The 144,179-nt window shown below is 46.3% G+C and overlaps 2 protein-coding genes and 1 long non-coding RNA gene across 3 annotated transcripts; 2 read left to right on the top strand and 1 right to left on the bottom strand.

Moving 5' to 3' along the window:
• Positions 1-43,296: 43,296 nt before the first annotated feature.
• On the bottom strand, positions 43,297-59,689 carry LOC133404637 (uncharacterized). Its single transcript, XR_009768852.1, has 5 exons — positions 59,566-59,689; positions 51,043-51,251; positions 48,047-48,255; positions 45,051-45,259; positions 43,297-43,463 (listed from the first exon to the last, which is right to left on the bottom strand). It is a non-coding gene; the product is annotated as an uncharacterized LOC133404637 (long non-coding RNA).
• Positions 59,690-79,150: 19,461 nt separating this feature from the next.
• Positions 79,151-106,841, top strand: naf1 (nuclear assembly factor 1 homolog (S. cerevisiae)). The gene is made up of 9 exons (XM_061680033.1): positions 79,151-79,650; positions 80,944-81,170; positions 81,262-81,379; positions 88,031-88,124; positions 88,235-88,317; positions 89,883-90,043; positions 90,137-90,188; positions 105,914-105,995; positions 106,109-106,841. Exons 2-9 carry the CDS (start codon positions 80,944-80,946, stop codon positions 106,435-106,437), a joined length of 1,146 nt encoding a protein of 381 aa, XP_061536017.1. The 5' UTR covers positions 79,151-79,650; the 3' UTR covers positions 106,438-106,841.
• A 442-nt stretch (positions 106,842-107,283) lies between these two features.
• On the top strand, positions 107,284-141,926 carry LOC133403686 (CD209 antigen-like protein E). Its single transcript, XM_061678816.1, has 5 exons — positions 107,284-107,392; positions 107,537-107,626; positions 124,891-125,042; positions 128,036-128,139; positions 141,622-141,926. Exons 1-5 carry the CDS (start codon positions 107,284-107,286, stop codon positions 141,761-141,763), a joined length of 597 nt encoding a protein of 198 aa, XP_061534800.1. The 3' UTR covers positions 141,764-141,926.
• The last annotated feature ends 2,253 nt before the right edge of the window (positions 141,927-144,179 follow it).

The raw sequence follows: 144,179 nt of genomic DNA, 5'->3' as shown, positions 1-144,179 counted from the left end.
GAGAACGACAATAGTAAAAATGATAGTGTTACCATCAGAGCGTGGTAGGCCAGTAACGAAGTCCAAAGCGATGTGGGACCAAGGGCAGCTCGGGATAGGCAAGGGGTGCAGCAGACCAGCTGGGGGCATGTGTGAAGACTTCCCTCGGGCACATACGAAGCAGGTTTGGACAAACTCCTGGGTATCTTTGGCCAGGCTAGGCCACCAGAAGTGTTATATGAAATGGATGGTGCGGGTGATGTCGGGATGAGGTGAGCTTGGAATTGTGGGCCCACTGAAGGACGTCAGAGCGTGTGGAATCAGGTACGAACAGGCGGTTCGGAGGTCCGGTCCTGGGATCCGGGTGAGTCTTTTGAGCCTCTTAACACCTGTTCGATTTTTTTCAGGTGGCCGCTCCAATGAAGCACAAGGAACTTGTTCTGCTGGGCTGGAGGGGGGGGTTCTGCTGGGCTGGAGGGGGGGTGAATATATGCGAGAATACTTGGCAAATAAAGATGATTCTGAACGGGGTGATCAAAAACCTTGAGTTCGGCGGAAAAGGAATCAAATGACTGGAGACTGGCCAGAGTATTCTGTCATGATCTGATGTTAACGGGACCCAGTATCAGGGCTGCTGTTTCAGCACCCTGAGTCCAGCTCGTGTGTGTGTGTGTCATGAGTGCTTTGCAGGGTTGTTGTGTTGGAGTCTAGCAGCTGCACCTTGTCATCCTAATTACGCCTGACTGCTCTGAAGACGCTGTGGGACTCCAACTCGTCGCCAGACTATCAACGCTATTCGTCGAGCTCGTAGCCTTGCCACCTTGCCTATCTTTTTGCTTCCCGAAGACCTAGTGAGTTGCCTCTACCTCAATCTTGTTCTTTGTCCCCAGTCTGCCATCTGCCCTTGCTCCCTGCAAACCAGTGCTCACCTCTTGCGCCCCACCGACAACACGGACTCCTACCCTGCCAGACCGGTCCTCGTTGGAACACTGCCAATCCCGGATTTAGTTCTCAGAGTTCCTTTGTTCGCTTCCAAGCTGCAATAAACTTTTGTTCACAAACTCACCTCCCTGTCCTCTCTGCATCTGGGTCCAACTTGCAACCTGAATCCAGACAGCATAGTCTGGCCGTGTCATGGACCCAGCGGATATGGATCCCCTTCGCCAAACAGTTACCGGACAGAGCAGGCTTTTGGAGCAACACAGCCAAACCCTCACCCTGCTGATTCAAAAGGTACGTGAGTTCTCACAAGCTCTCACATCCCTCCAAAATCAATTCGCCTCACTCCAACCTTGCGCACAGCCGCCTGCTACAGCATCCACCGCTCCCACTGCCCCCCTCACACACGAAATGCGTGGACCATACGTACCCGCACCAACCCCTTACGACGGAAATCTAGGGTCTTGTCGCGCCTTTTTGGTCCAGTGTGCACTTGTGTTTGAACAGAAACCGCAGTCGTACTCCACCGACAACGCTAAAATTGCCTACCTCATCGGCTGTACAGCGCTTTCATGGGACACGGCGGAATGGGAAAAACGGTCAACCATCTGCGTGTCATACTATTCTTTTTCCACGGAGATGAAGAAGGTTTTTGACCACCTGGTGCGCAGGAGGGAGGCCGCTTAACGGCTGATGTCACTCTGACAGGGCTCCCGCAGTGTAGCTGAATTTGCGATTACATTTCGGACTCTCGCTGCTGAGAGTAACTTTGATGATGAGGCCCTACAGGAAGTTTTTCGGTGGGCCCTAAACCAGTCTCTTAAAGACGAGTTGGCCTCCAGGGTTGAGCCAAGCTCCCTAGATCAGCTGATTGATCTTTCTATCAGACTGGATTGTCGTCTCCGTGAGCCATCAAACTGGCAGACTCGCCAATAAAGGAGGAGTTGGTGAGTCAGAAGGCAAATTCCTCCTCTTCCGTCCGTTTTCAGATCTCTGCTACCATCTGCTGGAATGATCTGTCTCTTCCCATTTTAGCCCTAGTAGACTCTGGAGCTGACGAGAATCTCATTTACCACCACCTCGTTAAACAGATGGAAATTCATCTAAAGGCTCTGACCACTCCCAAAAATGGCTGAGCACCCGTATCCAGCAAGAGACCGCTCCCGTTTTCCTCAAGCAGATCATTAGGTAACCAATTGTGCTTGGCTTGCCTTGGCTGAGGCTCCATAACCCCAGCATCGACTGGATCGTGACCAAGATCACCTCATGGAGCAATTACTGTCTTGAGAACTGCTTGCGATCTGCTGCGGTGCCCCCAATTGGCCAAAGTTAGAATAAATCCCCTGACCTATAATGTGTCCACTCGATTTACCATGACCTAGCTCCAGTATTCACCAAACACCATGCCACCTCTCTACCCCCACACAGGCCTTACGATTGCGCTATTGAACTTCAGCCCGGTGCCCCGCTACCTAGCAGCTTTATTTTTAAGATCTCTCGTCCAGAGCGGAAGGCCATCGAGACCTACATCAGCGTGTCATTGGCCGCAGGTATGGCTTCTTTTTTGTGGACAAAAAAAGACAAGACCTTCCGTCCATGTGTGTACTATCGTGGCGTTAATAACATCACCATTAAGAATAAGTACCCTTTTCCCCTGATTGACTCTGCCTTTCCCCCCTTCACAGGGCAACAGTTTTCACCAAGTTGGATCTGCGCCAAGCCTAACACCTTGTCCGCATTCGGGAGGGAGACAAATGGAAGACAGCATTTAACACTCATAGAGGGCACCACGAGTACCTCGTCATGCCTTTCGGCTTGACCAATGCCCCTGCTGTCTTCCAGGCACTAGTCAATGACGTCCTGTGTGACATGATCAGAAAATGCGGTTTTGTGTACCTGGATGACATCCTGGTTTTCTCCCGTTCCATCGCAGATCATGAACGACATGGTCGACAAGTACTTCAGAGACTCCTTAAGAACAAGCTCTTTGTTAAAGCAGAAAAATGTAAGTTCCATGTTCCAAAGATTGTTGTGTCTGATTTGTCGCCTCTGGATTGGGCGAGGCCCCTTGGTGGGTCACAGTCTCGGCCTCCGTCCTCCTTCAGCACCCTGGGCCGCTCTCCTCAGCAGATTGTGGTCAGATGATCAACTGGAATTCAAAATTAAACTAAGACTTGATGGTCAAATGAAAACCAAAAGACAAGAGCTGGAGCGGATCACTGAGTGTTTATTCAAAGCTTTGAACAAACTAAGCAATTTTCCAAGATGACATGAGTAAAATGGAAAGATCTCCTTAAATACACTCTTCTGGGACTCGCCCTCCTTGTTCTGAGTCCAACTCTTGGTCCCAATTGGCCAGAATCAAGATTTCAAGATTTCCCAAGATGGCATGGTTTCTAATTATGTCATGGCAAGGCTAGGTATCGTGTGTTACCCAAACTCTTGGTTTATAATTGTGTCTCAGCATCCTTTATTATATCTTAATATAACTAAGCAATGCAATATAACTATATGTATTTTCATTTTTAATCGTGTCTGAAGTTTTCTAATATAACTAGGTACTATGTGTTCAAATTTTAATGGTGTCTGAAGTCATAAGATAGTTATGGCATTCATCCTCCTCTTGGGGGCGCCATTGGTTCATTCTGACTCAGGCCCTGCTGGTGGATGTTAGTGGACACCTTCCAGTTGCAGTCAGAAAGCAGCCAGGTGACATGGTTGTGCCAAATTAAGCCTTCGCTACCTGTGTAAACAACTTGACTGAGACTAGCTGGCACTTGGTCGGCTACTTTCAGCTTTGTCGCTGCTTCTTGACCTTCTAGAATGTCACACTTGTCAGCTAAGGTGGCAGTACTGTCACAAATAAGCATGCTCAAAGATGTTTTTGACTTCCCAATAATAGCCTGTGAGAGGCCAGCATGACTCAGTCTCTCTGTTAGAAGATGATTACTCAAAGAATAAAGCATCCATCCATCCATCCATCCATCCATTTTCTATACCGCTTATCCTCACGAGGGCATGCTGTAGCCTATCTTCGGGTTAAAGGCGGGGTGCACCCTGAACTGGTCGCCAGCCAATCGCAGGGAACAAATAAGCAAACAACCATTCACACTCACATTCACACCTACGGACAATTTAAAGTTTTCACTTAACCTACGATGCATGCTTTTGGGATGCAGGAGGAAACTGGAGTACCGGGAGAAAACCCACGCAGGCACAGGGAGAACATGCAAACTCCACACAGGCGAGGCTGGATTTGTACCCGGGTCCTCAGAACTGTGAGGCAGATGTGCTAACCAGTTGGCAAACGTGCTAGCAGAATAAAGCATAATATTAATAATTTACAATGCTAATATTCCACAGATTCCCTGCTGTCCTTACACTCACACACGCTAAACACACACAGCGAGATTTCCCAGATGAAATTTGGCAGCGACACTGCAAAATCAGATTAGCAACCCCGATCCTTAATTTCCTCTGCATCCACTTTTTTTCCTCTTTTTGCAGGGCAGACTATCATTGATTACTTTTTTCCAATCCCTGTAGACGCCACGACACCATCGTGGAGCCACTCAAAGATTTAATCGACAGAACGTCCGATTGCTTCGTCATGCAATTTAACAGATCCCATCATGACGACCGCAGCAATCCGCTGAAAAGACGTAACGCTAACTTGTCCACTAGCACTACTAGTGCTAGATCTACTACCCAGACACCCGACACCCATATTCAAGTCCTCTCCTCCACTGACAAGAAGCTCCCGTTGCACAGCAAAACTGTTCGAGCACAAAGGGCAGACAGATCCACCATTCTGCAAGGCCATGCAGCTAAATAGGACAGGTTTAAAAAAAAAAAAAAAAAAAAAAAAAAAAAAGACAATAAACTATGACTTTTTGATCTATTACACCAGGAGATTAAGGAGCTCCAAACCAGCTTGGCGTTCACACACCAGCAAGTCAAAGAACTAAAGGAAGACAATGCCGAACTTCATTCCGCCATGAAAGTGATGACAACTGAGGTAGAAGTTCTCAAGAAATAAAAAAAAAATAAAATCAAAGAGTACACCTGATAATCCAGAGGCTCAAGTAAAAAACTTAATTTGTCAACAGCGCTGAAAATCCCGAAGGAGACACTCACCAACATTACCTTCCACCGAGTGCACAGACTATGAGAACTGCGAGCAGGGAATCATCCCCGTCCAATCATCGCAAAATTCGAACATTTAGAGCAGAAAGTCTTCGTAAAGTCGAAAAAATGGGAGCTGCAGGCTGAATGATCAGTTTGCATGCAAAATCAACCCGCAACGGAAAGTCCCATACCCTCGAATGAAGAATTACCGGCAACAAGGAAAACGCTCCTCACTGGTTGTGGACAAACTACACGTAGACAGTCAACTGTTTAATGTTTCCAAAGTCACCCCTTGGCTCTTCTAATAGATGAGTATTCCTACTAAGTTTGCTCTAATATTTGGTATATAGTGTATAAAACCGTGTAATCATTTGTTTAAGGCAAAAAAGGGAATCACGCACATCCTATTGCACCCTCCACCCACTGAAATGGTTGATTGCCCTTGTTTTCTTTTTACCGTATTTTCATGACCATAAGGCGCACTTAAAAGTCTTAAATTTTCTCCAAAATGGATGGGGCGCGTTATAATGCCTTATGTGTGCACTGAGTTCCAACATCTATAAATGTTGTGTGATGAGCGCTCCGCTTGACTTTTAAAAAAACAATTTATACATTTTTATTTAACATTTCCTGCCGACAATGCTGCTTATGAAGGGGAAAAGCGGAACGTGGCTGAGGACAGGGGAAGGTTGGGCGAAGTTGGATACTAAACCCATGCCCCCAGTAGGTATATAGCGCTGAGGTGTTTTTTTTTTTTTTTTTTACCGCTTGACTGACAAGGACAAAACAACATCGGTTTGGCTAAGGACCCCGAAAGTGTCACCTACGAAGAGACACGCTTACGAAGCAAAGTTTAAACAGCAAGCTATCAGTTACGCGGAGGAACATGGGAATCAAGCAGCCGCGAGAGAATTCAAGATAAACGAATCCCTGGTTTTCAAGTGGAGGAACCAGGAAAACGAGCTTCACCAAGTCAAGAAGACGAAGCTGAGTTTCCGCGGAAAAAAAAGAAAAAGAAAACGTGGAAAGAAGGCAAGGTGGCCCGAGTTGGAAGGCCAACTCGAGCAATGGATTAATGACCAAGGAACAGCCTGAAAAAGGTTCTCAAGTTACCATTCGATTGAGTGCAATAACTCGGGGCTTGCCATCATTCCGGGAGGCTTGATGAACCGCTGGACATCCGTGTAATAGGGCGTTCAAAGTGAAGCGAGCGGCGTGGGAGCCATGGATGACAGATGGCGAACACAGCTTTACTAAGACTAGGAGGCAGCGCCCGGCGAGTTACGCCACAATTTGTGAATGGATTGTGGGTGCTGGGGCTAACGTGTCTGCTTGCACTGTTGTTTGAGTTTTCGCACAGCAACGAGACTGACTCGAACCTGGCGTGTTTCATTGAGAAGTTGCCCAGCTGTTCATTTCAGATACAGAAGATGGGGACTTTGATGGATTTGTGGATGAGGATTGATCAAAAAATAACATGAGTACATTGTTAAATACTTCAATAAAGTACAACCGAACTCAGTTTTGCTCCCGCTGCCTTTTTAAAAACATTGTTTTAGCGTGCATGCATGCTACCGTATGTTTTAAGATAGCGTATGTTTTACCATGCCAGCACCCAATAATACGCCTTAGTGCGCCTTATGTATGTGTTAAATACAGAAATAGACCACGTAACAGACTTCGCTTTTTAATACAGTGCGCCCTATGGTCGTGAAAATACGGTACTTTTTCTGTGGTACTTCCTTTTCCCTGTATGGCACCCTCCTTACCCCCACTTATCAAATGCTCACTCCCCCCTACCTGCCCCCACCGTACAGATATGTATTTGTATGCTACTTGTGTTTGTATGTATAACTCACCTGATATATTCCCTTGTCTTCCGTTTACATGTTGACTATGCTGCTGATACAATACGTTCAATCCCCGAATATATAATACCTCTAAACACAACTTCATATTACTAGCTACAGAATTAGGAAGTTCCCATTAGATAAATTATATAATATTTCTGACAGTTATCTATCTTTCCCACACACGTATTGACGACACAATCACAGTTGTCCCGCGTTCACTTATAACAATTGTACACTTATCGTTAATATCCATCCATCCATTCTCTGAGCCGCTTCTCCCCACGAGGGTCGTGGGGGTGCTGGAGCCTATCCCATCATCGGGTAGGAGGCGGGGTACACCCTGAACTGATTGCCAGCCAATCGCAGGGAACATACAAACAAACAACATTCGCACTCACATTCACACTGACGGGCAATTTAGAGTCCCCAATTAATGCATGTTTTTTTTGGGATGTGGGAGGAAACCGGAGTGCCCGGAGAAAACCCACGCAGGCACGGGGAGAACATGCAAACTCCACACAGGCGGGACCGGGGATTGAACCCCGCTCCTCGGAACTGTGAGGCTGACGCTCTAACCAGTCGGCCACCGTGCCGCCTATCGTTAATATGTCAAGCATAACTTTTGTTTCATGGAATGGAAATGGCATTCGTTCACAGGCAAAATGAATCAAGATTATGGATGAAATTAAAACGCGTATCTCTTTTGCATACAAAAAACTCATTTGTCTAAATCAGAAGAAAATTACCTTTCCGATTAAAATTTCAGTTCGACATTTTTAGCTAGCGATAACAGCAGACAAAGAGAATTCATAAGACTACTTATAACACTAAATAGCATCGTAATTGACCCAGAAGGCAGATACATAATTGTTCATTCCACTATTTAAACAAATCATCCACATTAGTTAATGTATATGCCCCTAATATTGACGATCCAGCTTTTATTCACACACTTTTTTCACATCTGACCAATTTGTCAGATAATTCAACAATTATAATAGGTGGCGACTTTTGTATAGCACTTTATCCAACCATAGGCCGCTCAAATTTAAAAAATACCAAACAATCACAGTCTTCCCATACATTAAATGAATAAATGCACGATTTTGGACTCTGCAACATATGGAGACTAAAAAAATCATACAAAAAGGGAATACACTTTATTTTCTTCAGCACACCGCTCCTTCTCTTGAAATGAATACTTTCTTACAAATAACTCAGCTGCTCAAAACAGTACTTCCGAAATACAACAAGCAATAATCAGCGATCATGCTCCAATTTCTCTCTGCCTCAAACTTGAATCAAACAGGATACCTTCTTCAACCTGGCGCTTCCATACTTCTCTATGAAAAGATCCAGAGTTCTATATATTTGTAAGGAAGGAATATAAATTTATTTTAGATATGAATGATTCCACAACTATTTCTACATCCTTACTTTGGGATAAAGGGAAAGTTGTAATTATAGGCAAAATCATTTCATACTCTTCCTACAAGAAAAAACAAGAACAAAAATTTGAAAGTGAATTGGAGATGAAAATCAAACAACTTACAGAAGAATATGCAGTAAATCCAACAGACCTACAACTTTATAATGCAAAACAACAACTTGATTGCATATTATCAAAAAGAACAGAGTTCCTACTACAACAGCTGAGATACACTAATTCTGAGCACAGGAATAAATAAATGAATCAGGAAAAATTTTCGCAAACCAACATCAACGTAACAAAGAAAAAAAAAAAAATTACAACTTTTCAAGATTCAAATGGCAAACATACTCAATTACTGCAGGATATCAATGATATATTTTGCAACTACTATATATAGTAGTGATATATATCTTATATTTATCCCATAATAAGCTGAATAAAAACGACATTTAAACTTTTTTCCATAACCTAAACATCCCTCAATTAACTTCAGAAAGCAAAGAGTTTTTAGATGTCCCATTAAGCCTCGCGGAATTGCATAAGGCCTAAAATGATCTGCCAACAGGTAGAGCTTCAGGCAATGATGGGTTTTCCATGGAGTTCTATAAACATTTCTGGCGTATACTAGAACCACTATTTTTCAGAATGGTGATAGAGATAAAAGATAAAGGCCTGAATACAGCCGCAATACAACTACTACTGAAACCAGGGGAAGACTCATCCAGCTAATTACCGACCGCTGTCACTAATTAATACGGACATCAAAAGGATATCTGAGGCTTGAGCCAACAGACAAGAAAAAAATCTCCCGTCGTTAATACATTCTAACCAAACAGGTTCCATTAAAGGACAGAGCTCCACCAACAATGTCAGGCGACTGATAAAACCTAATAAGTATGTCTCAGCGTAATAATCTAAAAACTATTGTCGTCACTAGATGTAGAAAAAGCTTTTGACAAAGTTAACTGGTCTTTTCTTTTTGATGTACTTCAGAAATGTGGCTTTGGTGACTCCTATATTCACTGGATCACAGCGTTATACAACTCACCCAAAGCAACTGTCACCACAAATGGGGTCACTAGACACGGATGCCCTCTCTCGCTCCTGCTATTCGCACTATTTATCGAACCACTGGCAATAGCAATACGGCAGAACACTAATACTTAAGGTATCTGTACTCCTATGTCAGAACACAAAATCAATCTTTACGCAGTAGATGTCCTTTATTTACAAGAAACCAAGGCATGACTTCAAACAGTTTTTAACCTCATTAAGAGATTTGCGCAATTAACAGAATATGCTATCAATTGGTCAAAATCATTAATACTCCTTATAACGACTAACTCATGGGATCCTGTGGACCAAAATCCAAACTTTCCTATTCCGACTGGGAATATCAAATATCTCGGCATTAATATCTCAGCAAAATTTACAGAGTTAAATAATTTGAATCATGTACCTCTACTGGAATTTTGTTTTGATGATTTACAACGTTGGAACAGCCTACCTATCTCGCTTTTAGGGTGTAGAGCTATAGTAAAAATTAAAACATTACCACTAATTAACTATTTATTTTCAATGATCCCATTCAAACCCACATTAAAATGGTTCCAAATGCTAGACTCTGCCCTTTTAAATATTTACCCTAAAAATAAGAAAAATAGCCTAAATTAGCATATCTACCCTTCAGAAAGGCAAAACAGAAGGGGGACTTGACGCACCCAACTTCAAACTATTACTTAGCTAGCCAAATACAGTACATCATTAGGTGGGTGCTCCTCATGACCATATTTGGAGTGTTAAACTGGCCACCAGGAGGCACTCTATGTCCGTGAAATAACCCTACCCGCCTGCTGGCATCTCTCAGTCTCGTCCATCATCCACCCGGGGCCCTTCTCTGCTATAATGCAAAACAGTCCTCTTTGAAGACCGGGACGCCTGTTGTAAACCCAAGACAGCTTACTGTCTGGGAGGAGCAGGAAAACCCTACAAAACATACAACTGGTTAAAGGACGTCCTTTGATGTAGAATTAAAAAGAAAAGATGGTTGGTGAGCAACGTTCTGTCAGAGGTGGGAGTTGAAACTCCTACTGACAGGTGATTCTGCCAGACGTTCCTAGCAGACCCTCACAATACGTTTGGGCCTGCCACGTCGGACCGGCATCTTCCCCCACCAGTTGACAGCTCCGCCCCTCCCTTCACCCGAGTGTCCAAGACATGCGGCCGCAAGTCCGATGACACGACCACAAAGTCGATCATCGAACTGCGACCTAGGGTGTCCAGGTGCCAAGTGCACGTGTGGACACCCTTATGCTTGAACATGGTATTCGTTATGGACAATCAGTGATGAGCACACAAGTCCAATAACAGAACACCGCTCAGGTTCTGATCGGGGGGGGGGGGGGCATTCCTCCCAATCACGCCCTTCCAGGTCTCACTGTCATTGCCCACATGAGCATTGAAGTACCCCAGCAGAACGATGGAGTCCCCAGCGGGAATGCTCTCCAGCACCAAGGACTCTGGGTGGGTACTCTGAATTGCTGTTTAGTGCATAGACACAAACAACAGTCAGGACCCATCCCCCCACCTGAAGGAGGAGGGAGGCTACCCTCTCATCCACCGGGGTGAACCCCAACGTACAGGCGCCGAGCCGGGGGGCAATAGGTACACCCACACCTGCTCGGCGCCTCTCACCTTGGGCAACTCCAGAGTGGAAAAGCGTGCAAGACCTCTCGAGAGGACTGGTACCAGAGCCCAAGCTGTGTGTGGAGGCAAGTCCGACTATATCTAGTCGGAACTTCTCAACCTCACACACCAGCTCGGGCTCCTTCCCTGCCAGAGAGGTGACATTCCACGTCTCTCGAGCCAGCTTCTGGACCTGGGAATCGGATCGCCAAGGTCCCTTCCTTCAGCCACCACCCAGCTCGCACTGCACCTGACCCCTATGGCCCCTCCCACAGGTGGTGAGCCCATGGGAAGGGGGACCCACGTTACCCTTTCGGCCAACAGGCGCTCGCCTTCGAGCCCCACCTCCAGGCCTGGCTTCAGAGGGGGGCCCCGGTGACCCGCATCTGGGCAAGGGAAAACCAAGTCCATTGTTTGTCGTCATCATAAGGGGTCCTTGTGCCCTGCTTTGTCTGGCCCCTCACCTAGGACCTGTTTGTCATGCCGACTCTAATCAGTCGGCCACCTGCTTGTCATTATACATAGTTCAAAGGTATGAACCACACACAAAAATTCATGAATAGTAAACAAATAACGAGAAAAAAATGTAAAAATGAAAAGAAAAATAATAGTAACTGAAATAAATAATAATTACAAATAAAAATAAATACATTAAAAACAAATAAATAAAAATGAGGCGGCACGGTGGATGACTAGTTAGCGCATCTGCCTCACAGTTCTGAGGACCGGGATTCAAATCCCGGCCCCGCTTGTGTTGAGTTTGTATGTTCTCCCCGTGTCCATTTCCTTTTTTTTTCTGCAGCTCGTCTTCTCCTCCTTCTCCTTAAAATGAGCAACGCCATGGCTTTGTTTTGCAAAAAGACACATCTTACCGAAGTTGCCGAGGTGCGGTCTACTTCTCCAGTGGGAAAACATTCCTTTTTTCCACCCCTTTTAACCTGCCTTGTTCAGCTCCTTGACCATGAAGAATGATGGATCAGTATGCCTTTTGTGCTGGAACAGTTTTGCTGTGCAACAGGGGAGTTTGAAATACACCCTCTGCTTGTTTTTTATTAAGTTTTTTATTATTGTGATGTTTATAGAAAAGGAAGCTGGACAGAAAAGTGTTTTAGAGGACAGACATAGGGACAGACGGTTTCCTCCCACATCCCAAAAACATGCATGGTAGGTTAATTGAAGACTCGAAATTGCACGTAGGTGTGAATGTGACTGTAAATGGTTGTCTGTTTCTATGTTCCCTGCGATTGACTGGTGACCAGTTCAGGGTGAACCCCACCTCTCACCAGAAGATAGCTGGGATAGACTCCAGGACACCCATGATCCTAGTGAGGATAAGCGGTACGGAAAATGAATGAATGAATGAATAAACAATAATATACAGTCATTGCTAAAAACACTGGCACATCACAGGACCAAGGCTGTATTGTCTATTTCTATATTTACCATAAATCAACCTCATATCCTCATTATTTTGGCATTTAGCAAATAGAAATAATTCTGTTCATCCCAATTGACATAAAATAGGAACAGGTGAGCCTAATTTCATGTCAAAACAGTCAGGATTCAGGGAAAATATGTCTTGTTACGGAGTCAAAATGATGTTGAAAAAAGTACATGATGACCGTACACCATGAATATATTCAATAGAATACATTAAACAATTACATAAAATGTGTTGCGAGTGGTTGTATTATGCACACACACACACACACACACATACACAGACACACACACACACACACACACACACACAGTGGAACCTCGATAGAATGGATTAATAGGGGCGGGGAGTCGTCCGATATAGCCAATTTACATTGAAGCACTTTTTTAAAAAAAAATTTGGGGCGATTTGCACCCATATTACAGTACAGTACACAATTATTGCATTGTAGGTTTTTTTTTTCATGGCCTATAATACAGAATAATGTTAGAATGTTAGAATAATACAGGACATGTATGAGGGCAGCAGAACAGCGGTGAGGTGTGCTGTAGGTGTGACAGAAGAATTTAAGGTGGACGTGGGACTGCATCAGGGATCAGCCCTGAGTCCCTTCCTTTTTGCAGTGGTGATGGATAGACTGACAGATAAAGTTAGACTGGAAAATGGATGGATTGATGGATAGAAAGGAGAATGATGAAACAGGGCCAGTGTCGAGGAGAAGACTTAAAAAAAAGTGAAGAGGGAGACAGAGAACGAAAAGAGAATGAAGACAAAATAAGAAAGGAAATGCAATGTGAAAAGAAAGACAGAGAATGTGTAGAGAAGGAAAAAGAACAATTAATGTTCCACAGAAAGGAGGATGATGAAACAGGACCAGTGTCGAGGAGAAGAGAGAGAGTTGTTGAAGTAAGTGAAAACGGGGGAGGTGCAACTGCCCCCCTTTATCCTAAATTACCACCGCCTCCACATTAGAAGGACTGACACCACATAAAGCAGACATAAACCAGTTTGTTGAGGAACTGGAAAATGTAAGGCGATCATATAACTTAAATGCTGCAGAAGTCCAACAAGTGTGGATGGCAGCCATGGGTCCAGATTGGCATAATATTAGAAGACCATGGAATCCAAGAGATGCAAATGGTATTTTGGCCCATGATAGTTGCGAATTGGGACACCGGGTGCAAGGATTAATTAACAGAGCAACCCAGCGTTTCAGACAGAGAGCAAATTACACTGTAAAACAAAAGGATGATGAGCCTTTTGAGGAATACAGAGTAAGAATGATAACTGTATTCAAGACTCACAGCGGCCTGCAGGAGGATGGAGATGTAAATGGACCATTTCAACAGCAGTTGAAGAAAGCTCTCCATGCAGGTTTTAAAGACGCAATTCGCAGCTGGGTTAACAAACATTACATTGGCCTGCCTACAGGCACTTTGGAGGAGTATGTAAATCACACCCTCCATGCTGGAAAAAAAACAAAAAACAATAATAAATGATAAAAAGAAACAGAAGTCTCCAGACACCTTTTACCAAGATGAAGGACACGAAGTTTTCTACCAAGGTGGAAGAGGCAGAGGTGTTTTTTGAGGATGAGAATGAGGATTTAAAGGCTAATCAGGAAACAGATGAATTTTTGGAAGAAGAGGTCCTCCTAAATTTACAGGATTTATTGGCATTAGACTGGATAAAACCTGAAATTATTGGTAAATGGGAAACCAATTACTTTCTTATGTGACACAGGTGCATGTAGGACCACTTGTAATGAATCAATGCCAAATGCTAGACCAAGCGAGCATTGTGTTATAGTCAGATCTGCAAGTGGAAGATTGTCTAAAGTAATCAGAACCTGTGTGGCTGAGGGACCCTGAAGGACAATTGTGCCAATTCTCCATCTTAATGTTTCCTGATTGTTCAGTAAATCTTTTAGGTCGAGAGGGTTTGGTTTTGCTAGGATTAGCATTAGAACCGACAGCCGAAGGACACATTGCAGTAAAACGAAAAGCTGACTTGCAAAAAGGAGAGATTTATGTTAATGACTGAAGGGAGAAAGGTGATCCCCAAATTACAAGACAAAATGTCAAAGAATGATTTGAATATTACACTCTGGTACAAAGGTACACCTGGTCCAGATGTGGAATATGAGAGAAAATTGCCAGAGTCACTGTGACTTATTTGTACACTGATACAGAAAGCACAGCAGTTGCAGAAGTGACATTAAATGAAGAGACTGAAGCACTGTTTTGAATGTGGACTCCACCCCACATATTTTTGTACAAAAATAGACATCAAAAATGGAAATACTTAGGGAGAATAGTTGAAAAAGGTGAGCGAGCAACTGATTGGGTTACCTTTTCAACCAAGACAGAAATAAGTGCCTCAACAGGAATAGAAAGAAAGGCACTATTTTGGTTGATTCAGGCACAGTAAGGGATACACCTGCACTCTCAGCAAAAATGAGACTTAATGATCACTGAGGATGAGGAAGATTTGTTGATGGAAGTGTCAGAGAAGTTATGGTCTAAAGGACCTACATATGTTGGGTAAATAAAAGGAACCTTACCAGTACAAATCAGGCCGAAAACTGAATACAGACCATCTGTGAGACAATATCCATTGAAACAGGATGCATACGAAGGCATCAAACCAGGAATTGAAGATTTTATTGCTGCTGGAGTAATAGTAAAATGTGATGACTCGCCATGCAACACTCCAATATTCCCACTATAGAAAGCGCCACAATCTGTAGGATGCCGCATGGTGCAAGACTTCTTCTTCTTTTCCTTTCGGCTTGTCCCGTTAGGGGTCGCCACAGTGCGTCATCCTTTTCCATGTAAGCCTATCTCCTGCATCCTCCTCTCAAACACCAACTGCCCTCATATCTTCCCTCACGACATCCAGCAACCTTCTCTTTGGTCTTCCTCTAACTCTCTTGCCTGGCAGCTCCATCTTCATCATCTTCTACCAATATACTCACTATTTCTCCTCTGGATGTGTCCAAACCATCGAAGTCTGCTATCTCTAACTGTGTCTCCAAACATCGAACCTTGGCTGTCCCTCTGATGAGCTCATTTCTAATTTTATCCAACCTAATCATTCCAAGAACGAACCTCAACATCTTTATTTCCACCACCTCCAACTGTTGACCCCAAGTATTTAAAGTCCTCCACCCTTGCTATCGCTTTTCCCTGTAGCCTCACTCTTCCCCCACCACCCCTCTCATTCATATATTCTGTCTTACTTCGGCTAATCATCATTCCTCTTCTTTCCAGTGCATGCCTCCATCTTTCTAACTGTTCCTCCACCTGCTCCCTGCTTTCACTGCAGACCACAATGTCATCTGCAAACATCATGGTCCACGGGGATTCCAGTCTAACCTCATCTGTCAGCCTATCCATCACCACTGCAAAAAGGAAGGGGCTCAGGGCTGATCCCTGATGCAGTCCCACCTCCACCTTAAATTCTTCTGTCACACCGACAGCACACCTCACCGCTGTTCTGCTGCCCTTGTACATGTCCTGTATTATTAACATACTTCTCTGTCACTCCAGACTTCCGCATGCAGTACCACAGTTCCTCTCTGGGTACTCTGTCATAGGCTTTCTCTAGATCTACAAAGACACAATGTAACTCCTTCTGACCTTCTCTGTACTTTTCCATCAACATCCTCAAGGCAAATAATGCATCTGTGGTACTCTTTCTAGCATGAAACCATACTGTTACTCGCAAATACTCACTTCTGTCCTGAGTCTAGCCTCCACTACTCTTTCCCATAACTTCATTGTGTGGCTCATCAACTTTATTCCTCTATAGTTCCCACAGCTCTGCACATCACCTTTGTTCTTAAAAATGGGCACCAGTACACCTTTCCTCCCTTCCTCAGGCATCTTCTCACGCACTAGAATTCTATTGAACAAACTCCACAGCTACCTCTCCGAGATGCTTCCATAACTCCACAGGAATGTCATCAGGACCAACTGCCTTTCCATTTTACATCCTCTTTAATGCCTTTCTAACTTCCCCCTTACTAATCATTGCCACTTCCTGGTCCACCACACTTCTCACCACTTCTATTCTCCCTTCTCTCTCATTTTCCTCATTCATCAACTCCTCGAAGTATTCTTTCCATCTAGCTGGCACACTGCTGGCCCCAGTCCACATATTTCCATCTCTAGCCTTAATCACCCTAACCTGCTGCACATCCTTCCCATTTCTATCTCTCTGTCTGTCCAGCCTGTATAGATCCTTTTCTCCTTCATTAGTGTCCAACCTGGCATACATGTCATCATATGCCTCTTGTTTGGCCTTTGCCACCTCTACCTTTGCCCTGTGTCGCATCTCAATGTATTCCTTTCGCCTCTCCTCGGTCCTCTCAGTGTCCCACATCTTCTTAGCTAACCTTATTCCTTGTATAATTTCCTGTACTGTGAGGTTCCACCACCAAGTCTCCTTCTCTCCTTTCCTGCCAGAAGATACACCAAGTACTCTCCTGCCTGCCTCTCTGATAACCTTGGCTGCAGTGGTCCAGTCTTCTGGAAGCTCCTCCTGTCCACCGAGAGCCTGTCTCACCTCTTCTCGAAAAGCTGCACAACACTCGTCCTGTCTCAGCTTCCACCACATGGTTCTCTTCTCTGCTTTTGTCTTCCTTATCTTCCTCCCCATCACCAGAGTCATCTTACACACCACCATCCTATGCTGTCTAGCCACACTCCCTACCACTACATTACAGTTGGTAACCTCCTTCAGTTGACATCGTCTGCACAAGATTTAATCCACCTGCGTGCTTCTTCCTCCGCTCTTGTAGGTCATCCTATGTTCGTGCCTCTTCTGGAAAAAAGTGTTCATTCCAGCCATTTGCATTCTTGTTGCAAAGTCTACCACCATCTGTCCCTCCAAGTTCCTTTCCTGGATGCCGTACTTACTCATCACTTCTTCATCACCCCTATTACCTTCACTAACATGTTCATTACAATCTGCATCAGTTCTCTCTGTCTGGGATGCTCAGAACTGCTTCGTCTAGCTCCTTCCAGAATTTCTCTTTCACCTCTAGGTCACATCTTACCTGTGGGGCATAGCCACTAATCACATTACACATAAAACCCTCAATTTCAAGTTTCAGCCTCATCACTCGATCTGATACTCTTTTCACCTCCAACACATTTTTCGCTAACTCTTCTTTTAAAATAACCCCGACTCCATTTCTCTTCCCATCTACACCATGGTAAAATAATTTCAACCCTGCCCCTAAACTTCTAGCCTTACTGCCTTTCCACCTGGTCTCCTGGACACACAATATATCAACCTTTCTCCTAATAATCATGTCAACCAACTCCCGAGATTTTCCTGTCATAGTCCCAACATTCAAAGTCCCCACATTCAGTTGTAGGCTCTGTGCTTTCCTCTTCTCTTTCTGCCGAAGAACCTGCTTTCCACCTCTTCTTCTTCTTTGACTTCAACCCACAGTAGCTGAATTTCCAACGGCGCCCTGCAGGTTGACGGCGCCGGTGGCGGACGTTGTTAACCTGGGCCACGACCGATCCAGTATGGAATTCTTTGGATGAACGCTCATATTTGTTTGGCAAAGTTTTAAGCCAGATGCCCTTCCTGATGCAACTCTCTGCATTTATCCGGGCTTGGGACCGACCTACAGTTTGCACTGACTTGTGCCCCCCATAGGTGCAAGACTTACAAGTGGTAAATAATGCAGTTATTCAAAGAGCTCCATGTGTGCCTGACCCTTACACTTTGTTGAATACACTCAGTCCAGATACTACAGTCTTTAATTTAGTAGATATCAGCAATGCATTCTTTTCTATACCCATAGATAAGGATAGTCAGTTTTGGTTTGCATTTACATTTGGAGGACAAAGATACACTTTTACTTGATTGCCACAAGGCTACTGTGAAAGTCCAACTATTTATTCCCAAGTCATGAGCGCTAGTATGGCTAAATTTCAACCACGAGGAGGAAGTCAAATCTTACTTCATGTAGATGATGTATTGCTGGCATCACCAGACATGGAAACATGTCTTTGTATAGACTCCTCTGTCAGGTATAAATTCGTTGACTTTTAACATGTCGTTATTATTGTAGCTCTTTCACGAAAACGAACACGCATAGGACCTCGAGAGTAATTGGTGATTTTAAAATTCAGGTTCCTACAGTATCAATAGTGGTAGAAATTGACTTCAATCCGTAGCCGAGAGGGGTCATCTGGTGGTGGTGTGGAGATGCTAGACTATTTGATAAATTGCCAAAGAATGTAACAGGTGTTTGTGCCCGAGTGACCTTGTTGTTACTGGTATCGGCACATCCTATGTCTGTACAAGAATTAACAGCTAGTTTATCCACTGTCATGCCAGAACATTGGCGAAGTCAGAAAAGAGCAGCAGACTGGCAGGGCCAAAATGATCCAACATACATTGACGCCGTTGGTGTTCCCCGTGGTCTTTCAAGTGAGTACAAATTAGTAGATCAAATATGTACAGGATTTGAGTCGTCGATCTGTTGGTGGTGTACAACCAACAAAAACGTCGACAGAATCAATTACATCCATTACAACGTGCAAAACCTGGGCAAATTGGACAAAGAGTGGTTTTGTAGCTGTACATGAACAGCTATCAGCCACATCACTTATGGCATTCCAAAACAGGATAGCTGTTGACATGTTGTTGGCTGAGAGGAGGAGTCTGTGCTATGTTCGGAGAACAATGCTGCAGATTCATTCCCAACAACACAGCTACGGATGGCAGTCTCGCAGAGGCCATAGAGGGACTCCGAACCCTTAATGGTAAAATGAGGGAACACTCTGGTGTTGACACCTCTATGTGGGACTCTTGGATGAATGCTTTTGGAAAATACAAAACCCTGGTGTCCTCAATTTTGGTATAAATCGCTGTTTTTGAAGCAATTTTGACCTTGTGTGGATGTTGTAGTATTCCTTGTCTGAGATCTCTCATTAATAGATTCATAATAACAGCAAACTCACCCATGGAGAACCGAATGGCTCAAATTTATCCTTTACTTGGTCTTGACCCTGAAGATAATGACACTGATGATGATAATGACGTCCATTATGACCTGCCTGATTTGTTTCCAGATCCAGGTGGCTATGAATAAAGATTAACATTGCCTGTGAGTGTAAATGTATGTGTTTTCATAAAAATGATCCTACAGTCGAAAATCTAACTGAAGTGACTGAAATATGGTGATATGAGAATTTGAGCAAATATGTGATAAACAGGAGGGAAATGTTAGAATAAATGTACATTAGTTATCCCATATTTACTCTTATCGTATAGGAAAGCATTTATTCAGCAATATAACCTTGTTTGTATCATGTAAGCTGAAGTTGTCTGTGAAGATGGTTTACACGTTGATGCTATGTGCTCCCCCAACTTTATAGCAGCAACAGCTCTGTAACTGGGAACCGCCCTAAGGAAATAAAAAGAGAGGGATCGGCAGAGTGTGCTCAGAGCAGTAGGAGATTGTAACTGCGAACAACTCTGTCCATTCTCCTCACGAGTAAAAGTACCATCTCTTGTCTTCCTTCTTTGTTTATTGTTTATTAAATGTTCTAGTTTGTTTGAACCTGACAGTCCTCATTTTACAATTTAGGCAATAAAGGCCTACTACTGGAGCGAAACTGAGTGCTTTGACGCTTGCCGCTCGGCCCCACAACCGTCCAGTGACTCGGGGGAGGCCATTCACTTTTCTACCAATTCTCCCCATATTTATATGATGTAAGGAAATTTTTCGGCACGGTCACCGACTGGTTAGACCGTCTGCCTTACAGTTCTGAGGACCAGGGTTCAATCCCTGGTCCCGCTTGCGTGGAGTTTGCATGTTCTCCACGTGCCTGCGTAGGTTTTCTCCGGGCATTCCGGTTTCCTCCCACATCCCAAAAACATGCTTGGTATGTTAATTGACAACTCTAAATTGCCCCTAGTTGTGAATGTGAGTGCGAATGGGTGTTTGTTTGTATGTGCCCTGTTCAGGGTGTACCCCGCCTCCTGCCCGATGATAGCTGGGATAGGCTCCAGCAAGCCCATGACCCTAGTGAGGAGAAGCGGCTCAAAACATGGATGGATGGATGGAAGGACATTTTGACAAACATTGTCAATTGGTAGAAAAACCCGACTTGGTATTGGGAGATTCAGATCACGAAGGGGGAAAAGGTGGCAATTCACAAAGTTACTGTTACACTATACGGGACTAAGGTATATAGGGGAAAAGAAACAGAAAAAGGAAAGAGAGAAAGTAAGTAAGTGATTGGATAAAAAAGAGGAAGAAGGACAAATCAGAAAGACTGAGCCTTTGCTTCCTGAGTTACACAGTCTAAAAGACAGACTAGTTGTAGAAATAAAACTTCTCAAAAACAAAAAACCGTCCATCTTTAAGAAATCCGCAGTGAACTTTAAAATCGCTCCTACTCCTGAAGTTCTGCTCACACAAGGCGACATCGTGTCCAGATGGATGAATTATTGATTAGGAATATACAGTGTCTTTTCTTTTAGCATGTTATGGGACTTGTATTTTTCCCTCCTCAAAACAATATATGGGGAGGTTTTTGGCCTGTCCCAAGATTAGTACTGCCTTATGAAGAATGCTTAGCTCATGACTACATTGTTTATATATCCGCTGATAGCCTTCCACATAGAGTAGTACTGCTTAGGGTCTGTTACATAGTTCCACTATGTAAACAGGGGAATTGTTGGATTGTTCTATTTTGTACTCATGAAGCTATGTTCCTTTATTTAACAATTAAGTTCCGTTTCCAAAACACTAGGGTAATACATGTTTAAGTTTTGTTATCCATGAGAATATGTAGAAGGTAGATTACTGAAGAATGATGGTTTTAGGGTGACTCCCCTTTTCTGATAAGACCCAAGGAAGATTACTGAAGAATCACGGTTTTAGGGTGACTCCCCCTTTTCTGATAACACCCAAGGCCAGAGGTACCTTCTGCTAAACAGATATCAAAACCTTCGGATGAACAGTCATAACGAAACCTTCTATGTGAATAAAAGGAGTTAGCTCAAATAAACGAGGTGTGTCATTCAGTGAACCTGCACGCTGGTGTACAGTTGATTGAATGTACCCTAAGACTCAGCATGTTGGTGTCTTCTTTTTTCCTCTCTTTTTGGACAAAGAAAATGAACATGCAAGGACGATTGAAGGTTCCATGATCTATTAAACATTGACATTATATTCCATCCTTAACGATTCCCAATAATTGTGTGTGCCATGGTTCAGCCCACGAGTTTGAGATGAGGCACCCAATTCAACGCATACTACTGGAGCGAAACTGAGTGTTTTGACGCTCGCCGCTTGGGGCTTGGGAGAGGCCTCCCCTGAAAGGTGGATTCACAATGATCGGGTGTGTCGACCTTCAGCCCACTAGCTCAAAATTAAGAGCCCTAAAAGCCGTGCCAAAGTAAGGTCGTCATGTTACAATATAGGCAAGAAAGGCCTAGTACTGGAGCGAAACTGAGTGCTTTGACGCTGGCTGTTCAGCCCAATGACCTCCAATAGGCTGAGAAGAGGCCTCACCCGGAAACTGGATTCCCAAGCATTGTCTGTGTCAATTCTTTACCCACTAGCTTGGAAATAAGCGACCTAAAGCTGTGCCAAAGTCATAGAGGTCGTCATGTTACAAGAAAGGCATGGAAGGCCAACTGTTGGAGTAAAACTGAACGGTTTGGCGCTCGCCGCAACAACCGTCCAGAGACTCGGGGGTGGCCGACCCTGAAAACTGGATTCCCAACAATCGGGTGTGTGAACCTTCAGCCCACAAGGTCAAGATTAAGCAGCCAAATGTCCTGCCAAAATCATACAGGTCGTCATGTTACAATTTAGGCAATAAAGGCCAACGACTGGAGCGAAACGTATTGCTTTGACGCTTGCCGCTAGGCCCCACAACCTCCGAGATGTTGAAGAGAGGCTTCCCCTGAAAGCTGGATTCCCAATAACCATGTGTGCCACGTTTCAGCCCACTAGCTCAACATTAAGCACCTAAATGTCCTACGAAAATCACAAAGGTCGTCATGTTACCAAATAGGCAATAAAGGCCTACTACTGGAGCGAAACTGAATGCTTTGACGCTCGCCGTTCAGCCCCACGACCTCCGAGAGACATGAAGAGGCCTCACCTGAAAGCTGGATTCTCAATTAAGAGACCTAAAGTCGTGCCAAAAGTCGTACCAAAGTCACAGAGGTCGTCATGTTCCAAGAAAGGGATGGCCTCCTCTGAAAGATGGATTACAAACAATCGGGTGTGTCAACATTTCGATCACTATCTCAAAATTTAGTGCCCTAAAAGTTGTGCCAAAGTCACAGAGGTCGTCGTGACAATTTAGGCAATAAAGGCCGACTACTCGAGCGAAACCGAATGCTTTGCGGCTCGCCGCTTGCACCCACGACCTCCAAGAAGCTTGGGATAGGCCTCACCTGAAAGCTGGATTTCCAATAATCGTGTGCCACGTTTAAGCCTACTATCTTGAGATTAGGCACCCAAAAGTCCTGCAAAATAACATAGGTCGTCATGTTACAATTTAATCACTCATAACTTCACACAGGCTGATTTCCAAGTAAATTCTCATGCATTCGAGCATAGATCTCTCCCCTTTATAATAGTTACAGGCAGTGGTTTGAATCCCAAAGCTTCGGTTGGATTTTTACACACATTTGCAGTTTTTATCGCTTGAAAATGTTTCCCAGCGCCTGCTGTACACTTTTTTTCTTTTCACTCATAACTTCCCTCTGGCTGCTTTGCAAGTAAATTCTGATGCATTCTAGGGTAGAACTCTACCCTTTATACTAGTTACAGGCAATGGTTTGAATCCCAAAGCTTTGGTTGGACTTTTAAACACATTTGCAGTTTTTATGGCTTAAAAATGCTTCCCAGCGCCTGCTGTACACTTATTTTCTTTTGACTCATAACTACACACAGGCTGCTTTCCAAGTAAATTCTCAGGGTTTGTAGGTTAGAACTCTCCCCTTTACACGAGTTACAGGCAGTGGTTTGAAGCCTAGGTTGGACTTTTATACACATTTGCAGTTTTTCATCCATTTTCTGAGCCGCTTCTCACAAGGTTCGCAGGAGTGCTGGGGCCAATCCCAGCTATCATCGGGCAGGAGGTGGGGTACACCCTGAACTGGTTGCCAGCCAATTGCAGGGCACACATAAACATGTGTGCCCTGCGATTGGAAACAAATATGTTTATGTGTGCATGTTTTCACAGAGGCTGCTTTCCAAGTAAATTCTCATGCATTCAAGCGTAGAACTTGCCCCTTTATACTAGTTACAGGAAGTGGTTTCAATCCCAAAGCTTTGGTTGGACTTTTACACATATTTGAAGTTTTTATGGCTTTCAAATGCTTAACAGCGCCTGCTGAACACTTTTTTTCTTTTCACTTATAACTTCACAAAGGATGCTTTCCAAGTAAATTCTATTGCATTCTAGGTTAGAACTCTCCACTTTATACTAGTTACAGGCAGTGGTTTTAATCCCTAAGCTTTGGTTGGAGTTTTACACACATTTGTAGTTTTTATTGCTTAAAAATGCTTCCCAGCGCTTGCTGTACACTTTTTTATTTTGACTCATAACTTCACACAGGATGCTTTCCAAGTAAATTCTATTGCATTCTAGGTTAGAACTCTCCACTTTATACTAGTTACAGGCAGTGGTTTTAATCCCTAAGCTTTGGTTGGAGTTTTACACACATTTGTAGTTTTTATTGCTTAAAAATGCTTCCCAGCGCTTGCTGTACACTTTTTTATTTTGACTCATAACTTTACACAGGATGCTTTCCAAGTAAATTCTCTTGCTTTTTAGAGTAGACCTCTCCCCTTTATACTAGTTACAGGCAGTGGTTTGAATCCCAAAGCTTTGGTTGGACTTTCATACACATTTGCAGTTTTTATCGCTTAAAATTTCTTCCCAGCGCCTGCGTACACTTTTTTTATGTTCACTCATAACTTCACACAGGAATATTTCCAAGTAAATTCTCTTCCATTTAACATTACAAATATCCCCTTTATACTAGTTACAGGAAGTGGTTTGAAACCCAAAGCTCTGGTTGGACCTTTACACACATTTGCAGTTTTTATGGTTTAAAAATGCTTCCCAGCGCCTGCTGTACACTTTTTTTAATTTTCACTCATAACTTCACACAGGATGCTTTCCAAGTAAATTCTCTTGCATTCTAGTTTAGAACTGTCCCCTTTATACTAGATACAGGCAGTGGTTTGAATCCCACAGCCTTGGTTCAACTTTTCTACACATTTGCAGTTTTTATCGCTTAAAAATTCTTCCCAGCGGCTGCTGTACACTATTTATTTTCACTCATAACTTCACACAGGCTGCTTTCCAAGTAAATTCTCAGGCTTTCTAGGTTAGAACTCTCCCCTTTACACGAGTTAGAGGCAGTGGTCTGAAGCCTTGGTTGGACTTTGAAACACATTTGCAGTTTTTCATCCATTTTCTGAACTGCTTCTCCTCATAAGGGTCGCAGGAGTGCTGGGATGCCAATCCCAGGTATCATCGGGCAGGAGGCGGGGTACACCCTGAACTGGTTGCAGGCCAATCGCAGGGCACACATAAACAAACAACCATTCACACTCACATTCACACCGACGGACAATTTAAAGTCTTCAATTAACCTACCATGCATGTTTTGGGGATGTGAGAGGAAACCGGAGTGCTTGGAGAAAACCAGGGAGGCACAGGGTGAACATGCAAACTCCACACAGGCGGGGCCGGGGATTGAAACCCGGACCTCAGAACTGTGAGGCAGACCCTTGAACCAGTCGACCACCGTGCCGCCCATTTGCAGTTACAGGCAGTGGTTTCAATCCCAAAGCTTTGGTTGGACACATTTGCAGTTTTTATCGCTGAAAAATGCTTCCCAGCGCCTGCTGTACACTTTTTTTTATTTTCACTCATAACTTCACAAAGGATGCTTTCCCAGTAAATTCTCTTGCATTTTCGAGTAGAACTCTCCCCTTTATACTAGTTACAGGCAGTGGTTTGAATCCCAAAGCTTTAGTTGGAGTTTTACACACATTTGCAGTTTTGACGCTCGCCTTTCGGCCGCACGACCTCCGATAGGCTTGGAAGAGTCTTCCTCTGAAAGCTGGATTCCCAAGGATTGCCTGTGTGAATTCCAACCTAAAGTCATGCCAAAGATATAGAGGTCGTCATGGTACAAGAACGGCATGAAGGCCAACAACTGGAGCGTAACTGAGTGTTGTGATGCGTGCTGCTCGGCCCCAAGACCTCCAAGAGGCTTGTGAGAGGACTCCCCTGAAAGGTGGATTCACAACGATCGAGTGTGTCGCACGTCAGCCCACTAGCTCAAACTTAAGGGTTCAAAAGTTCTGCCGAAATCACACAGGTCGTCATGTTACAATTTAGTCAATAAAGGCCGACTACTGGTTGGAAACGGAATGCTTTGATGCTCGCCTTTCGGCCGCACGAACTCCGAGAGACTTGGAAGAGACCTCATCTGAAAGCTGGATTCCCAAGGATTATCTGTGTGAATTCCTAACCCGCTAGCCTGAAAATAAGCAACCTAAAGTTGTGCCAAAGTCATAGAGGTCGTCATGGTACAAGAACGGCATGAAGGCCGACGACTGGAGCGAAACTGAGTGCTTTAAAACGTGCCGCTCAGCCCCACAACCGTCCAGAGACTCGGGGGTGGGCTCCCCTGGAAGGTGGATTCCCACCGATCGGTTTGTTTCAAATCTTAGCCCTCTAGTTTGAAATTAAGCAACCTAAAAATCGCGCCAAATTCACAGAGGTCCACAATTTACAATTTAGGCAATAAAGGCCTACTACTGGAGCGAAACTGAATGCTTTGACGGTCGCCGCTCGGCCCCACAGCAGTCCAGAGACTTGCGGGAGGCCTCCCCTTAAAGCTGGATTCCCAATAATCGTGTGTGCCACGTTTCAGCCCACTATCTTGAGATTAGGCACCCAAAAGACCCGCCAAAATCACATAGGTCATCATGTTACAATTGAAACATTCAACGCATACTACTGGAACAAAACTGAGGGCTTTGACGGTCGCTGCTCGGCCCCACAACCGTCCAGAGACTTGGGGGCGACCTCCGGTCGTCATGTTACAATTTAGTCAAGAAAGGCCTACTACTGGAGCGAAACGAAATGCTTTGATGCTTGCCTTTCGGCTGCACGACCTTCGAGAGGCTTGGAAGAGACCTCTTCTTAAAGCTGGATTCCCAAGGACTGTCTGTGTGAATTCATATCCCGCTCGCATGAAATTAATCAACCTAAAGTCGTGCCAAAGTCATAGAGGTCGTCATGGTACCAGAACGGCATGAAGGCCTACGACTGGAGAGAAACTGAGCGCTTTGATGCTCGCCAATCGGCCCCACGACCTCCGAGAGGCTTGGGAGAGGCCTCCCCTGAAAGGTGGATTCATAACAATCGAGTGTCTCGAACATCAGCCCACTGGCTCAGAATTAAGCGATTAAAAGTTCTGTCGAAATCACATAGGTAGTCATGTTACAATTTAGTCAATAAAGGGCTACAACTGGAGCGAAACGGACAGCTTTGACGCTCGCCTTTCGGCCGCACGACCTCCGAGAGGCTTGGAAAAGAGCTCATCTGAAAGGTGTATTCACAACGATCGAGTGTGTCGAACGTCAGCCCACAAGCTCAAACTTAAGGGATCAAAAGTTCTGTTGCAATCACATAGGTCGTCACATTACAATTTAGTCAATAAAGGCCTACTACTGGAGCAAAAGTGAATGCTTTGACGCTCGCCTTTTGGCCCCACAACCGTCCAGAGACTTAAGGGAGACCTCCCCTGAAATGTGGATTCAGAACGATTGAGTGTTTCGAACGTCAGCTCAAACTTAGCTCAAACTTAAGGGTTCAAAAGTTCTGCCGCAATCACATACGTAGACATGTTACAATTTAGTCAATAAAGGCCTACGACTGGAGCGAAACTGAATACTTTGACGGTCGCCGCTCGGCCCCACGACCTCCAAGAGGCTTGGGAGAAGCCTCCCCTGAAAGGTGGATTTACAACGATTGCGTGTTTCGAAGGTCACCCCACTAGCTCAAACGTAAGGGTTCAAAAGTTCTGCCGAAATCACATAGGTCATCATGTTACAATTTAGTCAATAAAGGCCTACGACTGGAGCGTAACTGAATACTTTGACGCTCGCCAATCGGCCACACAAACGTCCAGAGACTTGGAGACCTCCCCTGAAATGTGGATTCACAACGATTGAGTGTTTCGAACGTCAGCTCACGAGCTCAAACTTAAGGGATCAAAAGTTCTGCTGAAATCACATAGGTCGTCATGTTACAATTTAGTCAATAAAGGCCTACTACTGGAGCGATATTGAATGCTTTGACGGTCGCCGCTCGGCCCCAAGACCTCCAAGAGGCTTGTGAGAGGCCTCCCCTGAAAGGTGGATTCACAACGATCGAGTGTGTCGAACGTCAGCCCACTAGCTCAAACTTAAGGGTTCAAAAGTTCTGCCGAAATCACATAGGTCGTCATGTTACAATTTAGTCAATAAAGGCCTACTACTGGAGCGAAACGGAATGCTTTGACGCTTGCTTTCGGCCCCACGACCTCAGAGAGGTTTGGAAGAGACCTCATCTGAAAGGTGGATTCACAACGATCGAGTGTGTCGAACGTCAGCCCACTAGCTCAAACTTAAGGTTTCAAAAGTTCTGCCGAAATCACATAGGTCGTCATGTTACAATTTAGTCAATAAAGGACGACCACTGGAGCGAAACTGAATGCTTTGACGGTCGCCGCTCGGCCCCACAACCGTCCAGAGACTTGGTGGAGACCTCCCCTTATTGGTGGATTCACAACGACCGAGTGTGTCGAACGTCAGTCCACTAGCTAAAACTTAAGGGTTCAAAACCTCTGCCGAAATCACATAGGTCGTCATGTTACAATTTATTTAATAAAGGCCTACTACTGGAGCGAAACTGAGGGCTTTAACGCTCGCCGCTCGGCCCCACGACCTCCAAGAGGTTTGGGGGAGACTTACCCAGATAGGTGGATTCACAACGATCGAGTGTGTTGAATGTCAGCCCACTAGCTAAAACTTAAGGGTTCAAAAGTTCTGCCGAAATCACAAAGGTCGTCATGTTACAATTTAGTCAATAAAGGCCTACTACTGGAGCGAAACAGAGGGCTTTAACGCTCGCCGCTCAGCCCCACGACCTCCAAGAGATTTGGGTTAGACCACTCCTGATAGGTGGATTCACAACGATCGAGTGTGTCGAACGTCAGTCCACTTGCTCAAACGTAAGGGTTCAAAAATTCTGCCGAAATCACATAGGTCGTCATGTTACAAATTAGTCAATAAAAGCCAACTACTGGAGCGAAACTGAATGCTTTGACGGTCGCCGCTCGGCCCCACAACCGTCCAGAGACTTGCGGGATACCTCCCCTTATAGGTGGATTCACAACGATTGAGTGTGTCGAACGTCAGTCCACTAGCTCAAATTTAAGGGTTCAAAAGTTCTGCCAAAATCACATTGGTCGTCATGTTACAATTTTGTCAATAAAGGCCAATACTTGAGCGAAACTGTGGGCTTTGACGCTCACCGCTCGGCCGCACGACCTCCGAGAGGCTTGAAAGAGATCTCATCTGAAAGGTGGATTCACAACGATCGAGTGTGTCGAATGTCAGTCCACAAGCTCAAACTTAAGGGTTCAAAAGTTCTGCCGAAATCACATAGGTCGTCATGTTACAATTTAGTAAATAAATGCCTACGACTGGGGAGAAACTGTGGGCTTTGCCGCTCGCCGCTCGGCCGCACGACCTCCGAGAGGCTTGAAAGAGACTTCATCTGAAAGGTGGATTCACAACGACCGAGTGTGTAGAACGTCAGTCTACTATCTCAAACTTAAGGGTTCAAAACCTCTGCCGAAATCACATCGGTCGTCATGTTACAATGTAGTCAATGAAGGCCTACTACTGGAGCGAAACTGAGGGCTTTAACGCTCGCCGCTCGGCCGCACGACCTCCAAGAGGTTTGGGGGAGACCTCCCCGAATAGGTGGATTCACAACGATCGAGTGTGTCGAACGTCAGTCCACTAGCTCAGACTTAAGGGTGCAAAACCTCTGCCGAAATCACATAGGTCGTCATGTTACAATTTAGTCAATAAAGGCCTACTACTGGAGCGAAACTGAGGGCTTTAATGCTCGCCGCTCGGCCCCACAACCGTCCAGAGACTTGGGGAAGACCTCCCCTTACAGGTGGATTCACCACGACAGAGTGTGTCGAACGTCTGTCCACTAGCTCAAACGTAAGGGGTCAAGACCTCTGCCGAAATCACATAGGTCGTCATGTTACAATTTAGTCAATTAAGGCCTGCAACTGGAGCGAAACAGAGGGCTTTAACGCTTGCCGCTCGGCCCCACGACCTCCAAGAGGTTTGGGGGAGACCTCCCCTAATAGGTGGATTCACAACGATCGAGTGTGTCGAACTTCAGTCCACTAGCTAAAACTTAAGGGTTCAAAAGTTCTGCCGAAATCACATAGGTCGTCATGTTACAAATTAGTCAATAAAGGCCTACTACTGGAGTGAAACTGAGGGCTTTAACGATCGCCGCTCAGCCGCACGACCTCCAAGAGGTTTCGGGGGAGACCTCCCCGAATAGGTGGATTCACACCGATCGAGTGTGTCGAACGTCAGTCCACGAGCTCAAACTTAAGGGTGCAAAACCTCTGCCGAAATCACATAATTCGTCATGTTACAATGTAGTCAATAAAAGCCTACTACTGGAGCGAAACTGTGGGCTTTGACGCTCACCGCTCGGCCGCACGACCTCCGAGAGGCTTGAAAGAGACCTCATCTGAAAGGTGGATTCACAACAATCGAGTGTGTCGAACGTCAGACCATCAGCTCAAACTTAAGGGTTCAAAAGTTCTGCCGAAATCACATAGGTCGTCATGTTACAATTTAGTCAATAAAGGCCTACTACTGGAGCGAAACTGAGGGCTTTAACGCTCGCCGCTCGGCCCCACGACCTCCAAGAGGCTTGGGGGAGACTTCTCCTGATAGGTGGCTTCACAACGATCGAGTGTGTTGAACGTCATCCCACTAGCTATAACTTAAGGGTTCAAAGGTTATGACGAAATCACATAGGTCGTCATGTTACAATTTAGTAAATAAATGCCTTCGACTGGGGAGAAACTGTGGGCTGTGCCGCTCGCCGCTCGGCCGCACGACCTCCAAGAGGCTTGAAAGAGACCTCATCTGAAAGGTGGATTAACAACGATCGAGTGTGTCGAATGTCAGTCCACAAGCTCAAACTTAAGGGTTCAAAAGTTCTGCCGAAATCACATAGGTCGTCATGTTACAATTTATTTAATAAAGGCCGACTACTGGAGCGAAACTGAGGGTTTTAACGCTTGTCGCTCGGCCCCATACCTCAAAGAGGTTTGGGGGAGACCTCCCCGAAAAGGTGGATTCACAATGATCGAGTGTGTCGAACGTCAGTCCACTAACTCAAACTTAAGGGTTCAAAAGTTCTGCCGAAATCACATCGGTCGTCATGTTACAATTTAGTCAATAAAGGCCTACTACTGGAGCGAAACTGAGGGCTTTAATGCTCGCCGCTCGGCCCCACAACCGTCCAGAGACTTGGGGAAGACCTCCCCTTACAGGTGGATTCACCACGACAGAGTGTGTCGAACGTCAGTCCACTAGCTCAAACTTAAGGGGTCAAGACCTCTGCCGAAATCACATAGGTCGTCATGTTACAATGTAGTCAATAAAGGCCTACTACTGGAGCGAAACTGTGGGCTTTGACGCTCGCCGTTCGGCCGCACGACCTCCGAGAGGCTTGAAAGAGACCTCATCTGAAAGGTGGATTCACAACAATCGAGTGTGTCGATCGTCAGACCATCAGCTCAAACTTAAGGGTTCAAAAGTTCTGCCGAAATCACATAGGTCGTCATTTTACTATTTAGTCAATAAAGGCCAACTACTGGAGCGAAACTGAAGGCTTTAACGCTCGCCGCTCGGCCCCACGACCTCCAAGAGGTTTGGGGGAGACTTCCCCTCATAGGTGGATTCACAACGATCGAGTGTGTCAAACGTCAGCCCACTAGCTAAAACTTAAGGGTTCAAAAGTTCTGCCGAAATCACATAGGTCGTCATGTTACAATTTAGTCAATAAAGGCCAACTACTGGAGCGAAACTGAATGCTTTGACGGTCGCCGCTCGGCCCCACAACCGTCCAGAGACTTGCGGGATACCTCCCCTTAGAGGTGGATTAACAACGATCGAGTGTGTCGAATGTCAGTCCACAAGCTCAAACTTAAGGGTTCAAAAGTTCTGCCGAAATCACATAGGTCGTCATGTTACAATGTATTTAATAAAGGCCGACTACTGGAGCGAAACTGAGGGTTTTAACGCTTGTCGCTCGGCCCCATACCTCAAAGAGGTTTGGGGGAGACCTCCCCGAAAAGGTGGATTCACAACGATCGAGTGTGTCGAACGTCAGTCCACTAACTCAAACTTAAGGGTTCAAAAGTTCTGCCGAAATCACATCGGTCGTCATGTTACAATTTAGTCAATAAAGGCCTACTACTGGAGCGAAACTGAGGGCTTTAATGCTCGCCGCTCGGCCCCACAACCGTCCAGAGACTTGGGGAAGACCTCCCCTTACAGGTGGATTCACCACGACAGAGTGTGTCGAACGTCAGTCCACTAGCTCAAACTTAAGGGGTCAAGACCTCTGCCGAAATCACATAGGTCGTCATGTTACAATGTAGTCAATAAAGGCCTACTACTGGAGCGAAACTGTGGGCTTTGACGCTCGCCGCTCGTCCGCACGACCTCCGAGAGGCTTGAAAGAGACCTCATCTGAAAGGTGGATTCACAACAATCGAGTGTGTCGATCGTCAGACCATCAGCTCAAACTTAAGGGTTCAAAAGTTCTGCCGAAATCACATAGGTCGTCATTTTACTATTTAGTCAATAAAGGCCAACTACTGGAGCGAAACTGAAGGCTTTAACGCTCGCCGCTCGGCCCCACGACCTCCAAGAGGTTTGGGGGAGACTTCCCCTCATAGGTGGATTCACAACGATCGAGTGTGTCAAACGTCAGCCCACTAGCTAAAACTTAAGGGTTCAAAAGTTCTGCCGAAATCACATAGGTCGTCATGTTACAATTTAGTCAATAAAGGCCAACTACTGGAGCGAAACTGAATGCTTTGACGGTCGCCGCTCGGCCCCACAACCGTCCAGAGACTTGCGGGATACCTCCCCTTAGAGGTGGATTCACAACGATTGAGTGTGTCGAACGTCAATCCACTAGCTCAAATTTAAGGGTTCAAAACATCTGCCGAAATCACATAGGTCGTCATGTTACAATTTAGTCAATAAAGGCCTACTACTGGAGCGAAACTGAGGGCTTTAACGCTCGCCACTCGGCCTCACGACCTCCACGAGGCTTGGGGGAGACTTCTCCTTATAGGTAGCTTCACAACGATCAAGTGTGTTGAACGTCATCCCACTAGCTATAACTTAAGGGTTCAAAAGTTATGACGAAATCACATAGGTTGTCATGTTACAATTTAGTCAAATGCCTACTACTGGAGCGAAACTGAGGGCTTTAAGGCTCGCCGCTCAGCCCCATGACCTCCAAGAGGTTTGGGGGAGACCTCCCCTCAGAGGTGGATTCACAACGATCGAGTGTGTCGAACGTCGTCCACTAGCTCAAACTTAAGGGTTCAAAACCTCTGCCGAAATCACATAGGTTGTCATGTTACAATTTAGTCAAATGCCTACTACTGGAGCGAAACTTTGGGCTTTGACGCTCGCCGCTCGGCCGCACGACTTCCAAGAGGCTTGAAAGAGACCTCATCTGAAAGGTGGATTAACAACGATCGAGTGTGTCGAATGTCAGTCCACAAGCTCAAACTTAAGGGTTCAAAAGTTTTGCCGAAATCACATAGGTCGTCATGTTGCAATTTAGTCAATAACGGCCTACTCCTCGAGCGAAACTGAATGCTTTGACGGTCGCCGCTCGGCCCCAAAACCGTCCAGAAACTTGGGGGTGACCTCCCCTGATAGGTGGCTTCACAACGATCGAGTGTGTTGAACGTCATCCCACTAGCTATAACTTAAGGGTTAAAAAGTTCTGCCGAAATCACATAGGCCGTCATGTTACAATTTCGTCAATAAAGGCCTACTACTGGAGCGAAACTGAATGCTTTGACGGTCGCCGCTCGGCCCCAAAACCGTCCAGAGACTTGGTGGAGACCTCCCCTTATTGGTGGATTCACAACGATCGAGTGTGTCGAACGTCATTCCACGAGCTCAAACTTAAGGGTTCAAAAGTTCTGCCGAAATCACATAGGTCGTCATGTTACAATTTAGTCAATAAAGGCCTACGACTGGGGAGAAACTGGGCTTTGCCGCTCGCCGCTCGGCCGCACGACCTCCGAGAGGCTTGAAAGAGACCTCATCTGAAAGGTGGATTCACAACAATCGAGTGTGTCGAACGTCAGTCCACTAGCTAAAACTTAAGGGTTCAAAAGTTCTGCCGAAATCACATAGGTCGTCATGTTACAATTTATTTAATAAAGGCCGACTACTGGAGCGAAACTGAGGGTTTTAACGCTTGTCGCTCGGCCCCATACCTCAAAGAGGTTTGGGGGAGACCTCCCCGAAAAGGTGGATTCACACCGATCGAGTGTGTCGAACGTCAGTCCACGAGCTCAAACTTAAGGGTGCAAAACCTCTGCCGAAATCACATAATTCGTCATGTTACAATGTAGTCAATAAAAGCCTACTACTGGAGCGAAACTGTGGGCTTTGACGCTCACCGCTCGGCCGCACGACCTCCGAGAGGCTTGAAAGAGACCTCATCTGAAAGGTGGATTCACAACAATCGAGTGTGTCGAACGTCAGACCATCAGCTCAAACTTAAGGGTTCAAAAGTTCTGCCGAAATCACATAGGTCGTCATGTTACAATTTAGTCAATAAAGGCCTACTACTGGAGCGAAACTGAGGGCTTTAACGCTCGCCGCTCGGCCCCACGACCTCCAAGAGGCTTGGGGGAGACTTCTCCTGATAGGTGGCTTCACAACGATCGAGTGTGTTGAACGTCATCCCACTAGCTATAACTTAAGGGTTCAAAGGTTATGACGAAATCACATAGGTCGTCATGTTACAATTTAGTAAATAAATGCCTTCGACTGGGGAGAAACTGTGGGCTGTGCCGCTCGCCGCTCGGCCGCACGACCTCCGAGAGGCTTGAAAGAGACCTCATCTGAAAGGTGGATTAACAACGATCGAGTGTGTCGAACGTCATTCCACGAGCTCAAACTTAAGGGTTCAAAAGTTCTGCCGAAATCACATAGGTCGTCATGTTACAATTTAGTCAATAAAGGCCTACGACTGGGGAGAAACTGGGCTTTGCCGCTCGCCGCTCGGCCGCACGACCTCCGAGAGGCTTGAAAGAGACCTCATCTGAAAGGTGGATTCACAACAATCGAGTGTGTCGAACGTCAGTCCACTAGCTAAAACTTAAGGGTTCAAAAGTTCTGCCGAAATCACATAGGTCGTCATGTTACAATTTATTTAATAAAGGCCGACTACTGGAGCGAAACTGAGGGTTTTAACGCTTGTCGCTCGGCCCCATACCTCAAAGAGGTTTGGGGGAGACCTCCCCGAAAAGGTGGATTCACACCGATCGAGTGTGTCGAACGTCAGTCCACGAGCTCAAACTTAAGGGTGCAAAACCTCTGCCGAAATCACATAATTCGTCATGTTACAATGTAGTCAATAAAAGCCTACTACTGGAGCGAAACTGTGGGCTTTGACGCTCACCGCTCGGCCGCACGACCTCCGAGAGGCTTGAAAGAGACCTCATCTGAAAGGTGGATTCACAACAATCGAGTGTGTCGAACGTCAGACCATCAGCTCAAACTTAAGGGTTCAAAAGTTCTGCCGAAATCACATAGGTCGTCATGTTACAATTTAGTCAATAAAGGCCTACTACTGGAGCGAAACTGAGGGCTTTAACGCTCGCCGCTCGGCCCCACGACCTCCAAGAGGCTTGGGGGAGACTTCTCCTGATAGGTGGCTTCACAACGATCGAGTGTGTTGAACGTCATCCCACTAGCTATAACTTAAGGGTTCAAAGGTTATGACGAAATCACATAGGTCGTCATGTTACAATTTAGTAAATAAATGCCTTCGACTGGGGAGAAACTGTGGGCTGTGCCGCTCGCCGCTCGGCCGCACGACCTCCGAGAGGCTTGAAAGAGACCTCATCTGAAAGGTGGATTAACAACGATCGAGTGTGTCGAATGTCAGTCCACAAGCTCAAACTTAAGGGTTCAAAAGTTCTGCCGAAATCACATAGGTCGTCATGTTACAATTTATTTAATAAAGGCCGACTACTGGAGCGAAACTGAGGGTTTTAACGCTTGTCGCTCGGCCCCATACCTCAAAGAGGTTTGGGGGAGACCTCCCCGAAAAGGTGGATTCACACCGATCGAGTGTGTCGAACGTCAGTCCACGAGCTCAAACTTAAGGGTGCAAAACCTCTGCCGAAATCACATAATTCGTCATGTTACAATGTAGTCAATAAAAGCCTACTACTGGAGCGAAACTGTGGGCTTTGACGCTCACCGCTCGGCCGCACGACCTCCGAGAGGCTTGAAAGAGACCTCATCTGAAAGGTGGATTCACAACAATCGAGTGTGTCGAACGTCAGACCATCAGCTCAAACTTAAGGGTTCAAAAGTTCTGCCGAAATCACATAGGTCGTCATGTTACAATTTAGTCAATAAAGGCCTACTACTGGAGCGAAACTGAGGGCTTTAACGCTCGCCGCTCGGCCCCACGACCTCCAAGAGGCTTGGGGGAGACTTCTCCTGATAGGTGGCTTCACAACGATCGAGTGTGTTGAACGTCATCCCACTAGCTATAACTTAAGGGTTCAAAGGTTATGACGAAATCACATAGGTCGTCATGTTACAATTTAGTAAATAAATGCCTTCGACTGGGGAGAAACTGTGGGCTGTGCCGCTCGCCGCTCGGCCGCACGACCTCCGAGAGGCTTGAAAGAGACCTCATCTGAAAGGTGGATTAACAACGATCGAGTGTGTCGAATGTCAGTCCACAAGCTCAAACTTAAGGGTTCAAAAGTTCTGCCGAAATCACATAGGTCGTCATGTTACAATTTATTTAATAAAGGCCGACTACTGGAGCGAAACTGAGGGTTTTAACGCTTGTCGCTCGGCCCCATACCTCAAAGAGGTTTGGGGGAGACCTCCCCGAAAAGGTGGATTCACACCGATCGAGTGTGTCGAACGTCAGTCCACGAGCTCAAACTTAAGGGTGCAAAACCTCTGCCGAAATCACATAATTCGTCATGTTACAATGTAGTCAATAAAAGCCTACTACTGGAGCGAAACTGTGGGCTTTGACGCTCACCGCTCGGCCGCACGACCTCCGAGAGGCTTGAAAGAGACCTCATCTGAAAGGTGGATTCACAACAATCGAGTGTGTCGAACGTCAGACCATCAGCTCAAACTTAAGGGTTCAAAAGTTCTGCCGAAATCACATAGGTCGTCATGTTACAATTTAGTCAATAAAGGCCTACTACTGGAGCGAAACTGAGGGCTTTAACGCTCGCCGCTCGGCCCCACGACCTCCAAGAGGCTTGGGGGAGACTTCTCCTGATAGGTGGCTTCACAACGATCGAGTGTGTTGAACGTCATCCCACTAGCTATAACTTAAGGGTTCAAAGGTTATGACGAAATCACATAGGTCGTCATGTTACAATTTAGTAAATAAATGCCTTCGACTGGGGAGAAACTGTGGGCTGTGCCGCTCGCCGCTCGGCCGCACGACCTCCGAGAGGCTTGAAAGAGACCTCATCTGAAAGGTGGATTAACAACGATCGAGTGTGTCGAATGTCAGTCCACAAGCTCAAACTTAAGGGTTCAAAAGTTCTGCCGAAATCACATAGGTCGTCATGTTACAATTTATTTAATAAAGGCCGACTACTGGAGCGAAACTGAGGGTTTTAACGCTTGTCGCTCGGCCCCATACCTCAAAGAGGTTTGGGGGAGACCTCCCCGAAAAGGTGGATTCACAACGATCGAGTGTGTCGAACGTCAGTCCACTAACTCAAACTTAAGGGTTCAAAAGTTCTGCCGAAATCACATCGGTCGTCATGTTACAATTTAGTCAATAAAGGCCTACTACTGGAGCGAAACTGAGGGCTTTAATGCTCGCCGCTCGGCCCCACAACCGTCCAGAGACTTGGGGAAGACCTCCCCTTACAGGTGGATTCACCACGACAGAGTGTGTCGAACGTCAGTCCACTAGCTCAAACTTAAGGGGTCAAGACCTCTGCCGAAATCACATAGGTCGTCATGTTACAATGTAGTCAATAAAGGCCTACTACTGGAGCGAAACTGTGGGCTTTGACGCTCGCCGCTCGGCCGCACGACCTCCGAGAGGCTTGAAAGAGACCTCATCTGAAAGGTGGATTCACAACAATCGAGTGTGTCGATCGTCAGACCATCAGCTCAAACTTAAGGGTTCAAAAGTTCTGCCGAAATCACATAGGTCGTCATGTTACAATTTAGTCAATAAAGGCCAACTACTGGAGCGAAACTGAATGCTTTGACGGTCGCCGCTCGGCCCCACAACCGTCCAGAGACTTGCGGGATACCTCCCCTTATAGGTGGATTCACAACGATTGAGTGTGTCGAACGTCAATCCACTCGCTCAAATTTAAGGGTTCAAAACATCTGCCGAAATCACATAGGTCGTCATGTTACAATTTAGTCAATAAAGGCCTACTACTGGAGTGAAACTGAGGGCTTTAACGCTCGCCGCTCGGCCCCACGACCTCCAAGAGGCTTGGAGGAGACTTCTCCTTATAGGTGGCTTCACAACGATCAAGTGTGTTGAACGTCATCCCACTAGCTCAAACTTAAGGGTGAAAAACCTCTGCCGAAATCACATAGGTCGTCATGTTACAATGTAGTCAATAAAGGCCTACGACTGGAGCGAAACTGAGGGCTTTAACGATCGCCGCTCGGCTGCACGACCTCCAAGAGGTTTGGGGGAGACCTCCCCGAATAGGTGGATTCACACCGATCGGGTGTGTCGAACGTCAGTCCACTTGCTCAAACTTAAGGGTGCAAATCCTCTGCCGAAATCACATAGGTCGTCATGTTACAATGTAGTCAATAAAGGCCTACTACTGGAGCGAAACTGTGGGCTTTGACGCTCGCCGCTCGGCCGCACGACCTCCGAGAGGCTTGAAAGAGACCTCATCTGAAAGGTGGATTCACAACAATCGAGTGTGTCGAACATCAGACCATCAGCTCAAACTTAAGGGTTCAAACGTTCTGCCGAAATCACATAGGTCGTCATGTTACAATTTAGTCAATAAAGGCCTACTACTGGAGCGAAACTGAGAGCTTTAACGCTCACCGCTCGGCCCCACGACCTCCAAAAGGTTTGGGGGAGACCTCCCCTAATAGGTGGATTCACAACGATCGAGAGTGTCGAACGTCGTCCACTAGCTCAAACTTAAGGGTTCAAAACCTCTGCCGAAATCACATAGGTTGTCATGTTACAATTTCGTCAAATGCCTACTACTGGAGCGAAACTGAGGGCTTTCAGGCTCGCCGCTCAGCCCCATGACCTCCAAGAGATTTGGGTTAGACCACTCCTGATAGGTGGATTCACAACGATCGAGTGTCTTGAACGTCAGCCCACTAGCTAAAACTTAAGGGTTCAAAAGTTCTGCCGAAATCACATAGGTCGTCATGTTACAATTTAGTCAATAAAGGCCTACGACGGGGGAGAAACTGTGGGCTTTGCCGCTCGCCGCTCGGCCGCACGACCTCCGAGAGGCTTGAAAGAGACCTCATCTGTAAGGTGGATTCACACCGACCGAGTGTGTAGACCGTCAGTCCACTATCTCAAACTTAAGGGTTCAAAACCTCTGCCGAAATCACATAGGTCGTCATGTTACAATTTAGTCAATAAAGGCCTACTACTGGAGCGAAACTGAGGGCTTTAAGGCTCGCTGCTCGGCAGCACGACCTCCAAGAGGTTTGGGGGAGACCTCCCCGAATAGGTGGATTCATAACGATCGAGTGTGTCGAACGTCAGTCCACTAGCTCAAACTTAAGGGTGCAAAACCTCTGCCGAAATCACATAGGTCGTCATGTTACAATGTAGTCAATAAAGGCCTACTACTGGAGCGAAACCGAGAGCTTTAACGCTCACCGCTCGGCCCCACGACCTCCAAAAGGTTTGGGGGAGACCTCCCCTAATAGGTGGATTCACACCGATCGAGTGTGTCGAACGTCAGTCCACTAGCTCAAACCTAAGGGTGCAAAACCTCTGCCGAAACCACATAGGTCGTCATGTTACAATGTAGTCAATAAAGGCCTACTACTGGAGCGAAACTTTGGGCTTTGACGGTCGCCGCTCGGCCGCACGACCTCCGAGAGGCTTGAAATAGACCTCATCTGAAAGGTGGATTAACAACGATCGAGTGTGTCGAATGTCAGTCCACAAGATCTAACTTAAGGGTTCAAAAGTTCTGCCGAAATCACATAGGTCGTCATGTTACAATTTATTTAATTAAGGCCGACTACTGGAGCGAAACTGAGGGCTTTAACGCTCGCCGCTCGGCCCCACGACCTCCAAGAGGTTTGCGGGAGACTTCCCCTGACAGGTGTATTCACAACAATCGTGTGTGGTGAACGTCAGCCCACTAGCTAAAACTTAAGGGTTCAAAAGTTCTGCCGAAATCACATTGGTCGTCATTTTACAATTTAGTCAATAAAGGCCAACTACTGGAGCGAAACTGAGGAATTTAACGCTCGCCGCTCGGCCCCACGACCTCCAAGAGGTTTGCGGGAGACTTCCCCTGATAGGTGGATTCACAACAATCGAGTGTGTTGAACGTCAGCCCACTAGCTAAAACTTAAGGGTTCAAAAGTTCTGCCGAAATCACATTGGTCGTCATTTTACAATTTAGTCAATAAAGGCCAACTACTGGAGCGAAACTGAGGAATTTAACGCTCGCCGCTCGGCCCCACGACCTCCAAGAGGTTTGCGGGAGACTTCCCCTGATAGGTGGATTCACAACAATCGAGTGTGTTGAACGTCAGCCCACTAGCTAAAACTTAAGGGTTCAAAAGTTCTGCCGAAATCACATTGGTCGTCATTTTACAATTTAGTCAATAAAGGCCAACTACTGGAGCGAAACTGAGGGCTTTAACGCTCGCCGCTCGGCCCCACGACCTCCAAAAGGTTTGGGGGAGACCTTCCCTAATAGGTGGATTCACACCGATCGAGTGTGTCGAACGTCAGTCCACTAGCTCAAACCTAAGGGTGCAAAACCTCTGCCGAAACCACATAGGTCGTCATGTTACAATGTAGTCAATAAAGGCCTACTACTGGAGCGAAACTTTGGGCTTTGACGGTCGCCGCTCCGCCGCACGACCTCCGAGAGGCTTGAAATAGACCTCATCTGAAAGGTGGATTAACAACGATCGAGTGTGTCGAATGTCAGTCCACAAGATCTAACTTAAGGGTTCAAAAGTTCTGCCGAAATCACATAGGTCGTCATGTTACAATTTATTTAATTAAGGCCGACTACTGGAGCGAAACTGAGGGCTTTAACGCTCGCCGCTCGGCCCCACGACCTCCAAGAGGTTTGCGGGAGACTTCCCCTGATAGGTGTATTCACAACAATCGTGTGTGGTGAACGTCAGCCCACTAGCTAAAACTTAAGGGTTCAAAAGTTCTGCCGAAATCACATTGGTCGTCATTTTACAATTTAGTCAATAAAGGCCAACTACTGGAGCGAAACTGAGGAATTTAACGCTCGCCGCTCGGCCCCACGACCTCCAAGAGGTTTGCGGGAGACTTCCCCTGATAGGTGGATTCACAACAATCGAGTGTGTTGAACGTCAGCCCACTAGCTAAAACTTAAGGGTTCAAAAGTTCTGCCGAAATCACATTGGTCGTCATTTTACAATTTAGTCGATAAAGGCCAACTACTGGAGCGAAACTGAGGAATTTAACGCTCGCCGCTCGGCCCCACAACCTCCAAGAGGTTTGCGGGAGACTTCCCCTGATAGGTGGATTCACAACAATCGAGTGTGTTGAACGTCAGCCCACTAGCTAAAACTTAAGGGTTCAAAAGTTCTGCCGAAATCACATTGGTCGTCATTTTACAATTTAGTCAATAAAGGCCAACTACTGGAGCGAAACTGAGGGCTTTAACGCTCGCCGCTCGGCCCCACGACCTCCAAAAGGTTTGGGGGAGACCTCCCCTAATAGGTGGATTCACACCGATCGAGTGTGTCGAACGTCAGTCCACTAGCTCAAACCTAAGGGTGCAAAACCTCTGCCGAAACCACATAGGTCGTCATGTTACAATGTAGTCAATAAAGGCCTACTACTGGAGCGAAACTTTGGGCTTTGACGGTCGCCGCTCGGCCGCACGACCTCCGAGAGGCTTGAAATAGACCTCATCTGAAAGGTGGATTAACAACGATCGAGTGTGTCGAATGTCAGTCCACAAGATCTAACTTAAGGGTTCAAAAGTTCTGCCGAAATCACATAGGTCGTCATGTTACAATTTATTTAATTAAGGCCGACTACTGGAGCGAAACTGAGGGCTTTAACGCTCGCCGCTCGGCCCCACGACCTCCAAGAGGTTTGCGGGAGACTTCCCCTGATAGGTGTATTCACAACAATCGTGTGTGGTGAACGTCAGCCCACTAGCTAAAACTTAAGGGTTCAAAAGTTCTGCCGAAATCACATAGGTCGTCATGTTACAATTTATTTAATAAAGGCCGACTACTGGAGCGAAACTGTGGGCTTTGACGCTCACCGCTCGGCCGCACGACCTCCGAGAGGCTTGAAAGAGACCTCATCTGAAAGGTGCATTCACACCGATCGAGTGTGTCGAACGTCAGCCCACTAGCTCAAACTTAAGGGTGAAAAAGGTCTGCCGAAATCACATAGGTCGTCATGTTACAATTTAGTCAATAAAGGCCAACTACTGGAGCGAAACTGTGGGCTTTGACGCTCGCCGCACGACCTCCGAGAGCCTTGGAAGAGACCACATCTGAAAGGTGGATTCACAACGATCGAGTGTGTCGAACGTCAGCCCACTAGCTCAAACTTAAGGGTGCAAAAGTTCTGCCGAAATCACATAGGTCGTCATGTTACAATTTAGTCAATAAAGGCTTACGACTGGAGCGAAACTGAATGCTTTGACGGTCGCCGCTCGGCCCCACAACCGTCCAGAGACTTCGGGGAGACCTCGGCTGATAGGTGGATTCACAACAATCGAGTGTGTCGAACCTCAGCCCACTAGCTCAAACTTAAGTGTGCAAAAATTCTGCCGAAATCACATAGGACGTCAAGTTACAATTTAGTCAAAGGCCTATTACTGGAGCGAAACTGAATGCTTTGACTGTCGCCGCTCGGCCCCCAAACCGTCCAGAGACTTGGGGGAGACCTCGCCTGATAGGTGCATTCACAACGATCGAGTGTGTCGAACGTCAGCCCACTAGCTCAAACTTAAGGGCGCAAAAGTTCTGCCGAAATCACATAGGTCGTCATGTTACAATTTAGTCAATAAAGGCCTACTCCTGGAGCGAAACTGAGGGCTTTGAAGGTCGCCGCTCGGCTTGGCATGGTGAATAACTAGTACAAATGGGCGGACCCGATGAAAAGGACATAAAAGACTGAATGAATAGGGCTTACTGGAGGAGCGTAGGTATGGATGGCAGGCTGAGGACGGTGGGAGGCAGTTTGGTGGTGTCCAGGGTGACGCCATGTTCTTCCCGCTGGGTCCTCTTCTGGTCAGTTCATTCTGTCACGTACGTGGTTCGGGCGAAGGCGAGGAACGCAAAGCAAGAACATGGTGGACCCCATTGCAGGGAAGCAGGGAGGCAAGGCAGGAGTGCAGGAGCCTGAAAATAATAATATTTAATCTTCAAAAAAGGAAAACAAGGATATTGGATAAAGCAAAACTGAACGAAGTCCCCCCCATAACAACCAAACCAAAGTAACAAAGAAACACTTGAATATCTAAAACTGGAAACAAACTAATGACCGGTGAGGAAGACGTGGAATAGACACCTGACAATGACATTCCACAATGATAAAGACAACTGGCGACTATGACAAGGCAAAGACAACGACAATGAACTGACCAGAACTGAAAGAAACCAGGGAACTAAATACAAACAAATTGACGAGACAACGAGGAACACCTGGACAAGACACGAGTGGCTGGAGAGAGCTGATTGGTTGACACAAAGTAGACGAGAACAGGTGGACACGACAACCTAATGAGCACACGACAAACATGGAACACAGGAAAACATGGAACAAAAGTAAACAACCCAAGCCAAAACACAGACCATGACATACTGGAGCGAAACTGAAAGCTTTGACGGTCGCCGCTCGGCCTCACAACCCTCCAGAGACTTGAGGGAGACCTCCCCTGATAGGTGGATTCACAACGATCGAGTGTGTCGAACGTAAGACCACTAGCTCCAACTTAAGGGTTCAAAAGTTCTGCCGAAATCACATAGGTCGTCATGTTACAATTTAATCAATAAAGGTCGACAACTGGAGCGAAACTGAGGGCTTTAACGGTCACCGCTCGGCCCCACGACCTCCAAGAGGCTTGGGGGAGACTTCCCCTGATAGGTGGATTCACAACGATCGAGTGGGTCGAACGTCAGCCCACTAGCTCAAACTTAAGGGTTCAAAAGTTCTGCCGAAATCACATAGGTCGTCATGTTACAATTTAGTCAATAAAGGCCTACTACTGGAGCGAAACTGAACGCTTTGATGGTCGCCGCTCGACCCCAAAACCGTCCAGAGACTTGGGGGAGACCTCCCCTGATATGTGCATTCACACCGATCGAGTGTGTCGAACGTCAGCCCACTCCCTCAAACGTAAGGGTTCAAAAGTTCTGCCGAAATCACATCGGTCGTCAGGTTACAATTTAGTCAAGAAAGGCCTACTACTGGAGCGAAACTGAGGGCTTTGACGCTTGCCGCTCGGCCCCACAACCGTCCAGAGACTTGGGGGAGACCACCCCTGATAGGGAGATTCACACCGATCGAGGGTGTCGAGCGTCAGCCCACTAGCTCAAACTTAAGGGTTCAAATGTTCTGCCGAAATCACATAGGTCGTCATGTTACAATTTAGTCAATAAAGGCCTACTACTGGAGCGAAACTGAACGCTTTGATGGTCGCCGCTCGACCCCAAAACCGTCCAGAGACTTGGGGGAGACCTCGCCTGATAGGTGCATTCACAACGATCGAGTGTGTCGAACGTCAGCCCACTAGCTCAAACTTAAGGGCGTCAAAAGTTCTGCCGAAATCACATAGGTCGTCATGTTACAATTTAGTCAATAAAGGCCTACTCCTGGAGCGAAACTGAGGGCTTTGAAGGTCGCCGCTCGGCTTGGCATGGTGAATAACTAGTACAAATGGGCGGACCCGATGAAAAGGACATAAAAGACTGAATGATAGGGCTTACTGGAGGAGCGTAGGTATGGATGGCAGGCTGAGGACGGTGGGAGGCAGTTTGGTGGTGTCCAGGGTGACGCCATGTTCTTCCCGCTGGGTCCTCTTCTGGTCAGTTCATTCTGTCACGTACGTGGTTCGGGCGAAGGCGAGGAACGCAAAGCAAGAACATGGTGGACCCCATTGCAGGGAAGCAGGGAGGCAAGGCAGGAGTGCAGGAGCCTGAAAATAATAATATTTAATCTTCAAAAAAGGAAAACAAGGATATTGGATAAAGCAAAACTGAACGAAGTCCCCCCCATAACAACCAAACCAAAGTAACAAAGAAACACTTGAATATCTAAAACTGGAAACAAACAATGACCGGTGAGGAAGACGTGGAATAGACACCTGACAATGACATTCCACAATGATAAAGACAACTGGCGACTATGACAAGGCAAAGACAACGACAATGAACTGACCAGAACTGAAAGAAACCAGGGAACTAAATACAAACAAATTGACGAGACAACGAGGAACACCTGGACAAGACACGAGTGGCTGGAGAGAGCTGATTGGTTGACACAAAGTAGACGAGAACAGGTGGACACGACAACCTAATGAGCACACGACAAACATGGAACACAGGAAAACATGGAACAAAAGTAAACAACCCAAGCCAAAACACAGACCATGACATACTGGAGCGAAACTGAAAGCTTTGACGGTCGCCGCTCGGCCTCACAACCCTCCAGAGACTTGAGGGAGACCTCCCCTGATAGGTGGATTCACAACGATCGAGTGTGTCGAACGTAAGACCACTAGCTCCAACTTAAGGGTTCAAAAGTTCTGCCGAAATCACATAGGTCGTCATGTTACAATTTAATCAATAAAGGTCGACAACTGGAGCGAAACTGAGGGCTTTAACGGTCACCGCTCGGCCCCACGACCTCCAAGAGGCTTGGGGGAGACTTCCCCTGATAGGTGGATTCACAACGATCGAGTGGGTCGAACGTCAGCCCACTAGCTCAAACTTAAGGGTTCAAAAGTTCTGCCGAAATCACATAGGTCGTCATGTTACAATTTAGTCAATAAAGGCCTACTACTGGAGCGAAACTGAACGCTTTGATGGTCGCCGCTCGACCCCAAAACCGTCCAGAGACTTGGGGGAGACCTCCCCTGATATGTGCATTCACACCGATCGAGTGTGTCGAACGTCAGCCCACTCCCTCAAACGTAAGGGTTCAAAAGTTCTGCCGAAATCACATCGGTCGTCAGGTTACAATTTAGTCAAGAAAGGCCTACTACTGGACCGAAACTGAGGGCTTTGACGCTTGCCGCTCGGCCCCACAACCGTCCAGAGATTTGGCGGAGACCTCCCCTGATAGGTGGATTCACAACGATCGAGTGTGTTGAACGTCAGCCCACTAGCTCAAACTTAAGGGTGCAAAAGTTCTGCTGAAATCACATAGGTCGTCATGTTACAATTTAATCAATAAAGGCCGACAACTGGAGCGAAACTAAATGCTTTGACTGTCGCTGCTCAGCCCCAAAACCGTCCAGAGACTTGGGGGAGACCTGCCCTGATAGCTGGATTCACACCGATTGAGTGTGTCGAACCTCAGTCTACTAGCTCAAACTAAAGGGTTCAAAGGTTCTGCCGAAATCACATAGGTCGTCATGTTACAATTTAGTCAATTAAAGGCCTCGTACTAGAGCGATACTGAGGGCTTCGCCGCTCGCCGCTCGGTCCCACGACCTCCAAGAGGCTTGGAGGAGACTTCCCCTGATAGCTTGATTCACATCGATCGATTGTTTCGAACGTCAGCCAACTAGCTCAAACTTAAAGGTTCAAAAGTTCTGCCGAAATCAAATAGGTCGTGATGTTTCAATTTAGGAAATAAAGGTCGACTACTGGAGCCAAACTGAGGGCTTTGCCGCTCGCCGCTCGGCCGCACGACCCCAGAGAGGCTTGGAAGAGACCTCATCTGAAAGGTGGATACACAACGATCGAGTATGTCGAACGACAGCCCACTAGCTCAAACTTAAGGGTTCAAAAGTTCTGCCGAAATCACATAGGTCGTCATGTTACAATTTAATCAATAAAGGCCGACAACTGGAGCAAAACTGAGGGCTTTGACGCTCACCGCTCGGCCGCACGACCTCAGAGAGGCTTGGAAGAGACCTCATCTGAAAGGTGCATTCACACCGATCGAGTGTGTCGAACGTCAGCCCACTAGCTCAAACTTAAGGGTGAAAAAGGTCTGCCGAAATCACATAGGTCGTCATGTTACAATTTAGTCAATAAAGGCCAACTACTGGAGCGAAACTGTGGGCTTTGACGCTCGCCGCACGACCTCCGAGAGCCTTGGAAGAGACCACATCTGAAAGGTGGATTCACAACGATCGAGTGTGTCGAACGTCAGCCCACTAGCTCAAACTTAAGGGTGCAAAAGTTCTGCCGAAATCACATAGGTCGTCATGTTACAATTTAGTCAATAAAGGCTTACGACTGGAGCGAAACTGAATGCTTTGACGGTCGCCGCTCGGCCCCACAACCGTCCAGAGACTTCGGGGAGACCTCGGCTGATAGGTGGATTCACAACAATCGAGTGTGTCGAACCTCAGCCCACTAGCTCAAACTTAAGTGTGCAAAAATTCTGCCGAAATCACATAGGACGTCAAGTTACAATTTAGTCAAAGGCCTATTACTGGAGCGAAACTGAATGCTTTGACTGTCGCCGCTCGGCCCCCAAACCGTCCAGAGACTTGGGGGAGACCTCGCCTGATAGGTGCATTCACAACGATCGAGTGTGTCGAACGTCAGCCCACTAGCTCAAACTTAAGGGCGCAAAAGTTCTGCCGAAATCACATAGGTCGTCATGTTACAATTTAGTCAATAAAGGCCTACTCCTGGAGCGAAACTGAGGGCTTTGAAGGTCGCCGCTCGGCTTGGCATGGTGAATAACTAGTACAAATGGGCGGACCCGATGAAAAGGACATAAAAGACTGAATGATAGGGCTTACTGGAGGAGCGTAGGTATGGATGGCAGGCTGAGGACGGTGGGAGGCAGTTTGGTGGTGTCCAGGGTGACGCCATGTTCTTCCCGCTGGGTCCTCTTCTGGTCAGTTCATTCTGTCACGTACGTGGTTCGGGCGAAGGCGAGGAACGCAAAGCAAGAACATGGTGGACCCCATTGCAGGGAAGCAGGGAGGCAAGGCAGGAGTGCAGGAGCCTGAAAATAATAATATTTAATCTTCAAAAAAGGAAAACAAGGATATTGGATAAAGCAAAACTGAACGAAGTCCCCCCCATAACAACCAAACCAAAGTAACAAAGAAACACTTGAATATCTAAAACTGGAAACAAACAATGACCGGTGAGGAAGACGTGGAATAGACACCTGACAATGACATTCCACAATGATAAAGACAACTGGCGACTATGACAAGGCAAAGACAACGACAATGAACTGACCAGAACTGAAAGAAACCAGGGAACTAAATACAAACAAATTGACGAGACAACGAGGAACACCTGGACAAGACACGAGTGGCTGGAGAGAGCTGATTGGTTGACACAAAGTAGACGAGAACAGGTGGACACGACAACCTAATGAGCACACGACAAACATGGAACACAGGAAAACATGGAACAAAAGTAAACAACCCAAGCCAAAACACAGACCATGACATACTGGAGCGAAACTGAAAGCTTTGACGGTCGCCGCTCGGCCTCACAACCCTCCAGAGACTTGAGGGAGACCTCCCCTGATAGGTGGATTCACAACGATCGAGTGTGTCGAACGTAAGACCACTAGCTCCAACTTAAGGGTTCAAAAGTTCTGCCGAAATCACATAGGTCGTCATGTTACAATTTAATCAATAAAGGTCGACAACTGGAGCGAAACTGAGGGCTTTAACGGTCACCGCTCGGCCCCACGACCTCCAAGAGGCTTGGGGGAGACTTCCCCTGATAGGTGGATTCACAACGATCGAGTGGGTCGAACGTCAGCCCACTAGCTCAAACTTAAGGGTTCAGAAGTTCTGCCGAAATCACATAGGTCATCATGTTACAATTTAGTCAATAAAGGCCTACTACTGGAGCGAAACTGAACGCTTTGATGGTCGCCGCTCGACCCCAAAACCGTCCAGAGACTTGGGGGAGACCTCCCCTGATATGTGCATTCACACCGATCGAGTGTGTCGAACGTCAGCCCACTCCCTCAAACGTAAGGGTTCAAAAGTTCTGCCGAAATCACATCGGTCGTCAGGTTACAATTTAGTCAAGAAAGGCCTACTACTGGACCGAAACTGAGGGCTTTGACGCTTGCCGCTCGGCCCCACAACCGTCCAGAGATTTGGCGGAGACCTCCCCTGATAGGTGGATTCACAACGATCGAGTGTGTTGAACGTCAGCCCACTAGCTCAAACTTAAGGGTGCAAAAGTTCTGCTGAAATCACATAGGTCGTCATGTTACAATTTAATCAATAAAGGCCGACAACTGGAGCGAAACTAAATGCTTTGACTGTCGCTGCTCAGCCCCAAAACCGTCCAGAGACTTGGGGGAGACCTGCCCTGATAGCTGGATTCACACCGATTGAGTGTGTCGAACCTCAGTCTACTAGCTCAAACTAAAGGGTTCAAAGGTTCTGCCGAAATCACATAGGTCGTCATGTTACAATTTAGTCAATTAAAGGCCTCGTACTAGAGCGATACTGAGGGCTTCGCCGCTCGCCGCTCGGTCCCACGACCTCCAAGAGGCTTAGGGGAGACTTCCCCTGATAGCTTGATTCACATCGATCGATTGTTTCGAACGTCAGCCAACTAGCTCAAACTTAAAGGTTCAAAAGTTCTGCCGAAATCAAATAGGTCGTGATGTTTCAATTTAGGAAATAAAGGTCGACTACTGGAGCCAAACTGAGGGCTTTGCCGCTCGCCGCTCGGCCGCACGACCCCAGAGAGGCTTGGAAGAGACCTCATCTGAAAGGTGGATACACAACGATCGAGTATGTCGAACGACAGCCCACTAGCTCAAACTTAAGGGTTCAAAAGTTCTGCCGAAATCACATAGGTCGTCATGTTACAATTTAATCAATAAAGGCCGACAACTGGAGCAAAACTGAGGGCTTTGACGCTCACCGCTCGGCCGCACGACCTCAGAGAGGCTTGGAAGAGACCTCATCTGAAAGGTGCATTCACACCGATCGAGTGTGTCGAACGTCAGCCCACTAGCTCAAACTTAAGGGTGAAAAAGGTCTGCCGAAATCACATAGGTCGTCATGTTACAATTTAGTCAATAAAGGCCAACTACTGGAGCGAAACTGTGGGCTTTGACGCTCGCCGCACGACATCCGAGAGCCTTGGAAGAGACCACATCTGAAAGGTGGATTCACAACGATCGAGTGTGTCGAACGTCAGCCCACTAGCTCAAACTTAAGGGTGCAAACGTTCTGCCGAAATCACATAGGTCGTCATGTTACAATTTAGTCAATAAAGGCTTACGACTGGAGCGAAACTGAATGCTTTGACGGTCGCCGCTCGGCCCCACAACCGTCCAGAGACTTCGGGGAGACCTCGGCTGATAGGTGGATTCACAACAATCGAGTGTGTCGAACCTCAGCCCACTAGCTCAAACTTAAGTGTGCAAAAATTCTGCCGAAATCACATAGGACGTCAAGTTACAATTTAGTCAAAGGCCTATTACTGGAGCGAAACTGAATGCTTTGACTGTCGCCGCTCGGCCCCCAAACCGTCCAGAGACTTGGGGGAGACCTCGCCTGATAGGTGCATTCACAACGATCGAGTGTGTCGAACGTCAGCCCACTAGCTCAAACTTAAGGGCGCAAAAGTTCTGCCGAAATCACATAGGTCGTCATGTTACAATTTAGTCAATAAAGGCCTACTCCTGGAGCGAAACTGAGGGCTTTGAAGGTCGCCGCTCGGCTTGGCATGGTGAATAACTAGTACAAATGGGCGGACCCGATGAAAAGGACATAAAAGACTGAATGATAGGGCTTACTGGAGGAGCGTAGGTATGGATGGCAGGCTGAGGACGGTGGGAGGCAGTTTGGTGGTGTCCAGGGTGACGCCATGTTCTTCCCGCTGGGTCCTCTTCTGGTCAGTTCATTCTGTCACGTACGTGGTTCGGGCGAAGGCGAGGAACGCAAAGCAAGAACATGGTGGACCCCATTGCAGGGAAGCAGGGAGGCAAGGCAGGAGTGCAGGAGCCTGAAAATAATAATATTTAATCTTCAAAAAAGGAAAACAAGGATATTGGATAAAGCAAAACTGAACGAAGTCCCCCCCATAACAACCAAACCAAAGTAACAAAGAAACACTTGAATATCTAAAACTGGAAACAAACAATGACCGGTGAGGAAGACGTGGAATAGACACCTGACAATGACATTCCACAATGATAAAGACAACTGGCGACTATGACAAGGCAAAGACAACGACAATGAACTGACCAGAACTGAAAGAAACCAGGGAACTAAATACAAACAAATTGACGAGACAACGAGGAACACCTGGACAAGACACGAGTGGCTGGAGAGAGCTGATTGGTTGACACAAAGTAGACGAGAACAGGTGGACACGACAACCTAATGAGCACACGACAAACATGGAACACAGGAAAACATGGAACAAAAGTAAACAACCCAAGCCAAAACACAGACCATGACATACTGGAGCGAAACTGAAAGCTTTGACGGTCGCCGCTCGGCCTCACAACCCTCCAGAGACTTGAGGGAGACCTCCCCTGATAGGTGGATTCACAACGATCGAGTGTGTCGAACGTAAGACCACTAGCTCCAACTTAAGGGTTCAAAAGTTCTGCCGAAATCACATAGGTCGTCATGTTACAATTTAATCAATAAAGGTCGACAACTGGAGCGAAACTGAGGGCTTTAACGGTCACCGCTCGGCCCCACGACCTCCAAGAGGCTTGGGGGAGACTTCCCCTGATAGGTGGATTCACAACGATCGAGTGGGTCGAACGTCAGCCCACTAGCTCAAACTTAAGGGTTCAGAAGTTCTGCCGAAATCACATAGGTCGTCATGTTACAATTTAGTCAATAAAGGCCTACTACTGGAGCGAAACTGAACGCTTTGATGGTCGCCGCTCGACCCCAAAACCGTCCAGAGACTTGGGGGAGACCTCCCCTGATATGTGCATTCACACCGATCGAGTGTGTCGAACGTCAGCCCACTCCCTCAAACGTAAGGGTTCAAAAGTTCTGCCGAAATCACATCGGTCGTCAGGTTACAATTTAGTCAAGAAAGGCCTACTACTGGACCGAAACTAAGGGCTTTGACGCTTGCCGCTCGGCCCCACAACCGTCCAGAGATTTGGCGGAGACCTCCCCTGATAGGTGGATTCACAACGATCGAGTGTGTTGAACGTCAGCCCACTAGCTCAAACTTAAGGGTGCAAAAGTTCTGCTGAAATCACATAGGTCGTCATGTTACAATTTAGTCAATAAAGGCCTAATACTGGAGCGAAACTGAGGGCTTTGACGGGCGCCGCTCGGGCCGAAAACCGTCCAGAGACTTGGGGGACACCTCGCCTGATAGGTGGATTCACAACGATCGAGTGTGTCGAACGTCAGCCCACTAGCTCAAACTTAAGGGTGCAAAGGTTCTGCCGAAATCACATAGGTCGTCATGTTAAAATTTAGTCAATAAAGGCCTACGACTGGAGCGAAACTGAGGGCTTTGATGCTCGCCGCACGACCTCTGAGAGCCTTGGAAGAGACCTCATCCTAAAGGTGGATTCACAACGATCGAGTGTGTCGAACGTCAGCCCACTAGCTAAAACTTAAGGGTTCAAAGGTTCTGCCGAAATCACATAGGTCGTCATGTTTCAATTTAGTCGATAAAGACCTACTACTGGAGCGAAACTGAATGCTTTAACGCTCGCCGCTCGGCCCCACGAAATCCGAGAGGCTTGGGGGAGACTTCCCCTTATCAGTGGATTCACAACGATCGAGTGTGTCGAACGTCAGCCCACTAGCTAAAACTTGAGGGTTCAAATGTTCTGCCGAAATCACATAGGTCGTCATGTTAAAATTTAGTCAATAAAGGCCTACTACTGGATCGAAACTAAGGGCTTTAACGCTCCCCGTTCGGCCCCACGACCTCAAGAGACTTGGGGGAGACTTCCCCTGATAGGTGGATTCACAACGATAAAGTGTGTCGAACGTCAGCCCACTAGATCAAACTTAAGGGTTCAAAGGTTCTGCCGAAATCACATAGATCGTCATGTTATAATTTAGTCAATAAAGGCCTACAACTGGAGCGAGACGGAATGCTATGACGCTCGCGTTTCGGCCGCACGACCTCCGAGAGGCTTGGAAGAGACATCATTTGAAAGGTGTATTTTCAACGATCGAGTGTGTCGAAGGTCATCACACTAGCTCAAACGTATGGGTTCAAAAGTTCTGCCAAAATCACATAGGTCGTCATGTTACAATTTAGTCAATAAAGGCTCACGACTGTCGTGAAACTGAGGGCTTTGACGGTCGCCGCTCGGCCCCACAACCGTCCAGAGACTTGGGGGAGACCTCCCCTGATAAGTGGATTCACATCGATCGAGTGGGTCGAACGTCAGCCCACTAGCTCAAACATAAGGGTTCAAAAGTTCTGTCGAAATCACATAGGTCGTCATGTTACAATTTAGTCAATAAAGGCCTACGACTGGAGCGAAAATGAGGGCTTTGATGCTCGCCGCACGACCTCCGAGAGCCTTGGAAGAGATCTCATCTGAAAAGCGGTTTCACAACGATCGAGTGTTTCGAACGTCAGCCCACGAGCACAAACTTAAGGGTTCAAAAGTTCTGCCGAAATCACATAGGTCGTCATGTTATAATTTAGTCAATAAAGGCCTACTACTGGAGCGAGACGGAATGCTTTGACGCTCGCGTTTCGGCCGCACGACCTTCGAGAGGCTTGGAAGAGACCTCATCTGAAAGGTGAATTCACACCGATCGAGTGTGTCGGATGTCTGCCCACTCGCTCAAACATAAGGGTTCAAAAGCTCTGCCGAAATCACATAGGTCGTCATGTTACAATTTAGTCAATAAAGGCTCACGACTGTCGCGAAACTGAGGGCTTTGACGGTCGCCGCTCAGCCCCACAACCGTCCAGAGACTTGGGGGAGACCTCCCCTGATAGGTGAATTCACATCGATCGAGTGTGTCGAACGTCAGCCCACGAGCACAAACTTAAGGGTTCAAAGGTTCTGCCGAAATCACATAGGTCGTCATGTTACAATTTAGTCAATAAAGGCCTTCTACTGGAGCGAAACGGAATGCTTTGACGCTCGCCTTTCCGCCGCACGACCTACGAGAGGCTTGGAAGAGACCTCATCTGAAAGGTGGATTCACAACGATCGAGTGTTTCTAACGTCAGCCCACGAGCTCAAACATAAGGGTTCAAAAGTTCTGCCAAAATCACATAGGTCGTCATGTTACAGTTTAGTCAATAAAGGCCTACGACTGGTTCGAAACGGAATGCTTTGACACTCGCCTTTCAGCCGCACAATCGTCCAGAGACTTGGAAGACACCTCATCTGATAGGTGGATTCACAACGATCAAGTGTGTCGAACCTGAGCCCACTAGCTCAAACTTAAGGGTTCAAAGGTTCTACTGAAATCACATAGGTCATCATCTTACAATTTAGTCAATAAAGGCCTACTCCTGGAGCGAAACTGAATGCTTTGACGGTCACCACTCGGCCCCACAACCGTCCAGAGACTTGGAAGAGACCTCATCTGAAAGTTGGATTTACAACAATCGAGTGTGTCGAACGTCAGCCCACTAGATCAAACTTAAAGGTTCAAAGGTTCTGCCCAAATCACATAGGTCGTCATGTTACAATTTAATCAATAACGGCCGACTACTGGAGCGAAACGGGATGCTTTGACTGTTGCCACTCGGCCCCACAACCTTCCAGAGACTTGTGGAAGACCTTCCCTGAAAGGTGGATTCACAACGATCGAGTGTCTTAAACGTCAGCCCACTAGCTCAAACTTAAGGGTTCAAAAGCTCTGCCGAAATCACATCGGTCGTCATGTTACAATTTAGTCAATAAAGGCCTATGACTGGAGCGAAACTGAGGGCTTTGACTCTAGCCGCTCGGCAGCACGACCTCCGAAAGGCTTGGAAGAGATCTCATCTGAAAGGTGGAATCACAATGATCGAGTGTGTCAAATGTCAGACCACGAGCTCTCCACTCGGCCCCACAACCGTCCAGAGACTTGGGGGAGACCTCCCCTTAAAGGTGGATTCACAACGATCTAGTGGGTCGAACGTCAGCCCACTACCTCAAACTTAGGGGTTCAAAAGTTCTGCCGAAATCACATAGGTCGTCATGTTACAATTTCGTCAATAAAGGCCTAGTACTGGAGCGAAACGGAATACTTTGACGCTCGCCTTTCGGCCGCACGACCTCCGAGAGGCGTGGAAGAGACCTCATCTGAAAGGTGAATTCACACCGATCGAGTGTGTCAAATGTCTGCCCGCTCGCTCAAACATAAGGGTTCAAAAGTTCTGCCGAAATCACAGAGGTCGTAATGTTACAATTTAGTCAAAAAAGGCCGACTACGAGAGCGAAACGGAATGCTTTGATGCTCGCCTTTCCGCCGCACGACCTACGAGAGGCTTGGAAGAGACCTCCTCTGAAATGTGGATTCACAACGATCAAGTGTGTCGAACCTGAGCCCACTAGCTCAAACTTAAGGGTGCAAAGGTTCTGCCGAAATCACACAGGTCGTCATGTTACAATTTAGTCAATAAAGGCAAACGGAATGCTTTGACGTTCGCCTTTCGGTCCCACGACCTCCGAGAGGCTTGGAAGAGATCTCATCTGAAAGCTGGATTGCCAAGGATTGACTGTGTGAATTCCTGGCCCGCTTGCCTGAAATTAAGCGACCTAAAGTCGTGCCAATGTCATAGAGGTCGTCATGGAAAAAGAACGGCATGAAGGCCTACTACTGGAGCGAAACTGAGGGCTTTGACGCTCGCCGCTTAGCCGCACGACCTCCGAAAAGCTTGGAAGAGACCTCACCTGAAAGGTGAATTCGCAATGATCGAGTGTGTTGAACGTCAGACCACTAGCTCAAACTTAAGGGTTCAAACGTTCTGCCGAAATCACATAGGTCGTCACGTTACAATTTAGTCAATAAAGGCCTGATACTGGAGGGAAACTGACTGCTTTGACGCTCGCCGCTCGGCCCCACGATCTCCAAGAGGCTTGGGGGAGACTTCCCCTAATAGGTGGATTCACAACGATCGAGTGTGTCGAACGTCAGCCCACCAGCTCAAACTTAAGGGTTCAAAAGTTCTGCCGAAATCACATAGGTCGTCACGTTACAATTTAGTCAATAAAGGCCGACTACTGGAGCCAAACTGAATGCTTAGACGGTCGCCACTCGGCCCCACAACCGTCCAGAGACTTGGAAGATTCCTCATCTGAAAGTTGGATTTACAACGATCGAGTGTGTCCAACCTGAGCCCACTAGCTCAAACTTAAGAGTTCAAAAGTTGTGCCGAAATCACATAGGTCGTCATGTTACAATTTAGTCAAGAAAGGCCGACTACTGGAGCGAAACTGAATGCTTTGACGGTCGCCGCTCGGCCCCGCAACCGTCCAGAGACTTGGGGGAGACCTCCCCCAATAGGTGGATTTACATCGATCGAGTGTGTCGAACGTCAGCCCACGAGCACAAACTTAAGGGTTCAAAAGTTCTGCCGAAATCACATAGGTCGTCATGTTACAATTTAGTCAATAAAGGCCTACTACTGGAGCGAAACGGAATGCTTTGACGGTCGCCGCTCGGCCGCACGATGTCCGAAAGCCTTGGAAGAGACCTCATCTGAAAGGTGGATTGACAACGATCGAGTGTGTCGAACGTCAGCCCACTAGCTCTAACGTAAGGGTTCAAAAGTTCTGCCGAAATCAAAAAGGTCGTCATGTTACAATTTAGTCAAGAAAGGCCGACTACTGGATCAAAACTGAGGGCTTTAACTCTCGCTGCTCGGCCCCACGACCTCCAAGTGGCTTGGGGGAGACCTCCCCTGATAGGTGGATCCACAACGATCGAGTGTGTCGAACGTCAGCCCACTACCTCAAACTTAAGGGTGCAAAAGTTCTGCCGAAATCACATAGGTCGTCATGTTACAATTTAGTCAATAAAGGCTTACGACTGGAGCGAAACTGAATGTTTTGACGGTCGACGCTCGCCCCCACAACCGTCCAGAGACTTGGGGGAGACCTCCCCTGATAGGTGGATTCACAACGATCGAGTGTGTTGAACGTCAGCCCACTAGCTAAAACTTAAGGGTTCAAAAGTTCTGCCGAAATCACATCGGTCGTCATGTTACAATTTAGTCAATAAAGGCCTACGACTGGAGCGAAACTGAGGGCTTTAACGCTCGCCGCTCGGCCCCACGACCTCTAAGAGGCTTGGGGGAGACTTCTCCTGATAGGTGGCTTCACATCGATCGAGTGTGTTGAACGTCATCCCTAGCTACACTAGCTACAACTTAAGGGTTCAAAAGTTCTGCCGAAATCACTAAGGTCGTCATGTTACAATTTAGTAAATAAATGCCTACGACTGTGGAGAAACTGTATGCTTTGCCGCTCGCCGCTCGGCCGCACGACCTCCGAGAGGTTTGAAAGAGACCTCATCTGAAAGGTGGATTCAAAGCGATCGAGTGTGTCGAATGTCAGCCCACTAGCTAAAACTTAAGGGTTCAAAAGTTCTTCCGAGTTCACATAGGTCGTCATGTTACAATTTAGTCAATAAAGGCCGACTACTGGAGCGAAACTGAGGGCTTCAACACTCGCCGCTCGGCCCCACGACCTCCAAGAGGTTTGGGGGAGACCTCCCCTAATAGGTGGATTCACAACGATCGAGTGTGTCGAACGTAAGACCACTTGCTCCAACTTAAGGGTTCAAAAGTTCTGCCGAAATCACATAGGTCGTCATGTTACAATTTAACCAATAAAGGCCGACAACTGGAGCGAAACTAAATGCTTTGACTGTCGCTGCTCAGCCCCAAAACCGTCCAGAGACTTGGGGGAGACCTGCCCTGATAGCTGGATTCACACCGATTGAGTGTGTCGAACCTCAGTCTACTAGCTCAAACTAAAGGGTTCAAAGGTTCTGCCGAAATCACATAGGTCGTCATGTTACAATTTAGTCAATTAAAGGCCTCGTACTAGAGCGATACTGAGGGCTTCGCCGCTCGCCGCTCGGTCCCACGACCTCCAAGAGGCTTGGGGGAGACTTCCCCTGATAGCTTGATTCACATCGATCGATTGTTTCGAACGTCAGCCAACTAGCTCAAACTTAAAGGTTCAAAAGTTCTGCCGAAATCAAATAGGTCGTGATGTTTCAATTTAGGAAATAAAGGTCGACTACTGGAGCCAAACTGAGGGCTTTGCCGCTCGCCGCTCGGCCGCACGACCCCAGAGAGGCTTGGAAGAGACCTCATCTGAAAGGTGGATACACAACGATCGAGTATGTCGAACGACAGCCCACTAGCTCAAACTTAAGGGTTCAAAAGTTCTGCCGAAATCACATAGGTCGTCATGTTACAATTTAATCAATAAAGGCCGACAACTGGAGCAAAACTGAGGGCTTTGACGCTCACCGCTCGGCCGCACGACCTCAGAGAGGCTTGGAAGAGACCTCATCTGAAAGGTGCATTCACACCGATCGAGTGTGTCGAACGTCAGCCCACTAGCTCAAACTTAAGGGTGAAAAAGGTCTGCCGAAATCACATAGGTCGTCATGTTACAATTTAGTCAATAAAGGCCAACTACTGGAGCAAAACTGTGGGCTTTGACGCTCGCCGCACGACCTCCGAGAGCCTTGGAAGAGACCACATCTGAAAGGTGGATTCACAACGATCGAGTGTGTCGAACGTCAGCCCACTAGCTCAAACTTAAGGGTGCAAAAGTTCTGCCGAAATCACATAGGTCGTCATGTTACAATTTAGTCAATAAAGGCTTACGACTGGAGCGAAACTGAATGCTTTGACGGTCGCCGCTCGGCCCCACAACCGTCCAGAGACTTCGGGGAGACCTCGGCTGATAGGTGGATTCACAACAATCGAGTGTGTCGAACCTCAGCCCACTAGCTCAAACTTAAGTGTGCAAAAATTCTGCCGAAATCACATAGGACGTCAAGTTACAATTTAGTCAAAGGCCTATTACTGGAGCGAAACTGAATGCTTTGACTGTCTCCGCTCGGCCCCCAAACCGTCCAGAGACTTGGGGGAGACCTCGCCTGATAGGTGCATTCACAACGATCGAGTGTGTCGAACGTCAGCCCACTAGCTCAAACTTAAGGGCGCAAAAGTTCTGCCGAAATCACATAGGTCGTCATGTTACAATTTAGTCAATAAAGGCCTACTCCTGGAGCGAAACTGAGGGCTTTGAAGGTCGCCGCTCGGCTTGGCATGGTGAATAACTAGTACAAATGGGCGGACCCGATGAAAAGGACATAAAAGACTGAATGATAGGGCTTACTGGAGGAGCGTAGGTATGGATGGCAGGCTGAGGACGGTGGGAGGCAGTTTGGTGGTGTCCAGGGTGACGCCATGTTCTTCCCGCTGGGTCCTCTTCTGGTCAGTTCATTCTGTCACGTACGTGGTTCGGGCGAAGGCGAGGAACGCAAAGCAAGAACATGGTGGACCCCATTGCAGGGAAGCAGGGAGGCAAGGCAGGAGTGCAGGAGCCTGAAAATAATAATATTTAATCTTCAAAAAAGGAAAACAAGGATATTGGATAAAGCAAAACTGAACGAAGTCCCCCCCATAACAACCAAACCAAAGTAACAAAGAAACACTTGAATATCTAAAACTGGAAACAAACAATGACCGGTGAGGAAGACGTGGAATAGACACCTGACAATGACATTCCACAATGATAAAGACAACTGGCGACTATGACAAGGCAAAGACAACGACAATGAACTGACCAGAACTGAAAGAAACCAGGGAACTAAATACAAACAAATTGACGAGACAACGAGGAACACCTGGACAAGACACGAGTGGCTGGAGAGAGCTGATTGGTTGACACAAAGTAGACGAGAACAGGTGGACACGACAACCTAATGAGCACACGACAAACATGGAACACAGGAAAACATGGAACAAAAGTAAACAACCCAAGCCAAAACACAGACCATGACATACTGGAGCGAAACTGAAAGCTTTGACGGTCGCCGCTCGGCCTCACAACCCTCCAGAGACTTGAGGGAGACCTCCCCTGATAGGTGGATTCACAACGATCGAGTGTGTCGAACGTAAGACCACTAGCTCCAACTTAAGGGTTCAAAAGTTCTGCCGAAATCACATAGGTCGTCATGTTACAATTTAATCAATAAAGGTCGACAACTGGAGCGAAACTGAGGGCTTTAACGGTCACCGCTCGGCCCCACGACCTCCAAGAGGCTTGGGGGAGACTTCCCCTGATAGGTGGATTCACAACGATCGAGTGGGTCGAACGTCAGCCCACTAGCTCAAACTTAAGGGTTCAAAAGTTCTGCCGAAATCACATAGGTCGTCATGTTACAATTTAGTCAATAAAGGCCTACTACTGGAGCGAAACTGAACGCTTTGATGGTCGCCGCTCGACCCCAAAACCGTCCAGAGACTTGGGGGAGACCTCCCCTGATATGTGCATTCACACCGATCGAGTGTGTCGAACGTCAGCCCACTCCCTCAAACGTAAGGGTTCAAAAGTTCTGCCGAAATCACATCGGTCGTCAGGTTACAATTTAGTCAAGAAAGGCCTACTACTGGACCGAAACTGAGGGCTTTGACGCTTGCCGCTCGGCCCCACAACCGTCCAGAGATTTGGCGGAGACCTCCCCTGATAGGTGGATTCACAACGATCGAGTGTGTTGAACGTCAGCCCACTAGCTCAAACTTAAGGGTGCAAAAGTTCTGCTGAAATCACATAGGTCGTCATGTTACAATTTAGTCAATAAAGGCCTAATACTGGAGCGAAACTGAGGGCTTTGACGGGCGCCGCTCGGGCCGAAAACCGTCCAGAGACTTGGGGGACACCTCGCCTGATAGGTGGATTCACAACGATCGAGTGTGTCGAACGTCAGCCCACTAGCTCAAACTTAAGGGTGCAAAGGTTCTGCCGAAATCACATAGGTCGTCATGTTAAAATTTAGTCAATAAAGGCCTACGACTGGAGCGAAACTGAGGGCTTTGATGCTCGCCGCACGACCTCTGAGAGCCTTGGAAGAGACCTCATCCTAAAGGTGGATTCACAACGATCGAGTGTGTCGAACGTCAGCCCACTAGCTAAAACTTAAGGGTTCAAAGGTTCTGCCGAAATCACATAGGTCGTCATGTTTCAATTTAGTCGATAAAGACCTACTACTGGAGCGAAACTGAATGCTTTAACGCTCGCCGCTCGGCCCCACGAAATCCGAGAGGCTTGGGGGAGACTTCCCCTTATCAGTGGATTCACAACGATCGAGTGTGTCGAACGTCAGCCCACTAGCTAAAACTTGAGGGTTCAAATGTTCTGCCGAAATCACATAGGTCGTCATGTTAAAATTTAGTCAATAAAGGCCTACTACTGGATCGAAACTAAGGGCTTTAACGCTCCCCGTTCGGCCCCACGACCTCAAGAGACTTGGGGGAGACTTCCCCTGATAGGTGGATTCACAACGATAAAGTGTGTCGAACGTCAGCCCACTAGATCAAACTTAAGGGTTCAAAGGTTCTGCCGAAATCACATAGATCGTCATGTTATAATTTAGTCAATAAAGGCCTACAACTGGAGCGAGACGGAATGCTATGACGCTCGCGTTTCGGCCGCACGACCTCCGAGAGGCTTGGAAGAGACATCATTGGAAAGGTGTATTTACAACGATCGAGTGTGTCGAAGGTCATCACACTAGCTCAAACGTATGGGTTCAAAAGTTCTGCCAAAATCACATAGGTCGTCATGTTACAATTTAGTCAATAAAGGCTCACGACTGTCGTGAAACTGAGGGCTTTGACGGTCGCCGCTCGGCCCCACAACCGTCCAGAGACTTGGGGGAGACCTCCCCTGATAAGTGGATTCACATCGATCGAGTGGGTCGAACGTCAGCCCACTAGCTCAAACATAAGGGTTCAAAAGTTCTGTCGAAATCACATAGGTCGTCATGTTACAATTTAGTCAATAAAGGCCTACGACTGGAGCGAAAATGAGGGCTTTGATGCTCGCCGCACGACCTCCGAGAGCCTTGGAAGAGATCTCATCTGAAAAGTGGTTTCACAACGATCGAGTGTTTCGAACGTCAGCCCACGAGCACAAACTTAAGGGTTCAAAAGTTCTGCCGAAATCACATAGGTCGTCATGTTATAATTTAGTCAATAAAGGCCTACTACTGGAGCGAGACGGAATGCTTTGACGCTCGCGTTTTGGCCGCACGACCTTCGAGAGGCTTGGAAGAGACCTCATCTGAAAGGTGAATTCACACCGATCGAGTGTGTCGGATGTCTGCCCACTCGCTCAAACATAAGGGTTCAAAAGCTCTGCCGAAATCACATAGGTCGTCATGTTACAATTTAGTCAATAAAGGCTCACGACTGTCGCGAAACTGAGGGCTTTGACGGTCGCCGCTCAGCCCCACAACCGTCCAGAGACTTGGGGGAGACCTCCCCTGATAGGTGAATTCACATCGATCGAGTGTGTCGAACGTCAGCCCACGAGCACAAACTTAAGGGTTCAAAGGTTCTGCCGAAATCACATAGGTCGTCATGTTACAATTTAGTCAATAAAGGCCTTCTACTGGAGCGAAACGGAATGCTTTGACGCTCGCCTTTCCGCCGCACGACCTACGAGAGGCTTGGAAGAGACCTCATCTGAAAGGTGGATTCACAACGATCGAGTGTTTCTAACGTCAGCCCACGAGCTCAAACATAAGGGTTCAAAAGTTCTGCCAAAATCACATAGGTCGTCATGTTACAGTTTAGTCAATAAAGGCCTACGACTGGTTCGAAACGGAATGCTTTGACACTCGCCTTTCAGCCGCACAATCGTCCAGAGACTTGGAAGACACCTCATCTGATAGGTGGATTCACAACGATCAAGTGTGTCGAACCTGAGCCCACTAGCTCAAACTTAAGGGTTCAAAGGTTCTACTGAAATCACATAGGTCATCATCTTACAATTTAGTCAATAAAGGCCTACTCCTGGAGCGAAACTGAATGCTTTGACGGTCACCACTCGGCCCCACAACCGTCCAGAGACTTGGAAGAGACCTCATCTGAAAGTTGGATTTACAACAATCGAGTGTGTCGAACGTCAGCCCACTAGATCAAACTTAAAGGTTCAAAGGTTCTTCCCAAATCACATAGGTCGTCATGTTACAATTTAATCAATAACGGCCGACTACTGGAGCGAAACGGGATGCTTTGACTGTTGCCACTCGGCCCCACAACCTTCCAGAGACTTGTGGAAGACCTTCCCTGAAAGATGGATTCACAACGATCGAGTGTCTTAAACGTCAGCCCACTAGCTCAAACTTAAGGGTTCAAAAGCTCTGCCGAAATCACATCGGTCGTCATGTTACAATTTAGTCAATAAAGGCCTATGACTGGAGCGAAACTGAGGGCTTTGACTCTAGCCGCTCGGCAGCACGACCTCCGAAAGGCTTGGAAGAGATCTCATCTGAAAGGAAGAATCACAATGATCGAGTGTGTCAAATGTCAGACCACGAGCTCAAACTTAAGGGTGCAAAAGTTCTGCCGAAATCACATAGGTCGTCATGTTACAATTTTGTCAATAAAGACCTACTACTGGAGCGAAACGGAATACTTTGACGGTCTCCACTCGGCCCCACAACCGTCCAGAGACTTGGGGGAGACCTCCCCTTAAAGGTGGATTCACAACGATCTAGTGGGTCGAACGTCAGCCCACTACCTCAAACTTAGGGGTTCAAAAGTTCTGCCGAAATCACATAGGTCGTCATGTTACAATTTCGTCAATAAAGGCCTAGTACTGGAGCGAAACGGAATACTTTGACGCTCGCCTTTCGGCCGCACGACCTCCGAGAGGCGTGGAAGAGACCTCATCTGAAAGGTGAATTCACACCGATCGAGTGTGTCAAATGTCTGCCCGCTCGCTCAAACATAAGGGTTCAAAAGTTCTGCCGAAATCACAGAGGTCGTAATGTTACAATTTAGTCAAAAAAGGCCGACTACGAGAGCGAAACGGAATGCTTTGATGCTCGCCTTTCCGCCGCACGACCTACGAGAGGCTTGGAAGAGACCTCCTCTGAAATGTGGATTCACAACGATCAAGTGTGTCGAACCTGAGCCCACTAGCTCAAACTTAAGGGTGCAAAGGTTCTGCCGAAATCACACAGGTCGTCATGTTACAATTTAGTCAATAAAGGCAAACGGAATGCTTTGACGTTCGCCTTTCGGTCCCACGACCTCCGAGAGGCTTGGAAGAGACCTCATCTGAAAGCTGGATTGCCAAGGATTGACTGTGTGAATTCCTGGCCCGCTTGCCTGAAATTAAGCGACCTAAAGTCGTGCCAATGTCATAGAGGTCGTCATGGAAAAAGAACGGCATGAACGCCTACTACTGGAGCGAAACTGAGGGCTTTGACGCTCGCCGCTTAGCCGCACGACCTCCGAAAAGCTTGGAAGAGACCTCACCTGAAAGGTGAATTCGCAATGATCGAGTGTGTTGAACGTCAGACCACTAGCTCAAACTTAAGGGTTCAAACGTTCTGCCGAAATCACATAGGTCGTCACGTTACAATTTAGTCAATAAAGGCCTGATACTGGAGCGAAACTGACTGCTTTGACGCTCGCCGCTCGGCCCCACGATCTCCAAGAGGCTTGGGGGAGACTTCCCCTAATAGGTGGATTCACAACGATCGAGTGTGTCGAACGTCAGCCCACCAGCTCAAACTTAAGGGTTCAAAAGTTCTGCCGAAATCACATAGGTCGTCACGTTACAATTTAGTCAATAAAGGCCGACTACTGGAGCCAAACTGAATGCTTAGACGGTCGCCACTCGGCCCCACAACCGTCCAGAGACTTGGAAGATTCCTCATCTGAAAGTTGGATTTACAACGATCGAGTGTGTCCAACCTGAGCCCACTAGCTCAAACTTAAGAGTTCAAAAGTTGTGCCGAAATCACATAGGTCGTCATGTTACAATTTAGTCAAGAAAGGCCGACTACTGGAGCGAAACTGAATGCTTTGACGGTCGCCGCTCGGCCCCGCAACCGTCCAGAGACTTGGGGGAGACCTCCCCCAATAGGTGGATTTACATCGATCGAGTGTGTCGAACGTCAGCCCACGAGCACAAACTTAAGGGTTCAAAAGTTCTGCCGAAATCACATAGGTCGTCATGTTACAATTTAGTCAATAAAGGCCTACTACTGGAGCGAAACGGAATGCTTTGACGGTCGCCGCTCGGCCGCACGATGTCCGAAAGCCTTGGAAGAGACCTCATCTGAAAGGTGGATTGACAACGATCGAGTGTGTCGAACGTCAGCCCACTAGCTCTAACGTAAGGGTTCAAAAGTTCTGCCGAAATCAAAAAGGTCGTCATGTTACAATTTAGTCAAGAAAGGCCGACTACTGGATCAAAACTGAGGGCTTTAACTCTCGCTGCTCGGCCCCACGACCTCCAAGTGGCTTGGGGGAGACCTCCCCTGATAGGTGGATCCACAACGATCGAGTGTGTCGAACGTCAGCCCACTACCTCAAACTTAAGGGTGCAAAAGTTCTGCCGAAATCACATAGGTCGTCATGTTACAATTTAGTCAATAAAGGCCTACGACTGGAGCGAAACTGAGGGCTTTGACGCTCGCCGATCGGCCACACGACCTCCGAGAGGCTTGGAAGAGACCTCATCTGAAAAGTGGATTCACAACGATCGAGTGTCTCGAACGTCAGCCCACTTGCTCAAACTTAAGGGTTCAAAAGTTCTGCCGAAATCACATCGGTCGTCATGTTACAATTTAGTAAATAAACGCCGACGACTGGAGCGAAACTGAATGCTTTGACGGTCACCGCTCGGCCCCACAACCGTCCAGAGACTTGGGGGAGACCACCCCCGATAGGTGGATTCACACCGATCGAGTGTGTCGAACATCAGACAACTAGCTCAAACTTAAGGGTTCAAAAGTTCTGCCGAAATCACATAGGTCGCCGTGTTACAATTTAGTCAATAAAGGTCTACTACTGGAGCGACACTGAATGCTTTGACGGTCGCCGCTCGGCCCCACGACCTCCAAGAGGCTTGGGGGAGACGTCCCCTGATAGGTGGATTCACACCGATCGAGTGTGTCGAACGTCAGCCCACTAGCTCAAACATAAGGGTTCAAATGTTCTGACAAAATCACATAGGTCGTCATGTTACTATTTAGTCAATAAAGGCCTACTACTGGAGCGAAACGGAATGCTTTGACGCTCGCCTTTCGACCGCACGACCTCCGAAAGGCTTGGAAGAGACCTCATCTAAAAGCTGGATTCCCAAGGTGTGAAAAGCGGGAGAGCGGGAGAAGATGAGGATATCGTCTAAGTCGAATCGGTTGAGCATATCATGTAGGACGTCGTTAATGAAGGTTTGAAAAACTGGGGGGGGGGGGCGTCGGTTAACGCAAAGGGCATGACAAGGTATTCGAAGTGACCAATGGGTGTATTAAAAGCGGTTTTCCATTCGTCCCCCTCTCTAATGCGGATAAGATGGTAGGCGTTGCGCAGGTCCAGCTTGAATATTTGGGCATCACAGAGAGGTTCGAGGGAAGGGTCTATGAGAGGCAGTGGGGCTTTGTTTTTCACGGTTATGTCGTTGAGGCCACGGAAGTAAATCCAGGGGCGAAGAGTGGTGTTTTTTTTTATCAACAAAGAAGAAGCCGGCCCCCAGAGGGGAAGAAGAGGGTCGGATAAGTCCGGAGCCAAGGGAGTTATGGATATAATTTTCCATGGCTTCCTTTTCAGGGCGGGAAAGGTTATAGAGGCGGCTGGAGGGGAGAGGGGCTCCAGGCAGGAGGTCAATGGCGCAGTGAAAGGGGCGGTGTGGGGGAAATGAGATGACACGATCTTTAATGAAGACAGGAGAGAGTTGTGGTATTCTTCCGGAACCCGTGAGAGGTCAACAGGTGTGGCAGGTGGTTGAGTTTTGCTGGAGGCAGAACAGCAAAAAGAAGACAATGGGAATGACATAAAGGAATCCACCCGGTGATATATAGGTGGGTCCAGTCGATGGCGGGGTTGTGCTTCTTGAGCCAGGGGTTACCGACAACTAATGGGGTGTCCGGGGAAGGAATGACAAAAAGTTGGATGGTTTCCCGGTGTTGGATTTATCTCGCCCAACACCTATGAGAATAGACACAAAGGAATGACGACGCTTGTTTATTTTTGCTCATGAGGAGGATGTGTGGGAGATTGTTCAGTTACATTCTCCTATCACGCTCTAAACAATCTCCCCCGTTGCTCCTGTATTTATTTCAAATAGGGAGGTACCTAAGTTACAAGACATAACATACTAAGGGGAGGGTTTCAAGGTGAAGATATGAGATTAACACCTGGCTATGTGTCCTTGGTCAAGGTGCCCTTTTCTGATTATTCCTGCTGAGTCATTTTCTTGAAGGCAAGACATCGTCCTCTCCCCCACGGTCAGCAAGCAACCATCAAAATCGTTCACAATACCAATACAAGCCAACAAATAAATTATAACTTTGTACAATTTATTTAACATTTCCCTCCTGTTTATCATGTATTTGCACAAATTCTCATATCATTTTACAGTCACTTCATTTCGATTTTTTAACTGTAGAATCATTTTTATGAAACAAATACATTTACACTCAGAGTAAACTTGTCATACATGAATGTTGTGATTTAAACATCGTAATCACCTGGATCAGGAAACAAATCAGGTAAAGCAACATCAGCATCATCATCGTCATCATCGTCATTATCAACAACCAGTAAAGGATACATCTGCTCCATACGGTTCTCCATGGGGGTAATTGCTGTGGTGATTAATCTACTGATTAAAGCCCGAATGCATGGGATACAACAACATCCACACAATGTCAGAATGGCTGCAAAAACAGCAATTGATATAAATATTGATGAAATTAGGGTTTTGTATTTACCAAAAACGTCCATCCAGCTGTCCCACAAGGAGGTGTCTACACCAGAGTGTTCCTTCATCTTGTGATTGAGGGTCCGTAGACCATCGATGGCTCTGGTCAAGATGCCATCTGAAGCAGTATTGTTTGGAATGTATGTACAACATTGTTCTCCACACATACCGCAAACACCTCCCTCTCTTGCGAGGAGCATGTCGACAGCTATGCGGTTTTGGAACGTCATTAAAGAGGTAGCCTTGAGCTGCTCATGCACAGCGTCCAACCCACTCTGAGTCCAATTTCCTAATCTCTGTACATTGAAGTGGATATAGTTTATCCTATCAACATTTGTATTAATCGTACACCACCAGCATATGAGGGACTCAAATCCTCCTGCAATTTCCATTCATCCATCCATCTTCTACCGCTTATCCGAGGTCAGGTCGCGGGAGCAGTAGCTTTCGCAGGGACGCCCAGACTTCCCTTTCCCCATCCACTTCATCCAGTTCTTCCACGGGGATCCCGAGGCGTTCCCAGGCCAGGCGAAGGATGTAGTCTCTCCAGCGTGTCCTGGGTCGTCCCAGGGGTCTCCTCCCGGTGGGACGTGCCCGGAACACCTCACCAGGGAGGCGTCCGGGAGGCTTCCGAATCAGATGCCCCAGCCACCTCATCTGGCTCCTCTCTATGTGAAGGAGCAACGGCTCTACTCTGAGATCATCCTGGATGACCAAGCTTCTCACCCTATCTCTCAGGGAGAGCCCGGACACCCTGCGGAGGAAACTCATTTCGGCCGCTTGTATCCGGGATCTCGTTCTTTCGGTCACGACCCACAGCTCGTGACCATAGGTGAGGGTAGGAACGTAGATCGACTGGTAAATTGAGAGCTTCGCCTTTCGGCTTCGCGCCTTCTTTACCACAACGGATTGATACAAAGTCTGCATCACTGCAGACGCTGCACCGATCCGCCTGTCGATCTCCAGTTTCATTGTTCCCTCACTCGTGAACAAGACCCCAAGATACTTGAACTCCTCCACTTGGGGCAGGATCTCATCCCCGACCTGGAGAGGGCACGCCACCCTTTTCCGACTGAGGACCATGGTCTCAGATTTGGAGGTGCTCATTCTCATCCCAGCCGCTTCACACTCGGCTGCGAACTGCTCCAATGAGAGTTGGAGGTCACGGCTTGATGAAGCCAACAGAACCACATCATCTGCAAAAAGCAGAAATGCAATACTGAGGCCACCAAACCGGATCCCCTCTACGCCTCGGCTTCGCCTAGAAATTCTGTCCATAAAAGTTATGAACAGAATCGGTGACAAAGGGCAGCCTTGGTCCACGTCAACGTCCCGAGTCGAGGTCAGCAGCGCCACATCCCCACTATACACAGTGTTGATGGTGCACTGCTTTCCCCTCCTGAGACGTCGGATGGTGGACCAGAATTTCCTCGAAGCCGTCCGGAAGTCTTTCTCCATGGCCTCACCGAACTCCTCCCATGCCCGAGTTTTTGCTTCAGCGGCAACCAAAGCTGCATTCCGCTTGGCCAGCCGGTACCCATCAGCTGCCTCAGGAGTCCCACATGCCAAAAAGGCCCGATAGGACTCCTTCTTCAGCTGGACGGCATCCCTCACCATTGGTGTCCCCCAACGGGTTCGGGGATTGCCGCCACGACAGGCACCGACCACCTTATGGCCACAGCTCCAGTCAGCCGCCTCAGCAATGGAGGTGTGCAACATGGTCCACTCGGACTTAATGTCCCCCGCCTCCCCCGAAACATGAGCAAAGTTCTGTCGGAGGTGGGAGTTGAAACTCCTTCTGACAGGGGATTCCGCCAGTCGTTCCCAGCAGACCCTCACAATATGTTTGGGCCTGCCACGTCGGACCGGCATCTTCCCCCACCATCGGAGCCAACTCACCACCAGGTGGTGATCAGTTGACAGCTTTGCCCCTCTCTTTACCCGAGTCTCTAAGACATGCAGCCGCAAGTCCGATGACACGACCACAAAGTCGATCATCGAACTGCGACCTAGGGTGTCCTGGCGCCAAGTGCACGTGTGGACACCCTTATGCTTGAACATGGTGTTCGTTATGGACAATCCGTGACGAGCACAGAAGTCCAATAACAGAACCCCGCTCGGGTTCTGATCGGGGGGGCCGTTCCTCCCAATCACGCCCTTCCAGGTCTCACGGTCATTGCCCACGTGAGCATTGAAGTCCCCCAGCAGAACGATGGAGTCCCCAGCGGGAGCGCTCTCCAGCACCCCCTCCAAGGACTCCAAAAAGGGTGGGTACTCTGAACTGCTGTTTGGTGCATAGGCACAAACAACAGCTTCTGTAGCCGGGGATCGGATCGCCAAGGTCCCCGCCTTCGGCCACCGCCCAGCTCGCACTGCACTATGGCCCCTCCCACAGGTGGTGAGCCCATGGGAAGGGGGACCCACATTACCCTTTCGGGCTGTGCCCGGCCGGGCCCCATGGGTGCAGGCCCGGCCACCAGGCGCTCTCCTTCGAGCCCAAACTCCAGGCCTGGCTACAGAGGGGGGCCCCGGTGACCAGCGTCCGGGCAAGGGAAACCTGAGTCCATAATTTGTCTTCTTCATCAGGGGTGCTTTGTCATCATGCTTTGTCTGGTCTCTCACCTAGGACCTGTTTGCCATGGGCGACCCTGCCAGGGGCATAAAGCACCAGACAACTTAGCTCCTAGGATCCTTGGGACACACAAACCCCTCCACCATGATAAGGTGAAGGTTCAGGGAGGGGGGTTTATCCTATCAACATTTTTATCAATCGTACACCACCAGCATATGAGGTACTCAAATCCTCCTGCAACTTGGTCAGCTAATTTGTATTGACTAGGAACCCCACGAGGAACACCTATGGCGTCGATGTATGTTGGATCATTTTGGCCCTGCCAGGATATATCTTTTTTGTCTATGTTCTAGATTTGACAACATTGGTGCTTTTTTTTTGTTACGGGATATATAGGATCCCATGATTTACACCTCTAAGTTGGTATCATTCAGGGTGGGACGTCCCATATACCACATAAACAAAACCAACACCATAGTTGCCAAAGTTGTTACGTAACAACTTATCGAATCTCGTAACCAACGCGGGTAATTGCGTTCTTGTTGTGGAATACGCATATTGGCTATCAGTATAGATTGTAACATCTTTATTTATCATTAGTTTGCATGCCTCGGTTAATGCTACTAATTCAGCAGCTTGTTCAGCCAATTCCTGACAATCATGCTGCGTGCCCTCATCAGGTAAGGGTATTAGTGTGGCTGGATTTAAGGTTGTGCATCGCTCAACAGTCAAATGTGGTTGTGAAAGCAAGATGGCCATCCAAGATAAATGTCTTGCAGGTGATAAAAACGCCATATACGTTTGCAATAGAAGAGCAGACACTGTATGTGGGACCTTAAGAGTTAATGGATGAAATAACACAATTGTGGAACTGCTCTCCACTGCCATCGAGGCTGCCACAACTGCTCTGACACAATGCGGTAATGCACACGTCACACTGTCCAATTTAGTCGAAAAATAAGCTATTGGTCTTAGCTTATCACCGTATTGTTGTGTAAGTACGGAGGTCATGTAATAGCTTTTACAATCTACCATTTGAATAAATGGTTTATCATAATTTGGAAGGGCCAGCCCAGCACTGGACACCAAATGTTGTTTAATGTCACAGAAGGCCTTTTCTGCCTCTGTATTCCATTGAACAGGTGATGTCATTTTAAGGTTGTCTTCATACATGAATTTTGACAATGGTGCAACAATTTCTGCATAGTTTGGAATCCATGCTCTACAATAATTTGTCAGACCTAAAAATGACATCATATGTTTGTTCGTCTGTGGTTTAGGGGCTTTTAAGACTAAAGCTTTCCTGTCTTCTAATATAGTCCTTCCTCCTACACTTAAATTATGGCCTAGATATTTGACTTGCCTTTTACACAATTGTAATTTATTTTTGCTAACTTTACCTCCCTCTTCTGCTAGATGATCCACTAAGGCCAATGAATCTTTGATGCATGTCTCTCCATCTGGAGATGCCAGGAGAACATCATCTACATACAGTAAAATTTGGCTGCCTCCTGTCTTGGTAGTATATTTCTGTTTCTTTGTTGAGGAAGACATCTATCTTCTTCTTTTTGAGTCCTAACACTCTCTCTGAGTCGAGGGCATGATTAACATATTCCTCTCGAGACCCAGTTGCTAGGTTTATCCAATGTTTATCTACCCATCTTTTAATGTGTTCTTTTGAATTCGCATGTAAAGCATTTTTTAACTGTTGTTGATAAGGGCCCTGAGGATTTGCATTATCATTCAAGCCGCTGTTTGCTTTAAAACAAGCAGTCATTCTAACCCTATACTCTTCAAAAGGTTCTTCATCTTTTTGTTTCCATTTTCTGAGCCACTTCTCCTCACTAGGGTCGCGGGCGTGCTGGAGCCTATCCCAGCTGTCATCGGGCAGGAGGCGGGGTACACCCTGAACTGGTTGCCAGCCAATCGCAGGGCACATACAAACAAACAACCATTCGCACTCACATGCACACCTCCGGGCAATTTAGAGTCTCCAATTAATGCATGTTTTTGGGATGCGGGAGGAAACCGGAGTGCCCGGAGAAAACCTAAGTATCAGTACATTTAACTTTTCCCAAAGTTAAATAAAACTTATGTGAATTAGCTGAAGTCCTAAATTGCGTTCACAAATTGAATTGACTTGTAGTGATAGCCATCACACACACAGTCAAATCAATTTGTTTCACTAAATCACAAATAAATGTAATTTATTTATCAAAGCTAAATAAATTAATTGGTTAAATTAGTTTCAAATTTAGTCAACAAGCTGATTCGTTTCACTGCACCAAGAGCCCTAACTATTTTAAATCAACAATTAAATGGCCAACTCTCACACAGCAATCTTAATATGATCAATTAAATCTTGTGCGCTTAGCTTGACGTTGTCAACACTTGTGCTCTATTCGATCACTGCTTCTACGCACATTCTCGAACACCTTTAAAGTTACGTGATAAACCCTCACACCATAATCTGAAAACGCAATTTAATTGTTTAACAATTAATTACATTGCTTATATCGTGCCTCGATTCCAAGTTAGACGCACCGCTCAAACGAGTATACATTCCAAATAATTCAGTTGCGGATACAGCTACAGCACACGTAACGCAATCATGGCGGAACTTTCAGAAAGTCCCAGTCAATACGACAATCTTGACACACTGGAAGAGCTCGTCAGTAACTTAACTCGGGACCTTGTCCCGGGCTATGCAGACTCTGTCAAAAATGCTAGCCTGGAAGCCCTCAATGATAACATCGCACAACTTATGAGTGACGCCGAGCACAAAACCTTAAAAGATAAAAATATCGCTCGAACGCTTGGTTGCATGGTGCTGAACTTGGTGTCAACTCAAATGGAGAGACCGAGAGGACGCTCTGGTGAAGCGCAGACTGGAAGCGGGACAGCATAAACAAGTCCATTTAACTGCGCAATTGAAAGACACCACTACGCGTTGAAACTTGGCTGAAGCCCGCCTCCTTGATGTTGAAATGCAACGCGATGATGCGGAGGCTCGCATAGCTGACATCACTGCCGCAGCTGAGGCTGCACAGTTGCTGTCTAAAGACAGCGCCGAATTAAACGAGGACGATGATAAACCAACCCGAGCCCCTATCTTGAGCGAACTAACTTCCGGAGTTCAGCAAAAACAACTACAAGACGCTTATGCCGAGCTTGCCCACTTAAAAGCTAAATTGGTAGAATTAGCCGACCGACCGTCTAATGACCAAGTGCTTGAATTAATTTGCTCTTATGCTGCGTCGAGCGTCCGGTGACATCATACGAGCTCAAGACACAGATGGCAGTCCTGGACACGCAGGAAGAGGGTGAGTTAGCCCATGTCAGGCGTGAGCTACAATTAGCTCGACAGCTGTCCCCCGACTCTCTAACTCATCCCATCGTTCCGGCCCCTGCTACAGACAGCCGGAAGCCCTCCCTTGCCAAAAGTGTCACAGGGCCTTACAAAACATCTCCAACCATTGTGCCGGAACCCAACTTCAGGGGGCGCCGTGCCGCCACCCGTGAGTCGCAACTTACCTTTTTGACTCACCCACAACTCTCGCTCCACCCAGCACCGCCCCAGGTATGACTCTAAAAGACTTAGACAAAGTTGCGCGCAATATTCCGAGGTTTGAACCTAAGCCAAACGGGTCACACGACACAGCCGCGTACCTTAGAGACCTCGAATTTCACCTTAAACTATTTCCTTCCGCTACTACTGACAACAGATTGTACCTTATTAAAGTTATGTCAAGCCGAGAAGTAAGTAGCTTAATTGAACGACAACCGGTTCATGTGGTGGCCGATAACCCGGCTCGCTGCCAAGCATTCTCTCAAGAATTTGATGACCCAGAGGCTGCAACCGGCTGCAGCCCTCACAGTTAAACAATGGAGACTTGAGACACCCCAAGCTTATTACTGCCGGTTGCGTAAAGCGTACTTTGGAAATTTAAATGAATCAAATATGGAAGAGGACAAAAATGTCAAAACACTATTTGTCGAAAACCTACCTCCAAACACCAGCCACCAGCTGGGGATAGCAGCATGCCCAACTGCATGAACTGGCCGCCAAAGGTTTCACTCAACAAAAACACACTCCCTCTAAAGCACGAGACTCGGGCGTTTTCTTCACAAACGAACCACCGCAGATGGAATTAGAGGGAGTACGTTCAACACGCGTGTGACTGACACACAACATTCTGGCGATGTTGAACCCGACAATCAAAAGAAGTTGTTTAATCCAAACAACCAATCTCGGCCCGCGTACAACAATGGTCCTCATAACCAACAACGGCAATCCAATGATAAATCAAAATCATGGAATGACTGCAACTCTAATCCATCCCAAATGTACATGTCAAAACAGGGTACACGCAACGACCGGCCTAAATCTGACACGTCTCGCCTAAAACGACTAGTGACAACCGGGAAAAGGGCTCCAGAACTAACAGCTCCCAAAGGGAACTTAGTGCCGTGGCAGAAGAATTACTTGAGGTGTTCCGCAGCCTGTCCAAAGACAAAAAGCGGGACCCATCATTATGACTAGGCCTGACTGAGTCGAACAGGGCCACAGAGGACACGATAGGTCAACCAGGTAACCTCCGTTGTTCCCCGAATGACCTGCCAAGTGCCTCTGTGACCCTGGTCGACTCCATGACAACCTCACCTCGCCATAACCTTAGTGGACCACTTTGTGACGACCAATCCCTTGACCTCTCTCGTGCCGTCCTAATCCTCCGACTCGAGCCCGGCGAGGCCCCTAACTCACGTGACATCATGCTACTAAATAATGTTCTGCCATTCCGACAGCTTTTGGGTGTACTAACCGCTAAAGGTACTTCTCGAAAGTTCTATTTAGCCATTACACTCGATCATGAACCTATCCGCAAAACTCTGATCGACCGCGCGGCAGACATCACTGTTATGTCTCACGCCGTGTTTAATCAACTTCTGACCTGGCTACAAGCCGGTGGCCGTGACCTTCAACTGCAACGCTGCGCACTAACTACTAGTGTATTTTCAGTGACGAACACCAAGCGAAACACCTTTACTATGTTCCACTGGAGAATTGGCCCCATGCCGTTAGTCCATCCAGTCTATCTGTCCCCAATTGAATCCGTCCCCCTGCTCATCGGCCAAGACCTGCTCTGCCGTTTTGAGCGACTAATTGATTACAAAAATCTTCAGCTGTGGGCGCAGGTGGAACAGGCATTACCACCACCAACTCGGGAACTGTCCTCAGACCAGTGCCTGGTGTTGGACAACTCGGAGGACGGCGACCTGTCAGGCCACATTCCTTCAAGTGACAACCCTCCCATTGACGACACCGCCGAGTCCCCTGTAGCCACCTCACCACCGCTGAACCGATTTAGAGAACTTGACACGTTTCTCTGCCATCTTGTCCAACCACCGCACGAAGAGCGCTACTGCCCCAATGTTCCTTGTGGGATTATTTTGCATGATTGCCCGACAGACGACGTCATCCTGGCCTTGTGGGCTGACAAAATCAGCAATTTCTCAGGCACTGTTTGACACCCTATGACTTAAGCATCCTGACCTTCAATTTACACTGAAAACTTTTCACTTTCCCGTTAATACCGTGCTACCGTCTGCCGTCACTGCAGTGGGTGTGTGCACCCCGAACCTGCAATGGAACCATCGCTCGTTAACACACTGCTTCCTAGTAGTCCCCAATTTGCCGCATAAAACTTATGTAGGCGCGGATGTACTTGTCCGACTGGCCCTTCAAGTTGACACCATTCATAATGTTTTGTGGTTGCGCACTAATAGCAACTCCGCTAACCGTGTTTTTCAACCATTAAACCTTAAGTTGGGACAAACCGTCTCCAACGCTTGCGAAGTTTTGAGCAAAGACGAAGTTATAGTAAAAGTCGACTGTTAACTTCCCTATTCTATTTTACTGGTCACCCACGCTAACCAATCAGTAACCGGTCCCCAACCTGGGTTTGTCGCTGCATGCCACACCCCTCCTAGACGCTTCCCGGACCACCGTGCTGCTGATTCAGAACCACACACGACGCGACATCCACATCCCTTGATCTACTAGGTTTGGACTCTTGATCTGCTCCGACTTCTACGACTTCAATCTCACAGTCTCCGTGATTGGTCACCTCCCGCCCCACCTTTCCCCATTGCCGAGCTCTGGTGGAGTACAACTCAGTGTTCCTTTGACACATTGCTGTCGTTACAGTGGGACCTACTGAGTGCGAGGACATCATCAGAGTGGACCTGGCTACAGACTAACACCCGGTGATCCATACATACGCTCAGTACAATCCCAACGGAACCCGAAAATGCGTCTCCCGCGACTTCACCCACTCCCTCAAACTCCTTGCGAACCAACTCGACGGCACCTGTAACACCATGTGATAGTCGCCCACTCCCTTATCCCGACTTTGAAACTCGTGTGCAGCACGTCCTAGCGGATGCGGACGCCCTGAGTTCCGATGACGAACGACAGCGTTTGAAGGCGGTGCTAATTAAACACGGCAATTTGTTCTCTAAACACTCACGAGACTGGAGCCTAACTGACTTGCAAAGGCTCTGACCCCTCAAAAACAACCGCAACCAGTTGACGATCTTACAAAAGGCGGGACCACACATGTGATGCCAATCAGGTCCACCAGGGATCACTCTTGTGACATGGGACCTTCCCTCAACCTTTTGAGCCCACTCGACCCCTAATAAATAGTAAAGTTGCCCCCTACAAAACACATTTGGTGGATTCGGTCTCTAATCAAGGGACTGCATGTTTAGCCATCACGCTGAGTCATCTTGCTTCTTTCGTGACCTTAACCTTCACACATGCATGGCTTCATAAGCACAGGACATGTGGGCTTTTTCTCTCCTTAGAGACCTCGGAGTTCCCGTGCATTTCTTCTCTGGACCTTGCAAAGTGCACCTCTGTGCCATTTTACTCGCCCTGCCCACCAATTAATCTCCCTCAGGCAACTCCTCAGACCCGCTCTTCTATTGCAGCTGCAGCAACCAGTGGTGATGAACGCCTCCTTCTGTGCTGGTACCCAGCCTTCCTCTTCTGTTCCATGTTGTTCTTGACGTTGAAGTTGCCTGCTTTTCATTTGATCTTTCTGTGGCTCGCCTTGGCCGGCACTCCTTCAATTCTTCCTTCCTGCGTGCTGTGCAAGCTTGAATTCGGTTTCTCCTTGGCTTTGCACCTGCTCATTTGCATTATCGTGGGCTTTTGTTATTACGCCGCCGTGAAGTGCACTTCACAGCCATTCGTGGCCTCACGTAGCGAAAGGGGGGTCACATGAGCATCCGCCCACGATGCAACATGCACGAAACGGAGGATGGTCAACAACACTGAGACCGGACCGGTCAAGCAGGTCCGACCTCCGTGACAGCCTCGTTCCTACGCCAAGAACTACACCAAGTTTGCCAATGCAGATGCCCGACCGAGACACTGGTGAAACCGAATGCGCTGCTCTGCCGCAAACCAAAAACATAACTGTTAAATATATTGTAGAAGTTAGCATTTATTTGCTTAGCTTGCATTAGTATTATGGACGATTTTGATAAAGGAAGATGTCTCGCCTTCAAGAAGATGACTCAGCAGGAATCATCAGAGAGAAGGACGTGGCCGGGACGTGGCAGGTGTCGGTCCCATGTTTTCACCTTGAAACCCTACCCTTCGTGTGTTGTGTCTTGTAGCTTAGTACGTTATGTCTTGTAAACTTGGAAACCTCCCTCTTTTCAAATAAATGCAGGAGCGACGGGAGAGATTGTTTAGAGCGTGTTGAGAGGCTGTAATCTGAACAATCTCCCATACGCCCTCCTCATGAGAAAAAGAAACCAGAATTGTGAGGCTGACGCTCTAACCAGTCGCCCACCGTGCCGCCTGTTCGCAAGTCATCTCTTTATAATAAAGATGCACGCCTGACCAACATATTTACTTTGTGGAATCCAGCTTTTTAATGCCAACTTCGTCTATTTAAATTAACACAAACAGACTTAGGTAAATAATACATCGACCAACATCATATTTTACCTTTTATTGCTGAAAGATAATGAGAGTCTTGTTTCACAGTTTAGTCATGCAGTTGCTGTGACTTTTTTCGTCCACCAGATGTCACTAATGTTCTCACTGAAGCACCAACGCTCCGAGTCCGTTCCCGCACAAATTGAAGGAAAGCCTCAAAGCTTCATGAGGCTTTCAGCCCCACATCACTACAAAAAAACCTAAACCTCGTGAAATCGATTAAGAATCGAGAAAGTGACGACTTAATTTAAATTTCTATGCATTACTTTTTATGGGAACCTCGACCTCCCCAACATGGCCGCCACTTCGGCACGTCCGTTCGCCATATTGCTGTCGTGCGTTGGCCTATTTTCCCTTTATATCTATGTCTACAGTGCGCTGGCGTATCTAGGGCTACGTTTGGAAATTCCCACCAAGCGCGCTCTCTACACTACGGAACGTTTAGAGAGCGTTGTTTGAGTGCGCCGTTCGATTACTCAGAGCACCACACTCCGGGAGTGCCGAAGCGCCTTCCCGCCGCTCTGACTGAGTAGTTAAAGCGGTCAGGCAGGCAGAACTGACACATTCGATATGGCGCACGCACTGACGTCAATGGCCAACACGCCTCTCTCAGTGTGCAGTGAGAGGATCAGATTGAATTTCCGAATGTATCCCTAGGGTGCGTTCCGGAAAGTACTGCAGCGCCGCTCTGCTACACTCGGGACCCTGCGGATCACGCGCACGCCAATAAGAGTAAAATTAGGATGTCCGAATGCATTTCCGAACGCACCCCTAGTAGTCGTGCTTGCGAAAAAGAAGAAGAAGAAGAAGCAGCAGCAGCAGAAGAAGAAGAAGCAGTAGCAGAAGAAGAAGAACCAGAAGAAGAAGAGTTTTTCCACGTGAAAAGGTAGACGCATTTTTTTTATTTATTTTTTTTAAATATCCATCCATTCATACATTTTCTTTACCGCTTATCCTCACCGTACAATTCATAAAGATTTGAAAATCAAATGTGGTCAGGTTTGATGTTACTTCAGAGTAGTTGAGTGAACTTGCGAAAGTAATTACAGTTAGTAACACTGTAAATTTAAGTTAAAGTACAGATACGTAAGCAAAAGCAGACTGGTAAAAGTGATTCAACTCCTGTACTGAAGTAAAAGTTAAAAAAACAATAATAATAAAAAAATAAAACTGACACAATGTCACTCCAAGTCAGTCACACTTGTTCGAAATCAACCAGTCCAGTTCGGAAGCAACACTAATTGTGAATCAGTTGCTCCCGCTGTTGTGCAAAGTGAAGAGACAACAGATGGAAATCAGAGGCAGTTAGCAAGATACACGCTTTAAAGGAGTGGTTCTGCATTTTCTCTGTTCTTATCCTTTCCGGCTGATTATTGGGTCACTTTACGCAACTTGGTCCTTTGTGCAAGGAAGAACAGGGGGCAGCATTGCCACAGCCCTGCAGAATGATCTCCAGCAGGCCACTAATGTGCATGTTTCTGCTCAAACGGTCAGAAACAGACTCCACAGGGGTGGTATGAGGGCCTGACATCCACAAGTGGGGCCTGTGCTTACAGCCCAACCTCGTGCAGGTTGATTGGCATTTGCCAGAAAACACAAAGATTGGCAGATTCGCCATTGGTGCCCTCTCCTCTTCGCAGATGAGAGCAGGTTCACACTGACCACGTGTGACAGGTGTGGCAGAGTCTGGAGATGCCATTGGGACCGTTCTGCTTCCTGCAGAATCCTACAGCATTACCGGTTTGGTCAGTAATGGTGTGGGGAGGCATTTCTTTGGAGGGCTGTGCTAGCCAGAGGTACCCTGACTGCCATTAGGTACCGGGATGAGATCCTCCGACTCATTGTGAGACCACATGCTGGTGTAGTTGGTCCTGGGTTCCTTCTGATGCATGACAATGCTAGGCCTCATGTGGATGGAGTGTGTCAGGAGTTCCTGCGTGATGAAGGTAGTATTGATTCTGTGGACTGGCCTACTCCTTCTTCAGACCTGAATCCAATCGAGCACATCTGGGACATGTCGTCTCGTTCCATCCACCGACGCCATGTTGCACCACAGACGCACATAATCCAGTTACTCTCTTAAAAAGACAGCACCATTTCAAACCTTGTTGTGATTTCTAAAACCAGCACTTTGTGTGTATGAATGCATTTATATTTTGTTTAAATGTCATTCTTCCAGATGGACAAAATGCTTCTGAAAAAGAACCAACAAATGGAACAATCCCCTCATGAGATGGACACGATCGTTCAACTGGAAACTCCAGTTATATCACACAGTGTAGACACACAAGAGCATCCAGAGTCACGTGAACATGCACCTACAGTGTCAGCTGCAGCAAAACCATCCTTGGTCAATGGGTGTCGCAAGGGGGGCTTTGGTGGTGAAGTTTCACAAGATTCTGATAGGTATGAGGACAAATATAATTCAGCTGCAGGGATGAATATTGTCAATATAAAAACAAAATGATTTTTCACAATATTTGTTTTCTGTTCTTAGTGACAGCTCCTCTTCATCCTCCTCTTCTTCATCTGCCCCCATGTTTGAAAATGCTGCGGATGATGAGGGTTTAAGCCAAGCAGTTCCCTTTAAAACAAAAGATGAAATTTTTCTTGAGGTGAGTCTGTTTCGGTGTATTGCTTTGTGTTCAACGAGTGAAGAACCATATTGAGAAATTATATACAAACCTCAGTTCCAATGAAGTTCGGATGTTGTGTAAAATGTAAAAAAAAAAAAAATGAATACGGTGATTCATAAATAGATCCTTTTCAACCTATACACAATTGAATACACTACAAAGACATTATATTTAATTTTCAAACTGCTAAACTTTTTTTTTTTTTGGCAAATATTCACTCATTTTGAATTTGGTGCTGTAGTGGTACACTCGCCTGACTTTGGTGCAGGCAGCGTGGGTTCAGTTCCCACTCAGTGAGGGTGTGAATGTGAGTGCGAATGGTCGTCCGTGTCTATATGTGCCCTGCGACTGACTGGCGACCAGTTCAGGGTGTAGTCCGCCTTTCGCCCGAAGTCAGCTGGGATAGGCTCCAGCGCCCCGCGACCCTAACCAGGATAAGCGGCGTTGAAAATGGATGGTCGATGTCGATGGTTTCCAAACACAATTACAAATGTGGACTCATCAGATCACAGCAAAGTTTTTTTTTTTTTTTTTTTTTTTTTACTCTGTGTCAGTCAATCTCAGATGAGCTCGGGCCCAGAAAAGCCGCAGCACTTATGGGTGTTGTTGATATGACCTCCGCTGAGCATGGTAAAGTTTTAACTTGCTTTGGTAGATGAAGCAATTAACTGTGTTAACTGACAATGGTTTTCTGATGTGTTCTGAGCCCATGTGGCGAGATCCTTTACACAGTTGTGCCAGCTTTTAATGCAGTGCTGCCTTAGGGATCGAAGGTCACGGGCATTCAATGTTGGTTTTCGGCGTCACGTGCAGAGATTTCTCCAGATTTTCTTCATCTTTTGCTGATATTATGGACCTCACAAAGCGGTGAACCTTGCACCATCCTTGCTTGTGAACAATTGCGCCTTTTGGGAATGCTCCTTTTATACCCAATCATGAAACTGACACTATATTGGGAAAAGGTAGATCAGATACTGAGATACAGTGGTGTGAAAAAGTGTTTGCGTCCGTCCCGCATGGAAACATGCTATATATATATATAGATATATCTATATAGATATAGATATATCTATATAGATATCTATAAATATCTATAGAGGGAGAGAGAGAGAGAGAGAGATTGAACTTGGGTATGATCATCCACAGTTATGTTTTAAAGGGGGGGGGGGGGACAATCACTTTTCACCCGCGACCACAATCACACTTCACAGAAACTGATATAGGATGTGACAGTGTCCGTATATTCATCCAGGCTGCCAGCTGAATTTTCAAAGACACTCCAGTCTATGCAGTCTAAACAGCTTTGAAGTTCCACCTTGGCTTCATTGGTCCACTTTTTGACTGTTTTCACTGTAGGCTTCGCACATTTAAGTTCTTGTCTGTACGTCGGTATGAAGTGAATTAAGCAGTGATCAGACGAGCCCAGGGCTGCACGAGGTATAGCACAGTATGCGTTTTTTACCGTAGTGTAGCAGTGGTCTAAAGTATTATTTTCCCTGGTAGGACAGTCGATGTGCTGCTTGTATTTAGGGAGTTTGTGGTTGAGTTTAGCTTTGTTAAAGTCCCCGAGAATAATGAGGGGTGAGTCCGGGTGTTTTTTTTTCAATTTCGTTGACTTGTTCGGCGAGCGTTAGCAATGCGGCGTCCGTGTTAGCTTGAGGCGGGATGTAGGCTGCAGCCAGGATGAATGATGCGAACTCACGTGGCGAGTAAAATGGCTTACAGTTCAAAAACAGCGACTCCAAATGCGGGCTGCAGTGTGTGCTGAGCAGCGTGACGTCCGTACACCATTTTCCGTTGATATGGAGGCATATCCCGCCGCCCTTTGTTTTCCCCGATGATTCCATGTCGCGGTCCGCTCGATGAATGTGGAAGCCGGGAAGCGTGACGGCGCCATCGGGTACAGCGTCGCAAAGCCAGGTCTCCGTGAAGCACATGGCCGCGGAACGTCCGAAGTCTTTACTGGTCTTTAACAGAAGATGAAGCTTGTCCATTTTGTTGGGTAGGGAGCGTACATTCGCGAGGTGGATCGACGGGAACGCCAATCTGTGTCCTCTCTTGCGGAGTTTCACCTGAATGCCGGCTCGCTTCCCTCTGTGGCGCCGCTTCAGTCTCCATGCGCCGAAAACCGCAGACGCCGCTCCGGTGAGTAGCTCGGGGAAAAAACTGAGCGGATATTCGAAAGTTGGTGACAGAAAGTCCGGAGTAGCCTCCTTGATGGTTAGCAGGTCTCCCCTTGTGTAAGTGAGTCGTGTAAGGAAGTGACCTATGACCCTTTTAAAGGAAAAAAAAGTGCGAAATATTCACATTTTTTCAGGGTTTATGCTTTTGCGAACTCCTCCTACAGCTTTCATCCAATTCACTTCAAACTTGGTGTGTATCATCTCAAGACATGGGACATTAAAATTTATCAAAAGCTTTTTAATCCGACGAAGTATAGGACAGGGCCGGGCCTTCAAACTTTTCATTCCGCATTTCGCCTCAAAACCGAAAATGCCGAAATTTCATCAAAGTCGAATTCGTTATAGGGTTCACAGAGAGCTACCAAACTCGGCTGACACCTGTATTGACCCCAGACGTACAAAAATTTCAAAGGGACGCATACCCTAAACCCAACAGGAAGTGACCTGCGACTTCGTAATCGTAAGGGTCGCCCTTTTTCGCAAGGTTGCTGATGCAGCTCATCAACGAGCTATTCGTAGTACGTCACACCTACACCAACCAAACTTGGCAGATACGTGTATCACTCAGAGTTCTACAAAGTTGTAATCACATATCCAAAACTCAACAGAAACTGACCTAGGACCTTTTAAAGGTACACTTTTGGAAAATTTACAGGTGTCCCACTTTTGCGAACTTGTCCTACAGATTTCATCCGATTTGACTTCAAACTTGCTCAGTACCATCTCAACCCCTGGCACATTAAAAGTTATCAAAAGCTTGTTTTTGTTTTTTTTATCCGACATAGTATATGCCGGTGACGGCTCGTCAACCGTAGCATTTCTGAGGTCGCCGATAACAGAACATGGTGACAGTTCATCAGACCTATTTGCGCTACGTTGCACCTACGCCTACGAAAGTTCCTACACGCTTGTAGCACCCCCACACAAACAAAATTGTAATTGCAACCCATGTCCTAAACTCAACAGAAAATGATCTACAGCCTTGCAAATGTAACATTCACAGTAGTTACAAGTCCGACCATAATTACTGACAATACATACAGTCGTGTAGTCGGCCCAAGAGTTCATTCCCTTCTTTCAACACCCGCATTTAGTCAATATAAGCTTTGAAAAGGCTTTGTACTTGTCCAACACACACTGTACTTCAAGTGCCAGGTTTTTGTGAATTTATTCCAATATAAATCATGTTTAAACTTTTTCCACCATTAATGTGACCTAGAATTTGTAACTTTTGAAAAGGCTTTGCACTTGTCATTTAAGGCCATTTGCAGGTCAGCCTCCATTTTTGTGTGGCCTGGATTTACTCAATATGGGCCATAACTTTGCATGTCCTACGATTTTTCTGTGGCCCACATTTGCTCAATATGGCCCATGACTTTGCATATGTCCTAAAGCATGGTGTCCAACCTACCGCCCGGGGCCAATTTGCGGCCCTTCATCGTGCCAATACCCCAACCTGCCAGGACCTCAAACTGCAAGTACCCCAACGGGGCCGGGGTGCGAGGGCCCAATTATAGCTGCGCGCAGCTCGAGTTTTCACATTGTTTTGCATATGACAAAAATGGAGTCACAGCCAGTCACCCTGAACAGTGCCTGGTTATGTTTTTATCCAGCTGCTGATCCACTTATATGGTGGTTGCGGCATAAAATAAAGTTCACACGGTTGAAGAATAATGTACTGTATAACCAGGGGTGCACATAACAATTTCGTTCTGGTTCTCAAAGGAGCACCAGAGATTGTTGTTTGCTACTCATTTCCCCCCCACACCCTCTGACCTCATGGATGAACTTAAAGACTTACAACACACCTGGGGAAAGTACAGCTCGTGGGCCACATCCAGGCCGTCGACTGTCTCTGACCAACCCTTGCAGCCTTTATGAAGTCAAAACAAAACGCAAATTATGCACTGCTTTGATTTTGATATACACGTGTGTCGGCAGCTTGTCTTCAGTGTAGCCATCTTAGAATTATTGTAACTGTATAGATTTTCCGACGATTCTATTCAAAGAGAAAGGGGGGAAAAAAACGAATAGCGCCAACACCAACTGTGGTCGTCATCTTTGCATCATTATTTCCTGCATGGTGGCGGGAAGAGAGGAATGTGGCCCAGTCATGATTTTGAGCTCTAAGAACGGCTAATATGAGTGAGTGGTTTTTGCTCATAATTAGGGCCCCACTGATGTGGATTTTTTTTTTAGGCCATTGCCAATATTTGGCAGAAAAAAAAACATTGTATATAACACAGAATAAATGATTAAAAAAATAAATAAAAGAAGACAAATATCCAGTGGCCTTCAAAAAAAATCCCAATCAAAAATTGTGGTTTTCAAGGAATACTGGAAAGCGCAAACCATTTCACCACAACTGGAACACGCTGTCGTATACGCCAATTAAGAGCATCCCAAACATCGCCAATGGGTGACCTTTCCGGGGAGTATGCTGGCCATGCAAGAACTGGGATGTTTTCAGCTTCCAGGAATTGTGTACGTATCCTTGCAACATGGGGCCGTGCATTATCATGCTGCAACATGAGGTGATGGTTGTGGATGAATGGCACAACAATGGGCCTAAGGATCTGGTCACGGTATCTCTGTACATTCAAAATGCCATCAATATAATGCACCTGTGTTCGTTGCCCATAACATACGCCAGCCCTTACAATAACCCCACCGCCACCACGGGCCACTCGATCCACAAGGTTGACATCAGTAAACCGCTCACCCACATGACGCCACACACGCTGTCTGCCATTTGCCCTGAACAGTGAAAACCGGGATTCATCCGTGAAGAGAACACCTCTCCAACATGCCAGATGCCATCGAATGTGAGCATTCGCCCACTCAAGTTGGTTACGACGATGAACTGCAATTAGGTCGAGACCCCGATGAGGATGACGAGCATCCAGATGAGCTTCCCTGAGACGGTTTCTGACAGTTTGTGCAGAAATTCTTTGATTATGCAAACCGAATGTTGCGGCAGCTGTCCGGGTGGCTGGTCTCAGACGATCTGGGAGGTGAACATGCTGGATGTGGAGGTCCTGTGCTGGTGTGGTTACACGTGGGTTGTGGTTGCGGGGCCGGTTGGATGTACTGCCAAATTGTCTGAAACGCCTTTGGAGACTGCTTATGGTAGAAAAATGGACATTCAATTCACAGGCAACAGCTCTGGTGGACATTCCTGCAGTCATCATACCAATGGCACGCTCCCTCAGAACTTGCGACATCTGTGGTATTGTGCTGTGTGATGAAACTGCACTTATCACCTTTTATTGTGGCCAGCCTATGGCACACCTGTGCAATAATCATGCTGTCTAATCAGCATCTTGATATGCCACACCTGTGAGATGGGATGGATTATCTCGACAAAGGGGAAATGCTCACTAACACAGATTTAGACAGGTTTGTGAACAATATCTGAGGGAAATGCCCTTTGTGTAGGTCTAAAATGTTTTAGATCTTGGAGTACAGATCGCAAAAACAAAAGTTTTGCATTTATATTTTTGTTCGATGTAATTTCATGGCAGCACCTCAGTGTTCAAACTTTCTAGTTGCAGGAAGAGCGCTACAATGTGTATTTCAACTTGAGCAGGGAGCTTTGAAAGGGAGTTTGAGACGTTTCAGTATATTATTTTTCTAATGGCCCAAAGTTCGGGATAGTGGGACACCACAATTACAATGCCTTCCTCCAGTTCCTTTTGGTGTCCCCCAAAATAGCACTCAGAAATCACCTGGCAGCCCTCCTCCCAGGACCTTTTTGACGTCAACACTCAAGAATAGAAAACTTTCTCATCCTTTGATGCGACGCTGACCGTCAGACGCCCTGTGCTTTGACTCGGCGTCTCTGGAAAAGATGCTGACGCCCCCTCAGCACACACACACAGAATGGGGAAAGTCAAGGACGTCAGACATTTCGCCAAGTGCAGTGTGAAAACGCCTTTCGTGTACGACTCTATCAGCGTTTCCCCTAGGTAGAAAATGTACTTGGCAGGGCAGCGTCATATGTATACGTGCGTGTGTGTGTGTGTGTATTCAGTCGGTACGGAAAGTATTCAGACCCCCTTAACGCATTCCCTGCCAATGCCGTCCAAAGACGTCATTCAGAATCCATCTTGTGTTTTTGTGTCTCCTGTCTCTTTTTGGTGCATGCTAAATTGAGAATATCTGTAGATTTACAGAATAACCCTGACAGTACGTTCACTCAAAAGTTTGGTTTGTTTAAACGAGTTTCTTCTTGTGAACAACACTACTCGAGCCCCGTTTACTTGACCCTCCCGAAAAAATAAAATGCACAGATGCAATCAGTTCGGGTGCGCATTCAATATTCTCAATGCGCATGCAGACCTGCCCACCACTTTTGTGCAGCCCTAATTATGAAGTTCTCGGTCTTCGAAAAAATCAAGGGGTCTACTCAAATGTACCATACATAAACTTTAATATTTTTGTGCAGGATTTGCCAGCGGTGGAGGAACTGACTGTGTCACTACCAGATGATGTGGAACTAATGCCAGTTGGAACAGTATCTAGTATCATACAGCAACTGGGTAAATAAACAAACACACATATGCACGCAGTCCCCACCCCCTTCACTGTTATTTATTTTATTTATTATTTATTTTTATTTTAAATCATGACGTGCTGTCTGTCTCTGCAGTAATAATCGAGTCTGTGGAAGATTCACCGCCTTTGACTGATGACAGCATCATCTTTGGACCTGATCGACTAGCTCTGGGCAAGGTTGGCTAACACTACTCGTTTTATTTGGATTGTGTCTGTGTTGTAAAAACTCCATTTCCAATGAAGTTGGGACCTTGTGTAAAACAAACAAAAACAGAATACAATTTGCGAATCCTTTCAAGTGAATACACAAAAACTGATAACCTTTGTTTATTGTAAATATTCACTCATTTTAAATTTGATGCCTGCAATATGTTACAAAAAAGCTGGGACGGGCATGTTTACCACTGTGTTACATCACCTTTCCTTTTAACAACAACAAGTGTTTGGAAACTGAGGACACATTGTTGTAGCTTCTTTGTAGGTAGACTCTTTTTCCATTTTTGCTTGAAGGTCAACTTCAGTAGTTCAGCAGTCCAGGGTCTCTGTTGTGGTATTTTGCACTTTATAATGCGCCAGACCTATTAAATGGAAGACAAGTCTTGACTGCTAGGAGGCCAGTCTATTACACGCACTCTTTTACTACAAAGCCATGCTGTTGTACCGTGCAGAATTTGACTTGGCATGAGAGGCTGACAGCAACAGTAGGGTTTCATGTCAAGAAAGAGTACCACATTATTTGCCTTGAGGATGTGTGATGGAAAAGTACAGAGAAGGTCAGAAGGATCTAGAGAAAGCCTATGACAGAGTACCCAGAGAGGAACTGTGGTACTGCATGCGGAAGTCTGGAGTGGCAGAGAAGTATGTTAGAATAATACAGGACATGTACGAGGGCAGCAGAACAGCGGTGAGGTGTGCTGTAGGTGTGACAGACGAATTTAAGGTGGAGGTGGGACTGCATCAGGGATCAGCCCTGAGCCCCTTCCTGTTTGCAGTGGGGATGGATAGGCTGACAGATGAGGTTAGAGTGGAATACCCATGGACCATGATGTTTACACATGACATTGTGATCTGCAGTGAAAGCAGGGAGCAGGTGGAGGAAAAGTTAGAAAGGTGGAGGCATGCACTGGAAAGGAGAGGAATGAAGATTAGCCGAAGTAAGACAAAATATATGTGCATGAATAAGAGGGGTGGAGAAAGAAGAGTGAGGCTACAGGGAAAAGAGTTAGCAAGGGTGGAGGACTTTAAATACTTGGGTTCAACAGTCCAGATCAATGGTGAGTGTGGTAAGGAAGTGAAAAAACAGGTCCAAGCAGGTTGGAACGGGTGGAGGAAGGTGTCAGCTGTGTTATGTGACAGAAGAGTCTATATATGACCTGTTCATTTACTGTATCTCTCTATAATGTCATTATATCTGTGGCATTAAAAAAAAAAAAAAATACTGTCGTTTTTCGTGATAGTTTTTGGGCAAATATATCGTTCTAAAACATTTGCTGTTGTGCCAGGCGGAAACATAATATATTGAAAGAGAGCAAGAGCAATGGATAACAAAAATATTTTACAAATTTTGCAAACAAAAGTCTGCAATATACCAGTACAGCGAAGCAACAACCGTCATATAGTTGCACCAATTGAATACACACACAATTTTCCTTGTACCACATGCACTGATATTTCAATTTGAATGGTGTTTGAGCTCACCCACTTAAGGATATGTTATGCATTCCCTTTTCTGTGATTCCTAGGTTTTTGAAGTCTTCGGTCCTGTATCCAGACCTCTATATGTCTTGCGATTTAACTCTCCTGATGAGCTGAGCAGTAAGGGGCTGACACTTGGACTGGTTGTTTATTATGCACCAGATATGAAAGAGTACACTGGATACATCCTCCTACAACAGCTGAAACTGTGAGTACACAGACGCACAAGCATATGAGGTGACGTAAAAGGCCTATTTTTACATTGTATTTATTTGTTGTGCTGAAAATCATTTCCCTGTAGTTTAAAGGGCTCAGATGCATCCTGGAAAAATGATCAAGAACCACCACAAGAGGTACATTCTACAACTTGAATCTTTGCTTCCACTGCTAAAGATGAGCGTCTTAGAAAATTATTTTAGCATAGTGTAATTTGGTGAATCTCGTGAATATAATTGTCTCTGTGGTCACCACTCATGCCCGTTTAAACGTTAATCATGAGTAGTGATGGGAGTAACAGCATTATAAATAAACGGTGTTACTAACTGCCCTTTTTTTCAGTAACAATCTAATTTATTACATTTTCACGATAATGCTGTTACTGTCAAATAACGTGGTGTATTATTTTAATATGATCATTGAAGCTGTTTTCATCAGACCAGCAAGATCTCTAAACAGAGAAGCTTTTTTTGTGAGGGTGCAGGAGACAATCGCAACCGTGACGGCTGATTGTCTATTTTGAAGCACTTTTCTGTGTGACCATATGCACCCATATTACCGTACAGAACAGAATTGTTTTGTACTTTTTTTGTGGCTTAAAACGCCCAGTACAGTACAAAGTTATTCTAAATAAATCTAAAAAAGATTGAAGATGTTTGAAAAGTTTTAAATTCTATCCAAACTCACCACGTTGGTGTGCTAGGCCATGATCACAATCTGTATGTTGTCATGTGGCTTTCATATTTCATACTATTTCCAAATCTGTTAATTAGATGCCGGAGACAAAGGGGTGTCAAATAAATTTTTGCTCAGGGGCCACATGGAGGAAAATCTATTCCCAAATGGGCTGGACTGGTAAAATTATGGTATATCATTGAAAAACAACAACTTCAGATTGTTTTCTTTGTTTTAACTAACTAACTTCAGTTTGAATCAAAAAACACTTCGTTTTTTGAAAATTCTGAGGAAAAAGAACTGTATCACAGCACTATATCAGGGTGTCATTTCTCAGGCAGAAACGTAGATAAAAATAACGAAATCCTGTTCCCCAAACAAGTGCAAGAACCATAGTCACAAATCAAGAAAAGGTTAACTATATCAAATCAAATAAAATCAATTAAAAACAAAAGCACATCCATATAAAAACATATAAACATAAAGCTGGAGCATGAGGACCGTGTGTCCAAAATAGTACAAGCAAGTCTATTATTTCAAGTGGGATGTTGATGGGTAGATCAGAGGGATTCACGGTGAATGGCAAGCAAATAACTTTTAAATCTTTCTCCAGTTCGCCAAAAATCTGAAAGCAATGTTCAGACTCCCGTATCAGTCCCGTTATTTGATTTTTGAACCACTTATGTCTACGAGGGTCACGCACACATTTTTCAGACAGGGGAAGTGAGCTGCAGCACCACCGGTGATTTGCGCCCCCCGCAATGACAGCTTCAAATTGAAAGAGCGTTTGCTTTTATAATACAGTGTGACAGCTTTGTTGCAGCTGTTCGTTCAAGTTATTCAGTAGGTTTTACACGATCAGGATTTTTGGGACCGATCAGCGAGTTAAAAAAAAACGATATCCGATCACAAGATGGAGCAATGTGTCTATTTAAATGACTTCTTCATTTACTGTATATACTTGTGTACTTAATTGCTCAAAAAATTATATTTACAATAAATATGTATCTCTGTTCATCTGTTTATGCCAGTTAGGCATAGTGACAGATAGAACAAATGAAGGGTTTTCTATTAGATGGCAGGAAGTACATACAGTCATTAATGTATCCACTTTTTGTGACATTTGTGTTTGTTGGTGTGCCGTGAGATTTTTCAATTGTAAAATATGTGCCTTGGCTCCATAAAGGTTGGAAATCGCTGCTCTAGTCAGAACACGTATTCTAATCAGTCAGGTCAAGCCAACATTACAACATGACAGAAATAATGTAAAAAAAATAATAATGTAAAAAAAAAAAATACTTTATTGTAATTAAATTACTTCAGACACACCGAAGCGTTTGAGCATAATTCGACAGAACGTCTGCATGTTCCCTTACAAACATTAGTGCTACCACTAGCTTGCTAGGCTACATAAAATTGTGTTGCCTGCTTGCGAGTCGTATCGTATTAAATATACGTGACCATACCTCAAGCAATCCTTGAATGAAAGTCCCGTCCCCCCCCCCCCCGAGCACCGGTGACCACCAACACACGTTTTTCCCCATTTTGTTCCTATAAACACATGGCACGATCCATTATTGTTGTCGTCGCCATGGTAATGAATGTATTCGTTTGAGTTGATAAGATGAAGCCTAGTGATGGGATGCGGTGGTATCGGAATACAAAATTTTATTGCAGTAGTCTGACATAGTGCAATTGTGAAAGACCAAATTTGTCTTGTCGTCTGATCCGGGCATTACGTGTTGTGTCCCACACCGCCGACGACACTGGTTTGCCCTTTTATTCCATGAACTGTTCAATTTCTACCAACGAATCAAAGAAACGCCTCAGCACAGCCTTAACCACCTTACCTCAGTACGGCAGGCCATACATGTGGTCTTTCTCTCTGAGAAGGCTGTTAAACTGACGTTGATTCAGTCTTCTGAATCGGGTGAACTTAAATTTGGATGACTAGCTTCATGATGTTATCCATCTTTAATGACTTGCAACACAAAGCCTCCTGGTGCAAAATACAGTGAAAAGTCCAAAAATCACATCCTCCATTTGCAGATTGCTCTTTTTCGCTTAACTTTGTCATAACACCTGCATTTTTCCGATCATTGAGGGCGTACCATCTGTAGCCAGGCTGACAGCGCAGGACCCTGTCCAGCACGCCGACGAGTGCGGTGAAAATATCAGCTGCTGTCGTCGTATCTGTTATTGGCACCATCTCCACAAACTCTTCGGTGACGGTCAATGTGTCATCAACTCCGCGGATGAAAATGGCCAGTTGTGCAACATCTGTCATGTCCATGCTTTCATCAATTGCAACTGAAAACACAATAAATTACTTTACTTTGTGCTTTACCTGCCTGTCCAAATCCACGGAAAGATCGGAAATCCTGTCTGAAACTGTTTCTTGTCAGGCTGATATTTGCAAAAGCCTAGTGCTTTTCAGGGCACACAATCTGCGCTGCCTTCATCATGCATGTTTTCCCAATTTCACCCTCACAAAATGGTTTTGAAGCCACTGCAACATTCTGTGAACACACCAAACACACAGCTTTATCATTCACTTCTGTTAATAAAAAAAAAAAAAAAAAAATAGGTGGATGACAATTTTTCTTGGAACACTCTGCGTCATTGCCCTTCCCTCTTGCCTGAGTGGGAGCGGGTTCCTTCATCTTCATCATGCCTTCACATCAACTCCAGGACTGACCTTTATTGTGCATATGTGACGTCTGCTCACTTGCACATTTCATTAGACACAAACAGGTGACTTGGCAATGCTGGCTTCACTACTGGCCTCTTTTTGTTCTTGTCCTGTTCCCGTCCTGTCTTTTCCTTTTCTATATGGTCCTGCTCCTCACTCAGAGTTTAGCACTACTGTTCAGTAAAAAAAATCTTGACTGCAATGTAACAGCCGTGGCCCAATGGTTAAGATCATCGCCTGCCACCGTGGGGGACCGAGGTTCAAGACCCCGACTGGACCATCCGCCAACATCGGCTGTGGTGTCCTTGAGCAAGACACTGATACCCCGAAATGCTTCAGCTACCCCCTGCTCCAGTGTGTCCCACTAACATGTGTATGTGTTCACTGTGATGGCTACGGTGACCTCAATGAAGACCAACCAAGGACCCAGGGATGGTGTTGTCATTCCTGTGCAGTATCCTCATTCCACCAGAGGGGGCACCATCTCACAGTGATGCGTGGGGCCTGTCAGGGCCATAGACAGTGTGATTTTAATAGAGCTGAGGGGTCCCAAATGTGGGAGAATTCGATCTTTTGCAAAGTTGTCTAGAAAGGAAAGAAATTTCACATTGCCTGTCATTTATCAACATGTCAGCAATCTGTTTGTGAGCATAAACCGTTAGGAACGCAGACGACCGTGTGGTTATGGCCTGCCTGTTTGGGTTTAAAATTACACAGCAAATGTTGAGAACTATAAAATAGCTACTTTTCGCAGGTTGCTTATTGACCAGGAATTGACTACTTTGTTAGCCATGCGTTGTCGGGTGGTTGGGATTTTGGACTGCATTTCCCGAAGTTGTCTCTCGATAGTAGTAACCGTCACCGGTGGGGGCGCTGTGGATGTGTTTTATTTTGGTGGTTATGTTAGCAGCGGAGCAGCGCGTTTGGTTTCACCTGTGTCTTGGTTGAGCATCTGCGTTGGCAGACTTGGTGTAGCAAGGATGCTGTCACGGAGGCTGGACTTGCTTGCCCGGTCCGGTCTCACCGTGTTGACCATCCTTTGTTTCGTGCATAGTGCATCGTGGGCGGAGTCTTGTGTGACCCACCCACCTATTCGCTGCGTGGAGTCACGAGCGGCTGAGAAGTGAGCTTCACGGAGGCGCAGTAACAAAAGTCCATGATAAAGCAAAGGAGCAGGTGCAAAGCCAAGGAGAACCCAGAGCGATGCTTGCGCAGCGCGCCGGAAGGAAGAATTGAGAGGGTGGCCGCCAAGGCGAGCCACAGAAAGATTAAATGAAAAACAGGCAACTTCGTCACCACAAACGACATAGAACAGAAGAGGAAGGCTGGGAACCAGCAAAGATTGAATCGCAAATCACAAGTGGTCATGGCGGTTGCAACGGAAGAGTTGAAAACAAGGCGTTGCCCTGGAAACGAAAGGGTGGGCGGTTTGGGAAAAACGATGGCACTGAGGTCCACTTTGTAAGGTTTACAGAACAAGCACACAGGAAGTCTGAGGTCTCTGATAAGAGACAAAGCCCACATGTCCTGTGCTATTGAAGCCATGCGTGTGTGAAAATCACAAAAGAAGTACAATGACTTAGCGACCACTGAGAGTGATGGCCAGCTAATGAAGAAAGACACAATCAAGGTTAGAGTGACAGCTGAATGGATGGACCAATGATGAGGGCAGGGGCCCGTAATGAGCGACTCATAAGGCGCAGTTTTCCATCTCACTGAGGGGTCTTGTGGTCTCGAAAGCTTGGAAGAATGGTCGCGAGAGCGCCCACTGGTGGACATCTTCTGGTTTTCCGGTGTGCACATCCCTTTCGTCAAGCTGTCGTCTGGCTGCGATTTTGGTAGCGGCGTCGCATCCACGAGGCTCAGCCCCCCTTTCGTCAAGCTGTCATCTGGCTGCGATTTTGGTAGAGGTGGCACATCCAGGAGGCTCAGAGCATAGCACTGGGGAGGATTCTCTATTGCGTTGTGGCCGCTTCAGGGGCCGGCGCACCTGTGCATATATCTCGTATAGTCAATCAATGGTATGAAACGATGTAGCAGATCTTGTCCAATGAGCAAAGGTACTGACATGACAGGTGACACAAACACAGGATGAATTATGGAATGTGGCCCTATTGTCCAATGCAACCACACTCACAAGCTTAAGTGGGTGTTTCCTCCAAAGCAAGGGGGCGAATTCTCATTTCACAGTTTTGAAGGTTGAGTGTACGGCTGTCTTGCTGTACTTTGTCACGCAGTAGGTCAAACACGTCCTCGGACATGACAGTGATGTCTGCTGCAGTATCCACGAGTCCTTCATATTGGAACGTACGTTCAAGTGTGGTTGTCAAGTAAAATTTCCCTGATGCTTCATTAACGGAGAGTTTACCTAGAAGATGCCGAAATGGCTTCTTGTCTTTTTTGTTTGACAGGTAGCTGAAGTCATTCAGTGAGTCACAGGGCATGGTCGGAGACTGTCGAGGTCTGATTGTCGAACTGGGTTTTGGTCTGCGAGTTTTTATTTTAGTAACGGGTGTTATCTGGTCATCGCAGTGGTCTGTTATGTGCTTGCCCATGGTCTGTTGGACGGGACGCTTGTCATCGCTAATTGGCGAATCAGCCGAATGCACAGAGACGTCGGAGTCAGAACAGACCATCACGGCGGGCTGGCTGAGCTCGGGGGCGTGGCCTCCAAGCAGGGGCTCAGGCTGCCTTGGGTCTGCTTCACATTATTCGCCAAGTTGCGGATGATTTCAAGGATAGCATGTGCAGTAGCACCCAACTCTTTTTTAGCGACCCCTTGTGGGGTTGCGAAGGAGGATACCTGACTTTTGAGCTTGTCGCGTTCAAGCGAACCAGACCAGGCGTCAGTTTATTCCAGCAAATGTTCAGAGTTTTGGTGCGCGTCATTATTTTGGAAGCTCAAACCAGATATATTGGGATCCAAGAGCTTTGTGTTGGTGTTTTTATGAATAGCGAAGCCTTTAGCGGCTAGGTCGCGCAGTTGTGAGCTGGACAGCGTGCGGGGGCATGCTGCTACCCCCAAATGTTGCTTTACATACTGATGCATGTTTTCAACAAAAAGAGTTTTAAAATGTATGTCTTCTTCCATGATGGGTTTGTTTAAATTACCGAAGTACGCTTTACGTAAACGACAGCAATAAGTTTGTGGCGTTTCGAGGCTCTCCTGTTTAACAGCTGCCAGGAAGCCGGTTGGGGCCTCTGGATCATCAAATTGTTGAGACAAAGCCTGACAGAGGGTTTGATAGTTTTGACAATACATGTGGCGGTTGTCGTTCGATTAAGGTACTTTCTGGTTAGATGTACTTCCTGGTTAGATTCATAACATTGATGACACTGTGGGGGTTGTCAACAATACTTGGAATGGGGCTTCCCACTTGGGTGAATACCAATGTTTCTTCTTCAGACTTCTTGCAAGCACCCAGTCTCCCGGCTCCACTAGTTTGGCGTCCTGCTGGGAGACAGAAAGATCCTCACTACCTTGTTTTTGTGCTTGTTGTTGTTGTTGTTCTGACATTTTTCTCATGTTGTCAGCTAAATTAGCTTCATAATTTGTTTCCCATTGGTTCTTAAATTGAGGTAATTTATAATGCCTTCCAAACAATGTTCCATAGGGTGTTAGCCCTTTTTCAGGAATACCATATCCTTGCAAAGTGGATGTTTGGTTGGGAAAGGTTCTATCCATTTTGAAAAGGCATCTATGATGACCAAACAATATTTATTTCCTTCACTTTGGTTTAATTCAATAAAGTCCATACAGATAATTTGAAATGGATATTGTGTTGTAGGGAAGCGTCCTCTACGTAGTCTCAAATTACCTTGTGGATTGTTCCTTGCACGTCAAACATGCCCTCCAAAACATTTTTGATGAAGAGTTAAAACCATAAGTTGTATAATGTTGATGTATCTGCCCCACCATCCCTCCTGTTGAGACATGTGTTACACCATATGACTCAATATAGCAGCCCATTTGTATAGATTTTTTGGAAGGATAGGTTTGTTGTTTGGTCATACATAGATGTCATCTTGTAATGTTGCACCATTTTTCTTCCTCATCAGTCCACTTTAAGGGTGATGTCATTTTGAGGTCTTCCTTATACATCATTTTACTCAGGGGCGCAGTGATTTCCGCATAATTTGGAACCCAGATTCTGCAATAATTTATCTTCTTCTATTGGTAACACGTGTGTCTGTCCTGCAGCTGCTTCTTTTTATTAAGGCTTGAGTAGGTGGTATCACATTCCATGACCTTTTAAGGATGTAGTCAATGCCTGGAGGTGTGGGCGCTTTATTGCCTTGTGGAAATCTGGTAAAAGGGTATCTTTGTCCTCCAAATGTAAATGCAAACCAATACTGACTATCCTTTTCTATGGGTATAGAAAAGAATGCATTCCTGATATCTACTTCAGTAAAGACTGTAGCATCTGGCCTGAGAGTATTCAACAAAGTGTAAGGGTCAGGCACACATGGAGCTCTTTGAATGACTGCGTTATTTACCGCTTGTAAGTCTTGCACCATGCGCCATCCTACAGATTGTGGTGCTTTCTTTAATGGGAATATTGGAGTGTTGGATGGAGAGTCATCACATTTTACTATTACTCCAGCAGCAATCAAATCTTCAATTACTGGTTTGATGCCTTCGTATGCATCCTGTTTCAATGGATATTGTCTCACACATGGTCTGTATTCAGTTTTCGGCCTGATTTGTACTGGTAAGGTTCCTTTTATTAACCCAACATCTGTAGGTCCTTTAGACCATAACTTCTCTGACACTTCCATCAACAAATCTTCCTCATCCTCAGTGAGCATTAAGTCTCATTTCTGCTGAGAATGTAGGTGTATCCCTTCTTGTGCCTGAATTGTCCAAAATAGTGCCTTTCTTTCTATTCCTGTTCAGGCACTTATTTCTGTATTGGTTGAAAAGGTAACCCAATCAGTTACTCTGTCACCTTGTTCAACTATTCTCCCTGAGTCTTTCCATTTTTATGTCTATTTTTGTACAAAGACATGTGGGGTGGAGTCCACATTCTAAACAGTGCTTCCGTCTCTTCATTTAATGTCACTTCTGCAACTGCTGTGCTTTCTGTATCAGTGTACAAATAAGTCACAGTGACTCTGGCTGGTGTTATTTTTGTCAATTTCCTCTCATTTTCCACATCTGGACCAGGTGTACCTTTGTACCAGAGTTTAATATGCAAATAATTCTCTGACATTTTGTCTTGTAATTTGGGGATCACCTTTCTCCTTTCAGTCATTAACATAAACGTCTCCCTTTTGCAAGTCAGCTTTTCGTTTTACTGCAATGTGTCCTTCGGCTGTCGGTTCTAATCCTAGCAAAAGCAAACCATCTCGACCTAAAAGATTTACTGGACAATCAGGAAATATTAAGCTGGACAATTGGCACGATTGTCCTTCAGGATCCCTCAGGCACACAGGCTCTGCTTCTATTACTTTAAACAATCTTCCACTTGCAGATCTGACTATAACACAATGCTCGCTTGGTCTAGCATTTGGAATTGATTCATTACAAGTGGTCCTACATGCACCTGTGTCACATAAAGTAATTGGTTTCCCATTTACCAATAAAGTTATTTCAGGTTTTATCCCGTCTAATGCCATTAAATTATGTAAATTTAGGAGGACCTCTTCTTCCAAAAATTCATCTGTTTCCTGATTAGCCTTTAAATCCTGTTTAGGCGCTACCTGTTCTCGTCACGCTGAAGGTTGCTTTCTCTCAGGGCAATCTCTCGCTATATATTCCTTACTGAACATCAGCAGCCCGATATAATTGGCCTATATGCTCCTCTTCCTATTCCTCCTCCTCTCTGTCCTCGTCCTCTAAAACCACCTCTCCCGCTTCCACCTTGGTAGAAAACTTCCTGTCCTTCATCTTGGTAAAAGGTGTTTGGGGACTTCTGTTTCTTTTTATCTCTTATTTTTTCAGCATGGAGGACGTGATTTACATACTCCTCCAAGGTGCCTGTAGGCAGGCCAATGTAATGTTTGTTAACCCAACTGCGAATTGCGTCTTTTAAACCTGCATGGAGAGCATTCTTCAACTGCTGTTGAAATGGGCCATTTACATCTCCATCCTCCTGCAGGCTGCTGTGAGTCTTGAATACAGTTGTCATTCTTACTCTGTATTCCTCAAAAGGCTCATCATCCTTTTGTTTTACTCTTCCGATTTCAGTGTAATTTGCTCTATGTCTGAAACGCTGGGTTGCTCTGTTAATTAATCCTTGCACCCGGTGTGCCAATTTGCGACTATCATGGGCCAAAATCACATTTCCATCTCTCTGATTCCTCTAATATTATGCCAATCTGGACCCATGGCTGCCATCCACGCTTGTTGGACTTCTGCACCATTTAAGTTATATGATTGCCTTAAATTTTCCAGTTCCTCAACAAACTGGTTTATATCTGCCTTATGTGGTGTCAATCCTTCTAATGTGGAGGCGGTGGTAATTTAGGATAAAGGGGGGGCAGTTGCACCTCCCCCGTTTTCACTGACTTCAACAACTCTCTCTCTTCTCCTCGACACTGATCCTGTTTCATCCTCCTCCTTTCTGTGGAACATTAATTGTTCCTTTTTCCCTCTCTACACATTCTTTCTTTTCACATTCCTTCTCCTTTCTTATTTTGTCTTCATTCTCTTTTCGTTCTGTCTCCCGCTTCACTTTTTGAGGCTACTCTCATCCAATATTCTGTTTCCTCAAAATTATTTTTCTTCATCTTTTTTCTTTTTTGATTGATTCCTGCAACGCGGCTATTTGTGTATTTAACTAACCATTAAAGCCGTGTTCAGTTATCCATGTGTCTAAATATTGAATTTTATCAGGATCCTGTTTTTGTTTTTTGAATGAACTTCCAATCTTTACACTGCAGTGCATCCCTGGGTTTTATTTTACTACTTCCTTTCCCCATTTTAGAGAATTTGGTCCAGTTTGTCAACACCTAGGATGTTCTAAAAACTGGTTTCTTATCAGTAGGACAGCAACTAAAATTTTCTGTTGTGGTAATTCTCACTTCAACCTTTTCAGGTGGAGAATTCTTGCCTTTGCATCCACACCAGTCTGCTGTTTACAATCCCACTGTTTTATATGAGATAAATACCTAGTGGTATTTTATTTCCATTCATTCACTTCTCAATCACACAAGCGCTTTATAACGGCGATTTTCACGGAATTTAAATGTACACAGTTTACTAGTATTCACAGGGTTTTCTAACGCGCAATGACCTCCAGTCATTCACTTCCCCCTTTAAGGAAGTTTTAACTCACCACTGTTGTCTTTCCTCCGTCGGAATCCCGTGAACCGTCAGATCCAAGCTGGTGGGTCGAGGTCCAGTCCTGGAAAAGGATCTCAGGCTCACTCTAGGGAGCCTGCCGTGGCCACGGTCTTTCTGGAGTCCACTACACCCGCTGGAATCCTTAGGTATTTTGGAGTCCGGTTCGAAGGACCAAGTTAATGTCACGTTCAAACAACCTAGAACGTTTAATAAACAAGGAAGGAAGACGACAGATGGTTCTTTCACTCGTGAGGAGAACAGATAAGAGTTGTACGCAGTTACAATCTCCTCCCGCTCTGAGCCCACTCTGCCGAACCCTCTCTTTTTATTTCCTTAGGGCGGTTCCCAGTTACACAGCTGTTGCTGCTATAAATTTGGGGGAGCACACAGCAGCAACGTGTAAACCATCGTCACAGGCAACTACAACTTACATGATACAAACAAGGTTATATTGCTGAATAAATGCTTTCCAAAACTATAACAGTAAATATGGGATAATGTACATTTATTCAAACACATGTCAGATTCTAGTACTGTCAATTGTGACATGAGTTCACATGAGTACTCGACGCGTTTAGCGCGTTCCTCTTTGAGCATCTCAAGCTGCGATTCGACATCGAGGCAGGCTTGTGCAAGGTTTAAACGTGTGTTGGACTCTGCTAGTTTTGTGCCCTTAAGTTGATTTGTTGCTGCTATTCAGCTTCGAGTTTGAGTCTAATTCCGTTGTCTTCCGCATCGCATCATTTTAGCTGTGACACTAAGTTTACAACTATGCAACTGAGCGTCCGCACGATATTGTTATCTGTTAAGGTTTTATGCTCAGTGTCAGTCATAAGTTGTGCCATGTTGCTATTGAGGGCTTCATTCTGCCATAATTGCGTCGCGCGTGCAGTAGTTGTACGCGGTACGCAACTGAATGGTTTGTAATGGACACTCGTCTAGTTTGGAAGAGATGCACAATGTAAGCAGTGTAATTAATTGTCAAACAAATAGCGTTTACAAACTATGATGTCAATGTTCATCACGTAACTTTTAAAAAATATTTGAGAACATGTGTAGAAGCAGTAATCAAATAGAGCAAAGTTGTCAAATTTTGTGTACAAATTAATTCGATCAAATTAAAATTGCTGTGCAAGGTTTAGCTATTTAATGTTTGATTTGAAACAATTGCGAATACATATTGATGGAGTGAGAAGAATAAGCTTGTCAACGAAATTTTAAACTAACAAATTCATTTATTTAGCTTTGATCAATAAATTAAATCTGGTTATGATTTAGTTAAGCAAATTGATTTGACAGTGTGTGATGCTATCACTGCAAGTCAAATCAAATTTGCCCGAAAGGGTAACGTGGTCACCTCTCTAGCAGGGAAGGAGCGCGAGCTGGTGTGTGAGGTCGAGAAGTTCGGAACCCGATCAGAACCCGAGCGGTGTTCTGTTATTGGACTTCTGTGCTCATCACGGATTGTCCATAACGAACACCATGTTCAAGCATAAGGTTGTCCACACGTGCACTTGGCACAAGGACACCCGAGGTCGCCGTTCGATCAACTTTGTGGTCGTATCATCGGACTTGCGGCAGCAATTCTTAGACACTCAGGTAAAGAGAGGGGCGGAGCTGTCAACTGATCACCACCTGATGGTGAGTTGGCTCCGATGGTGGGGGAAGATGCCGGTCCGAGGTGGCAGGCCCAAACGTATTGTGAGGGTCTGCTGGGAACGTCTGGCGGAATCCCCTGTCAGAAGGAGTTTCAACTCCCACCTCCGACAGAACTTTGCTCATGTTCCGGGGGAGGTGGGGGACATCGAGTCCGAGTGGACCATGTTCCGCGCCTCCATTGCTAAGGCGGCCGACCGGAGCTGTGGCCGTAAGGTGGTTGGTGCCTGTCGTGGCGGCAAACCCCGAACCCGTTGGTGGACGCCAACGGTGAGGGATGCCGTGAAGAAGGAGTCCTATCGGGCCTTTTTGGCCTGTGGGACTCCTGAGGCAGCTGATGGGTACCGGCTGGCCAAGCGGAATGCGGCTTTGGTGGTCGCTGAAGCAAACACTCGGGCATGGGAGGAGTTCGGTGAGGCCATGGAGAAAGACTTTCGGACGGCTTTGAGGAAATTCTAGTCCACCATCCAGCGTCTCGACTCGGCACGTTGTGAGCCGGTGGGGAGAATACTTCGAAGACCTCCTCAATTCCACCGACATGCCTTCCCATGATGGAGCAAAGTCTGGGTTCTCTGAGGCGGGCTCTCCTGTCTCTGGGGTTCAGGTCACCGAGGTGGTTAAAATCGGTGTCAGAGTTTGGTACGCATTGCCGCCAGTAAGTCGGACTCGTTTCCACTGAGGGTTGGACTTCCCCAAGGCTGATTCTGTTCATAACTTTTATGGGCAGAATTTCTAGGCGCAGCCAAGGCATAGAGGGTGTCCGGTTTGGTGGCCTCAGTATTGCATCTTTGCTTTTCGCAGATTATGTGGTTCTGTTGGCTTCATCAGGCCGTGATCTCCAACTCTCACTGGAGCGGTTCGCAGCCGAGTGTGAAGCAGCTGGGATGAGAATCAGCACCTCTAAATCTGAGACAATGGTCCTTAGTCGGAAAAGGGTGGAACCCTATGTCTGGGGTTGAGGTCACCGAGGTGGTTAAAAAGCTCCTTGGTGGCAAGGCCCCGGGGGTGGATGAGATTCGCCCGGAGTTTCTCAAGGCTCTGGATGTTGTAGGGCAGTCCTGGTTGACACGCCTTTGCAACATCGCGTGGACATCGGGGACAGTGCCTCTGGATTGGCAGACTGGGGTGCTGGTCCCCCTTTTTAAGAAAGGGGACCGGAGGGTGTGTTCCAACAACAGGGCAATCACACTCCTCAGCCTCCCTAGTAAGGTCTATTCAGGGGTGCTGGAGAGGAGGGTCCATTGGGAAGTTGAATCTCAGATTCAGGAGGAGCAGTGTGGTTTTCGTCCTCGCCGTGGAACAGTGGACCAGCTCTCCACCCTTGGCAGAGTCCTCGAGGGTGCATGGGAGTTCGCCCAACCAGTCTACATGTGTTTTGTGGACTTGGAGAAGGTGTTCGACCGTGTCCCTCGGGGGGTCCTGTGGGGGGTGCTTCAGTAGTACGGGGTGCCAAACCCACTGATACGAGCTGTCCGGTCCCTGTACGACCAGTCAGAGTTTGGTCCGCATATTCGGCAGTAAGTCGGACTTGTTCCCTGTGAGGGTTGGACTCCGCCAAGGCTGCCCTTTGTCACCAATTCTGTTCATAACTTTTATGGACAGAATTTCTAGGCGCAGCCGAGGCATAGAGGGAGTCCGATTTGGTGGCCTCAGTATTGCATCTCTGCTTTTTGCAGATGATGTGGTTCTGTTGACTTCATCAAGCCGTGATCTCCAATTCTCACTGGAGTGATCACAGCCGAGTGTGAAGCGGCTGAGATGAGAATCCGCACCTCCAAATCTGAGACCATGGTCCTCAGTCAGAAAAGGGTGGCGTGCCCTCTCCAGGTCGGGGATGAGATCCTGCCCCAAGTGGAGGAGTTCAAGTATCTTGGGGTCTTGTTCACGAGTGAGGGAAAAATGGAACGGGAGATAGACAGGCGGATCGGTACAGCGTCTGCAATGATGCGGACTTTGTATCGATCTTGTGGTAAAGAAGGAGCTAAACCGAAAGGAGAAGCGCTCGATTTACCGGTCGATCTACGTTCCTACCCTCACCTATGGTCACGAGCTGTGGGTCGTGACCGAAAGAACAAGATCAGGATACAAGCGGCCGAAATCAGTTTCCTCCGCAGGGTGTCCAGGCTCTCCCTTAGAGATAGGGTGAAAAGCCCCCCCGGAAGAGATGGATGAAGTGGCTGGGGAGAGGGATGTCTGGGCGTCCCTGCTGAAGCTACTGCCCCCGCGACCCGACCTCGGATAAGTGGTAGAAAATGGATGGATTTCTCTTTGGTATTTTGGTGAAAGGCTCAAACTTTCGGGCTCCATTGCTAACGCTGGTTTGCCATGATACTGTTCGCAAAGGCTTTTCCAGTTACATCACGGCTGACCCGGATTACCACACCTGCGCTTCATCACAGAAGACACGGATTACCACGACTGCGTATATGCGTCAAGGACAGAAGGCACTGGCAGACAACCAGCGGCAAGTCGTGGGAGGCTACTGAGGCAGTTTTGAGAGCAAAACAAAGCTTCCGAAAACAAACTGTGACGTCGATTATTAAATTACTTGTCGACGATTATGATTGTCATAATGCTCTTGGCAGCCCTAATTGCAACCTGTTGGACTTTCACTCAGACACCGTAAAAAGCAGCTTTTTGTAAAGGAAGCATCTGTGTGACTGGTGTGGTGCATTCCCAAATGGACTCCAATCAAAGTTTAACCAGCATCACGAAGGGACTGTGGTCATACCAATGTGTACTGTATCAAAAACAAGGTCCTCTTCAGAATCAGAATCATCTTTATTTGCCAAGTATGTCCAAAAAACACACAAGGAATTTGTCTCCGGTGGTTGGAGCCGCTCAAGTACGACAACAGACAGTCAATTGACAGAGAACACTTTTGAGACATAAAGACATTGACAAAAAAACAGTCACTGAGCAGTAAAGGGTTGCTAGTTATCTGGTAATGCCGGTACATTTTTTAATTTTTTGACAATTGTGCAAAAAGATGCAGTCCTGTAGCACTTAGAGCCGTTCGAATGACTAATATTGCAATAGTCCGGTGCAATGACCATTGGGTGCCGAGACTTCAAGGCGTGTATGCAGTTTAAAGTGACGAGTAGTGCGATCATCTGGGACAATGTTGGTTGTGCAAATGTTATAGCTACTCCTCAATCAGTGTGCAAATGGAGCAGATGCTACTCTGGCATGAGTGGCCAGTGTTGGTCAACAACAGATATGCAAATAGTGCAGCGTGGCGAGACTACTACAGTGAGTGCACGAGTAATATATTATTGGCCCCACAGAAATGTGACAACAAACTCAAGTCAAAAAATTGCCAGCATGTTGCAATGGAATTGTAGATTGGGTGTTTAAGAAGTTGATCGCAAGAGGGAAGAAGCTGTTGGAATGTCTGCTAGTTCTCGTTTGCATTGATCGGTAGCGCCTCTTGTGATAACAGTAATACATGTCTCAAACATGCAAATGAAGTGGTTTTTTTTTTTCTTCCACTTTGCTCTTGCTGGTGTGTTTCACCATGTCTTACCACACATTTCTCTTTTCCTCTCCAGGCTTTAGACTATAGTGACGACGAGAAGGAGCAGCAAGCTAAGAGGAGCGTGAAAAACCGCAAAAAGAAACACAACAGCACAGGTAAGATTAGAGAATGACAAAATATACAGTATGTTGTCCTGTTACCTGTTTGGAAGAATGTCTTAAAATCTTTCTGCCAGGGCGTTAATTCTTAATGTTTTGTCTCCTTATAGAAAGTCTTACACTGGACACTCTGCAGCATCACCATGGAACATCAAGACATACAGGGGCTCTGATCAGGGACCATAATGTAAACGACAACCAACCACCATTTTGTCACTCACATCAGCTACCCCTGCACACAAATGTTTCTTCCGGGTTCCATGCTCCTCCCTACCTTTATCCACCCCATCCTCCTTCCCCACTCACCTTCCCTCCCTGCCCACCTCCACCATTCTTTAGTCCATCATACGCCTCTCCATTCTGGCAACCAAACTCTGTCCCATTTTCAAAACTCCTTCCTCCTCCTCCTCCTCCTCCTCCTCCTCCTCCTCCGCAGTGAAATCCAACACACAATAGACTACCTATACTAAGGCTGCATTGCAGTAGTAGTTTATATATATATATATATATATATACATATATACACACATATATATACATATATGTATATATGTGTGTGTGTGTGTGTATATATGTATGTATATATATATATATATATATATATATATATATATATATATATATATACACACACACACACACACACACACACACAAGAATTGTGAAGTGCCACGTTTTTTCTTAGAGTTCTAAACTGCAACTGACGGACAAAAAAGATAATAGGTGAATACGGCCCTTTTTCTATGACTATAAATGAGATGTGAATTGTTCTTCTGTTAATAGCTGATACATTTTTTTCTGAATGAAATTTATTTGACTCAAGAACTTGTGTTTGTGAAATAAACTTGTTTTGAGCCATTTTTTCTTTCTCACTTTTGTGTCAGGCTGGTGATAGTTTGTGCTCACGTTTCAACAGTTTTGTCAAGAAGATGCTTCTTGTTATATTTGTCTCCAATGCAATCATCGTGTGCTTCAAAGGTCAAGTGCTGTTGGATGAGATGCAACACTTGTCTCGCTTCATTTTCAGTCATTTTCCTTCTTGTGACAATAATTCTTGAAAAGTAATTGTTGGTGCTAAAAAATGTTAAAGGAAGATGGGTTGTCAAAATTCCCCAAAAACCTAAATTGCATAGTATGTTACAAATATAAACAGCATATGTTTCTCAAATGAGACATATAACACCTGAAAAACAAGTGGCATAAGGCTTGTGACAGGAAGGATATGGTGGAATATTTCCTTGTATACAACAGCAGAAACAACGTACGTTACTGCTTCTGCTTAAACATGGCTGTGGTGTTTCATTCTAATGGTCCTCAAGTCAGCATTGAAGTTGGTGAATATGAGCAATTTCCAAAAAATGGACAAGCGGACACAACAGAAAAGACTCTGCCAAGTAGGTAAAATGGGACTAATTATTTGTGAGTTTCGAGTCTGCTTAATATCTGTATTGAATAGTTTAATTTCCTCATTCAGTTGATAGTTTAGATTTTTTTTTTTGCTGATTTTTAACTAAGTGTGTCTATGTGTGTTTTGGCAGAATCAAGACCTATCTATGTGGTTCTGGTGGGCTTTGGGCTGCTGTGTGTTCTTCAAGCAGTTCTCAACATCACACTGAGACTGAGTCACAGTGAGCTACCTCATAAATGTTGGAGCTCCATTACTGGTGCTAATGTGGCTCATTTCTGAAAGACAAGCATTCACACCAATAATTTTCAAAACATTTCATCATTCAATTGCTTTGACTGCTTGAGTTAAACATTGATGTGCATGCTAATATACAGGTGCATTTCAGTGAGGTTTGTGGGAAATGCAATTTATTTCAGTCGTTCAATTAAAAAAATGAAACTTGTGTAGAAACTGCAGTGATAGATTTCAAACAAAAACATTTGGATGACAAACCCTAAATTCATCATCTCAAGAAATTTAAATATGACAGAAACAAGAGTGATTTTGTATTACAGTGGACCCCCGGATACACCTATTGGATTTTTTTTCCCAATTATTGTTCAGCAATGTTTCTTTTAACTTTTTTGGTGGGCACCAACCCCGAAAACGTTTATTGGTGGTTAATACCTTATATATAGGTACTCTGATGACTTGTGAATCAAAATAGTTTTTAATTGACATGTCTGTACAATTGCGTTCCTGACTGCAAGTATATGTGTGGGGATGCGAGTGTGAAACGCTGTCTGTGCTATGATTCACTGGCGACCAGTCAGATTGGAGTCTGCCTTTCTCAGAATCATCTTGCCAAGTATGTCAAAAACACACAAGGAATTTGTATCCGGCAGTTGGAGCCGCTCTCGTACGACAACAGACCATCAATTGACAGTGAATACTTTTGAGACATAAAAACATCAAATACAGTCACTGAGCAACAAGAGGTTAACAGTAATGTGGTAATGCCAGGACATATTTATTTATTTATTTTTATTTTTTTTGGACAATTGTCCAAATGAGGCAGAGTCCTAGTAATTTACACTAACGTTTAAGTGTTCACTGTGATGGGTTAAAAGCAGAGAACAAATTTCATGTGCATGCATGCATGTTCATGACAATAAAAGGTGGTGATTCTGCTTCTTCTTCCTCTTTTTCTTCTTCTTCTTGTGCAAATGGTGCAGATACTTCTCAACCACATGAGTGGCCAGTATTGGTCAAAAGTAGATATCCAAGTCGTGCAGAGTGGCGAGATTACTACAGTGAGTGCACAAATAATGTATACTTGGCCCAATAGAGATATGTCTACAATCTCAAGACAAAATTGGCAGCATGTTGCAATGGAATTATAGGTTGCCTGTTTAAGGAGATAATGGCCAGAGGGACGAAGCTGTTGGAATATGTGGTAGTTCTGGTTTGCATTGTTCGACAGCACCTACCTGAGATGGCTGCTGGAAGAGGTGGTGACCGGGATGTGGAGGGTCAAAGAGGATTTTGCATGCTCTTAGTTCTGGCAGCGTGCAAGTCCTCAAGGGTAGATAGGCGGGTGCAGACAATTGTTTTCAACAGTTTTGATTATCTGTTGCAGTCGGAGTTTGTCCTTTTTTTGTGGCAGCACCAAACCAAGCTGTGATGGATAACACAGGACTGATTCTATGACTGCTGTGTAGGACTGCCTCAACAGCTCCAGTGGCAGGCCATGCTTCATCGGAAGCCGCAGGAAATGCATCCTCTGCTGGGCCTTTTTGAGGATGGAGTTGATGTTGGTCTCTCACTTCAGGTCCTGAGAGGCTGTAATTACCAGGACCTTGAAGGTCTCGACGGTTGACACAGAGCAGGTGGAGAGCGGGAGGGGCAGCTGTGGCGAACGATGCCTCCTGAAATCAACGATGATCTTTCCAGTCTTGAGCGTGTTCAGCTCCAGGTTGTGTCGGCCCTACCACAGCTCCAGCCGCTCCACTTCCTGTCAATACGCAAACTCGTCACCCTCTTTGATGAGGCTGATGACTGTGGTGTCACCTGCAAACTTCAGGAGTTTGACAGCCGGGTACGTTGAGGTGCAGTCATTAATGTAGAGAGAGAAGAGCAGCGGAGAGAGGACACATCCTTGTGGCGCCCTAGATGAGGTGGTGTTCACCTGCTGTGTCCTGCCCGTCAGGAAACCATAAATCCACTGGCAGATGGCAGGCGAGACGCTGAGCTGGGGAAGCTTGGAGGAGAAGAGTTTGGGGATGATGATGTTGAACGCAGAGCTGAAGTCCATGGACAGGATCTTTCGCATAGGTCCCCGTGCGGTCAAGGTGTTCTAGGATGAAGTGCAGTCCCATGTTGACTGCGTCATCAAAAGGCCTGTTTGCTCAGTAGGCAAACTGTAGTGGGTCCAGCAGGGCATCTGTGACGCTCTTGAGATGGTCCAGCACGAGGCGTTCAAAGGACTTCTTGACCTCAGATGTCATGGCGACAGGCCTGTAGTCATTCACATTCCGAGATTGCAGAGTTCTTGGGGTCTGGGATGATGGTGGAGCGATTGAAACATGATGGTACCTCACACAGTTCTAGAGATCTGTTAAAGATCTGTGTGAAGACTGGAGCGAGCTGGTCCGCACAGACTTTGAGGCAGGATGGGGACACAAGGTCTGGGCCTGCTGATTTGTTGATCTTTTCTTGTTTGAAGATACGTCTCACATCCTGTTCATGGATCGTCAACGCGGGGGGGTCAGAAGTGTGGTGGCGGTCTGTGTCGCGGCTGGGTGGGGGTGTGAAAAGGTCCTTTTCAAATCTGCAGAAGAAGGTGTTCAAGTCGTCAGCTCGTCCTTTGTTGTTGTCATCTTGGGAGGATGGTCGCTTGTAATTGGTAAACGATTGTAATCCACGCCAGACTGAGTTAGTCGTGAGCTGTAAACTGTTTTTCTATCTTAACTGCATAAATTCTCTTTGCAATGTTCATTTCTTTAGTCAGCTGGTTTCTCGCGCGATTATACAGGGCTCTATCCCCACTTTGATCGGCGTCCTCTTTAGCATGGTGAAGTTGCTTATGTTTGGTAGTGAGCCACGGCTTGTTGTTATTGAAGGTGCGAAATTACTTTGTTGGTACACACAGATCTTCACAGAAACTGATATAGGATGTAACAGTATCCGTATATTCATCCAGGCTGCCAGTTGAAGTTTCAAAGACATTGCAGTCAGTGCAGTCTAAACAGATTTTAAGTTATAGCTTTGCTTCATTGGTCCACTTTTTCACTTTCACTTTTGGCTTTGCACATTTAAGTTTTTTCCTGTATGCTGGCATCACGTGAATTAAGCAGTGATCTGACGAGCCCAGAGCAGCACGGGGGATAGCACGGTATGCGTTATATAGCGTAGTATAGCAGTGGTCTAGAATTTTATTTTCTCTGGTAGGACAGTCGATGTGGTGCTTGTATTTAGGGAGTTGGTGGTTTAGCTTTGTTAAAATCTCCAAGAATAATGAGGGGTGAATCTGGGCGCTTTTTTTTCAATTTCTTTTACTTGTTCAGCGAGCATTAGCAATGCGGCCTTCGTGTTAGCTTGAGGAGGAATGTAAATACCCGTGAGTATGAAAGATGCAAACTCACGCGGCGAATAAAATGCCCTTACAGTTCAAAAACACCGACTCCAAGTCCGGTTCTGCAGTGTGTGCTGAGCGCCGTGACCTCGGTACACCATTTTTCGTTATAGAAGCATATCCCCCTGCCTTTTGTTTTCCCCGATAACTCCGTGACGCGTCTGTCTGGTGTAGTTGGAAGCCCGGAAGCATTACGCCACCATCGGGGACGCGTTTACAAAGCCATGTCTCCATGAATCATAGGGCGGCGGAACGTCCAACGTCTTGACTGATTTTTGTGAGAAGATGAAGCTCGTCCATTTTGTTGGGTAGGGAGCGTAGATTCGCGAGGTGTATCAACAGGAGTGGCATCTGGTTAGTAACTCGGAGAAAACAAATTTGCGGATTTGTGAAAGAATTTCAACGGTAGACTCCCTAATATTGAGCAATTCTTCCCTTGTGTAAGTGAGTTGCGTAATGTTTCCAAAGACCAACGAAACACAAAAACATCGACAACACTAGAGAGCACGTAACCGAGGCGACTACACTGTTAGGCACCATCTTTAGTGATTTCTCTATATTCTCCTCCGGTTTATTTAGCCTTTATTACAGTTTATTGTCTTCTCCTACAGTCAAAGGGGGGTGGGTATCTATCTTGCGACCCTAGAAAAGTTAAATGTAGACTTAGCAGTTTAAAATAAAAAACTAGAAAAAAAAAACTTTTTATCCATCTATACATTTTCTTCAGCTTATCCAGGGACTGGTCCCAGGGGCAGCAGTTTAAGAAGGGAAGCAGAGAGTTTCCTCTCCCCAGCCACTTCGTCAAGCTCTTCCAGGGCCTCCTCCCGGTGGGACGTGCTTAGAACACCTCACCAGGGAGGCGTCCATGGGGCATCCTAATCAGATGCCTGAGCCACCTCATCTGGCTCCTATCGATTTGGAGGAGAAGCGACTTGATTCTCAGCCCCTCACGGATGACCGTGCTTCTCACCCTATCGCTAAGGGTGAGCCCAGACACCCTGTGGAGGAAACTAATATGACCTCTTTTATCCACAATCTTGTTCTCTCGATCTCAAGAACATAGGTGAGGGTAGGACTTCACTTTTCGGCTCAGCTCCTTTACCACAACAGACCGATACAGAGTTCGCGTCACTGCAGACAATGCGCTTATCCATCTGTCGATCACCCGCTCCTTTCTTCCCTCACCGTGAACAAGACCCCAAGATACTTGAACTCTTCCACTTGGGGCAGGAGCTCTTCCTTGACCCGGTGAGCGCACTCCATTTGGCATGGGACAGTATCAGATTCTGACGGTTGAGCAAAAATACCACTGTATCACACTATTTAAATTACAGCTCTAAAATCTGTTAGTTTGACAAATTTGGGTAAATAAAAACTTTTTCCCATTGAAGATCCATTTTATTTTTAAATAAAATATATAATGTATGGTCCATAATTGAACATCCATCCAACCATTTTCTGTACCGCTTATCCTCACGAGGGTTGTGGGCGTGCTGGAGCCTACCCAAGCTATCTTCGGGCGAGAGGCGGGCCACACCCTGAACTGGTCACCAGTCAATCGCAGGGCACATGTAAACAAATGACCATTCACACCTACGGGCAATTTAGAGTCTTCAATGCACCGACCACGCATGTTTTTGGGATGTGGGAGGAAACCGGAGTACCCGGAGAAAACCCACATAGGCACGGAGAGAACATGCAAACTCCACAGAGGCGGGGCCGGGATTTGAACCCCAATCCTCAGAACTGTGAGGCAGATGTGCTAACCAGTCGGTTACCGTGCCGCCCTTTATTAAACATGTTTCAGGTAAAGTTTAAATAAATAACACTTAGTAACTCACAATGTCACATCAGTGGTGAGCAATTTTTAGAACAGACCAGCGGGTACCCGTGGTCCTTGGGGGCTACCTTGTGCTTGCATAGTGCTTCAAGAAATGTTTAACCTGCTTTGGATAAGTCACAGGAGTTGATGAGACCAGAAAAAAACACTTCTGCTTCTGCTGTTAAGAAGTAATGGTACTTATACTCCGTTTCGATTATCTAAATGTCGCTTGCTACTTTTATTGATCAACTATTTCATGCGCGAGACGACGACTTCGACGACGATTCGCCTGTCGATCTCCCGTTCCATTCTTCCCTCACTCGTGAACAAGACCCCAAGAAATTTAAACTCCTTAACTTGGGGAAGGATTTCATCCCCGACCTGGAGAGGGCACTCTACCCTTTTACGATTAAGGACCATGGTCTCAGATTTAGAGGTGCTGATTCTCATCCCAGCCGCTTCACACTCGGCTGCGAACCACTCCAGTGAGAGTTGGAGATCACGGCCTGATGAAGCCAACAGAACCACATCATCTGCAAAAAGAAACCGGACCCCCTCTATGACTCGGCTGCTCCTAGAAATTCTGTCCATAAAAAATATGAATAGAATCGGTGACAAAGTGCAGCCTTGGCGGAGTCCAACCCTCACTGGAAATGAGTCCGACTGACTGCCGGCAATGCGTACCAAACTCTGACACTGGTCGTACAGGGATCAGGTGGTTCGGTACCCCATACTCCCGAAGCACCCTCCACAGGACTCCCCGAGGAACATGGTCGAAGGCCTTCTCCAAGTCCACAAAACACATGTAGACTGGTTGGGCGAACTCCCATGCACCCTCGAGGACCCTGCCGAGGGTGAAGCGCTGGTCCACTGTTCTACGGTCAGGACGAAAACCACACCGCTCCTCCTGAATCTGAGATTCAACTTCCCGACGGACACTCCTCTCCAGCACCTCTGAATAGACCTTACCAGGGAGGCTGAGGAGTGTGATCCCCCTGTAGTTGGAACACACCATCCGGTCCCCCTTCTTAAAAAGGGGGACCACCACCCCAGTCTGCCAATAAAACACTGTCCCCGATGTCCATGCGATGTTGCGGAGGCGTGTCAACCAGGACTGCCCCATAACATCCAGAGCCTGTATGAACTCCGTGCGAATCTCATCGACCCCCGGGGCCTTGCCACCGAAGAGCTTTTAACCATCTCGGTGACCTCAACCCCAGACATAGGAAGCCCGCCTCAGAGAACCCAGACTCTGCTCCCTCATGGAAAGGCGTGTCGGTGGAATTGGGGAGGTCCTCGAAGTATTCTCACCACCGATTCACAACGTCTCGAGTCGAGGTCAGCAGCGCCTCATCCCCCACTATACACAGTGTTGATGGTACACTGCTCCCCCTTCCTGAGACGCCGAATGGTGGACCAGAATTTCCTCGAAGCCGTCCGGAAGTTGTTCTCCATGGCCTCACCGAACTCCTCCCACACCTGGGTTTTTGCCTCAGGGACCACCAAAGCCGCATTCCGCTTGGCCAGCCGGTACCCATCAGCTGCCTCAGGAGTCCCACAGTCCAAAAAGGCATGATAGGACTCCTCCTTCAGCTTGACAGCATCCCTCACCGCTGGTGTCCACCAACGGGTTCGGGGATTGCCGCCACCACAGGCACCGACTACCTTACGGCCACAGCTGTCGGCCACCTTGGCAATAGAGGCGCGGAACATGGTCCACTCGGACTCAATATCCCCTGCCTCCCCCAGGACGTGGGTGAAGTTCTGCTGCACGTGGCAGTTGAAACTCCTTCTGACAGGGGATTCTGCCAGACATTCCCAGCAGACCCTCACAATACGTTTGGGCCTGCCACCTCGGACCGGCCCATTGGAGTCAACCAACTTGGAGTCAACTCACCACCAGGTGGTGATCAGTTGACAGCTCTGCCCCTCTCTTCACCCGAGTGTGCAAGACATGCGGCCGCAAGTCCGATAACACGACCAGAAAGTCAATCATCGAACTGCGACCTAGGGTGTCCTGGTGCCAAGTGCATATCTGGACACCCTTATACTTGAAAATGGTGTTCGTTATGGACAATCCGTTGTGAGCACAGACGTCCAATAGCAGAAGACCACTCGGGCTCTGATCAGGGGGGCCATTACTCCCAATCACTCCCTTCCAGGTCTCACTGTCATTGCCCACGTGAGCATTGAAGTCCCCCAGTAGAACGATGGCGTCACCAGCGGGAGCGCTCTCCAGCACCCCTTCTAAGAACTCCAAAAAGGGTGGGTGCTCTGAACTGCTGTTTGGTGCATAGGCATAAATAACAGTCAGGCCCCGTCCCCCCACCCGAAGGCGGAGTGAAGCTACGCTCTCGTCCACTGGGGTGAACCCCAACGTACAGGCGCCGAGCCGGGGGGCAATAAGTATACCCACACCTGCTCGGCGCCTCTCACCGTGGGCAACTCCAGAGTGGAAGAGAGTCCAACCCCTCTCAAGAGGACTGGTACCAGAGCCCAAGCTGTGTGTAGAGGCGAGTCCGACTATATCTAGTCGGAACTTCTCGACCTCACACACCATGATCGGGCTCCTTCCCTGCCAGAGATGTGACATTCCACGTCCCGAGAGCCAGCTTCTGTAGCCGGGGATCGGATCGCCAAGGTCCCTGCCTTCGGCCACTGCCCAGGTCACACTGCACCCGACTCCTATGGCCCCTCCCACAGGTGGTGAGCCCATGGGAAGGGCGCTGTTTGCGTCAATCAAATTTAAGCAATAGTGACGTTTAAATCTAGTTCACCAATCAAACGACATAAGAAAGTCACATGACCTCACACGTCTTCCATTGGGCTTCCCGGGCATAAGTATTAACATAAGCCAGCCCCGCTGATTGTCGTGCCGACGTGGCAGCCATGTTGGCAATCTCGTCGTTATCATGAAGGCAAGGGCCCGCTACTCGTGTTTACATTTAGATGAACAAAAACAACAGCTTTCATGTATTGTAGTATTTGTCTGGCACTGTCTGCCCAAATTTCAGCTAATTTATAACTTGAGAAAACACAGTGCAGTAAATTTCTGATTTTTCTTTCTTTTTTTTTTTCTTTTTTTTGTTTTTGTTTGTTTTGACGGTGCATACACACACACACATGCACACACATACACAGCAGCATCAGAATTTGCACATTCACATTTTATTTTGTAATTTTTTTTTATTGATGTTCATGCTGTGGTTAAAAAAATCAGGTTACTCACGATTTACTCAGTACTTGAGTCATTTTTGCTGTGTACTTTTTACTCTTAATGTTTTGGGGAACTACTTTTTACTTGAGTCATATTGTCAAGTAACAGTACTCTTACTTGAGGATAATGTTTGGCTACTCTACCCACCTCTGGAGCGGACATCATCTATTGGTATTCTTATGTTTAAGCAACATTTTTGTTCATCAGATCAGCCAATGTCGTATTTGTTGCACTGGTCTTTTGTATTTTCGCATTGAGGTGCTGCGGATCATGGCCCTCGTTGTGGTCCCAAAGGAACCGCAAAGCACATGCAACATGGGCGACGAGTTTATCCACTAGTACATCTTGTATTAATTAGGAAATGCGGCTACAATCATCTAATTAGTTGAGGGATGTTAATGTTAAATGTATTAAGCGACAGAGCGATGTTAGGGATTATGTCACAACACAGAATGAACTAACTTCTAATTCAGAAATGAACAATGAAAACTGAAAAATATTGTACTTACTATTTTCCTGGATGAAGCATTAGCATTAATGATTTTAGTCAATTCTTTTCAAGAATGAGAGTGCTGAAAGAGGAGGATGCTATTCACGTGGCACAGCTCGAAGCAGGCAACAGGTGCAGGTGGAGATGGGCTTGGGTGAAGTTGGAGGCCAGAACAAAAAAGTAGTGAGGCAAATTTTATTTTAGTCTTACATTTTGTCCATCAACATGTGCTTGAGTGGTGTAAATAAGTTTTTCTGTGTGAAGAAAGTTTTTTTTGCCTTATTGTACTCTTCCGAGTCTTCCAGATTGCTTAATTTATGTTAAAATCAAAAATATGCCCCCAGATCTCCTCTACAATGTGTTTTTTTTGGTCACATTTTTCATGCCTTTGGTGTTTGCATGTCTGTCATATGCATGTGACATGATGTTCATTCACTAATAAGTTCCATACACACGCTATAGGCTTTAATTGCTTGTGCTGGGACCACTAATAATAACACGGGTTATATTAAGATATCAACTGACAGGTTCTTACAGGTGTTAAGACGCAATAAAAAGCATCCCACCGCACCACTCATCAGTCGCACTGCCTGCTCATTTGCCACATCCTGTCCTGTCTTTTCTGTCCTCTCTCATCTTGTTCTTTTGGTGAGTTGTTGCATGTCCTCCGGGTGTCTGTCAAATAAGAATTTAATTAATTTACGAGAAAGTAATAAGCCGGGAGAGACGTTTGCGTTACTTCCGTTTTATCGTAATTTTGAATTTAATTGTTTGTTAATGTCTCGGAAAAGGGCACCACGTCAATTTGTTTTTCAAGTTTTACTTAAGGCGAAATGACGACAAACCTTTTTTAATCAGTCTTAATCTGGAGGTTGCGACACTACGAAATTTTGAGTCCTCAGTTACAGAGGTTTATTTAAATTCAGAACACACAGAATACGATCAAGAGTGGAATTTTATGGTATATTTAATGAAACACACAACTACAACTACAAAAAGAAAATAACACTGAGGGTAAAAGAGAGTAAGAAAATGAGGCGTACGAAAATGGAAAAGCCAGCCAGGACCCAGGGCGGTCCCTCAGCACAACCGAAGCGCCCCGATCAGTCCCAAAGGGAGGGGCAAGGGTATCGGACCACCACCCCTCACGCCCAATCTTCCCCCACCCGCTACCCAGCGCGCCCCCGGAGAGCATGGGGGCCCCAACCACCAACAGGGCCCAATGCAGGAGCCAGCTGCCACCCGAAAAGGTCACAGTCCGCCAAAAGCGAGCCCATGTAAAGCCGCTGCCAGGAGCAATGACAGGTGAGGGCAAAGAAGTGGAGAGAGGAAGGGGGGACTCAGGCGGGAGAGGTGGGGGGGGACCAATCTCCGCGTGGCCCATCAACCGAATGTGGGGACATATGCCCCAGGAGTCAAGCCAAGAGAAATATGAATACCCACCCTATTACTCTTGTTGCCAGGTCCCAAACTGCCAAACATTGTTCCGGTACTGTGATCATGTGTGGTGGGGTGTCATTGGTGGGTGATGACCCGCAACCATCACTCCCACCCAGGCCAACTAGCTCCCCAAAGGATGTGTGAATGTATGTGGTGTATTTATAAAAGTAAAAAAAAAATAAAAAAAGACAGAGCAGGCCGGTGTGCCGGAACACCTGGCCGAGTGTCCTGCCCAGCCCGACACTGCCCTCCCCCTACTGAGGAGTGTATGATGTTTTCAACCTGGAGGACCGGCCGAGAACAGAAGGGGGGCAACCGGACCAGAGACAAGCACATATGTGCCAGGACCCGGCCTGGCGTACCGCTCATCATGCCTCGTGCCAGCCCCCCAGGGGACCCTCAATGATATGTTAATGTGCTGAATGTGCGAAATGTGTGTGAGGAATAAAAATGTGCGTGAAGTGTGTTAAGAGGCTAGACTCCTGCGGGCCCTAACAGGCTCGACCGGCTGGAAGACCGTAGAGATAAGGGGGGCAGCACCTCACCACCCCACAGCTGTTCTGCCGTATCGCTATTGCCAGTGGTTCGACACATTCAGTAGTATGAAAAATTATATTCACACGTAGCAACTCACAATTTGCACTGTATTTACTAATGGTGGAATGCACGTTTGTCAGTGGCTTTTTATTAATCATCGTGATCGTATATTCACAGAGCCTAGAGCTGAATGTGGGGACTATGACAGGAAAATCTCGGGAGTTGGTTGACATGATGATTAAGAGAAAAGTTTATCTATTGTGTCTCCACGAGATCAGGTGGAAAGACAGTAAGGCTAGAAGTTTAGGGGCAGGGTTTAAATTATTTTACCATGGTGTAGATGGGAAGAGAAATGGAGTCGGGGTTATTTTAAAAGAAGAGTTTGCTAAGAATGTCTTGGAGGTGAAAAGAGTATCCGATCGAGTGATGAGGCTGAAATTTGAAATTGAGGTTGTTATGTATAATGTGATTAGCTGCTATGCCCCACAGGTAGGATGTGACCTAGAGGTGAAAGAGAAATTCTGGAAGGAGCTAGACGAAGTAGTTCTGAGCATCCCAGACAGAGAGAGCGTCGAGATTGGTGCATATTTTAATGGTCATGTTGGTGAAGGAAATAGGGGTGATGAAGAAGTGATGGGTAAGTACGGCATCCAGGAAAGGAACTTGGAGGGACAGATGGTGGTAGACTTTGCAAAAAGGATGCAAATGGCTGTAGTGAACACTTTTTAACAGAAGAGGCAGGAACATAGGGTGACCTACAAGAGCAGAGGTAGAAGCACGCAGGTGGAATACATCTTGTGCAGACGATATAATCTGAAGGAGGTTACCGACTGTAAGGTAGTGGTAGAGGAGAGTGTGGCTAGACAGCATAGGGTGGTGGTGTATAAAATGACTGTGGTGGATTAGGAAGATTAGGAAGACAAATGCAGAGCAAAGAACCATGTGGTGGAAGCTGAGACAGGACGAGTGTTTGCAGCTTTTCGGGAAGAGGTGAGAAGGCTCTCGGTGGACAGGACGAGCTTCCAGAAGACTGGACCACTGCAGCCAAGGTGACCAGAGAGGCAACCAGGAGAGTACTTGGTGTATCTCTCGCAGGAAAGGAGAGAAGGAGAATTCCTGGTGGAACCTCACAGTACAGGAAATCATACAAGGAAAAAGGTTAACTAAGAAGAAGTGGGACACTGAGCGGACCGAGGAGAGGCAAAAGGAATACATTGAGATGCGACACAGGGCAAAGGTAGAGGTGGCAAAGGCCAAACAAGAGGCATATGATGACATGTTTGCCAGGTTGGACACTAAAGAAGGAAAAAAGGATCTCTACAGGCTGGCCAGACAGAGGGATAGAGATGGGAAGGATGTGCAGCAGGTTAGGGTGATTCAGGATATAGATGGAAATATGTTGACTGGTGACAGTTGTGTGCAAGATAGATGGAAAGAATACTTCGAGGAGTTGATAAATGAGGAAAATGAGAGAGAAGGGAGAGTCGAAGAGGCAAGTGTGGTGGACCAGGAAGTGGCAATGATTAGTAAGGAGGAAGTTAGAAAGGCAGAAAAGAGGATGAAAAATGGAAAGTCAGTTGGTCCTGATGACATTCCTGTGGAAGTATGGAAGCATCTAGCTTGGTCAATAGAATTATAGCGGGTGAGAAGATGCCTGAAGAATGGAGGAAAAGTGTGCTGGTGCCCATTTTTAAGAACAAGGGTGATGTGCAGAGCTGTGCGAACTATAGAGGAATAAAGTTACACGCAAGTAATAGAGTTAAGGTTACGCGCTCTCTAGTATAGTTTTTGTGTTTTTCGTGCGTCTTTGGAGACATTACACGACTCACTTACACAAGGGGAGACTTGCTAAGCATCAAGGAGGCTATGCCGGACTTTCTTTCACCAATTTTCGCAAATCCGCTCAGTTTTTTTCCCCGAGTTACTCACCGGAGCGGCGCATGGAGGCAGAGGCAGAGGCGACGCCACAGAGGGAAGCGAGCCGGCATCCAGGTGAAACTCCGGAAGAGAGGATACAGATTGGCGTTACCGTCAATCCACCTCGCGAATGTACGCTCCCTACCCAACAAAATGGACGAGCTTCATCTCCTGTTAAAGACCAGTAAAGACTTCGGACGTTCCGCGGCCATGTGCTTCACGGAGACCTGGCTTTGCGACGCTGTACCCGATGGCTCCGTCATTCTTCCCGGCTTCCATATTCACCGAGCAGACCGCGACATGGAATCAACGGGGAAAACAAACGGCGGCGGGATATGCTTCTATATCAACAAAACATGGTGTACGGACGTCACGGAGCTCAGCATACACTGCAGCCTGCATTTGGAGTTGCTGTTTTTTAACTGTAAGCCATTCTACTCGCCGCGTGAGTTCGCATCATTCCTTCTCGCTGGCGCGTGCATCCCGCCTCAAGCTAACACGAACGCCGCACTGCTAACGCTCGCAGAATAAGTCAACGAAATGAAAAAAAAAACACCCGGACTCACCCCTCATTATTCTTGGGGACTTTAACAAAGCTAAACTCAACCACGAACTCCCTAAATACAAGCAGCACATCGACTGTCCTACCAGGGAAAATAATATTTTATACCACTGCTATACTACGCTAAAAAACTCATACCGTGCTATACCTCGTGCAGCCCTGGGCTCGTCTGATCACTGCTTAATTTACTTAATACCGACATACAGGCAAGAACGTAAATGCGCAAAGCCTACAGTGAAAAAGTGGACCAATGAAGCAAAGATGGAACTTCAAAGCTGTTTAGATTGCACAGACTGGAGTGTCTTTGAAAATTCAGCTGGCAGCCTGGATGAATATACGGACACTGTCACATCCTATATCAGTTTCTGTGAAGAGGTTTGTGTCCCAACAAAGTCATTTTGCACTTACAAACAACAACAAGCCGTGGTTCACTGCTAAACTTAAGCAGCTTCGCCAAGCTAAGGAAGATTCATATCAGAGCGGGGACAGGGCCCTGTATAATTGAGCTAGAAACCAGCTTACTAAAGAAATTAACATTGCAAAGAGGAACTATGCAGAAAAAAAAAATAAAAAATGCCCCGGCATTACCAGACAACTAGCATTGTTCAGTGACTTTTTTTTTTTTTTTTTTTTGTCAATGTCTCTGTGTTCTCGGTCAATTGACTGTCTGTTGCCGTACTAGAGCAGCTCCAACTACAGCTCCAACTACCGGAGACAAATTCCTTGTGTGTTTTTTGGACATGGCAAATAAAGATGATTCTGATTCTGAAGTTCATGAGGCGCACAATGAAGTTATTGGAAAGAGTAGTGGAGGCTAGACTCAGGACAGAAGTGAGTATTTGCAAGCAACAGTATGGTTTCATGCCTAGAAAGAGTACCACAGATGCATTATTTGCCTTGAGGATGTTGATGGAAAAGTACAGAGACGGTCAGAAGGAGCTACATTGTGTCTTTGTAGATCTAGAGAACGCCTATGACAGAGTACCCAGAGAGGAACTGTGGTACTGCATGCGGAAGTCTGGAGTGGCAGAGAAGTATGTTAGAATGATACAGGACATGTACGAGGGCAGCAGAACAGCGGTGAGGTGTGCTGTAGGTGTGACAGAAGAATTTAAGGTGGAGGTGGGACTGCATCAGGGATCAGCCCTGAGTCCCTTCCTGTTTGCAGTGGTGATGGATAGGCTGACAGATGAGGTTAGACTGGAATCCCCGTGGACCATGATGTTTGCAGATGACATTGTGTGCAGTGAAAGCAGGGAGCAGGTGAAGGAACAGTTGGAAAGATTGAGGCATGCACTGGAAATCAGAGGAATGAAGATGAGCCGAAGTAAGGCAGAATATATGTGCATGAATGAGAGGGGTGGTGGGGGAAGAGTAAGGCTATGAGGGAGAAGAGATAGCAAGAGTGGAGGACATTTAATACTTGGGGTCAACAGTCCAGAGCATTGGTGAGTGTGGTCAGGAAGTGAAGAAACGGGTCCAAGCAGGTTGGAACGGGTGTAGGAAGGTGTCAGGTGTGTTTTGTGACAGAAGAGTCTCTGCTAGGATGACGGGCAATGTTTATAAAACAGTGGTGAGGCCAGCCATGATGTACAGATTAGAGACAGTGGCACTGAAGAGACAACAGGAAGCAGAGCTGGAGGTGGCGGAAATGAAGATGTTGAGGTTCGCTCTCGGAGTGACCAGATTGGACAAAATTAGAAATGAGGGACAGCCAAGGTTCGATGTTTTGGAGACAAAGTTAAAGAGAGCAGATTGTGTGTAGCTGATAAATGGCTTTTGCTTTGCATAGTAGAGTTTCAAGTTGCACTTACGGTTGTAGCGCCGAACTATATTTTGAGTTTGATTCTCCAAACCCAATCCCTAAATTCCTTGCAATTGTACGTTGAGGAACTTTGTCCTTAAACTGTTGGACTATTTTCTCACGCACTTGTTCACAAAGAGGTGAACCTCGCCCCATCTTTGCTTGTGAATGACTGAGCAATTGAGGGAAGCTCCTTTTCTACCCAATCATGGCACCCACCTGTTCCCCATTAGCCTGTTCAGCTGTGGGATGTTCCAAAGAGGTGTTTGTTGAGCATTCCTCAACTTTCTCAGTCTTTTTTGCCACCGGTCCCAGCTTTTTTGGAACGTTGTTTCAACCATAAAATTCTAAGTGAATGATTATTTGCGAAAAACAATCAAGTTTATCAGTTTGAACATTAAATATCTTGTCTTTGTAGTGTATTCAATTAAATCTATGTTGAACGTGATTTTCAAATCATTGTATTCTGTTTTTATTTAACGTCCCAACTTCATTGGAATTGGGGTTGCAGGTTCATCCTCAGTTTCTGCTTTGAAATGCACTTTCACCATGTAAGCACTCGTAGTTTTATTTAAAAATGATAGTCACATTTTTAAAGGCTATTTTTGAACATTACTTTCTTTGTTGTTCCTAATTTTTGCAATCGTGGGTTGTGACTTTGCAACAATTAAAAAAAAAAAAAAAAAAAAAAAAATGGAGGTCCCAGGGTGACAACATTTGAGAACCAGTTATTAAGTAGAGTAATATAAACAATTGGTTGTCAAATAACTTGTCACGCTGGGACCCAGATTTTTCTGTTGCTAAATCGCAAACCACTATTACAGCTAATTTAGGAACAACAAAGAACACCTATTGTTCAAAAATAGCACCTGAAAACAATTTCATCCTATTTTTAAACATCACTACATTACGACACTGTGCTTACATATTCAACGTGCCTTTTAGAGCACCGTATTAAGAAACTGAAGATTAACATCACAATTTTATGAATAAAATGAGTAAAATTAAATACCACAATTGTACAAAATTCAGCCAAAGTTAATTGAGTGAAGTTTATATACAACCACTTACTTTTTTTACTTATTTTTTTTACTTATTTTAACACTCTTTTCATCCGATGAATGCATAGGAGGTGAACAAGATATTCATTAAATGGTCGTGAGGGTTGTTATGGGGGAGGGGAAATCTTCATTCAAAATAATGGAGACAGAGATACCAATCTAATTTGTGGCAGGTATTTTCCACACACACATAAATATCGGTATGAAAAAGTATTGGCCCTCTTCTCAAATTCTGATATTTTTGCATCGTTTCCCCACTTTGTTTTAAGATCATCAGACAAATCAATGTAAATGTCAGACAAATACAACCCAAGTGAACTTAAAAGGCTATTTTTAAATTGTGATTTCCTTTATTAAGGGAAAAAAAATATATATTCAAAATGAAAAATAATGGTCCCCTTAATGTAATAACTGGTTTGGCCATCTTCAGCAGCAGCAACTGAAATTAAGTGTTTTCTATAACTGGCAATGAGTCTTTCACATCTGTGTATAGATTATTTTGGCCCACTCTTTCTTGCAGAATTGTTTGAATTCAGCAAAAAAAAAAAAAAAAAAAAAAAAAAAAAACAGTTTTTGAGCATGAACGGCCTATTTAAGGTCATGCTACTGCATTTCAATAAGATTCAAGTCTGGAATTTGACCACTCCAAAACTTTCATTTTGTCTTTTTAAGCCATTCAGAAGTTGACTTTGCTAGTGTGTTTTTCAAGGAATTGCACAATCTGGAGACTGGCTGCTTGCTGCCACACTTTCGATCTCACCCATGTATTTGAACAGGAACTGTGCAAATTCAGCCATTGTAACTGTGAAATCATGGATATTATCGAATTTAAAAAGATGAAAGATGAAAAGCACAGACCAGAGAACTAAAATGTAAAATAATTTTATGTCATTATTTATTTACCCTTCACATGCAGGTGAGGCTCTGCCTACCCTGACTGCACATCCCTGGTTTGTTGCTACGTATGCTTTGTGTTGCAACAGTTCTCCATCCAACATTGAGTTAACCCGTCTGTGTGCAGGTACAACGGAAGAGAGCTGTCCGCAGGGCTGGCTACAGTTTAGCGGCAGTTGTTACTATATTTCCTCGCAGAGGAGGTCTTGGGACAACAGCCGTCGGGACTGTCTGCAAAGAGATGCTGACCTGGTTATCATTGACAGCAGACAGGAACAGGTATTTTTATGTGAAGAGAAAATAAACCTCAATGTGACATCTTTTAGGAGATTATCTTGGAATAATCTCAGAAAAAAATGATGGAACTGGTCTGAAATCTGCAATGTCTTGGTCCAGTTCCAAATGCAATGACAGACAGAACAGATAAATGCTCTTCTGTTAGATGACAGGAAGTACATACAGTAATTAATGTATACACTGTCCCAGTCCCATGTTGACTGCATCATCCGCAGACCTGTTCGCTTGGTAGGCAAACTGCAGGGGGTCCAGCAGGGGACCTGTGACACTCTTGAGGTGGTCCAGCACGAGACGTTCAAAGGACTTCATGACCACAGATGTCAAAGCGACAGGCCTGTAGTCATTCAGACCCGAGATTGCAGGTTTCTTGGGGACTGGTGGAGCGTTTGAAACAGGATGGAGCGTTTGAAACAGGATGGAAATTCGCACAGTTCCAGAGATCTATTGAATATCTGTGTGAAGCTGGTCCGCACAGGCGTGGAGGCAGGATGGGGACACATGGTCCGGGCCTGCCGCTTTGTTAATCTTTTGTTGTTTGAAGATGCGTCTCACATCCTGTTCATGGATGGTTAACGCAGAAGTCAGAGGTGTGATTGTGGTCGCGGGTGCGGCCGGGTGGGTGTGTGGAGTGAAACTGTCCTTTTCAAATCTGCAATAGAAGGTATTCAAGTCGTTGGCGAGTGTGCTATTGTTCTCAGCGCTAAACTGTTTTTCCAACTTAGCTGCATAGTTCCTCTTTGCAATGTTAATTTGTTTAGTCAGCTGGTTGCTAGCTCGATTATACAGGGCCCTGTCCCCACTCTGATATGCGTCCTCCTTAGCTTGGCGAAGCTGCTTAAGTTTAGCAGTGAACCACGGCTTGTTGTTGTTGAATGTGCGAAATTATTTTGTTGGTACACACACATCTTCACAGAAACTGATATAGGATGTGACAGTGTCCGTATATTCATCCAGGCTGCCAGCTGAATTTTTAAAGACACTCCAGTCTGTACTGGAGGTACTCTTATATATTCTTAAATTTGAACAATTCGGGATTATTTTAAAAGAAGAGCTGGCTAAGAATGTCTTGGAGGTGAAAAGAGTATAAGATCGAGTGATGAGGCTGAAACTTGAAATTGAGGGTGTTATGTATAATGTGATTAGCGGCTATGCACCACAGGTAGGATTTCACCTCGTGGTGAAAGAGAAATTCTGGAAGGAGCTAGATGATGTAGTTCTGAGCATCCCAGACAGAGAGAGAGAGTCGTAATTGGTGTAGATTGTAATGGACATGTTGGTGAAGGTAATAGGGGTGATGAAGAAGTGATGGGTAAGTACGGTATCCAGGAAAGGAACTTGGAGGGACAGATGGTGGTAGACTTTGCAAAAAGGATGCAAATGGCTGGAGTGAACACTTTTTTTCCAGAAGAGGCACGAACATAGGTTGACCTACAAGAGCAGAGGTAGAAGCACGCAGGTGGATTACATCTTGTACGGACGATGTAATCTGAAGGAGGTTACCAACTGTAAAGTAGTGGTAGGGGAGAGTGTGGCTCGACAGCATTGGATGGTGGTGTGTAAAATGACTCTGGTGGTGGGGAGGAAAATTAGGAAGACAAAGGCAGAGAAGAGAACCATGTGGCGGAAGCTGAGACAGGACGAGTGCTGTGCAGTTTTTCGGGAAGAGGTGAGACAGGCTCTTGGTGGACAGGAGGAGCTTCCAGAAGACTGGACCACTGCAGCCAAGGTGATCAGAGAAGCAGGCAGAGTACTTCGTGTATCTTCTGGCAGGAAAGGAGAGAAGGAGACGTGGTGGTGGAACCTCACAGTACAGGAAATCATACAAGGAAAAAGGTTAGCTCAGAAGAAGTGGGACACTGAGAGGACCGAGGAGAGGAGAAAGGAATACATTGAGAGGTGACACAGGGCAAAGGTAGAGGTGGCAAAGGCCAAACAAGAGGCATATGATGACATGCATGGCAGGTTGGACACTAAAGAAGGAGTAAAGGATCTATACATGTTGGCCAGACCAAGGGATATAGATGGGAAGGATGTGCAGCAGGTTAGGGTGATTCAGGATAGAGATGGAAATATGTTGACTGGTGCCAGCAGTGTGCTAGCAGTGTGCTAGCTAGATGGAAAGAATACTTCGAGGAGTTGATGAATGAGGAAAATGAGAGAGAAGGGAGAGTAGAAGAGGCAAGTGGTGGACCGGGAAGTGGCAATGATTAGTAAGGGGGAATTTAGAAAGGCGGCGGCACGGTGTACGACTGGTTAGAGCATCAGCCTCACAGTTCTGAGGACCCAGGTTCAATCCCCGCGGGGCCCCGCCTGTTTGGAGTTTGCATGTTCTCCCGTGCCTGCGTGGGTTTTCTCCGGGCACTCCGGTTTCCTCCCACATCCCAAAAACATAATTACTACATTTGAGAAAATATTCACATTTATTGAAATTTGCAACCCCTCTCCAACCATTAGCAAGCATCAAATTAGCTTGTAGCCTACATCTCACTAAAGAAGTGACTTTCAGCTTTTTCTTATCAGGGGGTCGACGCCACAGCGAGTCACTCGTATGATTTGTTTGTCTTATGTAACCCAACCATTTTTATCGGGGCTTTAATAAACCTAGGTCCCAATTAACTTCACAAACTAAAGCCTCCAGCATGCCCGCAACCCTCGTGAGGATAAGCGGAAGGGAAGATGAATGAATGAATGATTCAGTACACTCAAAAGAACTGCCATGCCCATCACTACTCTCAGCTTTGTGCACATCACGTCACGCGTCTCACAGCACTTCGGGTTCTACAGTGCTTGTCAAAATAAAAGCATGAGTTTCAAAATAAGAGTGGGCTATACGTATGACACCCCTGACTTAGACGACACATTAATTGAGCATGTTTTCATCCTTTTACGTGCTATACATTTGCTGCCTTTACGTGCGGTAGTGGCACATCTTTTCACCACACGAATCAGGTTAATGTACTCTGTGTTTGTGACAGGCTTTCCTCACTGGGTTCACCAAGGCAACATGGATTGGAATGTCTGACAGAGACCACGAGGGAATTTGGATCTGGGTGAATGGAACACCGGTTAAGAAAAACAGGTGCAACTTAAATAAAAAATAATAATCAATTTTTTTTACTATTTATCCAAGGGTTAATTCACTCAAAGAACGAGGCAATGGAATAAGGAGGCAGCTTACTCCTGTCATGCCCAACAGTTAATGGCTACTCAACTACATAATGAAGAGGGAGGGCCGCAGTTTTAAAAAATGCACAGTGGAACAAAAAGTACATGAAGTTATTAATTTCTGCATTAATTGGTAATAAAATCTTCTTCTCCAACCCCAATTCCAAGGAGGTTGGGACGTTGTGTTAAACAAATAAAAACCGAATTCAATGATTTGCAAATCATGTTCAACCTGTATTTAACTGAATACACTACAAAGACAATATATTTAATGTTCAGACTCATAAACTTTATTGTTTTTAGCAAATAATCATTAACTTAGAATTTTATGACTGCAACACGTTCCAAAAACGCTGGGAAAGGGTCATTTTTACATCACCTTTTCTTTTAACAACATTCAATAAACGTTTGGGAACTGAGGACACTAATTGTTGAAGCTTTGGAGGTGGAATTCTTTCCCATTCTTGCTTGATGTACAAGCTTCAGCTGTTCAACAGTCCGGGGTCTCCCTTGTCGTATTTTACGCTTCATAATGCACCACACATTTTCAATGGGAGACGGGTCTGGACTGCAAACAGTTACCGAAGTACAACCTTCGTGCATATCATGTTGTTAATGGCACCTTCTTACTTAAGGTCAGCCTATATCTGCATATAGGTGTCGGGGTCAGGGTTGACCTGTTTAGATGGATGTGTGTAGGTATGTCTATTGGGATGGCAGTGAGAGCAGTAATTAGGGGCAAGGGCGAAGCTAAAACTAAGGGTAAACATTAACTAGGTGTAGAGTTCTCAGTAAAAGTCACACACAAAAAAAACAAGAGGAGAAACTCAACATGGCTCTACGGAGGAGAAAGAAGAGGGAGAAAAAGGTAGCTCGCTTCAACTTGGGACATAGGGGGCACAGCGGTCAGGTGTAGAACCTGACACATCAATCCAGGAGAGGGAAGGTGTCAAGTAGAGGTTCTAATCTTGGAAAGAGGTGAATCCTAGTCGAGATTCACAAGTGGGTAGAGGGGTCGCGGGGGGGCAATTTAGGTCAAGGAGGACCTCCTCCCCTGTATGTATGGGGTTAGGTTCGGGTTCAGTCGTTCTTTTCCAACGGAAAATTTTGGGTTGCACATTTGAGCACTGGTTCAGAAGACCATGCAAGTGCTGAGTCTTTCGAGCAGGTAGGGGATGCCAAAAGTCACCCGAGCTCGGGTGTTCTGTCCTCAGTGCTAATAGCGCGTAAGGTGTTGTCAATGTGGGTGATGTCAATCGCCTGAGTTCCTTCAAACTGAATCTGTTTAAGCGTCTCAGGATCAACTTCCAATTTGTACTGTCCGAAAAAGGTAATGGATGTCTTTGGTGAGGATGCACATGTGCAAATTTGGCACCAGATACAGATCAAGATTACTATCGTGATAGGCGACTACTGCGGGAGTACTGATTCAGACGTAAGTGTTGCTTTGCCAGATGCCAACGTTAATTACGTCTTTTAGGCGTATGCAGCCCTATGGGGGGCACAAGTCAGTGCAAACTGTAGGTCGGTCCCAAGCCCGGATAAATGCAGAGGGTTGCGTCAGGAAGGGCATCCGGCTTAAAACTTTGCCAAACAAATATGAGCGTTCATCCAAAGAATTCCATACCGGATCGGTCGTGGCTCAGGTTTACAACGTCCGCCACCGGCGCCGTCAACCTGCTTGGCGCCGTTGGAAATTCAGCTACTGTGGGTCGAAGTCAAAGAAAAATAAGAGGTGGAAAGCGGGTTCTTCGGCAGAAAGAGAAGAGGAAAGCACGGAGCCTAGAACTGAATGTGGGGACTTTGAATGTTGGGACTATGACAGGAAAATCTCGGGAGTTGGTTGACATGATGATAAGGAGAAAGGTTGATATATTGTGTGTCCGAGACCAGGTGGCAAGGCTGTAAGGCTAGAAGTTTAGGGAAAGGGTTTAAATTATTTTACCATGGTGTAGATGGGAAGAGAAATGGAGTCAGGGTTATTTTAAAAGAAGATTTGGCTAAGAATGTCTTGGAGGTGAAAAGAGTATCAGATCGAGTGATGAGGCTGAAACTTGAAATTTGAGGGTGTTATGTGTAATGTGATTCGTGGCTATGCCCCATAGATAGGATGTGACCTAGAGGGGAAAGAGAAATTCTGGAAGGAGCTCGACAAAGTAGTTCTGAGCATCCCAGACAGAGAGAGAGTCGTAATTGGTGCAGATTGTAATGGACATGTTGGTGAAGGTAATAGGGGTGATGAAGAAGTGATGGGTAAGTACGGCATCCAGGAAAGGAACTTGGAGGGACAGATGATGGTCGACTTTGCAACAAGGATGCAAATGGCTGTAGTGAACACTTTTTTCCAGAAGAGGCACAAACATAGGGTGACCTACAAGAGAGGAGGTAGAAGCACGCAGGTGGATTACATCTTGTGCAGACGATGTACTCTGAAGGAGGTTACCAACTGTAAAGTAGTGGTAGAGGAGAGTGTGGCTAGAGAGCATAGGATGGTGGTATGTAATATGACTCTGGTGGTGGGGAGGAAGATTAGGAAGACAAAGGCAGAGAAGAGAACCATGTGGTGGAAGCTGAGACAGGACGAGTGCTGTGAAGCTTTTCGGGAAGAGGTGAGACAGGCTCTTGGTGGACAGGAGGAGCTTCCAGAAGACTGGACCACTGCAGCCAAGGTGATCATATAGGCAGACAGGAGAGAACTTGGTGTATCTTCTGGCAGGAAAGGAGAGAAGGAGACTTGGTGGTGGAACCTCACAGTACAGGAAATCATACAAGGAAAAAGGTTAGCTAATAAGAAGTGGGACACTGAGAGGACCGAGGTGGAGATGGAAATATGTTGACTGGTGCCAGCAGTGTGCTAGCAGTGTGCTAGCTAGATGGAAAGAATACTTCGAGGAGTTGATGAATGAGGAAAATGAGAGAGAAGGGAGAGTAGAAGAGGCAAGTGGTGGACCAGGAAGTGGCAATGATTAGGAAGGGGGAAGTTAGAAAGGCATTAAAGAGGATGAAAAATGGAAAGGCAGTTGGTCCTGATGACATTCCTGTGGAGGTCTGGAAGCATCTAGGAGAGGTGGCTGTGGAGTTTTTGACCAGCTTGTTCAATAGAATTCTAGTGCGTGAGAAGATGCCAGAGGAATGGAGGAAAAGTGTACTGGTGCCCATTTTTAAGAACAAAGGTGATGTGCAGAGCTGTGGGAACTATAGAGGAATAAAGTTGATGAGCCACACAATGAAGTTATGGGAAAGAGTAGTGGAGGCTAGACTCAGGACAGAAGTGAGTATTTGCGAGCAACAGTATGGTTTCATGCCTAGAAAGAGTACTACAGATGCATTATTTGCCTTGAGGATGTTGATGGAAAAGTACAGAGAAGGTCAGAAGGAGCTACATGGTGTCTTTGTAAGACGTCTGCATGCGGACGTCTGGAGTGGCAGAGAAGTATGTTAGAATAATACAGGACATGTACGAGGGCAGCAGAACAGCGGTGAGGTGTGCTGTAGGTGTGACAGACGAATTTAAGGTGGAGGTGGGACTGCATCAGGGATCAGGCCTGAGCCCCTTCCTTTTTGCAGTGGTGATGGATAGGCTGACAGATGAGGTTCGACTGGAATCCCCGTGGACCATGATGTTTCCAGATGACATTGTGATCTGCAGTGAAAGAAGGGAGCAGCTGGAGGAACAGTTAGAAAGATGGAGGCATGCACTGGAAAGAAGAGGAATGAAGATTAGCCGAAGTAAGACAGAATATATGTGCATGAATGAGAGGGCTGGTGGGGGAAGAATGAGGCTACAGGGAGAAGAGATAGCAAGGGAGGAGGACTTTAAATACTTGGGGTCAACCATCCAGAGCAATGGTGAGTGTGGTCAGGAAGTGAAGAAACGGGTCCAAGCAGGTTGGAACGGGTGGCGGAAGGTGTCAGGTGTGTTATTTGACAGAAGAGTCTCTGCTCGGATGAAGGGCAAAGTTTATAAAACAGTGGTGAGGCCAGCCATGATGTACGGATTAGAGACGGTGGCACTGAAGAGACAACAGGAAGCAGAGTTGGAGGTGACGGAAATTAAGATGTTGAGATTCGCTCTTGGAGTGACCAGGTTGGATAAAATTTTAAATGAGCTCATCAGAGGGACAGCCAAGGTTCGATGTTTTGGAGACAAAGTTAGAGAGAGCAGACTTCGATGGTTTGGGCACGTCCAGAGGAGAAATAGTGAATATATTGGTAGAAGGATGATGAAGATGGAGCTGCCAGGCAAGAGAGCTAGAGGAAGACCAAAGAGAAGGTTGATGGATGTCGTGAGGGAAGACATGATGGCAGTTGGTGTTCGAGATGAGGATGCAGGAGATAGGCTTACATGGAAAAGGATGACATGCTGTGGAGACCCCTAATGGGACAAGCCGAAAGGAAAAGAAGAAGAGAGTAATTGGAAGAGTAACAAGCAAGGCTACTTCTTAGAACTCAGGGTTGACATAGTGGAACCCCCGAGGGAAAAAGCCAAGTGGGCTTGGACAGGGCTGATGGGCTTGCTTGAGCTTTAGAAAGGATGCTTTCGACTAAGCTCAGGGGTACCAAGTATGGAGGAATTCTACCCATTGCTAGGTTGTCGATGGAGGAGGAGATTTCACGTAGCATGTCATTCATCAATGTGGTAACAATCCGTGTGTGAGCATAATCCGTTAGAAAAAACGGATTATGTTAACAGAGAGGCTATGATCTGCCTATTTGGGTTAAGGGTTGCACTGCAAGCAGCGAGAACTAAAATGGCTACTCTTAGCGTGTTGCTTAGCGACCAGGAAAATGGTTACTTCATTAGCCATGCGATGTTGTGTGCTGGGGATTTCGGACTGGACTTCCCGGGGTTGTGTCTCGACGGTACTAAGGCTACACACGTCACCGGTGGGGGCGCTGTGGGTACGTGTTCTTTCGATCGTTATTTTTGTGGTTCGCGGCAGAGCAGCGCGTTCGGTTTCACCGGTGTCTGGGTCGGGCATCTGCGTTGGCGGACTTGGTGTAGTCCTTGCCGTGGCAAGGATTCTGTCACGGAGGTTGGACCTGCTTGACCGGTCCGGTCTCAGTGCGTTGACCATCCTCCGTTTTGTGCATGGTGCACCGTGGGCGGAATCTTGTGTGAAACCACTCATCCTTTCGCACCATGAGGCCACGAATGGCTGTGAAGTGCACTTCACGGAGGCGCAACAACCAAAGCCCACAATAATGCAAATGAGCAGGTGCAAAGAGAAGGAGAAACCGTAGTCAAGCTTGTGCGGCGCGCAGGAAGGAAGACCTGAAGGCGCGCCCGTCAAGGCGAGCCACAAAAAGAGCAAACAAAAAGCAGGCAACTTTGCCATCACGAACAACGTGGAACAGAAGAGGAAGGCTGGGAACCAGCACAGAAGGAGACTTTCATCACCAGTGGTTGCTGCAGGTGAAACAGTAGAGGTCTCTGAGGTGTAAGGAGAGACAAAACCCACATGTCCTGTGCTGTTGAAGACATGCATGTGTGAAAGTCACGAAAGAAGTAAAATGACTTAGCGGCCATTGAGGGAGCGGGCCAACTATGTCGAGGTGTCACTATAAAGCTCAGTGTGATGGCTGAAAATGCAGTCCACGGTTTAGGGACAGAGCCCACAAACTGCATTTCCAAGGGCGCAACCTTACTATTTATTATGGGGTCGAGTGGGCTCAAAAAGCTGAGAGCAAGTCCCGTGTCACAAGAGCAACCCTTGGTGGACTTGTTTTGGTATCACAGGTGCAATCCCCCCCTTTTGTAAGATTGTCAACCGGTTGTATTGGATGGGTCGGAGCACGGCCCAGGTGCAAGTCTGTTCGGCTGCAGTCTAGTGAGTCTTTAGCGAATGACGCGGCGTGTTTGATTATGGGGATGTGACTGTCATTCCGTGTGTGGTTGTGAATCAGCAGCACGGTTGTTCGGGAAGCGTGGCTCGTCGGGGTCTAGTCGGAGGATTAGGGCGGCACGAGAGGGGTTTAGGGATTGGTCGTCACAAAGTGGTCCGCTAAGGTTATGGCGAGGTGAGGTCGTCGTAGAGTGGACTGGGGTTACAAGCAGCGCTTGGCAGTTCATTAGGGGAACAACGGAGGTTACCTGGTTGACCTGTTCGACTCAGTCTGGCCAAGCCATCATGATGGGTCTCGCTTTTTGTCTTTGGACAGGTTACGGAGCACCTCAAGTAATTCTTCTGCCACGGCACTAAATTCCCTTTGGGAGCTGTTGGTTCAGGAGCCCTTTTCCCGGTTGTCACTAGTCGTTTTAGGGTCTCGGTTGGACGAGTCAGATTTAGGCTGGTCGTTACGTGTACCTGGTTTCGACATGTAAGTTTGGCGCGAATTCGAGCTGCCGTCATTCCATGATTTTGATTTATCATTGGATTGGCGTCGTTGGTTACGAGGACCATTGTTGTACGCGGGCCGAGATTGTTTGTTTGGATTAAACGACTTCTTTTGATTGTCGGGTTTAACATCGCCAGAACGTTGTGTGTCAGTCACACACGTGTTGCACGCAGCGCCCTCTAATTCCATCTGCGGTGGTGCGTTTGAGAAGAAGACGCCTGAGTCTTGTGCTTTAGTGGGAGGATGCTTTTGTTTGGCAAAACCTTTCGCGGCCAGTTCACGCAGCCGGGCACTGGACAATGTCCTGGTGTTAGGATGTAGGTTTTCGACCAACAGTGTTTTGAACTTTTTGTCCTCTTCCATATTCGACTCATTTAAATTGCCAAAGTACGCTTTGCGTAACTGGCACTAATAAGCTTGGGGTGTGTCGAGTCTCCCCCGTTTATCTGTGAGGGCTCCAGATAAGCCGGTTGCCGGACAGCTGTCGAGCTAATTGTAGCTCACGCCTGACATGGGCTCACTCATTCTCTTGGTCCCGGGCTGTTGCTGGAGGCGGGACAGCTCCGTCTCCCGGATTACCATCTGTGTCTTGAGCCCGTAGGACTGTTCCATCTCTCGGGAGCGTTCCGCTTTGAGTGTTTTGGTGCGTTCGGTGAGCCGCTGGATGTCACTTGAAGCTTGCCGCAGCAGAATAGTTGCTCGCTGATGTTCGGCCCGTAATTCAAGCACTCGGTCATCAGACTGCCGGTCGGCTAATTCTACCAATTTAGCTTTTAAGTGGGCAATCTCGGCATAAGCGTTTTGGAGCTGCTTATGCTGACCTCCGGAAGATAATTCGTTCCAGGTAGGTGCTTGGTTTGGGTTATCCTCGTCATAGTTTAATCCGCCGCTGTCTTTAGACGGCAACTGTGCAGCCTCAGCTCCGAGCCTCCGCATCGTCAAATTGCATTTCAACGTCGAGGAGGCGGGCTTCAGCCAAGTTTAAGCGCGCGGTGGTGTCGTTTAATTGTGCAGTTCACTGCTGCGTGAGGGCTGGCAATTTAATTGGTGATTTCAAATAGTTGCGAAGGGCACTTGGTGGAGTGAAACGAATCAGCTTGTTGGCTTAATTTGAAACGTGTTTCAACAATTAATTTATTTCGTTTGAATAAATACATTAATTTTTGCTATAATTTTGGTTGACTTGGTTTGACGGTGTGTGATGGCTATCACTGCAAGTCAATTCAATTTAGGACTTCAACTGATTCACATAAGTTTTATTTAACGTTGGGTAAAAGTCAAATGTCGCGGCACAGTGACCGACTGGTTAGCACATCTGCCTCACAGCTCTGAGGACCCGGGTTCAAATCCCGGCCCCGCCTGTGTGGAGTTTGCATGTTCTCCCGTGCCTGCGTGGGTTTTCTCCGGGGACTCTGGTTTCCTTCCAGATCCCAAAAAGATGCATGGTAGGTTGACTGAAGTCTCTGAATTGCCCGTAAGTGTGAATGTGTGCACGAATGGTTATTTGTTTATAAGTGCCCTGCAATTGGCTGGCGACCAATTCAGGGTGTACCACGCGTCTCACCCCGAAGATAGCTGGGATAGCCTCCAGCACGCCCGCGAGCCTTGTGAGGATAAAGCGGTACGGAAAATGGATGGATGGATGGATAAAAGTCAAATGTACTTAAAAGTAGGCTTGTGAATTAATTAATTGCGTGTATGGCCTGTAATGGTGTGGGCTTTAGGCCGAGGCATAAGCCATAAAAAAACAAAAACAAGAAACGATTCCAAAAAAAATATGATTATAACAAACATTCAAATAAAATAAATAAATCCCCCCCAAATTATTTGTTTTTGAAAAAAAATTTGTTCAGAGAAATTTAAATAAAATCCAGTTTTTCTTTCAAAACATTTTTATTTAAAATGAAAACCCAAAGTGAATAAAAACAGACAAGCAATTAATTAATAACTCGATTTTGTAAAATAAATTAATTAACTGTGGTTACTGTAAGCGATTGTCAGTTTAAATTGTCAGAAAGTGTTGTGCACGGTTGCTGTCGGAAGGTGGCGCCGTTGCTGTATAGCCAATCCCGACGTCTTCCGGTGGTGAAACTCGTTAAGAGTCTCACGTTTTAAATCCCAGAACTGGTTAAAAAAATACCAGGCATAAAGCTTTAAAAGCACGATCGCGGCGCCGGCATTTCGAAAACGGAGGCTTTTTAACTTAAAAACGGTCTTTTCTAACCATCGGGGATTGAGGCAAACTCTCGGGGGGGGGGGGGGGGTTGGGTCGCACCAATATGTCGCGTATATGGGTTATATCAAAATGTAATTAATTTAGGAGGAAAGAATGAGTTGGAAGCGACCTCCTGCGTCACTTCGGGTTATCGTAATTTTAAATGACAGCGTTATAAATCAAGCTATTTTCTATATAAGAAGGGCACCGCAAACAAACAAAGTACAGATGAACATTGGCAAAGGAAACTGACTTGTGATGTGACATCCAAATATGCATTAATCAGTACTTGTAGTAGACCGCAATGTTCAAAACTTCTTTGGATGGGAAAAAAAAATCCCAAATAGTTTTATTTTTTTATTTTAATGGAATGACCATGGGCGTCAATTATCAGCAGACGTTCGCTATTCAGTCGGGCTGCACGATATAAAAAGTGACCAACAGAGGGACCTGTTGGGACTGGTGTGTTCAGGGACACTGTGTAAATGGGATCGAATATCTTGTAATACAGTACATAATTGTAAAGATAGATTACTCGGAAAATTATTTGTATCAGAATTATTTCTCTTATATTAGTTAAATGTTTAAACTTGTATTTCACACTTGTATTGTAAACTGTCATCCAGAGCAATACAGTTAAAACAAAACAAAAAAAACATTGCTGCCCTCTGCCGAGCTAAAGGCTGCCGCACACCTCGCGACAGCTTGCATCTAAATGCACAGAAGCTTTCCCTCAGATTGAAAATACGTTTCCAGGTTTGAATAGTGCCACCGTGCCAACTCAAGCCATATAAATAGTAGGGGTGTAACTAGGGTTGAGCATTGTTTGAATTTGGACGATTCCAGTTGCAATTCCGGTTCTTCCTTTCAATTCAGGTTCCAAACGATTCTCGATTCCGATTCTTTTAGGGGGCCGGGTCAATAAAGTTTGCATGGTTTAAATGAGGGATCAAACGAGAGTTGTTTTTTTTGGATTAAATCATCTGAACTTCTCTATACATTTTAATTCTATGAACATTTTACTGTTGATTAACTTAACTATGAATTTCTCACACATTTTAACCAGTATGTAATCGGTGGACGTGTAGAGAACTTTCATAACATCAATGAAGTCTTCTGCTCTCCCAAAATCCTCATCAGTCAACCGAGAAAGCCTGTATGAAAAACATTACAGAAAACAGAGGTTGGTGTTGGGAAAAAATCCTGAACAAAACCCCAAACAAACACTCCCTACATTTACTAGTCTACCATAATGGCAGTCATTTGTGACATTTTATGATATATAAACCATATATATCTTATCCATCTTGTCATGTCTTTCACAATGCACAATAGTTAAAGTGAATTTCATGTTTTTTACTGGGAAGTTCCTGCTTCTCTTTGCGAACCACCTTTGCCATCAAGCATCTCTTTAGCCACACAACAGTAGTTCGGATCTCGGCCACCCATCGAGTCACTGCACTAAGGGAGTATAGACTTTGTGCTGCTAGATTAAGTGTATGGGCAAAGCAGCACATTTTGACAAACTGCAGGTGCTTAATGGGCACATCCATATTGACAGCACTATCAACAGTGATGGCTACAATTTTGTCAGAAATGCAAAACAAAAACGTCACTGATTTCTTCTGCAACAACACAACCCGTTTGAGCTTAGTACACAGCTTTTGTTTTCAGCACCTTTTGCTGCATTTGGGTCTCCACTATATAGTGTGCTGTGACTGTAAGGTAATGGTCCTGTGTGACACTACTCCAGCCATCACATGTGAGAGCAACACAGCCGACATCAGTGAGTTCTGTAATTGAATTGGACTCCTCTATCTTGTACCAGGATGGTATAAGGATGCCAGGATTACTTTATTTCCCAATTAGTCCCTGGTAGGTGGTGTGTATTTGGGGTTGAGGCTTTTCACCATGTCCCTGTTAACATAAACAAGCTTCCAACCTTCCCTGTAACTCAGGGTTAATTATTAATTAGCTTAGCTCGATCATTATTGCTTTACTGACCTAAATGTTGGCGATTCCACATCTGAAATGGATGTAAACGTTTCACAATATACGGTATTTTGACAACGAGTCGCAGTTGTTGTGCAGCAAGACTAAGACAGCCTACTCATCGGCGTCCCCTGCGCACCCAACCACCATCACTGCCCTGCGAGTGGCCTGCACTTGCGGAGAGGTTTCTCGTACATCACAGACTCGTAGCTGAGCTCAAATAAACTGAGGAATGAGGTGGCTCGGGCATCTGTTTAGGATGCCTCCCGGACGGCTCCCTGGTGAGGTGTTCCGGGCGCGTGAGGTGTTCCGGGAGACCCCGGGGACGCCCCAGGACACGGTGGAGAGACTACATCTCTCAGCTTGCCTGGGAACGCCTCGTGATCCCCTCGGAAGAGCTGGAGGAAGTGGCTGGGGAGAGGGAAGTCTGGGCTTCCCTGCTGAAGCTACTGTCCCGCGACCCAACCTCGGATAAGGGAAGACAATGGATGGATGGATGACAGAATGAGTTCATGAAGTGATTCCATGTAGTCCGTTCACTCAAATGATTCGTTCATTCGTTTGAACGGTCGTGGACGACAACACGACTCGAGCCCCGTCTGTGCAAATATGGATAAAAGCATATTTGAATGTATTTTATTTTGAGTCCCATCCGTGTAATTGAAAAAGCTAACATAATTTCCCACGAATTAGAAAGTAAGACAAACAAACAACGAAACAAAAATAAAGTTAATACAATTATTTAATTGTTGCTGTTTTAGGTTCGGCTCCTTCGACAAAAAATTTTCTAAATGAAAATATGCAGCGCATTCTGCTTTGTGGTTTCGGTTCTTTTTTGCCTTTATAAGCAGTTTTGATTCAAATGTGACAAAAAAAAAAATCCCAAATAAAGTTATCTTGTAGGGTTAAACAAATTTAGGCTGTTTTAACTTTGGTCGTGTCATCGGACTAGCGGCCGCATGTCTTGGACACTCGGGTGAAGAGAGGGGCGGAGCTGTCAACTGATCACCACCTGGTGGTGAGTTTGCTCCGATGGTGGGGGAAGATGCCAGTCCGACGTGGCAGGCCCAAACGTATTGTGAGGGTCTGGTGGGAACATCTGGCAGAATCCCCTGTCAGGAGTTTCATCTCCCACCTCCGACAGAACTTTGCTCATGTTCCGGGGGAGGCGGGGGACATCGAGTCCGAGTGGACCATGTTCCGTCCCTCCATTCAATGACCGACCGGAGCTGTGGCCGTAAGGTGGTTGGTGCCTGTCGTGGCGGCAATCCCCAAACCCGTTGGTGGACACCAATGGTGAGGGATGCCGTCAAGCTGAAGAGGGTATGTTTCAACTACAGGAGGTACACACTCCTCAGCCTCCCTGGTAAGGTCTATTCAGGGGTGCTGGAGAGGAGGGTTCGTCGGGAAGTCAAATCTCAGATTCAGGAGGAGCAGTGTGGTTTTCGTCCTGGCCGTGGAAGACTGGACCAGCTCTACACCCTCGGCAGGGTCCTCGAGGGTGCATGGGAGTTCGCCCAACCAGTCTCCATGTGTTTTGTGGACTTGGGGAAGGCGTTCGACCGTGTCCCTCGGGGAGTCCTGTGGAGGGTGCTTCGGGAGTATGGGGTACCAAATCCCCCGATACGGGCTGTTCGGTCCCTGTACGACCAGAGTCAGAGTTTGGTCCGCATATCCGGCAGTAAGTCGGACTCGTTCCCTGTGAGGGTTGGACTCCGCCAAGGCTGCCCTTTGTCACCGATTCTGTTCATAAGTTTTATTGACAGAATTTCAAGGCGCAGCCGAGGCGTAGAAGGGGTCCGGTTTGGTGGCCTCGGTATTGCATCTCTGCTTTTTGCAGATGATGTGGTTCTGTTGGCTTCATCAAGCTGTGATCGCCTCCTCTCACTGGAGCAGTTCGCAGCCGAATGTGAAGCGGCTGGGATGAGAATCAGCATCTCCAAATCTGAGACCATGGTCCTCAGTCGGAAAAGGGTGGCGTGCCCTCTCCAGGTCAGGGATGAGATCCTGCCCCAAGTGGAGGAGTTGAAGTATCTTGGGGTCTTGTTCACAAGTGAGGGAAGAATGGAACGGGAGATTGACAGGCGGATCGGTGCAGCGTCTGCAGTGATGCGGACTTTGTATTGGTCTGTTGTGGTAAAGAAGGAGCTAAGCCGAAAGGCGAAGCTCTCGATTTACCGGTCCATCTACATTCCTACCCTCACCTATGGTCACGAGCTGTGGGTCGTGACTGAAAGAACAAAATCCGGGATACAAGCGGCCGAAATGAGTTTCCTCCGCAGGGTGTCAGCGCTCTCCTTTAGAGATAGGGTGAGAAGCTCAGTCATCCGGGAGGATCTCAGAGTAGAGTTGCTGCTCCTCCACTTCGAGAGGAGCCAGATGAGGTGGCTGGGGCATCTGATTGGGATGCCTCCCTGGTGAGGTGTTACGGGCATGTCCCACCATGAGGAGACCCCAGGGACGACCCAGGAGAGGCTGGAGAGACTAAATCTTTTGGCTGACCTGAAAACGTCTCAGGATCCCCCCGGAAGAGCTGGATGAAGTGGCTGGGGAGAGGGAAGTCTGGGCGTCCCTGATAAAGCTACTGCCCACGCGACCCGACCTCGAATAAGCGGTAGAAAATGGATGGATGGATAACTTCACACTTCAGTATTCTCTGTTGTGAATATGAATCCTTTCTCTTAGGACATCCAACGTCATGGGAGGCCTGACTTTGTAAGGGTAGAAGTACAACAACACATTCGTCAAACAATTGAGCCAAAGTATTGCAAAATATTGCAATGATGTATGTATTGACTGTTTTTTATTCTCAACTCCTCATGGCAATTTGTGTTTTTACTCTCCCTGTAGACTACGATGGGCCCCTGGACAGCCTGATGGGGCATTTGGAGGAGAATACTGTGGTGATCTACGTACAATGATGAATTTCATTGGTTTGAATGACTCTAACTGTAGTGTCAGATCCCAATGGATCTGTGAAAAAATACTGTGATGGAGATACTTTCCTCAGTTAATTTTATCCATTAGCTTTGCTCTCATTCCGAGATCCTAATGTAAGGTAATAAATACAACTTCAGACCTGCTGTTACACACTTCTGGGTAATTACGCAACAATGTCCATATAGATATGCGTGCTGTGATGAAACTACGAACGTCTCGGAACTGACAACAAAATGCTTGGACACTTGTGCCTCTATATGTTCCAGGGGCGGGGTGGCAATTTGGAAATTCGAGAAAACTCCCGAATGGCCAGTGCATAACAACCTGACCTGGCCCAGCATCTTTGTTTTTATTTTTATTTTTTATTCTTATTTTTTATTTTTATTTTTTTACAGGCCCTTTTTCCTATACAATTTCCAATACACACACCCATCCTTTAACAAAACAGACTACTATTCAACAAATACAGGACGACCTACACTAGCCTGTATAATGTCAACAAAGCCATGCACAACAAGCGCACGTTTATGATTTGTGTCTTTGTCAGACCGTTGCTGTTATGCGACCACCAATTTAAGCAGCAGATTTACAAGCCCTGAGCGTGCTGCATCCACAGCCATAGAGAGAGTATGGGAAAAGCAGCAACAGGCGCCATAGGCTGTGTGCGCACAAGTGTGCAACTAATGCCCTTGCCAGCGCCTTGGAACGGTCGGATTTTTAATACATTGACCGACACTCAGTGTTAGCATCAAATGCTAATCAAAGACAATTCAAAAAAAAAATTCAAAGTTCATAAAAATGTATAAGAATTGCTTCTTTCCTATCCCCATTATCTAGCTCCATCTGCACCAAACTTCTCAGAATTTTTTATATAAATTGGAAATATCTATCCTCATGTATAAATTCAAGAATAATGTATTAATTTTACATGTCAAAGCGCACAGACTTTTTATTATGTGATAAGCGTGACATGTATAGTATAGTTTATAATAATTGTGTGGTGTTATCCTTATTATATGACTATTATTATAATTATACAACATATTATGATTGTTTTTATGATTGAGAGTCAAGTGTACTTTCTAAATACTGCAAAATCATGAAATCAAGGATGTTGACTTTAATAGGTTCTGTAGCTTTATATTGAACATTTTAGAAACAGGGTGGCATGGTCGGCAACTGGTTAAAACATCTCCCTCACAGTTCTGAGGACCCGGGTTTAAATCCGGCCTCCGCTGTGTGGAGTTTGCATGTTCTCCCCGTGCCTGCGTGGGTTTTCTCCAGGTACTCCGGTTTCCTCCTACATCCCAAAAAGATGCATGGGAGATTAATTAAAGACTCTAAATTGCCCGTAAGTGTGAATGGTTGTTTGTTTTTATGTGACCAGTTCAAGGTGCACGCCCGAAGATAGCTGGGATAGGCTCCAGCACGCCCGCGACCCGAGTTCCAATCAGTGTGCAAATGGTGACCCTAGTCAGGATAAGCGGTACGGCAGATGAATGAATGAATGAATGAATTTTAGAAGCATTCAACATTTTCTCACACCATTTAGAGCAACCCTACATTGGCTGGGAAGTGCAAAACAATATAACAAATTGTGAAACACTTCAGCATTTCAGAAAACAAATTAACAAAAGCTGAAGCACATTTCAGAAAACTAATTAACAAAAAAACGAAACACTCCCAAAACAAATAAGGGAAGACAATATAACCGAGCCCTTGCACCCTGGCCCCATTGGGGTACTGACAGTTTGGGGTTTTGCCACAATGGAGTAGCGGCCGCAAAAGGCCCCCAGGCCGTAGGTTGGACACCACTGAAATGTGACCATTTACGAGTAGTATGCACACCTGCACTGTAACAGTGGCCGCACGTAAATGGTGCATGGGATGCAAATGGCCCCCGGGCCGTCAGATGGACACCGCTACTGTTGGAGAAGTGCAAAGCTGTGTCAAGGATCGAGTAAATGCGGGCTGCAATAAAATGGAGAATGGCCCGCCAATGGCCCCCAGGTTGTAGGTAGGACACCACTGTTGGAGGACAAGCGCAAAAGTATGACCCATGCAAATGTTGGAAAAAGGTACAATAATTGTGAAGTCAAAATGAAGTTAAACCGGTTTTCTCAAAGGACTACAAAAACGGCAGATGAACTACAAGAAACCGGAAGGACAAATCACCACACAGCTGCTGCCTGAACGCCACGTCACAGGTGCAACTAATTAAAATCAAGCATCAGACAGTGACGGGCAGAAAGATTATTTTCTCGTTCGCTGAATACTAAAACCCATGTAAAATGAATCCATCTACAGGAAGTGGCTTGACTGCGGGAAATACAAAATGTGTTTTTGGTGAAAGATACTGGACAAAAACAAGAGGAAGAACCGGTGGGGGGGGGGGGAGACGGATCATACCTCGGCCGGGTCAGAGGCGAGGGTTGATCTTCAATAGCATGAGAAAAATCAACAAATCC

This window comes from Phycodurus eques, chromosome 6 (genome assembly GCF_024500275.1).
Source record: "Phycodurus eques isolate BA_2022a chromosome 6, UOR_Pequ_1.1, whole genome shotgun sequence".
In the NCBI taxonomy this organism is placed as follows: domain Eukaryota; kingdom Metazoa; phylum Chordata; class Actinopteri; order Syngnathiformes; family Syngnathidae; genus Phycodurus; species Phycodurus eques.
Note: the sequence above shows the minus strand (reverse complement) of the source record. Positions and strands in the feature narration are given on the sequence as shown.

What these genes read in the sequence shown, in the direction of transcription:
- LOC133403686 (XM_061678816.1), top strand. Translation starts at nt 107,284, where the DNA reads ATGGCTGTGGTGTTTCATTCTAATGGTCCTCAAGTCAGCATTGAAGTT. An exon ending in AACAGAAAAGACTCTGCCAA is followed by an intron (nt 107,393 to 107,536) that starts GTAGGTAAAATG and finishes GTGTTTTGGCAG; the next exon opens with AATCAAGACCTATCTATGTG. An exon ending in CACACTGAGACTGAGTCACA is followed by an intron (nt 107,627 to 124,890) that starts GTGAGCTACCTC and finishes GTCTGTGTGCAG; the next exon opens with GTACAACGGAAGAGAGCTGT.
- naf1 (XM_061680033.1), top strand. Translation starts at nt 80,944, where the DNA reads ATGGACAAAATGCTTCTGAAAAAGAACCAACAAATGGAACAATCCCCT. An exon ending in ATCGACTAGCTCTGGGCAAG is followed by an intron (nt 88,318 to 89,882) that starts GTTGGCTAACAC and finishes TGTGATTCCTAG; the next exon opens with GTTTTTGAAGTCTTCGGTCC. An exon ending in ATCAAGAACCACCACAAGAG is followed by an intron (nt 90,189 to 105,913) that starts GTACATTCTACA and finishes TTTCCTCTCCAG; the next exon opens with GCTTTAGACTATAGTGACGA.